A 144,179-nucleotide genomic window follows, 5' to 3' on the forward strand; every position below is an offset into this window, starting at 1 on the left:
CGTGGCAAGGTGTGTGTGGCTGCACCACTGATGCAATGCCACATGTAGGTTAAAGCAGGAAGTTAGACCTTATCCACGGTGCGGAAATTACTTGACTAATCTTCACGAAGGACACCTTGGGATCTTTAACGTCCACAAACTAATGCCAGCACACAGGACAACCGGTTTAACGTCGATCTGGGGAATGGCGTACATCCATGACTCACCCTGCCCGTGAAAAAACAGGATGACAGTTTATAACTGGGTGGAAATTCGAACCTAGACCTCACAGCTCAGAAGTGTGTGCGCATACCTCAATGGCTATCCTGCCAGCCCACCCCCAGTATGTCATGTTCCTGATCATGAACTTGGAAAAGGAAGATATCATGTGAGCCACAATTGTCTGCATTTCAGAGAACAAGACTGAGGGTGGAATACCAATAAGTATGTGTATGCATTTCTTTCTGCATGAAATGTTGTTATTATGACATTGTTAAATTTAGAATACATTCTAATCAAACTAATGCCCTCCCATTCAGCAAATCATTGTAAATTGGTGTGCACCAGCAAGGATATACATTTGAGATGAATTACATATTACTTTGTCCTTTGAAATAATCCCAGCATTTCATTTCAATGGATCTTAACTTACTTAGCTGGGACATTGACAAACATTTCTGTCTCCTGGTCCCAGAATAGCCTGGGACGTAATTAGGAGCTAACAAACATATTATATGGAGGGAAAAAAGCTTACTAAACAGAAGCAAAGCATTTATCCAATATTGCACAAATCCAACTTTATCCAAGAATAAGATCAGTGCTGCACTAGCTCCAGTCTGACAGCAATGGACTAGAGGTATGCATACTCGCCTCTAAGCTGTCTCGCCTGGGTCTGAATCTTGGCCCAGTTATACACTGTCATGCTGGTGTTTCACAGGCAGGGTGGTTTCATGTGAGTGCCATCCCTCGGATGGACGTTAAACTGTGCTTCCCGTCTGCTGGCATTAATTGGACGTTAACAATCCCAGAGTGTCCTTTGCGAAGAGTAGGCGAGTGATTGTGGGCATCATGGCCAAATTCCAATTTCCTGCCCTAACTACTACTGGGAAAGGGATAACAACCCACCCAGCATGACCCTGCCCAAGAAACTGCTTCGGCAGAGCCAATGCTCAAACACAGATTATGGTACATCAGAAACTAGCCACACCCAGCACACTTTTTCAACTGCCATACAAAGTTGAAGCCACCTAATCGCTTTACTGATAATAGCAACTGTGCTGGTAGGATAACCAAGAAGTATATACACTAGCCTCGGAGGGGTCAATCCTGGGTTTGAATTGCAACCGAGCTATAAACTGCCACTTTGGTGTTTCGTACGCAAGGCAATTCATCAGCGTGTGTGGTGTTCTTCAGAAGGACGTTAAACTGGGTGTCCCATCTGCCAGCATTTGTTGGTGGCCGTTTAAGATCCCACATTGTTCTTCATGAAGAGGAGGTGAGCCATCACCGGCACCGTGGCTAAATTCCAAATTCATGCGCACTCAGTCGTGGATCCTGCAGCTGAGTGGCAACCTGTATAGGATCGTAACCCTAGCCAAATAAACTGTTTTAGCAAAACCAATGCTCTGTATAAAGAGAGCATGGTGCAGCCATCCATATAGCCATCCATCCATCCGTAATAGCGTTATGTGGGAGGGGTGGGGGTGGGGGGGGATCCATCGTGAGAATGTGGTGAGAATAGTATGGACAATGTTATAGATTAGGGTAACATTACTCTTGTAATATATAACTGTAGAGGTAAGTCATATGGTTAAACGTTCACCGTTATGTTGAGCTGTGGAGCCCTGGAGAGGGGCCGAACACTTTTGTTCAGAGGCGTCACACAGGGCGGGATGGCCCAGAAGATGGCACCACCCACAGACGGTGGGCGTCCAATAGCGTGACCCGCCACCCATAAAGGCAGTCGTAGAGATGGTGAGGGTCATGGCTGTGCATGCATGTGGCAGTCAGAGTTGGACCTTTGGAGAGACAACATCTCTCTTCTCTCTTTCTCTGTTTCATCACTTCGGAGGACAAGGACCACACCAGCAGATCCAAGAACCATCTGCCTGCCTCTTACCTCATCACTGCAGCTCCTCTTCATCATTACATCACCTCAAACCACACTCCACCTTGTGCCACACCAGCCTGCATAGGCCGTGACAGACCCACAGCCTGTATAGGCCATGACGGGCTCATGCCTGCATAAGTCCTCACCTGTTCTGTTCCCTTTTGTTGTTGGAGTCCGGTATTTTGGAGCCATTCGCGGGTTAATTATATTCCTTTTGTACATAAGATCGTGTTTCTTTTCCTCCTTCTTATTTGTGTCTGTCGACCGCTTGATTTGTTTCATTTATTTATTTATTTTCCTGTCCTTTATCCCTCATATTTCATTGTCAATAAACCCCTTTTAATTTTAAGAAATGTCTTCCTGCTTTTTGCCTTTCCATGTAAGCACCAGTTGCAGTTATCCAAATATCGTTTATGTCATCCATGGAGGTCTTAAACCCTTTTAACATGACAATGGCAACTGTCACCCAATAACATTGATGTGGCAACCTGTTTTTATTAATACATATATTTTTCACTTTTTTAAAACCAATTTCCATTGCGATTAACAACCGAACAAAGCCCATTGCCTCGTGATTGCCAAATCAAATGAAATAATTGAAAACAAAGCTTCTTTTATTCCTTAAATCTTTTCTTACCCTCCAATGCAACTGTTTCTTGTGTTACTGTTGTTTTTAGAAGCAACAACCAGTTAATAGCAAATAAAAGCAACTGAGGTGTTCTTATTCAGTGGTGTTGACTGGATCGTACAAGCACAGTCTGTTAGGTTGTGCTCGAATGGCTTATGGCTTTTACCAGGGAGCCTGCTCGGGAAGGTTTATACATGGTTTAATTGGCCACAAATGCTGTATTTTCATATCAGGCCAACCATTCACAATGCCTGGGCAAAGGAGCAGCCGAGCGAGTTTTTAGAACCATTTATCATCATGTGTGTTTCGTTTGTCATCATGCTTACCCTTATACAAGGAGCAAAGGCAAGATGGTGAGCATGAGGGAAGATGTTAGCATGTGGTACCAATCTTGACGTGTCTAATGTGTTCAGTCTCTAGTAAAGCTATGGTCTTGTGAGTTTGGGAATCATCAATTATGTCCAAGAAGATGTAATGAAGCTGTTTATGTTGAGCTTTATCAATAAATGAAATTGCTAGGCATAAATAAGTTTGCAATTCAATTAAGGGAGAAGTTATAAAAAAGGAAACTGTAAGAAAACACAAACAAAGATCATTCAAACTCAGTTGACTATGCTGAACAGCTGAATATATAAATACAAGTAACAGCAATAATTCAGGGACGTATTATCTGTGATGTAGTGCCGCAAGCCACTTGGGAAGCATTGTCACCACACACGTGGCGAGTTCTTGTTCTGGACTGAGTCAAGACATTTCACTTGCTATGGACTGTGTGCATTTCGATATTCACTCCATAATAACGCTAAAAAGCTATCTCAGCTTGCCTGATCCTCTCACTTAGTCTGGTTCTGCTCAGTGATTTGGAACATAGAGCACGTTTTGTGACGTCACTGACCTAAACATGACATTAACTGTTACATCTCTTGAAAAGCATTGGAGAGTGTGTGTGCAATGGCAGAACAAATATCAGCTACACCCACATCATGGCAGTGTGCTCTGTTTATAGGGCAAATGAGCTTTGCATTATGCTGATGGACGTGGCTGCCTTGAAGCAAGTTCTGGATACAGGATGGAAAGGAGGACCATACAAGATATGAGGGAAGACTTTACCTTACACTCTCAGACAGAATATAATATGCCCACCTGAATAATTTATCTTTGCAGAATGTGGGAAGATAGTCGTTCCTGTTGGCAGATGCTGGGCTCCTCAAGGTGTTTGGTGAAGGCCTTTAACTCGAATGGGGAAAAATGTTAAGTCAAGTTGACAGTCATTTCATGCCTGGCAAACTGATCACTTGGTATGATTGCAGCAGCAGCTTTAAAATGCACTCCATATTAAAAGATCTTTTCTCCAAGGCAGTTTTTCTCAACATTGTGGCACCCACATGAAAGGCAAAAAGAGCTGATGATAGGTCACCACGTGGGTTGATGTAGGCAGAAATTTCTGCACTCGTCATTCTGCTGCAAAATGAAAGAGGCTAAAGAAAGTCACTGACACTTAAAATCCACAGACCCTGGGATATATGCATGAGCAAGTAGCACAAAGCTCCAACCAAATTGATTTACGGTCACCATTCACAACATCAGATATATATATATATATATATATATATATATATATATATATATATATATATATATATATATATATATGTAAGAGGGGCATTCAAAAAGTTCCATGAACGAGTTCCTATCTTCTTTCGTGTTCTACTTTCAAATGCTTTCCAATTGCAGCGATTGTGAAGAAAATTTACAACGCCCTGTCTTTGGAAACTTATCCCTTTATGATGTTGTCCAATCAGAAGGTGAACATGGTCAAAATGGTGGTCAAATGCTTATGAGCAGTGCTTCGGGTTTTAATTGGGTGAAACCAATGAGAGTGTGCTCCCTGCCAAAAATAACAAAATAAACGTGTCTCATAAGTACTTGTCTGGAGGCCAATCTCGAGAAAGGGCCTAGAAAATGTGGTGGGGTAACATATTTGTCCCAAATTGGCACCAATGTGGCATCCTTCCTGGTTCAGAAAAACATTGTTGCCATCCTGGGAAAAGACTTCAAGTGCCTTTTTAACAAGGACTTATAAGGGTACCCCATATTCACCATATTTCAATCCAGAGTATTTGTTGGTTTTTAATTTTCCAATGATAATGTGATGTTCCTGATGTGATGTTCCTGATACAGTATGCATATACATTCAACATGTCTTTTAATTGTTTACTTTATGCAAAGGGATTTCAGATACCAAATGTACACAAATGAGTTCAATGCAACATTCGAAAACACAACCGTTCTGACCTTTAATATTCCAATCACACTTGCTCACCATCAGAGACATTGTCGGAGGGGTTTTGGCACCATTCATGACATTTGCAAGCTTTTACAAGGATTTACAAGGAATTAAGGCACATGAGAAAGCCATTCGGCCCATCATGCCTCACCAATACCAGATTTCATCAATCCGTTGATACCCCTTCCCTTCATGTGCAGCCTTTTTGGCTGCTACACTGGTACTCATTTCACCGACCTCGGAAGGATGGCAGGCTGACTCACCCCCCTGGTGTTAATTCAGCGGAAAAGGGGCTTGAACTCAGGATCCTCGGATCCCAAGCCACCACCCTAACCACTAAGCCAATACCAGGTTCAAACACACCGGGTTGAACACTATAGTCTGATGCAGTTGCAATAACAAGTCCTGATTTCCACACATTCAGCAGAAAGGCTTTCTTTGTTCATCAGTAAAGGCAGTAGCTCGTCTTGATCAAGGCACCATGTAACCACATGTTGTTGGACTCAGAAACTGGATTTGACACCAAATAATTCGACCACACTTATGCCTGGTACTGTGCTTGCGGCCATCTGAGGCCAAGAAAAATGTCCTGTGCAATACTCAATAACCTTGTGCAGTGATAAACAGCCTCGCTTTCTTCATCCAAGTCATCCCCAAAGCAGAGAAGTTGAATAAATAGATACAAACTCTCAAGGACTCCAATTTCTACACTTTGAATGCTAATGTCCCCAATGCAGGTATGACTTGGTGCGGATTTCATGTCTGCTTTGATTTTGATGAAACATGATGTAGGCAGCTAGTAGTTCAAGATCTTTGTGTGCAGGATATTCAAAATTATCTTCCATTGGGAGGATGGCTTCATCCTCACTACGTGGCAATTCATCGGTCATCTCCTTAAGACTTTGGACAGCAACACCAGCTGATATTTCAGGGAAGACGAGCATCGATTCCAGTGGAACGAGGGACTGCACAAAGTCAGCTTGTCCTCCAAGGGATCTCTTCATTGTGTTTCTAAACTTTAGCCTTCCCAGGAGATCACCCATCTCAATGCAAATGTTGAAATTAATTTCAAGCAAATTAGTGTATCTCTCCCATATTGTGGTGACTGTGTAGATATCTCCTTTAGATAGACCCCTTTGAGCCTCCTCCATCACATTTTTGAAGCAGATATCATAAGGATGATCTTCATCACTTCCTTCATTTTCTGGTACTTCCTCATGGAAAGTGTATGTGTTATTGAACATGAGACTTCCCTTCTGATGGTATGAGATCACTAACCTATGCTAAACGATATCGAAGAGTGGCAACTTGTTCTGCTATATGTCGTATTTTGTTTGAATCATTCAATGTCGCTCCATTCCTCAACTTTTTATCAGTCTTTTCCTCTTAACAAAGATACAGTGTACATATACATTTAATTGGTATCGACCAATTTCCCAGAAAACGTCTGCTGTTCTTCCACTGCTCCACTTGGTTCATCTGACCACATGCTTATCAAAGTAAACATCTATGGCTGTTATTAGAGAACAACCTCAGCACCATCAAGACTGGCATTTCACTTAGGCCGACTGGCAAGGTCTTAAAACAGCCATCAAACTTCTAGACGAGTCTCCCATCTCCACTTCCTCTGACAATTCATCCTGGGAATTATTTCAAAGAATATATATATATATATATATATATATATATATATATATATATATATATATATATATATATATATATATATATCTCTCTCTCTCTCTCTCTCTCTCTCTCTCTCTCTCTCTCTCTCTCTCTCTCTCTCTCTCTCTCTCTCTCTCTCTCTCTCTCGCACAGATTTATCCCATCTCGTCTTCAGTTGCCTGACTCTTCCTCCCGCCCATGGTTCACTGAGGCTTGTGGCGAGGAAGTTGTCCTGAAACAACTTTCCTTCACCTCATGGAATGTTAATCCAACTGAAGGCAATCTCAGTTCCTTCCACAAAGCTCGTAACAAGTGTGTGTCTACCCTCAGGAGAGTCAGAAAGCAACATATTTCTAATCTCAAGTCTGAACTCTCAAACCTGTCTCCCTCCTCGAAATCCTGGTGGCGTCTAGATACCTCTGCCAAATAAGGTGAAGGAGGTTACGTTTTCACCCCTTTCTGTCTGTTCGTTTGTCTGTTTGTGTGCAGGATATCTCAAAAAGTTGTGGACAGATTCAGTATGTGACAAGGACAAAGTGATTCAATTTTGGTGAAGATCTGGATCCGACCACTAGAATTTTAAATTGATTCTTCACCATTGATAGATAGGGCTAAACCGATTAAAATTATATTACATGATATCTCAAAAAATTGTTTCGGATTTGGAAAAAAAGTTGGTGGACACGTTGGGTGTGTGGCAAGGACGAATTGATTCGATTTTGGTGAAGATCTGAATCTAAATCTGGATATGAGAATAATTTAATATTTAAAGTGATTCTTCACCATTGAGAGATGCGGCCAAAAACAAAATCTAGCAAGATATTTCAAAAATGTATTGGGTCCGATATGTTCTCGTGGATCAGGCATTACGTGGCAGAGGTGTGCGCTCCACTGACTGCCCTTCGAGTTCAGTCTGTTTCTGGTGAATGTTCCCCCTCCATCCCCTCCCTTTTCTCAAATAGCTGCACAGCTGACACTGCATGTGAAAAGGCTGAATGTCTAAACCCTGTGTTTGCTTCTAAATCTTGTGTTCCAAACCCATCGCTTTCTGTACACACCTAACCAAGTTACATCGAGCTATTCCTGGACTCTGTGTCCTTTTCTCCTGACAAGGTGGAGAGCTTCCTGTCCAGGCTGGAGCTCCTCAAGGCAGTGTTCTGGGCCCAGTGCTTTTTCTCGTTTTCATCAATGATCTCTCAGATTCTTGGGAAAATCCTCTTTATATCTTTGCTGATGACTCCACCCTCTGCTGTACCATATGCCATCCCTCAGATCAGCAAGCAGCAGCCTCTTCACTCTCTGCAGATCTGGATAAAATCACAAGCTGGTCAAACACATGAAACATGTCTTTCAACCCTGACAAATCTCACACTCTGAGGATGTCTATCTACTGTCTGGAACCCCCCCCCCCCACCACACCCAATAGAATTTCTCAACAATCCTCTTCAAGAAGTCCAATCATTCAAACTTTTGGGCCTCACTATCTGACATGATCTCTCATGAGAAAGCCAAATCTCCAAGCTGGCCTCCAAAGCCAGTCGCCAATTGGGCGTTCTCCTTGAGAAAAGTGCTTCATTGGCACACCTGAGCTCCTGACCACATACAACGCTTTCATCCACAAAGCACTGTTTTGTGCTTCCCTCTCCCATCCCTCTTGTCTCCTGCTCCCCTTGTGATATATTCTGTGTTTTAGCTGTTATACGAGCCTTGACATTGTGTGTGTGTGTGTATGTATATATATATATATATATATATATATATATATATATATATATATATATATATATATATATATATATATATATATATATATATATATATATATATATATATATATATATATACATACCGCCCGGACACATGCAGAGCCAAGCTGTCCAGAGACAAACTCCCATCCAGACACATCTGGAGACAAACACCACCCCAATGTGTAGCAGGCTCGGAGCTAATCGAAATCTTAGCTCGAAAGCTAATCATATATATATATATATATATATATATATATATATATATATATATATATATATATATATATATATATATATATATATATATATATATATATATCTTGTTGTGAATTCGCCCCCGCCGGCGTGCGAACGGCCAGGTAACTCGAATCGCGACACATCGCCCACCGGACGGACAATTCAGTCATGACCCTCCGGGAACTACCGCCCGGAGCCAGTCACGGGTGGGGGTTTAACCTCACCATGATCGTGCCAATTGCCCACCCACGCAGGACAGGGTTGCTCGCCAAATTCGACCTACCTAAGTACCTGCGCAAGTGGTCGACCGGGCGATCGTACCACGCCACAGGCCGACTCCGGACATGAACCGCTTAAGCGGTTCGTTCCGTATTACAGGGATAACCGAGCAGAGTTATCGTCGGCCTTGATGGTTCCGATTAATTACCGGGCATTTTAAACCCACTATCAATCCCTTACATGATGCAAGATGGAGATTCAATACAAGGAAAAGACGAAGCGAAAAGGGAAAACAGTTCACACAATGCACTTTATTTACACACACACAGACAAGCATGTATATACAGCCATACATTCATGCAACAAAAGCAAGAACGAAAGCAAGAACTACAACCGAATATGACTTACTCGGGCCCACTGACACAGTTCTATTTGTCGGACGGCACCACACACACACATTAACACAAAAAGCAAAGAAAAGAAAAGAAAAGTAGTAACTTCCCTGCGCGCGTCGAGTCCTCCTCCCGCGACCTCAGCTCCCAGCTCCTCCGGCGTGGTCGGTGAGCTCGTGCTTCGCGCCAGCACGTGTTGGCCGCTCGATGCCACGGATGGGGTTTCCGGCGCTATCTTAGCGCGGATAAAGGGGGGAACCGTTGATGCTCAGGGTCGGGAGAGGGGAATGGCAGACGCTCTGTCCCGCCAGCGGGGTTTCGGGACCCAACCGACAGAAGACCAGACCAGACCACCAGGCGAGATGAGCCAAGACGAATGACGAGACCAGCTCCAGGACGAAGAGAAGAGACGAACGGCGAGACCAGCTCCAGGACGAAGAGAAGAGACGAACGGCGAGACCAGCTCCAGGGCGAAGAGAAGAGACGAACGGCGAGACCAGCTCCAGGATGAAGAGAAGAGACGAACGGCAATACCAGCTCCAGTACGAAGAGAAGAGACGAACGGCGAGACCAGCTCCCAGATGAAGAGAAGAGACGAACGGCGAGACCAGCTCCAGGGCAAAGAGAAGAGACGAACGGCGAGACCAGCTCCAGGATGAAGAGAAGAGACGAATGGCGAGACCAGCTCCAGGACGAAGAGAAGAGGGCGCCCCGCCCGTGTCCGTCCTTTATGGAGCGGGGCTCCGCCCTTCACAGCGCGGGGCTCCGCCAGTCGCTCCGCCCCGTTTTTGGCTCCGCCTCTCCTCTAGCCCTTTTGAGAAGCTCCTCGAAAAGGCGCGTTTCCTCCTCACGGCCGCCTCACACCCCGTATCCATCAATCGCCAGCAAGCTCTCGCAGCCTCTTCCGTCAGCCCCCGGCGCCGCAAAAAAGGCGGGAAAACTAGCGCGCCGTTGTAGGCCTTTCACGGGGCCTTCATTTGAAGTCTTCGGATGGTCCAAAATAGCGATAGAACAGAAAAACGGCTAACTCAAAGAATCGCAGCCTGATAAATCACATATATTCCCTCTATACAACGGGTTTGGGCTAACTACACATGAACTTACCAATATATCTCACCTGAGGACTCTTTATGGTGTAATGCGAATTTCCACAAGCGTAACACTACCCCCTCACCTTTTTTCAGACTCGTCCCGAGTCGTCAAATTCTCCTGTGCCTTCATGTGTAGTTCTCCCCGAGTACGTTTTACCTTCGGATCCCTGAGTGCGACATTCAGTGTATTCGTGTCCCCAAAATAAATAACCTGAGGGCTGAGTAACTAACTAAACAAACCCACTCATACAGATGACTTAAATAAAATTGCCGGCGCTAACACATACATGCCGGGGGCACACTCATATTTACAGTACATCTTAACACCTTAACCTTACAAATTTTACACTAAACCATGGCCCAGGATCAATGGACTCTGCAGGCAGAAAAAGTCAAAAGAAACCCGGTGCACGGGCCGCCACTGCTGGCCCGTGTTGTAGCTGCCAACAGGACAGTTCTTGCAACTTCCACAACGATCCTGTCACACATGGCAATGAACAAGGGGGACGGGGGGGGGGGGCAAATGCAAAACAGAACAGGGGCAAAAGATGACGAGGGAAGTAGGCATGGATGGCAAAATCAGGCATGCAAAGCCGGCAGAACTAGGCCACTGCAGGCAAACACAGCCGGCGGACGATCCGACTGGCACAGGCCTTGAAGCAACAGCTGCAGACGATCCGGCCGGTACAGGCCTCGCAGCAAAGCAACAGCTGCCGATGAAGTTGGCCGGCCTCCCGCCGTGCAGTGCAGGTTGGTGGAGGGAGTGCGGTGGTGCTGGCCACTCAAAAGGCGGGCTCGGACCGACCTAACTATTTCCCTCCCACCTATCGCCTTTGCCTGTCTCCGTTCATACCCACTCCCTTAATTTGTACAAACCCAATTTAGCCCCAACTTATTTTTTTGTTTTTTACTTTTTTTTTACTTCCCCTCTATAAATCGTCCCCTAACCCCCTTTATCATCCTTGTTTGGCTAACCTATCGTCTCCAAGCCGACTCCCAACTGCTATGTTTCCTTCCTGGAGGGGAATGAGGGAGAGCTTGCGTCCTGTGTCGAGGCCCAACTCAAGCCTCAGGATGGCCTCCCCAGACTTCAGCGATCTAAAACCCAAAGTGGGTCCAGCGGCCCACAACGAGAGTGAAGGGATGGAAGGTGCGGAGGGGTACACTTCCTAGCTACCCTATCCATTAACCTTTAAACTACCCCGGGGCTTTCAACAAGTGCCTCTCGCTTAATCTATTGGTTCTATCAACCCAGATTCCTGTCACCTGTGTTGGTGTCCTCTCAAATTTCAGGCCTCACCCCCCAATTTTCCTTCCGTGCCCTCACACGGTTTCATGGCTGGGGTGCGTGGCTCCCTTGGCAGGCACTACCCTCTGCCGATTCTCCAGCTATGGCACCCCCGGGCACTACACTGCCTCCGAGCCTACCAGCTCCCTAAACACCGGGGAGTGCCCTCTATGGCGACTCCCCTGAAATGCTCACGTGGCAGGCTGGCTTCGCGGGCCCCTTTCCGAGGGTTACCCGTGCCCACGACACTGCCCACGCGGCTAATGGTGCCCCGGGCCCCCGCGTCATGCGGGCGCACCCGTGCCCACTACACTATCCCGGCCCCCCATGGGCCCTAGGCCTACCGCGGCCGACTAGCCCGGTGCCTGGGGTACCCACTCAGCAATACACACCGTTCGTAGCCACGCTCCCAGCCCGTCAACAGGGCTCTTGCACCCCTCCAAACGTGTTTCGAGCCTACTTTCCCACCAACAACAAAACGACCTCCATTTTTCAATTTTGCTAACCCACCTAACTCACATTACACTGACCCCGGGGTCCCTTGGGCGGGAGTCACTCCTCCCCCCAATCACTCATCGCACCATGCATTCCACATTCGCTCCATTCACACAGACCCGCTGGCCTCACTCACTCACCAAGCACATTTCCGCTCTTCAACTCACACTCCATTGCTGATCACTGCCATCCTGCTCACTACATCCCCTAACTAACTCATGCTCCCACGTCGTCACTTAAACTAGTAGCACATCCTTTTACCACTACGTAGCTAAGCTACGTCCCCTCAACACATCCAAAGTCTGTCTCTGTCCTCAAATCATTTCCCCTCCTAAATCTCACCTAAAATCCCTCTACCTAATCCATTCCACGGGCCCCATGAGGACTTACCCCTGCCCCATCAAGCCAGTCTGGCTAACCTAACCATTCCCCCTAACTAGTTCCATCCTGTGCCCGGGCAGGGGGTCTTCCACCCCATGCCCGGGAAGCCTGTTCACCCGAAGCGAGGCTTGCTTTTTTCCTCCATTTTTTCCCAATTACGCGCAGCACCAGCGCGGCAATTCACAGCCGCGCACCTTTGGCGTGACGTCATGGCAGCTGTTCGCGTCCCTCGTCCCTCTTGGATGGTACCATCCGGCAGGGATTCACCCTCCTGCCGGATTCCAACCCTACACACAGCCATGACGTCACCCAGCGCATCAAAAAAAAACAAGCCCCGCGTCTCGAGGGGTTCCCCACGCGAACACATGTGCTCTGCCTATTGGTGCTTAACATAAGCTCGCGTGGAGAACCTGTCCGGTCCAAATCCGTTGTCCTGCCTAACCTTTGTCCCTCCGCGGGATCGGCAACATCCACCGCTGGCGTTTCCGGACCGGGTTTCACTCCCGCAAGTGTGCACGTGGCGGCCTCATGCGTTGCACAGCACGAACCTCACGCTCGCTGCTGGGTAAACCTGGCACGGTGGTCCCCAAAACAGCTACGGCCGCGACTCGGCCTTTGTCCATCTGTCGCCGTCATCGTCGCCATTCGACCCACGCACACCTGCGTGTTACGATGCTCACACACCACGACATGACATTCACCCTGGGAGACGCGGCTGCATGTTCGCGCATGCCCACCATCATCTCCCTTACATACCGCTCTCTCACACACACGGTCTCCCTTGCACTCGGCCGTTCACTCGCACACGCGGTGATATTTACACGCGGTGCCTCATCCACACACGGCGTGCTGGGAAGCACACACCTCGGCTCACTCGCCACCATACCACTCATACACGGGGGCGCACTCACACCATGCACCACACACACCAGGAAAATCACGCTGGGGAATCGGGTCACCTCCAGGGCTCCCGGGGCCTCCATACCCCCCAAGCTCGGCATGCACCCGTCGGCAGCACTTGGCCCTTCAACCTCGCTTGGCATGACCAGACCCGCCTGGTCGTGATCCGCCTCAAGGGAGCATAGCGTCTCCCTCCGTTCCCGGAGGAGGCTATCCGGCTGCTCGCATCGGGTCACGACACAGTCCGCCAGCACGCCCCCATTAAGCCTCGCTAACTCTGTGTGTGTTTTCTGTTCCTTTAACCCCGTCTTTATCGTGTAGTCTCTCCTCTATTTTTCTGTCTCCCGAGTCTCTATACATTTTATTTCTGTTGTCTTTTTGTGTCTATTAGTTTCTTCCTGGATCCTCGTCTCTGTTTCCTCCTTCGTTTTATTTAATTCATTCTCGACTCGGTCTATCTCCCGTGTCTCTGGCAATACTTCTACTTCCTTTGTTGTCCCTGTTACTTCCCTCTTCTCCATTTTTATTTGTGTCTCCTTTATGAGGGTTTGCCCTAATTGTTTTCATCCGTTGATAACCCTCATTTATTTGTGTTAACATCTCCATTAGTTGCCTCATCTTCCTGATTCTCGCCCAGCACGTCTCCCGTATTGATTTGTCCTCGTCTCTCGTCATGACCTCGCCCGTTTCCATCGTGGGCCGAACAGCCGTTGCACTCTCTCCCTGCTCGTTCGCCCCAGTGCGTGTCGTCGTCATTTTGGGCTCCACTGCCCGCGTTTCGCTCCTTGCAATTGCCCTTATGCCCACCTGCAGGCCTCGCATGTTGCTCCTGAATGCCTTCGTGTGCGCATCCATACCATCCATCAAATCGCGCGCATTTTTTTTAATTTCTGCCAGCCAAATCGTTCCTTGCTGGCTCGTTGCGCTCTTAATAGCAGCCTGCTCCGTGCTGCGCTGAGGTGCGATTGTGCCGCCATTATGCGACTCAGTTTGCCGGCAGTGTCCGTACTCAGAATATCGGGTTGAGCTCCCTAGTGGATTGTAATTACAAGTACCATCCTGGGCCATGGATCCTACATTTCTACACATATACATTTCTAATACCCCCGGCACCCGCTCGCCTTGAAATGCCATCTTATTTCTCCTAAGAGATTAAATTTAAATTGCTCGTAATTTAATGGAACACGGAGGGTCGCTCCACTCACCCTTGATCCGGTTCCGTAAATTTAGTTGGAGACGGGAGAGTTTGTTTCCCGTTCGCTGACACCAATGTTGCGAGGAGGGGAATGGGTTCGTATCCGACGACCTAACGCCAATGTTGCGAATTCTGGCCCGCCTGGTGTGCGATCGACCGTGTGTAGCCAAAAGTGGCCGCCTCGCCCACCGGAACAGACAATTCAGTCGTGACCCTCCGGGAACTACCACCCGGAGCCAGTCACGGGTGGGGGTTTAACCTCACCACGATCGTGCCAATTGCCCACCCACGCAGGATAGGATTGCTCGCCAAATTCGACCTACCTAAGTACCTGCGCGAGTGGTCGACCGGGCGATCGTACCACGCCACAGGCCGACTCCGGACATGAACCGCTTAAGCGGTTCATTCCGTATTACAGGGATAACCGAGCAGAGTTATCGTCGGCCTTGACGGTTCCGATTAATTACCGGGCGTTTTAAACCCACTATCAATCCCTTACATGATGCAAGATGGAGATTCAATACAAGGAAAAGACGAAGCGAAACAGGGAAAAGAGTTCACACAATGCACTTTATTTACACACACACAGACAAGCACGTATATACAGCCATACAGTCATGCAACAAAAGCAAGAACGAAAGCAATAACTACAACCGAATATGACTTACTCGGGCACACTTACACAGTTCTACTTGTGGGACGGCGCCACACACACACATTTACACAAAAAGCAAAGAAAAGAAAAGTAGTAACTTCCCTGCGCGCGTCGAGTCCTCCTCCCGCGACCTCCGCTCCCAGCTCCTCCGGCGTGGTCGGTGAGCTCATGCTTCGCGCCAGCACGTGTTGGCCGCTCGACTCCACGGACGGGTTTTCCGGCGCTATCTCAGCGCGGATAAAGGGAGGGGGGAACCGTTGATGCTCGGGGTCGGGAGAGGGGAATGGCAGACGCTCTGTCCCACCAGCGGGGTCTCGGCACCGCACCGATAGAAGACCTTGGCACCGACAGAAGACCAGACCAGACCACCAGATGAGACGAGCCAAGACGAACGACGAGACCAGCTCCAGGACGAAGAGAAGAGACAAACGGCGAGACCAGCTCCAGGACGAAGAGAAGAGATGAACAGCGAGACCAGCTCCAGGATGAAGAGAAGAAACGAACGGCGAGACCAGCTCCAGGACGAAGAGAAGAGCCGAACGGCGAGACCAGCTCCAGGACGAAGAGAAGAGCCGAACGGCGAGACCAGCTCCAGGACGAAGAGAAGAGAAGAATGGCGAGACCAGCTCCAGGACGAAGAGAAGAGACGAACGGCGAGACCAGCTCCAGGACGAAGAGAAGAGGGCGCGCCCCGCCCGTGTCCGTCCCCTATGGAGCGGGGCTCCGCCCTTCGCAGCGTGGGGCTCCGCCCATCGCTCCACCCCGTTTTTGGCCCTTTCGCTTTCGCTCTCCTCTAGCCCTTTCGAGAAGCTCCTCGAAAAGGGGCGTTTCCTCCTCACGGCCGCCTCACACCCTGTATCCACCAATCGCCAGCGAGCTCTCGCAGCCTCTCCCGTCAGCCCCCGTCGCCGCAAAAAAGGCGGGAAAACTCGCGCGCCATTGTAGGCCTTTCACGGGGCCTTCGTTTGAAGTCTTCGGACGGTCCAAAATAACGATAGAACAGAAAAACGGCTAACTCAAAGAATCGCAGCCCGATAAATCACATATATTCCTTCTATACAACGGGTTTGGGCTAACTACACATGAACTTACCGATATATCTCACCTGAGGACTCTTTATGGTGTAATGTGAATTTCCACAACCGTAACAATATATATATCCATAGCATCTGCCAGATCTGTGTCTATATTTTTGGAGGTTTTGCAAGATGCTCCACATGGAGTAAAAGCAAATCTGGTTAAAAAAAAAACGGACATTTAAAAAAAAGTTTCGACGTTTGCATGGACCTTGAATCGATGTACCACGTGACACGTGCACAGATGAGCAGGGAAAATGACGGATTTTCTGCATTGTTTATTTCTCTTGCGATTCCTCCAGGGTTGTTCTTCATTAAGCTGCAACTCTGTTGTGGATAGTCATTTTGTTTCATTAACTGCTGCATGCGTGGTGAAGATGGTCTTTTAAGTTAAAGGTATCCTTTGTGGTATGCAGCGATAGCCTGGTCAACCGATCCATAACCATTTAATTTGAGTGCATGCATGCCTGCTTAAGGCACTTGCCGAGCAACCATTGTCGATAGTGGTACCGCGCTACATCATTGTGAGTGAACCGTTCACTCTCTGTGGATGCTATTGCCGTGCCTCGCCATTCAGAGTGAACCGTTCAATCTCTGTGGACCCTTTTGCCGTGCCTCACTATTCAGAGCGAACCGTTCACTCTCTGCGGACGCTTTAGCCACGCCTCATTATTCAAAGCGAACCGTTCATGCCCCGTCACTCTCGGCAAGTGGTTCGTTGCCCATCATCCTCTGAGAGTGGTTCCTGCCCCACCACCCTGGGCGAGTGGTTCGCGGTCCACCGTACTGAGCGAGTGGTTCACAGTCTGCCGCACTGGGCGAGTGGTTCGTGCCTTGCAACCCTGGGCGAGTGGTTCATGCCCCGCCACCCTGAGCGAGTGGTTCGTGCCCCGCCACCCTGGTCAAGTGGCTCGTGCTCCGTCATCCTGAGCGAGTCGTTGTGAAATAACACCTGATTTCAGAGCCATTTTCCATAGTAACGTGTTTTCTCAATGACTAAGCCAAATTTTTTTTTGACACCCATCAAACAATGTTTGTGAACATATCCCTGATGAAACATCTATATAAATGCAACGTTGTTTTTTGGTGAGAGCTAATCATGCTTTTTGGGTTGTATACAATACGTGCTGTAGTCGGTCAGTAATCTCACTGACTCCATCCTGCCAATTCCTGAAGTGTGCGTGTGTGTGTGTGTGTGTGTGTGTGTGTGTGTGTGTGTGTGTGTGTGTGTGTGTGTGTGTGTGTGTGTGTGTGTGTGTGTGTTGTTCATAAAGCATAGCATATATTCTCTTTTGTCTGATAACTTGTCTGTTAACTCCCCCACCCACACCTCCCTCCCCCTCTCCCTCTCTCTCCTTGTCCCATCCTTGCTCTACCCACACATAATACAGTGTAGCACCCTCCTCTCACACCTCTCTGTCTCTGTCTCTACGTCTATGTGTCTCTGTGTCTCTGTCCATGTCCGGACGGTGATTATGTCTGGATGGTGTTGGTATCCGGGCGGGGTTTGTCTCCAATTGGTGCTCATCTTCAGACATGTCTGGATGGGAGTCTGTCTCCGGATGTGTCACGGTGGTGTTTATGTCCAGATGGGAGTTTGTCTCCGGATAAGTTCAAGTGGTGTTTGTCTCTGTACAGCTTGGCTTCAAATATGTCCTTGCAGTGTTTATGCCCAGATGGGAGTTTGTCTCCGGATGCATTGTGACGGTTTTTTTTCGCTGGACTCATCGGGGCGGTGTTTGTCTCCGGACACATCGGGGCGGTGTTTGTCTTCGGACACATCGGGGCGGTGTTTGTCTTTGGACACATTTGGGTGGTGTTTGTCTTTGGACACATCGGGGCGGTGTTTGTCTCTGGACACTTTGGGGCGGTGTTTGTCTCCGAACACATCAGGGAGGTGTTTTTCTCCGGACATATTGGGGAGGTGTTTGTCTTCGGACACATTGGGGCGGTGTTTGTCTCCGGACACATTGGGGTGGTGTTTCTCTCTTTATGTGTCTGGATGGGAGTTTGTCTCTGGACAGCTTGGCTCCGCATGTGTCCGGGCGGTGTTTCTCTCCTATCGTGTCCAGTTGGTATTTTCTGGACGTGTCTGGGCGGTAGTTATTTCCGGACGGGAGTTTGATTCCCTGGACATGTCCGGACGGGAGTTATTCTCCAGACGTTATTTATGTCCAGACGTGGGTTTGTCTCTTGGCAGTATTTATCGTATGACCAGTAGAAAATGGATTTCAGACATTATTTTGTTTCCATCTTCTTGTTTGTTGTTCTATGCAGAAGCATTTTGATGAAACAGCATGAATCGTAATTAAATGCTCTACTGGCTGTCTGCCTTTTGTAATTAAATTAAATGTCTGCGTAATTAAATGCTCCTCTCACCTTTCGATGCCTTCCCTTCCCCCTCCCCCATCACTTTCGCTCCCTCCTCGCTCACCCACCACCCCAACCACCATTTCTCCCACCAATTTCCTCTGTGTACATAAGTAGCATGGAAGTTTTTATACCGTATCCTGATTTATCCTGCTTGGTTTGGTTAGAGATAGCGCTTCCAAGGAGAATTACCTCAAGGAACCAATCGGCCCATTAGATAAAACAGTGTGACATGGCATTGGTTTGCTTGGCCAACTAGTAGCCATTATGTGGTCCCAGGCACGGTTCCCCATCTGCTTCATTCATCTCAAAGGTATGGTACACCAACACTCAGTGTGAAGATCAGCCCAAGGGTGAGTGCTGTCGAGGGAGTCCATGGTCTTTTTGTGGACTCGTTTTACACTCTAGACATGATAGACTCCTTTAGACTGCTTGAAACAAAGATCATTTAAAGCTTTAGACCATTAGACCCTTGAGACCTTTTAGATCCCTTTCGACTCTTTTTGAGGTTAGACCCTTTGTATGATTTTGACCTCTTAGAACCTTTAGACCCTAACTACTATTGGAACGTACCCTTTTCGACTCCTTTGACCTTTTAAGACCCTTGAAGACCTTTTACCACCCTTTAGACATTTTAGACCCTTTAGACATTTTAGACCCTTTACATGCCTTTAGACCCTAACTACTATTGGAATGTACGCTGAAGACATTCAGACCCCTTAGACCCCTAATGACACCATTGACCAATTATACCCCTTTTGAGCTGAAATACCCTTTAAACCCTTATCAACCTCTATTTACCCTTTGTACCCCTTAGACCCTTTCAACCTCCTTAGATATTTAGACCCCTTTTGACTGCTTTGACCCTTTAAACCAAGCATTAGACCATGTCAAACCCTTAGGATTCCTTAGACCTTTTATACCCCTTTAGAATCTTCACACCCCTTTAGACCATGACACCCCTAACTACTACTGGAACATACCTTTTAGACCCCATTAGATCATTTAAAACCTTTTAGACCTTTTAAGACCCTTTAACTCATTAGACCCCTTGACCCTTTAGACTTTTAGCCCCCTTTATAACCAGAGATCACACAGACCCTGAGACCCCTTAGAAACGTGAGACCCCATCAAACTGCTTAGACCCCTTTATCCTTTTGACATTCAACCTTTTTGACACTTTCAACCCCTTCACTCCATGGACCTTTGTACCCTTTTAGACCCTATATACCTTTGTTTTTTCGTATACAGCCTGTGGCTGCTAGTAGCATAATTTTCTGGAAGGGCAGCTGTGCCTCTGATGCAGTGCCTCCTGTTTCCAGTAAGCTGGTACTCAATTTTTCAACCTCAGAAGGATGACGCAGGCTGAGTCAACCCACCTTGTGTTATTTAACACATGAGAGGGGCTCAAATTCAAGACCCTAAGATCTCGAGCTTTAAGCTACCTTAGACCCTTTAAGGTAGCTAACAGCTACCTTAAACATTAAGCCAACACCAGACTTATAGAGACTGTAAAATGTCATGTTCATTTATAAGGCGAGCAACATATCACTGGGGGATGGAGAGGAGGAGAGAGTGGGTCTTTTAAAACTTATAACACACACTCAATTTTAGTACTTCTTTCAGTTCATTTCTTTATTTTTTTAAAGTTTGAAATGATAATGAACAGTCTAGAGCACAGTACACCATATGGGCTACTATATGGTAAATTATGAGGTCTAAGTATAGACAACTGTAAACTAGCAAAGACTATGATGAGTATGACAATCTAACTGAATAAAAGAAGAGGCCAGTAGTGGGGCAACTTAGCATAACAATTGTTAATTTTGTGAGGAAAGCACCAAATTTGGCACACTAGTAGCCTATCATCTTATGAACAGATTTGGATATTGGGCCATCTCAAAATTTTTGATGGCAGTGGAAAATGGCTACCACAGCCATCAGCGGCTGAATTTGAGATGGCCCAATATCCAAATCTGTTCATCATATGATGGGCTACCAGTGTGCCAAATTTGGTGCTTTCCTCACAAAATGCACAATTGTTATGCTATATTTAGCTAAGTTTCCCCACTACAGGGTTGTTTTAATGATGGTCACTACTGTAAACCAGCGAATAATATGTCAAGTGTGAGAGAAGAAGAGAATAACAGATGTGCCATTCTATACTGTTCTCCACTTCAGCTTTAATCTTTGTGAAACCTGATCTGGTGCTCTGCATACCTTTCTCCAAATATCACCAGCCACCACTTCTTAAAATGTTTGTGTATTCATCATGAGATGGCAAGATGGAGGCAACCAATCATCAGTAAATTCACAATCAGTGTGAGGTGTGATCAGTAAATTGAAGCTCTAAATTTACCAACAAAAGGTTTTAATTTTCTCTGCATGTTTTTATAACTTTAACAAAAAAAATAATCAACATAAATTTCGCAAAAACTTAACCTTTCAACAACAACAACAAAAATTTAAGTTCATTTTGATTATCAACTTGGCCATGCACCTATTGATCAACCACTGCAGCAGTTTTGGGGTTAGTTGGAGGCTCTAGTTATAGAAGCACATGATGCATGAAAACAGAAAAGCATCAAACAGAACTATTCCCTCATCCATGTCAATGAAGGGTCACAGGCTGAATTATGCTTAAATAGTGTGTACACAGTCTGAAACAACTGATGGATGACAACATCTTAGATGCGAGGGATCTCTGGCTCACTCCCGGGAGATCGATTGGCTATCTCCGTGCCGCAGGCCTGTTCGAGCAGAACTGACCGGGGCTAATCAACAACAACAAATGATGGATGACATCAGTCACCAAAATATTAAAATATTATAATAGTGACGTAATCCATAAACCTGCTCAAGATCCAATTTTGATAGTTTTATGGATTTCATTTTCCAGTTATATTTAATTAATACTGTATTGATTCTTTGTAAGATGACCTTCCCCTTTGCTTACTAAAAGCCAGATGGGAATAAATGGAAGATGTTAAACCTACTATTGATGTCGTTAACCGGGTACTCTGATGTCCACATGTGTTTCAACACTATAACACATCATCAAAATCTTTATGTGACATTTTCTTCTCAAAATTAGGATTGAAAACCGCTTCTCCTGAGGAAGTTGCGCTCGGGCTTGACATAAAAAGAAATCAATATGTGACTGAAGTTGCCGGCTACAGAACATATCTGGGGATAAGGAGGTAAAACAGCCCAGCAGGAGCAGGCCAGTATGAGTGAAGCCATTATCTGATTTTGTATTAATTTAAACTTAATATTATAAATTATGAGTCTGCCTTCAATCACTGACTAAACTCCCAAGACTTAAAGTTTCAAATACCACAGTGCAACTCATAAATTACATGATCTATTTACTTGATCGGCATCGGGTAGGCATCAAACACATTACCCATTATGAAAGGCCACCACTCGTTAAAAAAAAAACTTTTTTGAAGTTCCTAAATAACCAACTGAAATGTAAGTTCACCATACACAAGTAATTATACAGTGCAAGAGGCAGGAATTTGGACTTTATCTGCATGGGGGACCTGCCAAAAGGCCAACTGTTCTTTCCAAGGTCATGAGGTATCTATCATCCACAAGCAAGTGCAAAAAGTTAGGACAACCGACTGAACTTCTTCCAAGCACAGCACGATTAATAATGCAACACTCACTGCCTGTGAAACAGAAGAACAGTTTAAAGTAGGATCCTTTTTCCCTGACAATTGAACCCAGACATAATACGTCAGCAGTTTGCATTGTCAATGCAGTTAGTTGCACAGCTGAGTTTACACATTGGTTCGATCATAAAAAAAAAAACATAGTTTTACCATTTAGAACGTGCCGTAACATGCCGTTTGGAGTTCTGCTGGATTTTTGTATTGTTAGAATGCTGTATTCTAGATGCATAAAAAGTGGGGATATTTGGTGAAGATAGAAAGGGGGAGGGGAAGAATGACATAATAAGAGGAGGGGCAGGTGGAGACAGGGAATGAACAGCAAGATATTAGCTCAAAGGCTGCACGAAGGGAGCTGAAAGAAAGAGAAGGGAAAATTAGGGGTGAAACAATAATGGACCAACAAACGGAAAGCTGTGTGGAGGGAGAGGCTGGAAACACAATAACTTGGAAAGGAAGGGGTGGGCTTGGGAAGGGTTAATGAGTGGAGAAAAGATCTACTTCATATGCTTATTCATAATAAAAAGACAGAGACAGAGACAGACAAACAGCGTTGTTGAAGCCTGAGAGAGAAGAATGACATTGAACAGATTGACGAAGTTGGTTCCACAGCGAAGGAAAATAGGAACGAATGAGTGCCAGCAGTGAGTCTGTCATGACCTCTCCTGGACTGACGATATAGCTTTGCTTTGCTATATGATCATCCCATGAGAGGTTGTGAGTGACAGTGAGGCTGAGAAGTTCAAAAGACTGTACCTCTTCCAGTGGCAGACCATGGGAAGATACATTGGTTCTTTTGACAATCCTATCAGAGTGAAAGGATGAGACCATTTTCCAGGAATGAAGGTAATATTCCATTTGTCAGACCAGCATCTAATCAATTCCTGATCAGTCGAGAGTGGCACAGCTGTTGTGTGCCTGTCATTAGGATGGGAGTCGTGCTGTGAAGGCACAATGTGGAGTCATCTGCAAAAAGTCAGAAATAATTTTACAGAACATCAGATAAGTTGCTTATGTAGATGTGGAACAATATGGGGTTGAATACACTGTCTTTTGGGATTCCAGCCTTAACTGGAAAAGGAACAGTGAAAGTGCCATTGACAGTATTGCATTGACTGCAGGATTGGAGGAAGTTAGAAAGAGTCTGAAGGTGGCCTTGTCTGCTGCAGGCAGTGACCTTGGCAGGCAGTGTTGAACACCAGGGTGCCATTACCGCCAAACATATATATATATATATATATATATATATATATATATATATATATATATATATATATATATATATATATATATATATCCGTGGAGAATGTTCTGAACTCTTGTTTGAGATTTACAGTCTCCTACCATTGGAGAGAGAGAGAGAGAGAGAGAGAGAGAGAGAGAGAGAGAGAGAGAGAGAGAGAGAGAGAGAGAGAGAGAGAGAGAGAGAGAGAGAGAGAGAGAGAGAGAGAGAGAGAGAGAGAGAGAGAGAGAGAGAGAGAGAGAGAGAGAGAGAGAGAGAGAGAGAGAGAGAGAGAGAGAGAGAGAGAGAGAGAGAGAGAGAGAGAGAGAGAGAGAGAGAGAGAGAGAGAGAGAGAGAGAGAGAGAGAGAGAGAGAGAGAGAGAGAGAGAGAGAGAGAGAGAGAGAGAGAGAGAGAGAGAGAGAGAGAGAGAGAGAGAGAGAGAGAGAGAGAGAGAGAGAGAGAGAGAGAGAGAGAGAGAGAGAGAGAGAGAGAGAGAGAGAGAGAGAGAGAGAGAGAGAGAGAGAGAGAGAGAGAGAGAGAGAGAGAGAGAGAGAGAGAGAGAGAGAGAGAGAGAGAGAGAGAGAGAGAGAGAGAGAGAGAGAGAGAGAGAGAGAGAGAGAGAGAGAGAGAGAGAGAGAGAGAGAGAGAGAGAGAGAGAGAGAGAGAGAGAGAGAGAGAGAGAGAGAGAGAGAGAGAGAGAGAGAGAGAGAGAGAGAGAGAGAGAGAGAGAGAGAGAGAGAGAGAGAGAGAGAGAGAGAGAGAGAGAGAGAGAGAGAGAGAGAGAGAGAGAGAGAGAGAGAGATAGATAGCATGTCCATTATTGAGTGACTGGGACAGAATCTAAATTGATGTTCAGATATGAGGCTGTTTTAAACGAAGAAAGACGAGATCAGAAGTGATGATAGATTCTATTAATTTCCTTATAATTGGAAGTAAGTTTTTCTGGTTTGTCGTTGAAAGATTTGTTTTTACACCAAGTGATATTAGCTGGCTTCCAGGTAGAGGGGAGGTGGCCAAAGGGGATGGACAGGCTGAAGAGCCGAGCGAGAAGAGAATCAAAAACAGAAAAGCAGGGTTTGAGAAGAGGGACACTGATATCATCTGGGACCATCACCAAAACAGGGTTGAGGTTGTACAAATCTCTCTCTCCCTCTGCCTTTTTTTTTGACAAAGCCAAAAGGACCATGGGACAGTGGGTACCTGGATGCAAGATGAGGACAGAGCGGGGTGGGTCGGCTCCAAGAATTTCGGAGGTTTAGACACACTGCGTTATCGCCAGCAGAGTCTGTGTCGATGGCCTTTGAGATGAGCGAGGGGATGAAGGAGGAGCATGCACCAGAGACAGACCTGATAAGGTGCACCATGACATTGAGGAAGGATACCAGTTGGAAAATTCAGCCTTGCGAGTAGCAAGACGATATAAACCAGTAAGCTGACATGACATCTTTTTGTATTCAAGTGTGAGCACTTGTAGAAACATTGATCGCCACTGTTTTAGCCAGGTAACGGATGGTCAGCATGATCACAAAAAAACAACAAAACGTTCTGCCTCATTAATTCGTTAAAACTTTGACAGAAAACCCCCAAATAGGTGATTGGTAACGATGCCATGGAGAGTATATGCAAGGATGTCGATTTTTCCAGGAGGGAATTGGCAAAGCTCCATCTCGAAGACTTGATTTAGGTTCATCTTGTTGTTCCCAAATTACATTAGAAGAGAAATGACACTGAAAGCCAAATATAGCAGTGCTTAACAACGGTGGCCAATATGACAGTGAGACGTTTTATTATTTTATTTTCCCATAGTGATAGGAAAGGGAGAATTTTCCATACCCCGAAATAAATTCAGATGAGATAGATGTACAATATCACGATTTTGATCCTAATGCGACACCTCTTTCTGGTAACTTGTATATCGCAGTTGTATCTGTCAACGGAGACGATGCTGTGTCAGCAATTTGACTTGGGAACACTCAGTGGTGATAAGTTCATTAATTATAAATTCATAAAGGTTTATCCCCCCCCCCCAAACACCCTTCCCCTCTTCCCACTGTTCGTTTTGTTCTGATATGTTCGGTACATTCGGTGTTCCAGCTCTTCCATGAGCCTCGACCCTGTATACAAAAATGCCACATCAGCACTCACTTGTGGATGCAAACTCACTCGTGGTATCATCCACAAAATTAGAGCTTTGAACAGGTCCCATGACGATACTTTTCAATTCTTTCAGCCGGGTTCCCGAGGACGTTGGATATTACCACATACTGCCATCCTGCTGCTTCACAGGCAGTATGTTCCTTCCTGGAGTCAGCTGTCCTCTTGTCAGGGGACATGAGGCCAGCTGTCTTATATCTGCTAGCACATGTTTGTGGACGTCAATGATCCCATCATGCTATTTGGAAGGAAATACCCCATTGCGTGCCCCTATTATGGCCAAATTTCACATTGCTTCCTGCTTGGTTTGCAGCATTAATCATCTCTGGTAGACATAGTTTCTCACTCTGTCTGGGCCCCTCGGGATGAAAGGAATAATGATTAGAGAGAGGGTCAAGCATTGAATAACACTCGCCTCATGTATGAGGAGCGGATAAAAGATTGAAAATAAACATATTTGGACATTATAAAAATATAAACTTTTCAGTTTGAGGATTAAAATACAAAACCTTAAGTTTATTGAAAAAGAAAAACAGTCAAACTTGTACAAAAAGATAGAGAAAAGGTTTCATTATTTAATCAAGTCTGGGATTGGCATAGCGGTTTATGTGCCTGGCTTAAGATCTTAGGGTCTCGAGTTTGAGTACCTGTCGTGCAGCTGAAATAACACCAGGTGGGCTGATTCAGCCCGTTTCATCCTTACCGGGTTACAGGTACTAAAATGAGTACCAGGTAACAGGGGCACTGCATTAGCGGCACAGCTGCGCTTCCAGTAAAATGATGCAACCAGCAAGCAAAAGAAAAATGATGCAAGCGAAACAACATTATTATTTGATTTTTGGCGAGCAACTTTTCACACGTCCCTCCGTTACCGAATGCGTCGTACCTGTATTCAGTTGAGAAAAAGCGGTTCAGGGCACACAATAAATAAATAATTAAAGCAGTGGAAATAATTAAGCTCGATGACACTGAATCAAATAATAATAAAAAAAGTTTACAAATAGATTCTCAAAATTTTCCAAAACTTCAACACGTTGTAAAGACTTTTGCAACGTCACAAAAGTGTACCATGATCCATCATGAATCCCCAGTGTATCCCTCGTGTCGTGAACCCCCAGAGGGGACAGTGATCGTAGCCAGAGCCACAGTACATACACGGTGTATTAAAAAGAGCAATTCTGATTTTCGATGTTTCCCCATTAATGGCCGTGCGGTCTCACAAACCATCTCCCACCCCGTCCTACTCGAGCGCATCTCGGCACACTTAACACATATTACGCAGCCCCCCCCCCCCCCGTTCGCGCCTTCACAGCACGACTCCAGTGCTCTACGGCATGAAGTCTCAGAGCACATCACCCTCACCCTCACCCTCACCCTTCCTTCCCTCTTTCACATCACACTCGTTTCCGATAAAGGAGCGCGAGTTTGTCGCACCGCACCTGAAAGCGAGTAAAATCGGCCGAGGTAAACGCGCTAACGGCTAAACACGCACACCACGTGACTGTGCGTTCAACTTCGATCAAAGTGGTCTTCCGATGCCATCGCTGGAAGCCGAACAATTGCGGCTCCTGGTTGACCCGAGCCACACAATTTGTCCTGCGTGAAGTTGTACAGCAATCAACACCAATCCTCACGAGCACGTGACGTGTGTTGGTAAATCAATCAATCAAAATCTCTCCCATTCACACAAACACACCTGTACATTACACCTGATGCTGTCCTTTTTACGCACCTCATCGGGCAGCTGTGTGTGGCTTAGGTAAACTTACCCACATTACTCATGATTAAACAATGTTTGATATATATATATATATATATATATATATATATATATATATATATATATATATATATATATATATATATATATATATATATATATATATATCTATATATATCTATATATATATATATATATATACACAAGCCGGTAGGTGACATGGGTGATCACTATATAATTGTGTACTAGTCATATTTTTTGACGGATCGGGCTGAAATTTTTTGACAAAGAGGTTGATTATAGTGCGCATAAAAGCGCGGAAGCCGATTTTTGATTTTCTAAAAAAAAAAAAAAAAATTTTTAGGATTTTTTCAAAACATTCAAAGTCCCGTTGCTTGGCGTCCATAGCAACGGTGCTCAAAAGCATACAACTAGATCCTGGTATGAACCTACCAGTCAAGTTTCATCAAAATCGGTTGACTCCTCTGGCCTCCAGAGCTGTCCATTACATACAAACAGACAGACGGAAAACCTGAGAATAACGGTCATCTAGTGACCACCCAATACATATATACATATATATATATATATATATATATATATATATATATATATATATATATATATATATATATATATATATATATATATATATATATATATACATTCTGATTGTGAGAGGTCTCGGTTGGGATGATGTTGCCGGTGTTCTGACTCTTTGTTGGGTGGACCGAAGGAGGTGCCAACGGACGAGATTAACTGCGTTGTGGGAATGAAAGAGACATGGAGGGACGTTGGAGGATACGCGTGTAATGGTCAACAATGGGCTGGGCGATGTGAGAGCAACGGGAACACTGGCCGTGGAGGTTAGAATCCCACTTCGAAAAATAGGGGTTATGACTGACGAGGTGATCGAGAGTGGTGAGCACGCGTTCGCGTTGAGGTGAAAGAGAAGATAAGGTTGTTATTTGTGGTTGTGGTAATGGAGGAGTCAGGGTGTTGGCTATGTGTAGCTCGGCCTATAGCGTGCCGGAGGAGGTGGTAAAATGAGGATGAATGAAGTGTCAGGAAGACGTGGCTGGTGTCTGTGTGTCGTGATGGATGAATAACGAGATGTACAAAGCCTGAAGGATGAAAGGGATGTGGTGGAGGTAGTGATGTCGAGGCTGTTGATGATTGTTATGGTGTCGATCATGGTAGTGAGCGTGTAATGATGCAGGTGGTGGGGATTGTGGTTGTTGTTCTCGGTGATGCAGATGTAATGTAAACTCTAGTGATGGTGACTGATACTTGCAGTGGTATTGTGTTGGCGGTGAAGAAAATAATGGTACAGATAGCAGCGATGAAGGAGGTGGCGGTGGTTAGAGTGGGATGATTGTGGTGTAAGTGGTGAAAGGTAGTGTTGATGGTGATTGGGGTAGTATAGTGATAGTAGGTCTACTGGTGAAGGGATTTGTGGAAGTGATGACGATGTAGATGATCTCAGGGGTTGTTGTGATGTCAGTGATGATGGAAAATAATTATCTTCTGTTGATGGGAATGATGCTGGTGCTGATTATGGAGCTTCTATTGATGGTGATGGTGATGGTGATGTTTTTATGTTGTGATGGTAAAGAAAAAATGGAGCATGTATATATACTATATATTGGTTACCATGAAGGTGGTGGTGATAGTGGTAGTGATTATGCTTGTGGTGAAGTGTGTGGTGCTGTATTTGTAAGTGTTGATGATGATTGAGGTACTGACGGTGATATGAATGGTAGTGATGTGGTGAAGGTGTTTGTGATGTTTCTGCTGGTTGTGTTGTGGAGGTTCCACAGTGATGGTGATGATTTCAGGTTGTGTTGCTGTTGGAGAGAGGTCAACGGGAGCTCACAGTGGTCGAGTCCCTATAGGGGTGTCTGGCAGATAGCGAGGCGGGGCTGTAGAAGCAGCGATCGCAGCCGGTCCGCCCGGCCCTTCGTCCCCGAGCAGCGCACGCATGTTCCCATTTCCAGTGCACACCTCTTCCTCCCTCCCTTCCTCACTTTGTCTCGCTCGGTGTCTCCATCTCACTATTTTTCTCTTCATCACTTATCACGCTCCCTGATCCGCTCTTCGCTCCCATTTCCCGGATCTCCTCCGCACGGACGAGCGGCTGTCACTCCCAGTATACCATCGATGTCCGTGGCGCTCTCCGAACCGCCCCAGCTCCAGGCCGATTCTACTGACTGCGGTCACCACTCCTTGAGCTTTAGAGCCCAGGTACGAGCCCTGAACCCGCCACGGTCACGATGGTCCCCTACCCTGCAAACACTATCTGTGGTCGCACACCGTTACGGTGTGTGTACTTTTTCTCCTCTTAACTCGGTTCCTTTTGCCCCCTTCTCACAACCCTCCACCCCTTCCATGCTACCCGGGTACAATCCTCCTCTACCCCTGATATCCCTAATCCTCAGGACGTCCCAAGTGCGTTTGAGAAGCTCAAGTGTCCCTGCGCCAACGTACTGGCGTCAAAACCAAAACCGAAGCTTTCCTTTTTTCCTTCAGACAAGCCGCACATAAAGGTGTCTAAATGATGACTCGAGGGAATCCTCGGAGGTATCGCTTAAATAGCCAAGGCAGCAAACGCTTGACCATGACATGAATGCAAATGCATGATTGTTTACAGGCAAAAATAAAAAACACCACAACCAAAAGACAAGCTTTATCCGTCTTTGCATCGGCTGCTGTCCATGGACAAAGTCAAAGCTTCGTTGGAAAGCACAGGTACCTCGGATGTGCTCATTGCGCTCGCCTTTTGCCAAATGATACGCATCATCTTTGCGGTGCTTAACTACAACTGAACGTGTCCGATCTCCACACGAACTCGTGCTCGTGAAAGACTAAATAGTATGTATTCCATGAGAAAACGATACGTTACCCGTGGCGTTCACAGTCGGAATAATTTACATCGTAAATGCCGTTGCGGGACTACATTATGAATTCTAAATAACAGGAGAACGCGACTTAATTTCATGACTTTTTCTGTTTTTTTTTTTTTCAAATGCCATTTTCAAAATACTGTTTTGGATTCTGTACAGTTTTAATCTTTGCTTTATTGTCCTGGTGCTGCCTGCTTCTTCTTTCAGCGATTGATGTCATGTTGTATATTCAGCTCGGCCGGTGTATGGCCATGCTGCATGGAGCTCAGTTATCACCAGCTCGGAAATGGGATTCTTTTCAGGAAGCATCTCGGGGATATCATCAGCAAAATCTGAGGCTGTTTCCATCCAAATCTCTGGTTGTCTCCAGCTAGAATATTGAACTATCTCTAACAAAATTCCAGCTCTCTGTATCCAAGTCTCTGGTTATCTACGACCAGCATATTGAACCATCACTTCTGAAATTCCAGCTATCTCCATCCAAATCTCTGGTCATCTCCAGCTAGAATATTGAACTATCTCTTTCAAAATTCCAGCTATTGCTCTTTAAATCTCTGGTCATCTCCAGCCAGAATATTGAACCATCATTTCTGAAATTCCAGCTATCTCCATCCAAATCTCTGGCTGTATATCTTCGACCTGACGATTGAACCATCATTTCTGAAATTCCAGCTATCTCCATTCAAATCTCTCATCATCTCCGGCCAGAATGTTGAACAATATCTTCCAAAATTCCAGCTTTCTCTATCCAAATCTCTGGTCATGTTCAAGAAAAATATGGAGTTGTCTCTGGTGAAATTACAGGCTACCTGTTTCCAAATCTCTGGTCATGTCAAGCCAGAATATTGAACTATCTCTTCAAAAATTCAAGCTATCTGGATGCAATCTCTGGTTATCTTCAACTACAATATTGAACTATCTCTTCAAAGTTTTCAGCAATCTGTATCTAAATCTCTGGTCATCTCTTCCAAAATTTCAGCCATCTCAATCAGAATTTCTGGTTGTCTTCGGCCATGATATTGAACTTTCTCCTCCGAAATTCCAGCTATCTGTATCCAAAACTCTGGTTATCTTCATCCAGAACATTGAACTCTCTCTTCAAAAATTTCAGCAATCTGTATCTAAATCTCTGGTCATCTCTTCCAAAATTTCAGCAATCTCAATCCGAATTTCTGGTTGTCTTCGGCCATGATATTGAACTGTCTCCTCTGAAATTCCAGCTGTCTGTATCCAAATCTCTGGTTACTTCAGCCAGAATATTGAACTCTCTCTTCAAAAATTCCAGCTTTCTGCATCCAAACCTCTGGTTATCTTTGGCCAGAATATTGAACTATCTCTTCAAAAATTCCAGCTTTCTGTATCCAAACCTCTGGTTATCTTTGGCCAAAATATTGAACTATCTCTTTCAAAATTCCAGATATTGCTCTTTAAATCTCTGGTCATCTCCAGCCAGAATATTGAACTATCTTTTCCAAAATTCCAGCTATCTCTTTTCAAATCTCTGGTCATCTCCAGTCAGAATATTGAACTATCTCTTCCGAAATTTCAGCTATCTCTATCCAAATCTCTAGTTCTTATTGACCAGAATATTGGACTATCTATAGCCAGAATATTGAACTATCTCTTCAAAATTCCAGCTATCTGTATACAAATCTCTGGTTATGTTTAACTAGAATATTGAACTATCTCTTCCAAAATTCTAGCAATCTTTCTCCAAATCTCGGTTCTTGTCCAACAAAAATATGGAGTTGTCTCTCTTGAAATTACAGGCTCGCTGTATCCAAATCTCTGGTCATGTCAAGCCAGAATATTGGACTATCCTCTTCAAAAATTATAACTATCTGGATGCAAATCTCTGGTTATCTTCGACTACAATATTGAACTATCTCTTCAAAAATTTCAGCAATCTGTATTGAAATCTCTGGTCATCTCTTCCAATGTTTTAGTGATCTCAATCAGAATTTCGGGTTATCTTCAGCCATGATATTGAACTTTCTCCTCTGAAATTCCAGCTATCTGTATCCAAATCTCTGGTTATCTTTGGCAAGAATATTGAACTATCTCTTCAAAAATTCCAGCTTTCTGTATCCAAACCTCTGGTTATCTTCGGCCAGAATATTGAACTCTCTCTTAAAAAATTTCAGTAATCTGTATCTAAATCTCTGGTCTGGTCATCTCTTCAAAAATTTCAGCGATCTCGATCAGAATTTCTGGTTGTCTTTGGCCATGATATTGAACTGTCTCCTCCGAAATTACAGCTATCTGTATCCAAATCTCTGGTTATCGTCGGCCAGAATATTAAACTATGTCTTCAAAAATTCAAGCTTTCTTTATTCAAACCTCTGGTTATCTTTGGCCAGAATATTGAACTATCACTTTAAAAATTCCAGCTATTGCTCTTTAAATCTCTAGTCATCTCCAGCTGGAATATTGAACTATCTTTTCCAAAATTAGCTTTCTCTCTTCAAATCTCTTGTCATCTCCAGCTAGAATATTGAACTATCTTTTCCAAAATTAGCATTCTCTCTTCAAATCTCTGGTCATCTCCAGCTAGAATATTGAACTATCTTTTCCAAAATTCCAGCTATCTCTTTTCAAATCTCTGGTCATCTCCAGCCAGAATATTGAACTATCTCTTCCAAAATTTCAGCTATCTCTATCCAAATCTCTGGTTATTATTGACCAGAATATTGGACTATCTATAGCCAGAATATTGACCTATCTCTTCAAAATTCCAGCTATCTGTATACAAATCTCTGGTTATGTTTGACCAGAATATTGAACTATCTCTTCCAAAATTCTAGCTATCTTTATCCAAATCTCAGTTCATGTCCAACAAAAATATGGAGTTGTCTCTCGTGAAATTACAGGCTATCTGTATCCAAATTTTATGTATCCCCAACCAAAACATTGACGTATCTCTTTCCGAATTTGTAATAGTTGTCTCCAGCAAGAATCATCTTCGGATATCTCCACCTGAATCTCGGGATATCTCCAATCAGAACCGTTAGCCTGTATATTAATGAGCAGGATTCTCAGTTGCTCGTAACCTAGGTGCAATCAATTTTATTCTATCTCACGATCCTACGCTTTTATTTTATCATTCATACCACGTGGGAGAGATGCGCCCATTTAACACGATCACAGATGCATGCACGGATGTTACCCTTACTTTTACCCCCATCGTCGGTGATGGGAAAAGCATTTGAAACATCCTGCAGAATGAACTTGACACATTATACCAAACACAGCAAACGGCTTTTGGCAACGTTCGTTATACACATCACGAAAGGATTTCAGATACACAAAGTGTGAATTCTGTGGGAAAGTGCGCTAACACGACAGCAGCGGTGTGATTGTATGATCGCTTTTCTCATGTTTAGTTATTCATCCACACTCTTCCAAGTGGAGATTCTTGTTCCTCCTGGAAATTGTCATATCACCATATTCAATTGTAACTTTGGACATTGAGAGATATTGATGGTAATTATACAATTTGCTTTCATCGCACTTGAATGCAAGAATCCATCAATGATGAACGGCTGCTGTTTAATGGGTTTTCAAGTGGTGAGATTGTGAGAATTCCAACCACTGCAAGGGATATACCTTGCGCGCACACACACACACACACACACACACACACACACACACACACACACACACACACACACACACACACACACACACACACACACACACACACACGCACAATTTCCTGCCACCAACTATCATGAGAGAGATGAAACGAAGGTTGAATCAAACGTTTTTAGTAATATACAAGTTAACTTGCCAAAGGCACAAACATCTGGTCAAAAATAAAAATATAATTTGTCTGCATTGTCTGCCAAGATGTTGAGCAAAATATACCTGGTGTGACGAAATTTTATCTTATTTGGTTGTGTAATCATCTGAAAAACGACAAAAGCTCACAAAAATAGCCTGTGACAATAGTTGCCCAATCAATTGAATTACTTTTTACCAAAGTTTTACCTGAAGGCACACTCCTAAGAAAGATCTCACCATATATTTTACCAGTGGTAATCACTAAGTTTGTGGCCTGATGTAAAAGTAAATGGCAGAGCTTTCTTTCTCAGACAATTTTCCTTGAATCTTGACACTTGGCATCGTTTCACAACATGTTTTTTTCTTCTGCACTGAACAATCAAAGTTTGGTTTTCATTTATTTTTTACTTTGAAAATCAAGCCATCAACCTCTTGGTCAGCTTTTGTTCACATTTGAATGTACACAGGAAAGCCTTCTTAAGATGGCTCGAGGATTGCTTTTATCACAAGCATTATTATCATTATTAATATCATTGTTATTCCGTTAATTATTGGATTACCAAAGTTGGAGTGCATGCCTTTGCACCCATTTCTAAAAGCCGTGAATTGAAGATATCCACCTCACCTCACCAGGACTCAACAGGTATCTCATCTGTTGATGCTCACCTGCCTGCCAAATTGGAAAATCGAAAGAATTGAGCTTAACAAAAGACTTAAATTTCCAGGTTTGATTCATTTTTTCAGTGTCCTGGAAATTGTCTGCTTGGTGTCTGCAGGTTCAATTCCCATGCTTTGGATTTTTTTTCTTTTTTGACCTGAGAAGTTGGGTTGTACTGTAGTTCTATTTCTCGTATATTTTGACATACTAATGATGATAATACTTTCCAGATGATGTGTCAATCAATGAGACAGTCCATCAATGTCATGTATGTGGAGCATTCACAAAGTGGGACTGGCAGGATGTCCTCGAGATACGCATGCTCGCCTCTAAACTGTCTAGCCTAAGTTTGAATCCTGACCCAGCTATAAACTGTCATTCCGGTGTTTTACAGGCAGGGTGATTCATCAATAATTATCTATGTTTTGTAGATATCCTTTGATTCACCAATGTGTGTGCTGTCCCTACTATTTGGTGGACAATAAGGTGAGCTATCACTGACACCATGGCCAAATTCCCAAATCTCTGCTCTAACCAACGGAGCGCATTCCATCAACAGCACAGCCGCACCCTCAGCCAATGATGCCACCCCACAGCCTTGTGCTGCATACAAATGAAGAAGTTCACAAAGTTAAACGAATGAGATATTCACAATAGTCTAGGACACAAAAAGTACACTATAACAGTGTATACATTTATTTAAATGATGAAATACATTTATATATTCTTACAAATCACATGTACCTATATATATTGAAATATATCCTGTCTTCTACCGTCTCCTCTCCGGTCTCACACCGCCCCCCCTGCTGTGTCTGTGATTTGTCCCCGCCATATTTTCTCAGGGTGCTCAAGGTCCGCCAACAACCTTCTTCTGGTAAAACTACCAAAATCACGAATCGCTGCTCACCTTCACTCTTTCATTCCTCTTTTTTCCCGCCTTTGGAATAAACTCCCTCACTTTGTTCACTCCCATTCTTCCCTCCAGGCCTTCAAAACAGCTGTTCACCACCACCTCTTATCATCCCCCATCCAAATCCTCGATCTTTTTTACCCCCGATAATCCACCCAAGTGCACATCCTTCAAATTCCCTGCTTTCCTTCCTGAAAGTCCCTGTAATGTCCATCTTGTATACCCCATGTTCCCCACCCCATCCCTCTCCCTTCCACAGATCTCCAAATGTCTCTGTTCCCTACTGTGTTGTCCTTCCCACTCCCGCCCCTCTTGTCTCATGCCTCCCTTGCTGTGCGTTGTGTGTTAGCTCTCATATGAGCCTTGACAAGGTATACAAAAAAAAAAGATCAACATGTCTTGGACTATTGTGTTTGCCTATTTTGTTTATGCCTGGTGTTGGTTGGCTTAATGGTTAGGGTGGTGGGCTTTGGATCCAAGGGTCCTGAGTACAAATCCCATTCTTCTGTTGAATTAATATCAGGTGGGGTTAACTTGGCCTGTCATCCTGCGGTGGTCGGCAAAATGAGTGCCAGCATGTTGGTATACTGTGTCGGAGTGGTGACTGGTGATCCATCCAGGATTGTGCCCAATAGCCAAGGAGACTGCTGAAGCGGCACCAACGCTCTGCACAGAGCCTGGTCCCAATTTCCTCCTCCTCCTATTTTGTTTGTACAACTTGTTCATTGCCCCCTTGAACAATTTTTTCTTTAAAATGCAGAATACGCATAAACTCAGAAATTTACTTTGGGATAGTTATTTTTCCATCCATGTCATTGTGCACAAATCTATAGTATTAGCCATGCTGAATATTGTAAACCAAATAATATCTGGAAATATAGTGAGAAGTGATTCAGAATATCACATTTGCATTGTGAATAAAAAAAAAAACACCTTCACAATGCAACATTGATTGGATCTAGAATGGAATTACATTTCATGCAAAATGTTTGCTCGCTGCTTAGACGCTCAGGCATGGTGGATGAGTTCACCTTGAACAGGGCGCAATGACAAAATGATTGTGAACCCTCGCTCACCATAATTAATGTAATGATTTATCATACGATTAATCACATGCTTTAAATTGTGTATGTGTTTTTGTAATGAAGCATTAATTGAATATGCTTCGACAAAGTTATTTTTAACAGCCCGTGCCTTGCTATAGATCTTGTTGAAATGTCGTTTCGAAAGAAACAGATCTTGCACAGCGTATTGGGGTATTAGTGAAAGTATTTAAACCTACTTTTGCGGTCATGACAATAGAAAGACACCTGCCTCATTCTGACAAATTATAACAAATCTTTGCGCATTTGCTAATGATGAACAAATTCTTGCATGTGGTCACCTGCGTTATCAGGTAGCCTTGTAATACAGATAGCGTGTCCTTATCCACAAAGCAATCGTCTTGCTCACCTCCTAAATTTCCAGTTGTAGCCTTTTATTTGTGGGTATTATCTCGTATAGTGCGGTGAGTTCACCCTCAAAAGGTGAAAGGGGTAACTGCAGTTTTTCGTTGTTCAGGAAGTTAACGTAACAACTGTCTGTAGGTTGCCCTTACCTTGTGACCCGGATTACATTGGCATACACACACGAAAAAAACAAGAGCTGTCACAACCATGCCGAGTGATTATTAATGCAGAAGTAATTCCAGGATTGATTTGAATCAACGTCAAGGTTTGAAATTTAAGGTTGTCGCCTGCCTGCTGATTGTGCATTTATTCTCCAGGCTTACTCTACATCGATTTTCAGTGCTTCTCAATTGCGCTGCATAAGCAAATGTGGTATTGTTGAAGCAGGGACATTAAAGGGGCTGTTCATTTTCGACATCCTTTTTTTTATAAATGTCAAATATCTCAGGACAAACATTTCTCCACACAGGAAATGGATGAAAATTATCATTTTTTTCTGCTTCTGATCTCCAGTGTTGTCGTATTTCCTTTCTGAAAGAGTAAGATCAAGAGAAATGTTCTGTCTGAGAATATATTAGGGCTTTATCACAAAATAATTTTGTTAATGCACAAGGGTGATTTGGTGACAATTGCACTTTTAGTTACTTTACAAAAAAGTAAATGTGAGCAGAGAAGCGATGATGACTATACGAGTATATACAGATAAACAAGTCACCGTGGGTCTACACGCTTTACAGTGAGTGATACGGTATCGTTATCAAACCTTACTGTAAGTCTTTGCTTAATTTTAAGGAATCGAAGCTTCTCGGTCAAAACCTGTGCAATTCTCCACTGAGTTTCTGGGGCACTTCCCATATTTCTCCATCCTGGTTTTAGTACATCATAGCACCGACCTTAAGCCATTGTAAAATATAAGGATATATGCCTTAAAAGCAGAGTAAATATCAGTTATGAGTATGTGAAACCTCAAGCAGCAACCTGATTGATGTTATCCATCATGAAACCATGAAGATGAAAAGTTCACCACTCACATCTTTATAAGACAATGAGCCAGTGTACAAGTGCTGGTATTTACAACCAAGTTGGGAGGCAACTTGTATACTGTACATACTCGCAACAACGAACAAAAGTGCACCTTTCATGAAAAACACCGTCATATATTCAAGAGATGATTAGTAAATCCGTGGAGTAATATAAAAGTAAAAATATGAAAAAAATAAATCGAGTGATTGTTTAGTTAAAAGCATTAAACTGTTGCAAAATACTTTGCATTATTTTATTTTTTTTAAAGTTACTTTCTCAGCTGTCACTCATCAGGGCAAACATTGCGGTTTTAAAGAAAGTTATCTCAAGTATTCTCATTTCAACTGGACCTGCTGTATCTTTCGGGCTCATCAATTTGGTGGACCAGGTCCCATCTTGTAGCGAGGCTGGTATTGTCCTTTGCCCTCATTAGATGTCAAGCGTTTTTTTTAAGATTAGTCGTCCTCGATACCTTTTGCCACTGCCTATCATTTGCATTATGTGTCCTACCAGCAAAGAGCATGGTGGCTCCTCTTGTCCAACTGAGGCTTTGTTTAATTAATACAGAGCATGAAATCACTGTATATTTCCCCTGTCCCTTGCTTCTTCATGGACAGCATTCATTATAAACTGGGTACATGATTTCAATTCTTTAAAACATAACACAGGAAACTCACAAAGATTAATGTTTGTCGAGATGGTCCAGAGGTAGCTTACTTACCATTGAGCTCTCTAATCTCGGTTCAATTTTCGACCGAGCTGTAAACGGTTAAACTAGTGCTCTGCATGCAGGACATTACATGAACATCAATGTTCGTTGGATGAACATTACGCTGGAGACATATCTGCTAGCAGTGGTGGATGTTCAAGATAATACGGTATGTTTTTTTTTAAATCGACATAATCTTAGCTCATGGAACCTCTTTCGCAAAGAGTCGGTGATTGTCCCCAGCAACCTGAACTACAGTTCAAAATTACTACCTCCGTGTGCAGGGACACTACATCAGCATCAAGCTACAATCCAGAAATGATGCAACCAGCGTGCCAAATCCACGTTTGAACCCCGATCCAATTTGCATTTGCTAACGATGACGACAAAAATCGAATGAATGCATTTGATGTTGCATCCATCTGAATAAATATTCACATTCGTCAAAATTGTACCATTTCAATTTTCTTAAACAGGAAGCATCTAAGGGATAACCTCATTGTAATGCTTAATCAACGAAGATTTGCGGGAAATATGGAGGAGGGAGATGCATGAGGGGGAGACACCGTCACTGGATGTTGAGAGCCACTACCCAAAAGGAGTAGTGTGCAGTCATCACAAAGATTGATAAAAGTTTATATCAACGTGAGTATTATAATATGAAACTTTTTGCAAAACGCTTTAAAGCTGAAAGACAGAATGAACACAAGGGGGTTTAAAACTACATTGAAAAAAACCCCCTTACTAGCATGCAACTTACTGCATATCATTAACTCGATGAGTGGAGTAACTACTCTCAGGGAATGTGAACTCATTTTATTTAGCCTTTCCCACATGAACAGGCTTCAACCGAGTGACACTTGAAAGGACACGAGAGCTGTTCATCTCCTTGAACGGTTCAACAAATAGGATAATGTGTTTGAATTGTCTTTTATTACTCGTGCTGATGACATCGACATGAGGGTTAGGGTTGACGTGGTTGCGATAATGCACCTCGGCATGAGGTTGGAGAACCACAACTTTTTGATACAATCTCTCTCCTCTCAATCGGGTGGGAAACCACAACTTTGGGGATATTTTAATAACCCGTTCTGTCATTGATTACAATGAAGAAGCTGTATAATCCCACTTCAGGTGGAAAAAAAAATTCAAACAATAAAATCTGCAATTGGTTTCATGAGTGAATAGCTGCATGTGTAAATCTTTATATTCGGGACACCAAGATAACAAAAGGAATCTATCCATTATTATAATCTGACCATGTGGTTTAATGATATGCCTGGTGTTGGCTCCATGGCTGGAGTGGTGGGCTTGCGGTCCTAGGATCCTGAGTTCAAATCCTGCTTGGATGTATAATTAATACCAGGTGAGGTTGTCTCTACTGTCATCCTTCCAAGGTCGGCAAAATGAGTACCAGCATGTTGGTATCTTGTGTCAAGGTGGCCACCTGTCCAGGATTGTGCGCAGTAGCCGAGGACACCGCTTAGGCAGCACCAACGCTCTGCACAGAGTATGGTCCCAATGGATGGATGGATAGCTCAATGATAGAGATAACTGGCTGAGAATAGGAGGTGACAAGCACTCTAGTCAATAAAGAACACTAAAATTTAATAATAAAAAAAAATCAGACTACTCAGCCAACAATGCCTTTGTCCATAGATCAAGGGAGTGTTTTTCTCTGCTTTCGCCATCAGGAACCCCAGCATCACATCTGTCTCTCCTGGAGTTTGAAGAATCTAGAGCTCTCAAAATTATTGGAATCTCATGTGATGAGTCTGTAGCTCAAGGTCTGTTGCTCACATATGGGAAGGTCAGTGGCCTGTTTGTCTCATATCTCCTCCCCTCCGATGTAGCTCTTTGTGTAACAGGATAGACATGTCCTTATAGTAACCTTCTCCTGGCTAAACTTCCAAAATGTAGGCTGACTGCACCCATCAACAATTTTGTTTCTCCTTTATATTGTTTACGGCACGACATTCCCCAAGCTGTTCCAGCTCACTCTTCCCTCTCGTGCTAAGCAGACACTGCACCACTATCTCATGTGATCACCCATCCTTACCCACAATTTTGTTAACCCCCATTGACCCTGCTTATCCCAACTTTCTCACTTTCTTGCAGTTTCCTGCTGTCCTCTCTCTTCTCTACTACTGTTTGCTCATCTCCTCAGTTATTGTGTCCACCTGATCCCCCATTGCACAGACCCTCACTCACCTCACTCTTCGATGTTCCTTGAACATATAAGGAGAGCAAGAGTGTGAATTTCTTTGCTATACATGTCCCCAACCGATGTGATATTATCTAAGTCTAAAAAGGGCACACAAGGCCTGGTGTTGGCTTAATGATTAGGGTGGTGGGCTTGGGATCTGAGGATCCTGAGTTAAAATACCATTCAGCTGTTGAATTAATACCAGGTGGGGTTGGCTCTGCTTGTCATCCTTCTGAGTTCGGCAAAAGGAGTACCAGCTTGCTGGTGTCCTGTGTTGGAGTGGCTACCTGTCCAGGATTGTGCCCAATAGCCAAGGAGACTGTTTAAGCAGCACTAACACTTTGCACAGAGTATGGTCCCAATGGGTGGATGGATGGATGGATGTTGGCTTAAAGGTTAAGGTGGTTGGCTTTTGATCTTGTTATTTGTGTGGCCTTGACATGACCTGAATCAAGCTTGACTCGAGGAACGGTCCCTGCAACTGCCTCTCTAACTCCAACAACAAAGTCAAACTACAGTAAAGTCGATGGCATGCCTTCGCAAATCCCCATGCTTCCCATCTAAAGTAGCACTGAAAGATGGCCTGTCAGGCTATTGAATTAACACCAGGTATGGTTGACTGAGCCTGTCATCCTTATGAGGTTGGCAAAATGAGTACCACTTCAAAATGGGTAACCTGCGTCGGAGTGGCGACCTGTCCAAGACTGTACTCCTTGCCAATGAAACTGTCTCAGCAGCCCGATGCGCCTTCAGGTGTGAAATAAATGATATTAATATTTTTATTATTATTAATCTTAAAAAGGGCATACCTGTGAAAAATTGATGAAACGTCCATAACCTTGAACTTGTTTTGTAACTTATCATAATATAGCCATCTACCAGGTTTCAGTTGAATATGTTAAAGGGTATGGGGGGGGGGAAAACGTCTGGAATACAACAGGTGGGACGGACAGATGGACGGATGGAGTACAAACCTATAGTCCCTCCAGTGAAACCGGTAGGGGATTAATACATTGTATGAACAAAAATTATTTTTTGAGTTGATGGTGGCTGGCCTTCCATTCAAAGCAAATGAGAAACTACAAATTATTAACGCATCAAAGCACAATGCAATGATTTTGCAAAGAGACAATGTAATATTTAATATCTGCAATCAAATGCAAGCAACCTTAGCAGTGGGCTTGTTCTGTTCATGCAGTTAGACACAAAGATGCCATTTTACAACATTTTTCACAATGGCCATTGCGACGGCTCTGACCTGAAGTTGCACCTTTTTCTATAAATAGTCAGGCTTTGACAGGAGGTTTTGCAGCAGATTTTGAAATCGAGCATTCTCTCTCAATAATTTTACACTTCAAAATCATCCACTTGCATCAACTCTTGCCGAAGTCGAGTTGAAGAGAATAAAACTGTATTAAAAAAAAAAAAAATCAAGAAGTGGGTTAACTGTGTATGTCAAAGCTGGTAATAATGATTCCTTTACAATCTCAGTAATTTCCAATTCATTATACAAATAAAGGAGTGAAAAGATAAGATTTTGTTCCGGCATTTAATTGCGGATTTGGCAGAATGGATTACTTTCAAACAGTCATTGTCCGATTAGGCTCTACGAGCCATCTCTGCAAAGGTTATTGGCAATCTTGAGCTTATAAGAATGAAGGCTCTGCAATTTATCATTCGAGAAAAGGGATGCACTTTGAGAAACTCTAATCCTGATCAAACAATCAACAGGTAGTCTCAATAAAATTAGCATCTTCACGCTTTTTGAGAAAATGAGGGGATATCGTAATCGGCTCCGTCTGTCTGTCTGTTTGTCTGTCCGTCACGGTATCTCCCCCTAAATGGTTGGGAAGAATTTCACCAAACTTCGTATTTATGATCACCACATCACAAGAAGCTGCAAGAGCAGTATCATCTTTGGCCCCACCCACTGGGGCAGGGTCAATTACCCAAAAATATAATTACAGGCACATTTCTAAACGTTGTTTGAATGAGACTTTGTACATGCAATCAACGTTGGGGTTGCATGGATGGTGAAGCGGTTTTTTACTTGCGAAATCTAAAGATTTCGTAAGTATATTGATGACTTCCGTCTCTGTTTGTGTGTTTGTTGTTTGTTTGTTTGTGTGTGTGTGTGTGTTTGTGTGTTTGTAGGCACGATAACTCGAGAACGGAAGAAGCTACCAATGTCAAATCACACCACGTGATTCAGGAGGGTGATGGCTAGCGCTGATTAGATTTTGGTCAAAATCGGTCAAAGGTCAAGGCACAGTGAGGTCAAACATAATTCCGTAAATTCATGTGGAGAAATGGAGTATTTTTGCTTCGATCGATTTTACGAGTTCGTTTTAACTTCGGTTTTAATTTTGTCTTCGGTTTTTGCGATCGCTTAGGACGCTTAAAACTCGGTTGTCGAAATTCTGGTAAAAATCGGATGTTTTGGAGACGTTTTAAGATTGTATAAAAAATATTTCACTCGCCATGCCACGGCTCGTCACGTGGTGCAGTGCGCTCGAGCAGAGGCGTCGTTGAGTCATGTAAAGGGTTTCCGTGTGCACGCTGACTGTGTTTTCAATAAAGATGGTGTTTAAAAGTCATTTTTTATCCCAATAAAGGTTATCGTCGCATGCCTGACTCGCTAAGCCATCGGATTATGTAAAGATTGTTGGTGGATGGCCGAATATTACGGTTTTGTGACTTTAATAAAATAATATTAAATAATTGCGTGGAGAAATGGAGATTTTTGCTTCGGTCGACGTTACGATTTTTGATGGTTTGGTACAGAATCATCGTAGAAACTTCTGATTTGCGTCGCTACCTTCTGTACAGACAGCTTTTATTAGACAAGGTCAGAGGTCAAGTTGACGATTTCGTAAGTACCAGTCTATGACTGCTTGTTTGTTTGTTTGTTTGTTTTTAACCTCAGGTTCCTGCCTTAGCAGGTGGGGACTCATGGTCACAGCTGTGAAAATGTGGAAAAATTATTTAACTCCAAACTTGATATTGGGCAACTCCTGGTGGAACCTTTTGCCATCTTTCAATGCTACTTGATGAAAGGCAAGGAGATGAAAGGATTCTGTTGAGAGCCACACGTTGTCTACAAGAGTGGCGGAAGTCAGTAAGCCTTAGGCAAAGAGTTTCGAGAGTAAGGCAAGATGCCAGACTGTATCAAAAGCATGAGATATGTCCAGAGAGATGACCCTGATCTCGTGTTTGGTGAGTAGAAGCAGCATGTCCAAGGTCTGAAACCTGGTCTGAAAACCTGGTTGGTCTGAAAAACGTGACCTGGTCTGAAACCAAATTGGTGATCTGAGATAATGTCATTGGAGAAATGGAATTTTTTTCATATGAACTTTGATAATGGATTGCATGACCTTGCTGATGATTGGAAGTAGGCTGATAGGTCTGTATTTTAAGGGGAACAGTTTTTGCACCTTTTTTGCATCCACTGACAAAGTCGCCAGAAGCATTATGTTTTCTGGTTGTCCGTCTGTACATACAGTACGTCCATCCATGCTAATTACTTCTGCCACCTAAGGTGGATAGAGGATATGTTTCCACCCCTGTCTCTCTGTCTGTCTGTTTGTTACTTTTGAAAATCGAAGATTTGTCAAGTGTATTGGTTGGTTGTGTGCATTTTTCTTTCTGTGTCTGTCTGTCTGTGTTTGTTTGTTTCTATGTTTATCGCCTACAGGTCGTAAATTTAAACCGATCTTCGCGAAACTTCACCACATGGTGGAGTTCGTCATAAGCAAGAAGCCTATTGTTTTTGAGGTCAAAAGGTCAACACAGGCCAAAGGTCAACAACTTTGGTAAGATTTCTAAAATCTTCAATTTTTATCCGATGGACTTGAAATTTGAAGAAAATTTACACTTCATGTCAATGAATTCAAGCAGCCGATTATTTTTGAGGTCAACATTAGCCAAAAGTTCAAAATAGCCCCAAGGTCAACACCAAAGGTGGCATTTCTAAAATCCTTAATTTTCAACCCATTGACTTGAAATTTGAACAGGATTTGCATATCAAGTCACTGAATTCAACCACCAAATATTTTTGAGGTCAAATTTGTTTAATGCATTTTGCAAGTATTGTGCTCTGCACGATATCTTCTTGTTTGTTTGTGAACAAAATATCTCAAAACGTTGTGGATGGATTTGGACAAAATTAAATCTTGTGCCCAAAACCCATCGCTTTCTGTACCCACCTTACCCAGTCGCACCCAACTGTCCCTGGACTCTGTGTCCTTTTCTTCTGACAAAGTGGAGAGTTTGCTGTCAAATCTCGACTCAGATTCTGCAACTGGTCCAGACAGCATCAGCCCACGTGTCCTAAAAACCTGCTCCTCTGCTCTTACTCACCCTCTCTCTGTTCTATTCACCCTCTCATTTGCTCAAGGTCATCTGCTATCTGCTTAGAAATCAGCAAATATTACCGCCCTGCATATAAAAGGTGCAAAAACAGATCCCTGCAACTACAGATCAATCAGCCTTCTCCCAATCATTAGCAAGGTTATGGAATCAATCATCGCTTCAGACATTAAATCCTTGCTCTTCCTCAATGGCTTGATTTCCGATCATCAATTTGGTTTCAGACCAGGTCACTCTACCAAGAATGTGCTGCTTCTGCTTTCCCAACAATGGATGGAGGTACTCAATGTCGGACATGAAATCAGAACCATATCCCTAGACATGTCACGTGCTTTTTGACACGTTCTGGCACCCTGCCCTGCTCACCAAACTTTCTTCCAATGGTATCCAAGGCCATCTCCACTCATGGATTGCAGACTCCTCTCCTGTCGCAGTCAACGTGTGGCCCTAAATGGAGTTCTCTCATCCCCTCTTCCTGTCCAGGCTGGAGTTCCTCAAGGCAGTATTCTGGGCCATGTTGTTTTTATGGTTTTCATCAATGATCTCTCCGACTCTCTGGAAAATCCTTTTTATCTCTTTGCTGATGACTCCACCCTCTGCCGTACCATCTGTCATCCCTCAGACTGGCAAGCCACAGCTTCTTCACTCTCTGCAGATCTGGATAAAATCACAAACTAGTCCCGCCTTTGGAATAAACTCCCCACTCTGTTCAATCCCATTCTTCCCTCAGGTCAGGTCAGGTATGGGAGCATGTGCCAGAACAGCACGTTGCTGCGTCCACTTTCCGCCGGTACTCCAGGGGCCTCCGTCTGGCCACCCTCCAGGCAGATGCCAGGCCCATCCCCATCTCCTTGAGATGATGGTCAACCTGTTGCAACCATGAGGCACGTGGTCGACCCACTGGCCTCCTCCACTCATGAGACTCCCTCGCTGAGAGAATCTGGTGAGCAGGATCAGAGTCAGGAAAACGAGCCACATGTCCATACAGCCGCAACTGATGCTCACGGACTATGCAGGTAACAAATCTCATCCAAGTCTCTCTCAGCAACCGCTCGTTGGACACATAATCCGACCAGCGATAGCCAAGGATTCTCCGAAGAGACCTGGTACCAAAGGAATTAAGTCTCCGTCTCAGATCCTTGGTCAGAGTCCAAGTCTCGCACCCATAGAGCAAGACTGGAAGTACCAAGGACCTGAAGACTCGGGCTTTCGTCCTCCCGCACAGGTACCGGCAGCGCCACACCCCATGATCCAGTGAATCCATGACTCCCCAGGCCCGACCCAGACGTCTATTGACCTCTGACTCGCAGCCAGCAGAGACATGAATATCACTGCCAAGGCAAGTGAATCTCTCCACGACCTCAACATCCTCACCACAAACAGACACAGACAGGACAGCAGCATCCAAGATGTCACCGAAAGCCTGGATCTTAGTTTTGACCCAAGAAACCCGTAATCCCAATGGCTCCGACTCCTCATTCAGCACCTCGAGGGCCCCCAAGAGGATGTCTAAAGTCTCCGCAAAGATGACTGCATCATCTGCAAAGTCAAGGTCCGAGATCTTGACATTCCCAAATGACGCACCGCAACTTGATCTCTCCGACATCCTCCCTAGAATCCAGTCCATACAAGTGCTGAAAAGTGTGGGGGCAAGTACACATCCCTGACGAACTCCAGTAACAACTGGAAATAAGACAGAGATGGTACCACCACACTTCACAGCACTCTCAGTACCAGAGTAGAGTTCAGACATCAGATCGATCAGTTTTGGTAGCACCCCACGAAGACCAAGAATCCTCCAGAGGACATCCCGATTCACTGAATCGAACGCTTTACAGAGATCAACATAGGCTGCAAGCAGCCCCTTCCGAAACTCTCGTCTGCGTTCGGTGAGGACACGAAGTGTAAGGATACGGTCAATCGTTGACCTCTTTGGTGTAAAGCCTGACTGCTCTGGACGCTGGTGCTCAAGCAGATGGTGGCGAACCCTATCGAGAATTATCCGAGCAAAGACCTTGCCCGGCACTGAGAGCAGCGTCACCCCTCGGTAGTTGTTGCAGTCTTGGCGATCACCCTTCCCTTTCCAGAGAGGGACAACAAGGCCCCTCTTCCAGTCAATTGGGATGATGCCTGTGTTCCAGGCAGAGCACAAAACTGCATGCAACGACACGAGTGCAGCATTTCCACCAGCCTTGAGAAGTTCGGCATGGATGACACAGATCCCTGGAGCTTTGCCCCGTTTCAACTGGTTCACCGCAGCCCGTGTTTCCACAAGCGTAGGTGGACCACAGTTGATTCGAGGGTCAGCAACAGGGATTGTAACACGCTTGACGTCCAACTCGACAGTTGGGGGATCAGCCTGGTACAACCGCTCAAAGTAACGGCCCAGCGGGCCTTCACTTCAGACTCCTCTGTCAAGAGCCGACCACTCTCTGCTCGAACTGTAGTGCTCCGAGGGATGGGCTTGGATGAACGTAATGCGCGAATTCCCCTGTAAGCGGGACGAGAATCACCTGTCCACAGGTGATGCTCTACCCCCTCACAGATTCCTCGCACATAGGCCTCCTTGTCCACCCTCAGTGCACGTACAGTTTTACGCCTCAGCTCCCTGAACAGCTCAGCTCTGCCATTCAGCCTGGCCCTGCGACTCTGGTCAATGGTATCCAGTGTCCCTTGAGAGACAAAATTCTTCTTTGCCCTGCGGTGAGCTCCAAGGCATCCACCGGCAACATCAAGGACGGTGGTCTTGAAGGCGCTCCACAACTCTTCAGGACCCCCAAAGCACCCAGACCCCCAAGTGTCCACTCAGCCTGTTTGCAAACTCCTCAGCTGCTCTCTCATCCCTGAGCTTGGCAACATCCAGTCTCAGCTGGGATGGTACCATTCTCCAGGATTTAAGGTGCAGCTTTAGAGTTGCTACAACAAGCCTGTGGTCAGTATTGAGGAACTGAGCACTCCGGTAGACCCTGCAGTTCTGGATCATCCTCCAACGACCGTCAATGAGGACATGGTCAATCTCCTTTGCCACACCGCCAGCGTTGGAATACCAAGTCCAGCGATGAGCTTGTGGGCGCTGAAACCATGAACCAGCCACCCTAAGTCCATGACTTCTTGCAAAGTCAAGGAACTTAGTGCTATTCTGGTTCATAGTTCCTGACCCATGGGGACCAACACACACCTCATAACCGTCCCTATCAGTTCCAGTCGATGCATTGAAATCCCCCAAGACTAGAAGTGTATCTCGTCTGGGGCACTGATCAACCACAGACTCGAGTGTGGCGTAGAATGCATCCTTCACGGTGAGATCACTCACCTCAGTCGGAGCATAAACAGAGACCAGGGAAATGACACCTAAGGAGTGACGAATCCTTAATCTCATAATACGCTCGTTGACCGGTGTTACCTCAATTATCATTGGGGTCAGCTTATTGGACACAGCTACAGCAACTCCTTGGGTATGGTAACCATCAGAGCGACCAGACCAATAGTAGGTGTAACCACCCACCATTATCTCGCCGCAATCCGGTCTCCGAACCTCAGAGAGAGCTGCAATCCCGATGTCCAAACGCTTGAGCTCAGATGATAACAGAGACAGGTGATCATCCTCTCTTAGGGATAGGACATTCCAGGCACCCACCTGAAGGGACCGCCTCAGGTTAACCCAAGGAGACCGCCGTCTGGTGGACGACACCTCAGCACCACTCCGACACACTCTCCCGCAATCCTACCCAGGGATGTTACCCCGTGGTTTCCCTCCTATCAAAGATTGGGGGTCCCGAAGGCTTTGCCCCAATCCCGTCATCCGGTGAGCTGCCCTGCGAAGGGAAGCTGCACAGGAGGTACTCCCACGGTGTGGGTTTTCAGATTTTTTTGCGTTTTTGCGTTTTGCGGAATGAAGGGTTTTACGGTGGCCGGAGTGCAAATCCTGCCACCAACCTCCTAATAAGAAGTGACCCAACTGCAGGAGGACGTCCGCAGACACAGTTGGGCAAAAGATATGGATGGCCGTTGGCTCACAAGGAGCTCCTCCGCCCTTTGACAGGTTTTGTTTTTAATCCTGCTGGGTGTCCATATCCAAACACCCTCCTCACCAGAAACCTGGTGGGGGAGACGGTTTAGTCACCGACAACCCGACCATGGAACAGGTTAGTACAGGTTTGCATGGTACCTGTAGCAGGTCACAGATCGAACCTGACCTGACAGATTCTTCCCTCCAGGCCTTCAAAACAGTTGTTCACCACCACCTCTTATCTTCCCCCATCAAAAACCTTGATCTTTTCTACCCCCGTTAATCCACCCCAAACCCGTTTCCTTCAAATTTCCTGCTTTCCTTCCTGAAAGTCCCTGTAATGTCCATCTTGTATACCCCATGTTCCCCATCCATACCTCTCCCATCCACAGATCTCCTCATGTCTCTGTTCCTCAACGTTTTGTCCTTCCCTCTCCCGCCCCTCTTGTCTCAATGCCACCCTTTCTGTGCATTGTATGTTTGCTCTCATACGAGCCTCGACAATGTACACACACACACAAAAAAATAAAAAATTGGTGGAGAGCTTGGCTATGTGACAAGGACTAAATGATTTGAATTTGGTGAAGATCAGAATCCATGTCCGGATCCGAGAATTTTTAAATCATACCTTATCATTGAGGGCTAAAATGATATATAGCACTATGTCTCCTAAAGTTGTGGACGGATTGGGCCGAAACTTGGTGGACAGTTTGGGTATGTAACAAAAAAGAAATGATTAGTTTTTGTGAAGATCCAAATGTGGATCCGCGTGCGAGATATTTTAAAGTGATTCTTCAGCATTGAGTGATGGCGCTAAAACGATTTGTAGCATGATATATCAAAGGGTTATGGACAGATTCGGACGAAACATTGTGGACGAGTTGGCTAGGTGACAAGAATAAGCCATTTAAATTTTAGTTCAGGTCCAAATCCAGATCCGGTCTATCAGTTGGATACAAAACATAAACTAATCAGCCTGGTGGAGGGATGCGCTCTAACGAGTGCCCTTCTAGTTTTCTCTGCAACCGCTCATCCGATTGAAGCAAAATTTTCACCATAGGTGCGACTACTCATGTAGAATGTTTTAATGATAGTTATGATGTCATAGGTCATGTGGTATGGCAGCCATGTTGGAAAAACGGGGAAAATTTGGACCTCTGTTTCTCCGAAACCGCACAATGGAGAAAAAAAAATCAAGCTTGGCAGATGTCAAGTACTCCTCATGGGAAATAAATGTGGCTTGTTAATGATGTCATAGGTATCCTTGCTGTGACGTCATAATTGCATGCGTTGAATGCTTTATCCGATCGGATTGAAAATTTTTGAGGGTCATCTCGGGCTAAATTATATGGGAGGGGAAAAAAGATGATGCCATCATTCACGTGATTCGGCAGCCATATATTTACAACATAAAAACCTTCAAAAATCTTCTGTAAGATGGATGTACAGATCGAGGCGAAACTTTACAGGTATGATCACCTAACCATGAGGAACAAAAGTTCTCCACCTATGACATCATAGATCACATGGTTTGGCAGCAATGATTTTTTTTGAAGAATACACCTTTAAAAATCTTCTACAGAATGGCTTGACAGATAGAGAGGAAACTTTACCCACATGTTCCCCAAACATTGGGGATACCAAGGCATTTACGAATAATTAATAGGTCACTTGGTCTGGCAGCCCTATTGGATTGTGTGAAAATATTTTTTTTTAAATATTTCTTTTGAACCACTTTATCAATCAACATGAAACTTCACAATTATGATCAAGTAGTCAAGGGGAATTTAAGGTTTAAATTTCAACCTGATCGGAAGCATGCTCTGGCAGCCAGAATTATTTAATATTTTGAATCTGGGTTCAGGGATATAAATCAAACATGGTACATGTATAATAATGTAATAATATGGGCGTAGGAATATCTGGTGACATTGCGTCTTCGAAGAGTGCCCTTCTAGTTTTGGAATGGACTAATGTTGGTGGATTTCCAAACACATGGAAGAAAACCGAGCGCAAATGATCGGGTGAAAAGGGCAGAGAGGGGATGTGCAGAGCAGCAGAGCAGGTTTTTAGGAAACATGGTCTGATGTCATCTGGTCCAGTAGCAGAGTCAGAGTCGAGGTTTGAACAAATCTTCTCCACCTTCTCAGGTTCAAAGGACACAGTATCCAGGAGCAGTTGGGTATCACAGGGGAAAACAAAAAGTAAGGGGGGGGGGTGACAGAGTGAGGGATTTCGGACTCAAGATTTGGAAGCAAAACAAAGAATCGTGGCATTCAGCCATCTCATGAGCAGAGTCCGCTGTGGTGCTATTTTAAGAGAGGGAATTGATGGAAAGGCATCCAGAGACATACTTAACAAGGTCTCACCAGGTTTTATAGGAGGGAGACAAGTTTGAAAGTTCATTCTTGAGGTTGCACAGAATTTGTTTTCTGCCTCAGCTGAGAGTGGACACAAACTTGCTGTGGACTTTTTTGGAATTCACTAAGATTGCCTTCGGTTTGATTCACCTTCCAGGAAGAGAAGGCAAGTTGGTTGAGTGCAACTGCCTCACCACAGGATTCAATGTACCATGGGCAAAAGAAGTGTTGGATAATTGAAGATGAGATGGGATGAATCTGTTCATGAGAGAGCAGGCTTCTGTGGAAGAATTTCCAGGCTTAGTTAAAATCAGGGGTAGTCGATGTGGGAGACCAGGCCTGAAGAGAGCTGGATGCTTACAGTCCTTACCAATCTGTTTGAGTGAAATGCCAGACTCACTGACGATGAGACAGCTCTCTGAGAATCCCCAGAGAGATGTTGACTTTCACAAACATATGATCAGGTGAACCAATTGCAGTAGAGGAAGAGCAGGATATATTTGTGGGAAAGTTAGTCAACACTAAGTCCAGAAAGGAGGATTTGCCATTGGGAGAAATCTGGGTTGGAAAGTTCACAGATTGAGTCAGTCCCATGGAGTCACACAAATCCTTTGCTGCATGACTAGTGAGAGAGGTACCAACATCCAGCTAAGTTGCATGGTGATAATTGAAGTCACCACATATGAGAAAGAGAGTTGGGATGAATGGTTAAACATTGATTCATGTTGGCTGAGAAATGTAAATGGAGTCATCATTGTTTGGAGGAAAGTACAGCATACAGACAAATATGAGTTGGGAGCGAAGGGGAAGTCGCAACCAGAGATACTCCTGGGGGTTGCTAGGTATAAGATCAGTACAAGAGCAGTGATAAATTGAGCCATTGATGTAAAGTGCAAGTCCGCTGTTGGGGCTTGTTTCAGGCCAATCAAATCGTAGGGGACGATACAATACTCAGGGACAGAAACGAAGGAGCCAGTGATGTCCTGTTGGAGGAAGGATTCTGTTAAACAGATGATGTCTGTTTTGTTGGCAGTGGCTTGGATTGAGAGATCTGTCAGGTTAGAGTGGAGACCTCAGATATTTGCCATCCACATAGTTAGAGATGTGGAGGGGAGGATTTGTGGGGGAAAGGTGAGGCTTTGGAGGGTGGAGTGAAGTGGGATTTTTAGAGTGAGGGGTGTGTGGAAATGTTTGTGTGTGCGGGGGAAGGCTTGAGTGTGAGGTATGGAGGGAGTTCAGTGTGTGTGTGGTGGAGGAGAGGGGGAGGGTTTGAGTGTGTGAGGTGTGAGGAAGTGTTTGGATGCAGGGGAAGGTTTGAGTGTGTGGGGTGCAATGGAAGGTTTGTGTATTTGAGGATGTGGGGGAAGGTTTGAGTGTGTGAGATGTGGGGGAAGGTTTGTGTTTGTGAGTGTGTGGGTTGTGGGGGAAGTTTTGAGTGTGTGGGGTGTGGGGGAAGGTTTGAGTGTGTGAGGTGTGGGGGAAGGTTTGAGTGTGTGAGGTGTGGGGTGTGGGGGAAGATTTGAGTGTGTGGGGTGTGGGGGAAGGTTTGAGTGTGTGTCGTATGGGGAAGGTTTGAGTGTGTGAGGTGTGGGGGAAGGTTTGTGTATGTGAGTGTGTTGGGTGTGGGGGAAGGTTTGAGTGTGTTTCGTGTCGGGGAAGGTTTGTGTATGTGAGGGTGTGGGGAAATATTTGAGTGTGTGGGGTGTGGCAGAAAGTTTATATGTCGGAGAAGGCTTGTTTGTGTATATGAGAGGTGTGGGGGAAGGTTTGAGTATGTGGGTGTAACTGATGGTACGATGGTATAACTTGGGTTTGGCAGCAACCTAACACAGCCAATACACCAAAGAACATTGTAGACTCCATCCCATTTAGTGGTGGTTCTGTTATGATATGGGGCTGCCTCTTATAACTATAACATTGACCTTGTCATTGTGCAGGGTAACCTGACAGGCAAAAAGTACCATAGGGATATTTTGGATCAGTGTTTTTCCTTATTGTGACAACCATGAACCATCCACTTCTCACTAGATCTCTATTCATGAATAACAATGCCAGATCCCACCCTTCTTTTGCAGGTATCGACTTGCAAAACAATGCCATTGAATAGAGCATGTATTGAACATTCTTCATCATCATCATCATCATCATCATCATCATCATCATCATCATCTTCATCATCATCATTATTTTGGATGTAGATTTTAAAAATGGATGCTTCTGTGTTAGACTGGCAGAATTTTTTTTTCATTCTTTATCCCTTCCTATTCTCAATACCTCCAAACTCAATTTGAATTTCTTCTTATTTTAAAAAGCTTTGAATAACATTTTAAAATGCTTCACTTTCCTTATTTCTCCACCGGGAACCCATCACGTCTTCTTCTTCACAAGACCTATTTCTCAAACCTGTCTCATTCCTAAATGCTTGGTTCATCAACTGTCCCCCCATACCGACAGCACTATACTTTCATCCTTGCATTCAACAACCATTCATTTCATACCTCTCATGATGTCTGTCTCCGTATATCCAGATTGGGAATCTTGAGAAATCCAGTGTGCAGAATTTGTTGTGCACATGACCATCAATTCCCCTTCATGTCCATTTAAGGTGTCAAACCCCTCCATGTCAGTGCACTCCCACATGTAATCTCTGATGTGAGAGCATCTTCCCAACCCCACCCCTTCTCTGCGGACCCATTCTCAGCATCCATTCATTCCATGTCCCTCTTTCTGCATCCCCTCACCCAGCCCACAAAGCATCCCCCCTCACCTGCCTTCTCCCATCTTCCCCTTCACCCACACCCTCTCAAATTCCTCTTCACCCTCCTCCCCCAACCCTGCTTTGCACCAGCAATGACAACAACTCTGGATTTTCTCCAGTCACTTCTTCAGGGTATGAGAATTAGGGTTGTCGCAGTTATTCATTTTAATGGTGCTCACACATGTTATTGACGTTTTGAGACATTCATTCCATTGTTACATCATTGGATGTCATTCACTGGCCTTGACAGTAGCCCCATTCTAAAGTCACCAGTGCGATTACAAAATAGTGCAATTAAAGCAGTTTTGGTGTAAAACAGTGCGATGACAAACATCCTAATTTTCAGATTTAAAAATTAACAAATCCTCTGCATTTGTCAAACATGTATACATCACAAATATATATGCTTTGAATTTTGAGAAATATTATGGTTTCTGAATAATTTTCTCAGTGCATTAATAAAATAGTACAGTGTTGCGGCATGAATTTAACAATTTTCATTGAATTTATCATTCCTGACTGCAACCCCACCTCCGAACTGATGATCAGCAGGGCAGAGACAATGTGTTTGTGTGGCAGATGACACTTCTTGCTAACAGGTCGTGTAGCATTTGCTGTTATGGGACTCGATCTGTGCCTTGCTGCCTCGTCAAGTAAGTGGGTTCAAATTTTATTTAACCAAGCTTAGAATGGTCACAAATAAACAATTTGTCAGTATGTCATCCTGATGAGACCATAATAAGAGCAAAATCTGGATTGGTGGTTCTACCTTCATTTACTAGTGACCATAAATCTTAAGTCTTCAAAGATGTGAATGCCACAATGACGCCGTCTGAGTTTCGAGCCGAGGTGATGTGTGAACATAATTTATGCGTATGACGTAAGTGTCATGAAGCATCTAGTGTCAGAGTTGCTCCTTTAGAATAATTTCTCATTTCTAGTCAGCATGCAACAAGGAAGAGATCATTTGTGTGGCAGACAAAAATTGTTCTTCACAGTTCGTGCAATTTTGGCTGTTATGGGACGTGATCTGTGCTTTGCTGCTCCATCATGTGAGACAGTGTAATTATATATATATATATATATATATATTTCTTCCTCTTCCTCTTCCGGCTGCTCCCTTTCGGGGTCGCCACAACGGATCATCCGTATGATCCGCATAGTGATTTGGCACATGTTTTACGCCGGATGCCCTTCCTGACGCAACCCTGGTCGCCTCTTATGACACAGGGATATGGTACACCTATTTTAACCAGGGTATACACCGGCCCAGTATACTGGTACTCATTTCGCCGACCTCGGAAGGATGACAGGCTGAGTCAACCCCCTGGTGTATTAATTCAGTGGCTTAACGGGGCTTGAACTCAGGACCTTTTGGATCCCAAGCCGCTGGCCTAACCACTGCGCCAACACCAGGTATAATGTAAATATATATATATATATATATATATATATATATATATATATATATATATATATATATATGTGTAAAAAAAAAAAAATATATATATATACATATATATATATATATATATATACATATATATATATATATACATATATATATATATACATATATATATATATACATATATATATATATATATATATATACATATATATATATATATATATATATATATATATATATATATATATATATATATATATATATATATATATATATATATATATATATATATATATATATATATATATATATATATATATATATATATATATATATATATATATATATATATATATATATATATATATATATATATATATATATATATATATATATATATATATATATATATATATATATATATATATATATATATATATATATATATACATATATATATATATATATACATATATATATATATATATATATATATATATATATATATATATATATATATATATATACATATATATATCCCCGCTGAGCCACTGAATTAATACACCAGGGGGTTGACTCAGCCTGTCATCCTTCCGAGGTCGGCGAAATGAGTACCAGTATACTGGGCCGGTGTATACCCCGGTTAAAATAGGTGTACCATATCCCTGTGTCGTAAGAGGCGACCAGGGTTGCGTCAGGAAGGGCATCCGGCGTAAAAAATGTGCCAAATCACGATGCGGATCATACGAATGATCCGCTGTGGCGACCTCTAACGGGAGCAGCCGAAAGAAGAATATATATATATATATATATATATATATATATATATATATATATATATATATATATATATATATATATATATTATAAATATAATACACCTCCCATGCTTTGCGAACCAAAGAAGTTGCATAAAGCAACCATGAAAGGCTACCCAATATAAGCCCTTTGCTGTTTCAAACCCTTCCCAGAGTTCCTCCACAGCTGTAAAGACGTTCACAAATAGTACACACATGAGAATGCCCATGCTACAAATTCCCTCAACTGCCAGACTGGTTTCATCGCTTGTTGGTGAATCATCAGCGGCAGCAAAGACAGCAATGCATACCAATGAGGCTCCCAAGCATGTGCTACGTGTAAACATCAAAAGCAGTCAACATATAAATTAAAACCACTAAAACTCACCCACATCTCTTATCTGAGAATGGAGGGAATATCCAATTATCTCTCACCTAATCAATTACACCCAGGTGGCTGGGATTATACAAATAAATCGACTCCTCCCATCCATGTTCTCCCAGCCAAAGAAGCTGCATAAAGCAAACAATGAGGCCTACACAAGGTAAGTGCTTTGCTGTTTCAAACCATTCCCAGAGTTTCTCTGCAGCTGTATAAAGACGTTCACTCATAGTATATACATGAGAATTCCAATGCTACACACCCCCTCAGCTACCGGACTGGTTTCATCACTTGTTGGTGTATCATCAGCGACAGCGCAGACAGAAATGCATACCAATGCAAGCAGTCAATATATAAATGAAAAACGAAGACCCACCCACATCTGACATCTCTCACCTGTGGATGGAGGGAGTAACCAATTAGCCCTCATCAGAGGTACGTGCACCTTGTGCGGAAGGAATTTGAGTTTCGATAAAGTGAGCCAGGTACTATGTATAAATCCAATTAATTAATCAGCTATAATTTATCAGGAAATTCTGTACTAATGTAACAATTAATACAATATTTAACACAAAATAAAAAGGAAAACAGGAAATAATACAATACAATAAGGCAATACTACACAATAATGTTGACTGCAGTGCCTCTGGATAGAGTGTGTTACATCAAAATGAAAAAGAACATGTAATCGAAAGTGGAAGATGAAAACAGAGGTGGATGAGATAGATAGAAGAGAGGCTGCAGCAGATGGAGGTGATGGGTGTATCATGGAAGACAAGGCATAGACTGGATTGAGCGTATGCCGTTGGGTGAGGCAGGTACAAAGGAGAGGAGGATGATAATCTGGAATGTAAGAGGGGAAAAAAGAGGAGGGAATGTTTGTGTTCATTGTGGACACATGCAACGGAGGTTCTGGATAAGGTGGGAGGGGATGGAGGTAATGGCACTTAAGCGGTGAGAGATCTGGGAGATGGAATTCATCATGCTGAGCTTCACGTTGCAAACAAATTATGATGTTCTTTATCCCCGATGAATTTGAGGAAAATGGGTTTGAGGTCAATTTTGGTCTGTAGTTTTTTTTGCTGAGGTCAAATGACATAACGGCATACATTGAGTGTATGCCCAGTAGCATTCTCAGTGGAGATGTATAGGTGGTGTCATGATCAGGTGCCTGAAATGGTGGTGGAGATAGTGCAGAAGATGGTAATGGAGCAGAAGGGAAGGAATGCAGGAAGAAAGAATGGTGCATTTAGTACCTGATGTTTGAGGTTGCATTTAGAGGCTAAGTTGGAAAATCCCATATTCCATGCCCTTTTGTTTTTTGAACAGTGTTTATGGGATGGTGAGGAGAAGCTGTGCAATGAACTGTTATAAGTTGTGATTTGAAGACCAACATGAATTTATATAAAGTATGCAGAAGCAGGCCCAGTAGTGTTTTATAGGCGATTGGTGAAAGGTGAAAGTCAGATAACGGGGTTAAATTTAAAATTTAACCCCCCCTCCCCCCTTACAGAAATTTACAATGTGGCTGAAATTAATACTTCTCATTTCTGCTTCAATATGTTATCCCTGTTGTAGTGTTGCCAGTGGTGCAAAAGGTTGTAAATTAGCAGTTTCCATGGTAACTGGGACAATTTATGGCATGCCAGGGACTACAACATTATATGATCTAAAAATTGAGATACTTAACCTCGGAATGTAAATGATGGCTCAAATGAAAGGTAATGGAATAGGACATACGGTATCTGCACTAAAATGCAAATCAGTTAATTTTCATGTCACAAATTTGCATAAACGTGACATTTTTGCAGTTTTATACACGAAACATTGCACTGCAATCGCTATTGAAACAAAATGTATTTCTAACTATTCCAAGTGATCCATGGAATCGTACGATATCGTACGATCTCCCTTGAGTTTTACACAATGGAGAATTTGGTATGTTATTGTAGAAATTATACCAAGTTATCCAACCAACAATATTTTACATTTTCTGTGAAAATGTGCAGATGAACAAAAACAAAACCAAAAAAAAAAAATCAAAATCAAAATCAACATTTCATTGCTTTTCATGCGTGTTTTAATGCCGGACAACAAACAAGTAATCTATTCAAACTTTCTCTTGAATCTTTAATGTTAATGATTGAAATTGTTGATCATCTGTAATGCGATGCAATTTCTTAATGTCCTTGTGCTGAAGACACTGTGCAAGTTACTGCTCCTCTTCCTTCGTATGCAGCACAAGGCTGTGAGTAGCATCATTGGCTGAGGGCGCAGCTTTGCTGCTGATGCAGTGCCCATATTATCAGTACACGGGTACTCATTTCGCCAACCTCTGAAGGATGATGAGCTGAGTCAACCCCACCTGGTGTTCATTCAATGGCCGACAGGTGGCTCAAACTCAGGACCCTAAATCCCAAGTCAGCCACTGCAACTGCTCAGCCAACAACAGGCTTCGACTTACTGCTGACAATATAGCTGATGTTTTTCATTTTAAAACTTTTTTTTTTCTGATAAACTGATTATTTCCAGAATTTAATTGATTGGATATCACATGCAACATGCAGTGAAGTACAAGAAAGACTAAATTTATCACATAGCATTTCCTTTCCTCAAGTCACGAGGGTCGGAAAGAAAGTAACGCCTCTTATTTTACAGTCCTTAACCAGAAGCATCTTAGGAAAGCTATGTGAGATCACAATGAAAGGTTTGGATCTCCTGCCCATTTTAATTTGAAGGGTACTGTAATCAGTCACATGACAACATCATACCACACTTTCAAAATTGCTGTCCCACTAGATGTATGTACTGACCAGAGAATAGTTATTGAATTTCTTACTGTGGAAGATGTTCCACCAGTGGATATTCATAGTCATTTAAAGATTATGTAGGGCTACTCTACCATTGATGTGAGCACCATTGGACATTGGACAAAGCATTTCAAGAGCAGGGAAACCAATATCGATGACAAGTCTCAAAGTGATCGGCTTGAAAACCACAGTGACACCTGAAAACAAGAGTTGGGTTGATGTGCTCAACAAAGTGCATTGTAGTTGATGGACACCAAGTGAAAAAATAGGACTACTCGATCTGTAGCTTATCTGGGCCCTGACCTCATGTTGTCACTCAAATTTAGTAGCATTCTGACTGGTGGGTCTGGAGAGTAAGGTTTTTGAAGGAATTTGCACAATTTTACCAAATATTTACTAAATCCACCATTTTGACACATGCCAGGTCATGGGATTGGTATGACTTCCGCAATTTAACATCCCGACCCTGGCCTAATGTTATATCACAAATTTTGTAGCATTCTGACTGGTGAGTCTGGAGAATAATAATTTTGAAGAAATTTATTAAGTCGGTAATTTTGATCTACTTGAAGTCATGTGACCAGAATGAGCTTTTCCATTCCTGTTACCCATCAGGAGAGGAACATTGCTGCCAAATTCCAGCCAGATCGGCCCCGTGGTTTGGCTGGAGTAGTCGAAATAGATTGACAGACAGATGGTGCGCGATGACAATACCTTATCTGGAATTATTCCAGATAACCTAAAAATTACTTCCTATTTGCCACATATGCATGCATATTCCCTGTAATTTCATTACCTCCACCACCAAAGGTGAAGGAAGTTATGTTTTCTCCCCTCTCTGTGTTTGTTTGTCTGTTTTGTCTGTGTGCAGGATATCTAAAAAAGTTGTCGTTGGATCAGGATGAAATTTGGTGGGCAGGTTCAGTGTGTGTGACAAGGAAGAATTGATTCAATTTTGGTGAAGATCCAAATCCAGATCCAGATTGGATCTTTTTTTTTAATGATTCTTCATCATTGAGAGATCGGGCAAAGCTAACATACAGCAAGATATCTCAAAAAGTTGTGGATGGATTCGGACGAAACTGGGTGAACAGGTTGTGTGTGTGGCAAGGACAAATTGATTCGATTCTGGATACGAGAATAATTTAATTCTTAAAGAGATTCTTCACCATTGAGAGATAGGGCCAAAAACGATATAGTACTGTATAGCATGATACAGTATTTCAAAAATGTATTGGGCCCAATATGTTCTCGTAGATCAGGCATTACATGGTGGAGGTATGCGCTCTACCAAGTGCCCTTCGAGTTGTAATTGTATTTCGTGAGAAATAAAAGAAGTGGCATTACTTTTGCACCAACCCTCAAAGATCTCAGAATACAGTGCTACTTTTGCAGCCATTCTGCCATCAGCAGAGAAATTGAGTTATCAACTCTTGTACCTTCAGAGTTAAGTTATCAAATAAATAAAAAAACTGAACCATAATCTCATTCTACACGGTATATCTTCATCTTCATCCAAGTCTTCGAGAACAACCTCAATAATAGGATTGTGGCAAGTATCACCACACTCACAACCACAGAGGTTTATGCATGGGATGTTATTTATGCACACCAGCATCCTCTTCTGTAAGGTGCTTTCTTATGGCGAGTGCACATCAGATCCTAAAGTGTTTCTGGAGCTGTTAGCCCCTGAAATAACGTCTGAAGAAGGAAACTATCTTCTTTGTGCCAACCATGACCAACTGGAGTACCCATTGCAACATGCTAGTTCATCCGCACCATTGTTTGCCATGCTGCCCTCCTTGCAGACTGCTTAAAACTGGCCTCATTCGCTGGGAGCATGGCCAGGCAACAATCGTTTCTCTGCCCATTTGGAACTGCAAGTTGTTTGATAATATTGTAGTACTGTACTTTCTGTACTTCCCCTTTCAATGATGTAGGATTGCTATGAATTCCTGAGCTTTTTCAATGGAGGTGCTACTCATTGGATATTCCCCCCATGCAGCAAGCACATTCACTATACTGTCAAGATCTTTGCTCATAGCCAGCTTGTATACAGATTTATTTCAAAAGTAGTCATAAGAAGAAACACTATCACAGCCTCTCAGTGCATTGACAGCTGGCAGACTGCAACAGTGAGATGGTAGCAGTGTCTTTACAACATCGTGAACTGGAATGAACCTTCTTCAGTCAGTTGTCTTTGTTTTTGTGCCAATATCCGTACTGTACATATCCAATTTATCTGTATGTTCAAATATTTCCATGTAATGTATTATTAGAACAAAGACATCAGCATCTGGAGATTTCATAATGATTGTGCCTGTAAAACTTTTGTCCATTAATTCATGGTCATCTGTTGATGCATGCAAAAGAATTCAAGTGTCAGCTTCGACATGTGTGGAATAAGTCCTGTTCTTCTTCTGATGTAACAAGCTTGGTTACTGTGCCATATTTCAAGACGCCCACAAGAATCAGTCTTTTCAGTTGAAGTGGGGCAACTTAGCATAACAATTGTGCGTTTTGTGAGGAAAGCACCAAATTTGGCACACTAGTAGCCTATCATATTATGAACAGATTTGGATATTGGGCCATCTCAAATTCAGCCGCTGATGGCTGTGGCAGCCATTTTCCACTGCCATCAAAAATTGAGATGGCCCAATATCCAAATCTGTTCATAATATGTTAGGCTACTAGTGTGCCAAATTTGGTGCTTTCCTCACAAAATGCACAATTGTTATGCTATATTTAGCTAAGTTGCCCCACTATTGATGAAAGTGCTGAAGTGCAGTTTTGGTGATGAATTGACTCCAAAAATTGGTCAGTTGTGGATTGTTTGTTGATACCTCCATGAACTTCTGATATGGTGGCACCCTTTGACGACCAATGACCTGGTGGTATCAATGACCCCAGTACGTTTGTTTTCTTTATCTTTCATCATACCTGATTGACTCCTCAGTATCATATTGGTCAAATACCTCTATCACAGTGTCTGCGAAGTAGTGGAGAAGCCACTATTCTAGTCAGACATGTCTCAGAAAGATTATTAGAGGAGCAATCATCTCTGTTTAACATTTGCAGTTCATCCAATGAGTCCTGGATGAACAATGAGTGCCGTAAGTCCATTGGAGACGATATTTTCAATGATGAAAGGTTTGTTTTTTAAATTTTTTCCAATAGGCGTGATTTCTTCGGATCACGTCTTGTTCCACCCTCGTTATCGAGAGAAGTTAGGCTGGCTGTGACTGGAAGACGAAGTATAGTTTCCATATCTATTAGAATTCTTAGATTGTCTGGTTCTAATAACAGTGGATGTGTTACCAGGTTGTCCAATTCAATTGCTTGATACTTTTCTGAAAGAGTAAGAGAGATTTGTTTTGCTGGTGTATAATTGATAACAGGACCTATGGTAGTAAACTGACATTTTCATTCGGAGATCAGGTAAGTCTGTGAGATCGTGCTGTAAAAATGACTTCGATACACGTGAGATCATCTGTCGACATCATCTTTCCGTATTTGCGCAGCTGCCAGAACCTTATCAATACTCTGACTTCTGAGTTCTTGGTAATTAGCTCATCGTTCCATGCAGTAGAAATTGAGGTTTTGCAATGGTGTGTGTGTGTGTGTGTGTGTGTGTGTGTGTGTGTGTGTGTGTGTGTGTGTGTGTGTGTGTGTGTGTGTGTGTGTGTATAACTCTTACCATTTGAGTTTTCGTCATCAAATTTTAAACAAACCCTTCTTATGAGAATATGGAGAATATGAATTAATATTTTTCACTTTTTTATTTTATTATTTTTGCTCTTTTTGTTCTGAGAATTTTTACATTTGGTAAATAACCAAACTTCCCAGGAGGATGAGGGTTTGGGCTCTTGCAGTTTAACAGTTTGAGAGGACTTGCACCATCATCACTATTAGCCATGTTCTCCCCCATCTACTGGATATTCAAGGTTGTCAGTCAATGAATTATGTGAAGCCCACTCTGTCAGGTAAATATAAATAGATGTTATCAGTCCCCTAATATCTGTAAAACTCACTAAATAATGCCAATAAAATATTTCATATGCACCCTATGGCTGCTGGTTGCATCATTGCTGGGAGCACAGCTGTGCTGCGGAGGTAGTACCCCCTGTTCCCAGTAAGCTGGTATTAATTTTGCCAATCTCGGAAAGATGACAGGCTGAGTCAACCCACCTGGTGTTATTTAACAGGATGAGAGGGGCTCGGACTCAAGACCAGTATGACCACTCCTCATTTTCATAAATGCCAAGGTGAGCCAATGAAAAATGCCTAGAATTCACAAGGTTTTGGAAAAGCGATGATAATAGAAAACCTATAGAAAACCAAGATGCCAAGGTGAACAACGAATAGCCAAGATCTTGTGAAAAAAGCCAAGGAGTGGTCACACTGCTTAAGAACCTAAGATCTTCAGTCAGCCACCTAAACCATTACAGCTTTACGCCAACACCAGGCTTAATAATGTCTATGAAAAATAATGTTTATTTAAATATATCTATTTTAAATTCCTTGTTACCATAGAAACGTATAATTAATGCTACTTATCATGCATGGATTCTTTGAATTGCATATTTTAAAGTGGAAACAAATCTATAGCTGCGTTGAATAATTCAAATGATTAATACACAGTGTTGTCAATTAAATTGCTGTTTAAACGAATTTATTCAAAAATCTATTGAAAAACTGTTTATGCAAAGTAGACATGTGCAAATTAACGTATTAGCAAAATAAATTCACAGAGAAGAAAGCACTGTCGAATGCTTTGTTTTGAGCCATCACTTGATTTTATTGACCTTCCAAATCAATTTCTATACAGAATGTTAATTGAAATTTTTTTTATCCAAAAATAGCGCGGTTCCCGTGGAAATGGGTCATTTCCCAATTTAGGAACCACTTGCAGAGTGTACAGGCCCCCCAACAAACGGACGCCAACGTTGTCAGACGGAATGAAAACCCATCATTCTTGTTACAAAACAGCTAAAATTGATGAAAAAGCGGCCGAAATTGAAACCAACACAGTAATTACGGTCGCAATAGCAAATATAACCGAAACCAACAGGTTTATTCTAGACGCAAGAACGGTCAATCCCGAAATAGATTGGTGGGGAACGGAAGCAAGATTGGTTATTTCCGTCGCAAAACGACCGAGAGCGAAACAAAAGCGGTTCATTCCGGTTACTGGAGTGCGAACAAGATGGCGGATGCAGTAGAACAACCTGTTACGGTATGTAAATTTTTAGTGCTTGTGCCTCGAACATAAAATGTAATATAGATAATATATAGTGGGGAGTACCTGATGTAGTTTTAACAATTTATTAAAACGAATTTTGTTGTGATGATAATGTTTGGTTTGCCTGTATTTCGAGCCCCCGAGTGAAGGATCGTGAGTTGTGCATGCCCAGTTCAACATAGGAGATCGTGTATGGGATCTTTTTACAGTTTTTACTTCATATTAACTTTGTTATTTTATTGGAATTTGCAATTTATTATTACTATCAAATTTTACCTCTTGAAAATATAAACGATCAATCATCACTGATCGCTGCAGCATGGGGGCACAGATTACACGAAATATCAGCCACACATTAAGTCAAGAGGGCGCATTTATTGCTGCTTGTATAATATCCCGTACCACAAACGGGTTTTCATTAACAGACATGATATATTAAAGGCAGACTATGTTAAAGTAAACTTACCATAACTTCAAGAACTTTTCAAGCCGCCATGTTTTCCACGTTATGGTAACTGGAATGAATCGCTTTCGCTTCGGTCTCCACCATTTCGCGACGGAAATAACCGATGTTGCTTCCATTCCCTACCATTCTATTTCGGGATTGACCGTTCTTGTGTCCATCACGACCGTTCTTGCGTCTAGAATAAACGGGTTGGTTTCGGTTATATCTGCTATTGCGACTGTAATTACTGTGTTGGTTTCAATTTCGGCCGCTTTTTCATCAATTTTAGCTGTTTTTGTAACAAGAATGACGGGTTTTCATTCCATCTGACAACGTTGGCGTCCGTTTGTTAGGGGGGGCCTGGTGTACAGCGGGGACTAAAAGTGACCACTACACATGACGTTAACAAAATCAGGTGGAAAAGAATTCCTGTATTGAGGGAGGAATGAAATCTCAAAAAATAAAATAAAAAAATTAAAAAAAACACCTTTCTTTTGCCACTCGCTCATCAGAGAAGACTGACGTGTGCATGGTGGTTTGGTTGGGAGAGGAGTGTTGGCATGTGCATGTGGTGCAGCATGTAATTAGGTGATGGTTTGTGAATGTGAGGAGGTGATTCTATGTTTGGGAGGAAAAATGGGTTTGCATGTGGTTAGACAACGTATGGTTCAAAGGTTGTTGGGGGATTTACTGTGAAGTGGGTGGAGTTGTTTTATTCCTCTTGAGCTCACCTCAGTGGAGTGATATTGAGGTGAGAGGGCTGAAACAACAATGACGCTGAGGTTATTCAGCTGATGACCTGGGAGAGTGAAGCTTGCTTAGAAAAGGTGTGTGTGTATGTGTGTGTGTGTGTGTGTGTGTGTGTGTGTGTGTGTGTGTGTGTGTGTACACGTATGCAGGTAGTGGACAAAAAAAATGGATGCACCTGGACAATGAGGGACACCAAATATATCGAAAGCAATGGCTTCCACACAGGGTTGGCCCATGTGTTAATTGAGCAAATAACATCCCAGCATGCTTCGGGTCATGTATAGAAATGCTGCATAAGCCTGGTTGCCTCTACTTATGGCTCAGATGGCTGCACGAGGAACCCCCACCCCCCATCCCCGCAAACTAATCGTAATCGTACTCAAACTAATCGTACTCTAACTTTCCAATCGTACTCTTTTTTATTATTCCACAACAGCGGGGACCACTTGCTCCGTTAAAGCTCTACGTCATGCTTCTTCTTTACGTGACAGACGGATGGATGCATCTCCTTTTAGTAATAGTAAAACCCATTCCCTGCGGGAGTGAAAAAGGTGTTACTACCAGGAGGTCAATGGTAAAACCACTTGCAGTATTCTCCATGCACAGGCGAAAATCACATGTCGTCTCCTCATTCTCACCGGGGGAGGGAGGTGAAGGGGTATTACTTTGTACCTGTAACCCGACCTTTGGTACCTCAGGCAGATAAGCAGGATTTGGTGGATACTGGCCCAGCCATTTTCAATTTTTTAATGGGACATCCAGATAATTGCTTGTTTTATACAGTAAGACAAAGCACAGGATAAGTAATTAATGAACAGCCTTTACAGTAAATGAAGTGCGTTTGACCCGATTATATGTAGCACCATTAATTGAAATCCTACAGCCAAACAACTGCATGACATTTATCACCGAATAACCAACTGGGGCAATACTTTTCAACTTAACTGTGGAATTACATTAATTAGTAAACTATCCATGAAACATCTGTTTTGTCTTCTCAGTCTCATGAACTTTGAACTTGTCCAGAAAAGCGATTTGGACAAACCTTCATGTCATTTTAAAGAGAATGGTATCCAATGCTGTGTGTTCCTTCCATACCCCAGTGACAGATAATCCACAGCTCAATTCCTCAATACTGACTGAGAGAGGGTCAGGAACTAGTGCACCACCTGCAATGTCATTTACTCCCACATCCTTACTTTGTCCCACTGGAAACAGCTCCTCACAACCTCAAAAAAGTTTTCGTCACAGTGCAATGGAATATTGCTTCCTGCTGTAGGTTGTGGCTTTAGCATCCCAAATTGCACTCTTGAGTGCAGTGGAGTCCAAATCTTTGAACATTGTCAGCATTTTCCAGCAAGAGGATGTCTCCTCTTTCAGCACAGTTATATCAGTGGTGTTATGATCTTTTACTGACTCATCTTATCTTGCTCTACCCACTTTCTCATCCATCCACACCTCACTGGCTTCATTAGCCCAGAAGTTTTCATCAACTGTTCCTATTCTTGTAAGCCAATCAAAATCAAAATTGACCAATCACTTACATTGCTTTTTTTCACCCGACTGTGGAACCATGTCTATCTTCCATATTGTCTGGCCAAGACACTCCAGTACTTCAAAGGGACAGCTGACATCCATTGCATGTCATCTGCAATGACTGTCCATGATCTGTTCTACACAACATAACACGTTCGCTCTTCAGGCCATGGCTCTGCCTCATCATCAAAGTGATCCTTCATTACTTATAATTCAGATATCGTATGAGCCTTTACAGCTGTATTTTTAAAAGAAGTTAAAAAAACCCACATTTTTCTTTCAGAGGTAACTTTTGAATTCCATTGAACATACAGCAATGAGTGAATGTTTGCTTTAACATCCATAATTTTGCAACGAGGAAGGAAACTGGGTATTATGAGTGTGATTCGATTGATTAGTTTTTATGTGAACCATGTAGATACCTATATATAGATTTCACTTCAAAAAAACTCCAGAAGTTTTCTGGATTAAATTGAAGCGTCCTCCTTTTATCTCATCCTTGTTGTTTTTTGGCTGGATCTTACCATGCATTCAATGCTTGGTAAGGTGTCGACTCAGGTGAATCAAATGCCACGTTTTTGAAAAATGTTCTCACATTGATCGAGTCCTACTTTTTTTTTGTTACACAAGCACGATATAGCACGTCTGTAAAATATGTCAGATTTTCTATTTTGCTTAGACCCTCAGTAGAATCAGGTAAAAATGAGGTACTCCTCATTGGGTTGCTTTTGCCAAATGAGATTTTTCAAATTTTTTTTTTTTTTTAAAAGAACACTTTCTTTTCGTAGTTCAGGGTCACTAATTGCAAAAATGACATCGAAAAGCTGGTGGGATTAAAATTGATAAAAATTGTCCAATTTTTTTGAAAATTGGGTAATCGGGTAACCAAGGAACCAACCTTTCAACAACCAAAAAGGAATAATTTTTCAAAAGTTTTTTGATGGACTATTTAGTTAGTACTTTGCCTATATACATATATATATATATATATATATATATATATATATATATATATATATATATATATATATATATATATATATATATATATATATATATATATATATATATATATATAGTTGTGGTTGACCAAATTCGCAAACCACCATTCAGGTCCCTTAGGTGAGATATCTCTGTAAGTATATGTGTAGTTAGGCCCAAACCCGTTGTCTAGAGGGAATAAATGTCATTCATGCGGGCTGCGACTCTTCAGGATAGCCGTTTTTCTTTTACTATCTTTATTTTGGACCAGCCGCCATTATTACCACCACCAACCACGTCTCAACAGCCATCACACAACAACCACCAACCACAACGCCGCTTCACCACAACCGCCACGACCTTTACCATCACAACTTGCCACCATCGCATCACCGTCATCTCGCGCCACTCGTGGGCACCGATGCTGGACTCGTGTAGGGCCGGCACCAAGCAGCGTGTTCAAAAGCATCGCGGACTTTCTGAAGAAAAACGGATCAAAAACGACTCACGCCCACTTTTGTTCCGTCCAATCGGTGAGCGAGGGGCGATTTGGCCCCGCCTCCAGGGCGTTGGAGGGCGGTCGCTATATGCAAATTCATGGATCAAAAAGCATTCACGCCCACTTTTCCTTGGGCCAATGGGGAGCCAGCAAGAGAGGTGAAGGGTCGGAGGCAGAGGGTCAAGGGTAAAAGAGCGAAGCCACGGGGCTTATAAAAACGACTGCGTTCGTCAGAAGAGGGCAGTTCGCAGTTGGAAGTTCGCAGTTGGCAGTTCGCAGTTGGCAGTTCGCAGTTGGAAGTGGAGGAGCAGTTCGCAGTCGGGAGTTCGCGGAGCCAGTGAAGAGTTGGGACGAGTCCAGAGAGGGGACGGAGAGGGCGATCGGACGAAGCTGTGGAGAGGCGGCGGCGGCGAAGGCGGTTGAAGGGGTGCTCGCGTCGGATTCGGGGAACTGCGGAGGGAGAGGCCGGCGGCGCGACCGAGGTCGTGGTGGAGACGCTCGTCGCGGGACCCGAGATTTTGTGAAATCCTCCTTTCCCCGAGCATCAGCAACCCCCTCCTGTTTCCCCCCGCGCTGAGATAGTGCGACAAAAGGGGGCCCCCTTCCCACCCCCTACCAGACACTGTCCGCGAGGCCCGCGGAGTTGAGGCACCACCGCCGCTCCGCGTCTCATCATCAGACGGGTAGGCCTGACACGGTCTCGGCCCCAGGCCCGCCTACCCCCCTCATCCTGGAGGGTGGTTCTCTTTTCTTTTGCTTTGGGAATATGTGTTGTCGGCGCCGTCTGTGAAGTAAAATTGTATAAGTGTTGCCGAGTGCCCGGTAGTCGGATAGATCTGCATTGTTGCATTTGCTTTTTGTCTTCTTCTTTTACATTTGCTTTTGGTGTAATTGTATATGTGTGCTTTCCGTTCATCGCGAAATAAATGTGCTTATTGTTGAACTGTTTTCCCGCTTCGCTTCGTCATTTCTTTCATTGAATCCCCATCTTGCTTCACGTAAAGGGTTGGTCGTGGGCTAAGACGCCCGATAATTAATCGAACCGTCGAGGCCGACGAATAACACCGCTCGGTTATCCCGATAGTACGGAACGGGTCGCTTAAGTGGCCCGTGTCCGAAGTCGACCTGCGGCGAGGTGCGATCGCCCGGTCTACCCTCCGTGTGGGTACTTAGGTAGGTCGAATTTGGCGAGCAACCCTATCCCACGCGGGGGCCGATTGGCTCGATCGCGGTGAGACCGAAAGGTCCACCCGTGACTGGTTCCCAGCGTTAGTCCGAGAGGGTCACGACTGGATTGTCCGTCCGGTGGGCGACGTGCCGCGATTCGAGTTACGTGGCCGTTCGCACGCCGGCGGGCGCGAATCCGCAACAATATATATATACATATACATATATATACATATATATATATATATATATATATATATATATATATATATATATATATACATATACATATACATATATATATATATATATATATACATATACATATATATATATATATATATATATATATTTCTATATTTACATATACCGTGGTGCCCCAGAATCCGAACGCCCCATTGTTTGAACATATTGGAATCCAAACAATTTTTGCGAGAAAATTTTGCCCCAAAAACCAAACACATTTTCGAAAACCGAACACAACGTGGCGTTCGTGTTTGTTCACGTGCGTCTCCCCTGCCTGTTCGACCCGCATCTTCACGCTTTGTTCATTCAGTTCGTCGGTGGAAGTACTCGTGAAAGCTTCTCTCGTGTGTCGATCGCAACTTTACCTCGTGTTTTAACCTTGATTTGTGCATTCTTTTTTTTCAATTATCACCCTTGTGCATTCTCCATGGCACCCAAGAAGAGCAGTGAAGCAAATAGGAATAAGAGGAAGTCCGTGAGAACGACAATGAAGTTGAAGAAAGAACTTATCGCTAAGCATGAGAGCGGTACGCGTGTGTCTGATCTCACTGCCATGTTCGAGCTGCCGAAATCGACCATGTGTAGGATTCTGAAAAATAAAGAAGTGATAAAAGGGCGAAAACCCGTCGTGAAGCGAACTCATTCAATGAACCCTCTGACGAATTGGCTTTAACGAACTCAACGTTTTTTTCGCGAGCATGGTAGTGACGTCATGCTGCGTCACCCAATCGCTTCACCTCTTGATTTTCTCCCTTGGAACCATGCGGTGAAAATGGCACGTTTGTGTCTCCACAGAGTGGACTGGGATATAAAACACCATTTGGTGCTTCATAGTTAATTACATACCTCCACCAGGCTGAACAGTTTACGTTTTGGATCCTAATGGCCACTGATAGGCCGGAGCTGCATCCAGACCTGATGGAAGAAGCGACAACGCTCCTGCTCATCCCCCAGGCTTGGAAAAAGATTCATGACCCAGAAAAGGACATTTACTCATCTTATTTTACCTGAAACATGGGTAATTTCAGTTGAAAGTGTCTTGAAAGTGGGTTTTCTTGGGGTCCAGGAATGGATTAATTCACTTTCCATTATTTCTTATTGGGAAAATAGTTTTGGAATCCGAACTTTATGGAATCCGAACAGCCTCTTGGAACGAATTAAATTCGGATTCTGGGGGCACCACTGTATATCTATTTCTATATTTACATATATATATCTGTATTTACATGTATATCTATTTCTATATTTACATGTATATCTATTTCTATATATCTATTTCTATATATATAAATATATATATATATATATATATATGAACATAAATAAATAAATAAATATATCTTCTTCTTCTTCTTTTGGCTGCTACTGTTAGGGGTCGGCACAGCGGATCAACCGTCTCCATTTCGCTTTATCCTCCACATCTTCCATTGACCCTCCAACCACCCGCATGTCCGCCCTCACCGCATCCATGACCCTCTTCTTTGGCCTTCCTCTTCCCCTCCTACCTGGCGGCTCCATCTTCAGCACCCTTCTCCCGATATACTCCGCTTCCCTCCTGTGCACATGTCCAAACCATCTCAATCTCGCCTCTCTCACTTTGTCTCCAAACCGTCCTTCCTGCGCAGTCCCTCCAATATACTCATTCCTTATCCTGTCCTTCCTTGTCACTCCCAACGAGAATCGCAGCATCTTTAACTCTGCCACCTCCAGCTCCGCTTCCTGTCTTTTTGTTAGCGCCACCGCCTCCAAACCATACAACATAGCTGGTCTCACTACCGTCTTATATACTTTCCCCTTCACTCCTGCAGCTACCCTTCTGTCACAAATCACTCCTGCAACTCTTCTCCACCCACTCCATCCTGCCTGCACTCTCTTTTTCACTTCTCTGCCACACTCTCCATTACTTTGGACAGTTGATCCCAAGTATTTAAACCCATCCACCTTCCCCACCTCAACTCCTTGCAACCGCACCATACCACCACCCTCCCTCTCATTTATGCACATGTACTCCATCTTACTCCTAATGACTATCATTCCCCTTCTCTCCAGTGCGTACCTCCACCTCTCAAGGCTCACCTCAGCCTGCTCCCTCCAGAACATGATGTCATCCGTGAACATCATAGTCCATGGAGACGCCAGTCTGATCTCGTCCGTCAACCTGTCCATCACCATTGCAAACAGGAAAGGGATCAGAGTCGATCCTTGGTGCAATCCCACTTTTACCTTAAACCGTTCCGTCATTCCTACCGCACACCTCACCGCTGTCACACTGTCCTCATACATATCCTGCACGATCCTCACATACTTCTCCACCACTCCCGACTTCCTCATACAATGCCACAACTCCTCTCTTGGCACCCTATCATAAGCTTTTTCTCAATCCACAAACACGCAATGTAACTCTTTCTGGCCTTCCCTATACTTCTCCATCAATATTCTCAAAGCAAACATTGCATCAGTGGTGCTCTTTCCTGGCATAAACCCATATTGCTGCTCACAGATCGTCACCTCTCCTCTCAACCGAGCTTCCACTACTCTTTCCCACAACTTCATGGTGTGGCTTAACAACTTTATCCCTCTGTAATTTCCACAGCTCTGCACATCACCCTTATTCTTGAAAATCGGAACCAGTACACTTAATCTCCACTCCTCCGGCATCCTCTCACTTTCCAAGATTTTATTAAACAATCTGGTTAACAATCCCACTGCCATCTCTCCTAAACACTTCCATGCCTCCACTGGTATACCATCTGGGCCAACCGCCTTTCCACTTTTCATCTTCTTCATAGCAGTCCTCACTTCATCCTTACTGATCCACCCCACTTCCAGATTCACAATCTCCACCTCTTCCAACCTTCTCTCTCTCTCTCTCATTTTTTTCATTCATCAGCTCCTCAAAGTACTCCATCCACCTTCTCAACACACTCTCCTCACTCGTCAGCACATTCCCATTTGCGTCCTTTATCACCCTAACCTGCAGCACATCCTTCCCAGCTCGGTCCCTCTGTATTGCCAATCGGTATAAATGCTTTTCCCCTTCTTTTGTATCCAACTTCTCATACAGCTCGTCATATGCCAATTTCTTAGCCTTTGCCACCTCTCTCTTTGCCTTTCGCCGCCACTCCTTGTACTCCTGCCTACTTTCTTCATCTCTCTGACTATCCCACTTCTTTTTTGCAAACCCCTTCTTCTTTATACCTTCCTGTACTTCCTTGTTACACCACAAAGTCTGCTTATCTTCCTTACTCTGTCCAGATGTCACACCAAGTACCTTCCTAGTTATCTCCCTCACCATTTCTGCTGTAGTTGCCCAATCATCCCATCCATCTTTACCACCATTCAACACCTGTCTCGCCTCCTCTCAAAATTCCACCCAACAGTCTTCCTCCTCAGCTTCCACCATCTGGTCCTTGGTTCAGCCCTCACTCTCTTCCTCAACCTCACCTTCAAAATCATCTTACAGACCACCAATCGATGATGTCGAGCTACATTCTCCCCTGCCACCACCTTGCAGTCACTAATGTCTTTCAGGTTGCATTTCCTGCTTAAGATGTAATCCACCTGTGTGCACTTTCCTCCACTCTTGTACGTCACCCTGTGTTCCTCCTTCTTCTTGAAATACGTATTTACCACTGCCATTTCCATTCTTTTTGCAAACTCTACCACCATTTGCCCTTCCACATTTCTCTTGTTGAGACCGTACCTGCCCATCACCTCCTCATCCTCTTTATTCCCTTCCCCAACATGCCCATTGAAATCTGCTCCAATCACCACTCTTTCATCCTTGGATACACTCTCCACCACTTCATCTAACTCACTCCAGAAATATTCTTTATATTCCATCTCACACCCCATATGTGGGGCATATGCACTGATGACATTCATCATCACCCCTTCAATTTCCAACTTTACACTCATCACTCGGTCAGACACTCTCGTCACCTCCAATACCCTCTTGACATAATCTTCCTTCAGGATTACCCCGACACCATTTCTCCTCCCATCCACACCATGGTAGAACAGTTTGAAACCACCTCCAATACTCCCAGCCTTGCTCCCCATCCACTTGGTCTCTTGTACACACAGTATGTCCACCTTTCTTCTCTCCATCATATCAGCCAACTCTCCCCCTTTGCCAGTCATCGTCCCAACCTTCAGAGTTCCAACTCTCACCTCCACACTTCTACTCTTCCCCCTCTCCCACTGCCTCTGGACCCGCCTTCCCCGTCTCCTTCTCCTCCTTCACCCAGCAGTAGCACAATTTCCACCGGTACCCTGCTGATCACCAGTACCGGTGGCTGTCGTTGGTAACCTGGGCCTCGACCGATCCGGTATGGAAATCCGTTTTATTGTCCGCGTAATGATTTGCATAGGTTTTAACGCCGGATGCCCTTCCTGACGCAACCCTGGTCGCCTCTTACGACACACAGGGATATGGTACACCTATTCTAACCGGGGCATACACCGGGCCCAGTACACTGGTACTCATTTCTCTGACCTCGGAAGGATGACAGGCTGAGTCAACCCCCTGGTGTATATTAATTAAGTGGCCCAACGGGGCTTAAACTCAGGACCTTTTGGGTCCCAAGCCGCTGCCCTAACCACTGCGCCAACACCAGGTATAATGTAAATATATATATATATATATATATATATATATATATATATATATATATATATATATATATAAATATATATATATATGTAAAAAAAAATATATATACATATATATATATATATATATATATATATATATATATATATATATATATATATATATATATATATATGTTCCATGGAATGGAATTCGAACTTATGTAAATCAAATCAATGATCTCAATTGCAAGGGCTGTATCGCTTTGCTTCCCTTTGTGATTGGATCACAGCAGGGAGGTCTTTTGGCCCATCGAGGCCACAGCGCATCATTCCATGGAAGACTCAAGTCGATCTCCAGGATTGTGCCAAAACCACATTTTACAATCACATAAACAGATATATTACCATAAATGTATGACTGTGGGAAAGAGAGGAAAAAAAATCATTGTGAAGTTACTTCCATATGCAATGATGTCCTTTTTTGTATTCAACATTAAGGCTCATGGAAGAGCTGGAATGCAGAACGGATCAGGATGCAACAGAACAAATGGAACAGGAAAAAGAGTCACACATTCATATTAATAAGCACCAACAGCAAGCTTGAGGATCAAAATAGGGAGACTTGGACAAATAATGGATGAGTGGGGGAGGGAGTGAGGTCAGATCAGGTCAAATGAGATCTGTGACTTCCGACAGGTACCATTTAAACTTGCACTAACCTGTTCCATGGTCGGGTTGTCGGCGACGAAACTGTCTCCCCCACCAAGTTTCTTGGTCAGAAGGTTGTAGGATATGGACAACCAGCAGGATGAAGAACAAAACCTGTCAAAGGGCAGAGAAGCCCCTTTTGAGCCAATGGCCATCCATATCTAGTGGCCAACTGTGTCTGTGGATGTCCTCCTGCAGTTGGGTTACTTTTTATTAGGAGGTTGGTGGTAGGATTTGCATTCTGGCCACCGTAAAACCCTTCATTCCGCAAAACATTCTAAAAGCACGAAAAATCTGAAATCCCATTTCGTGGGAGTGCATCCTGTGCAGCTGTCCTTCGGAGGGCAGCTCACCAGATGACAGGATTGGGGAAAAGCCTTCGCGACCCCCAATCTTTGATGATAGGAGGGAAACCATGGGGTAACCTTCACGGGTCAGATTGCGATAGTGTGTGCCGGGTGGTGCTGAGGTGTCGTCCACCAGACGGCGGTCTCCTTAGGTTAACCTGAGGCGGTCCTTCGAGTGTGTGCCTGGAATGTCCTATCCCTAAGAGGGGATGATCTTTCTCTGTTACCATCTGACTTCAAGCGTTTGGACATCGGTATTGCAGCACTCTCTGAGGTTCAGAGACCGGATTGCGGTGAGATCATGGGTGGTGGTGACACCTACTATTGGTCTGGTCGCTCTGATGGTTACCATGCCCAAGTAGTTGCTGCAGCTGTGTCCAATAAGCTGACTCCAATGATAATTGAGGTAACGCAGGTCAACGAGTGTATTATGAGACGAAGGATTCGTCACTCCTTGGATGCCATTTCCCTGGTCTCTGTTTATTCTCCGACTGAGGCGAGTGATCTCACCGTGAAGGATGCATTCTATGCCACACTTGAGTCTGTGGTTGATCAATGCCCCAGGCGAGATACTCTCCTCGTCTTGGGGGATTTCAATGCATCGACTGGAACTGGTAGGGATGGTTATGAGACGATGTGTGTTGGTCCCCATGGGTCTGGAACTGTGAACCTGAATAGCACTAAGTTCCTTGACTTAGCAAGAAGTCATGGACTTAGGGTGGTTGGATAATGATTTCAGCACCCACAGGCTCATTGCTGGACTTGGTATTCCAACATTGGCAGTGTGGCAAAGGAGATTGACCATGTGCTCATTGATGGTCGCTGGAGGATGATCCAGAACTTGCAGCTTAAATCCAGGAGAATGGTACCATCCCAGCCTAGGCTGGATGTTGGTAAGCTCAAGGATGAGAGGGTATCTGAGGAGTTTGCGAACAGTCTGAGTGGAGAATTGGGGGGTCTGAGTGGTTTGAGAGAGCCTGAAGAGTTGTGGAGTGCCTTCAAGACCACCATCCTTAATGTTGCCGGTGGATGTCTTGGAACTCACCGTGGGGTGAAGAAGAATTTTGTCTCTCAAGAAACACTGGATACCATTGACCAGAGTCGCAGGGCCTGGCTGAATGGCAGAGCTGAGCTGTTCAGGGAGCTGAGGCGTAAAACTGTAAGTGCACTAAGAGTGAGCATGGAGGCCTATGTGTGAGAAATCTGTGAGGCGGTGGAGCATCACCTGTGGACAAGTGAGTGTCATCCAGCTTACAGGGGAATTCGTGCATTGCGTTCATCCAAGCCCATCCCTCAGTGTACTGCAATTAGAGCAGAGGGTGGTGGGTTCTTGACAGAGGAGTACAAAGTAAAGGCCCGCTGGGCTGGTTACTTTGAGCAGTTGTACCTGGCTGATCCACCAGCTGTCAAGTTGGATGTCAGGGTTGTTACAATCCCTATTGCTGATCCTCCAATCAACTGTGGTCCACCTTCGCTTGTGGAAACACGGGCTGCATTGAACCAGTTGAAATAGGGTTAAGCTCCTGGGATCTGTGGCATCCATGCTGAACTTCTCAAGGCTGGTGGAAATGCTGCACTCATGTCGTTGCCTGCAGTTCTGTACTGTGCCTGGAACACAGGCTTCATCCCAACTGACTGGAAGAGGGGCCTTGTTGTCCCTCTCTGGAAAGGGAAGAGTGATCGCGAAGACGGCAACAACTTCCGAAGCGTGACACTGCTCACAGTGCCGGGCAAGGTCTTTGCTTGAATAATTCTTGATAGGGTTCGCCACCATCTGCTTGAGCACCAGCATCTAGAGCAGTCAGGCTTTACACCAAAAAAGTCAATGATTGACCGTATCCTTGCTCTTCGGGTCCTCACAGAACGCATACAAGAGTTTCAGCAGGGGCTGCTTGCAGCCTATGTTGATCTCTTTAAAGCATTTGATTCAGTGAATCGGGATGCCCTCTGGAGGATTCTTGGTCTTTGTGGGTTGCCTCCAAAACTGATCAATCTGATTTCTGAACTATACTCTGATACTGAGAGTGCTGTGAAGTGTGGTGGTACCATCTCTGACTTATTTCCAGTTGCTACTGGAGTCCATCAGGGGTGTGTACTGGCCTTCACACTTTTCAGCACTTGTGTGGACTGGATTCTGGGGTGGATGTAGGAGAGATCAAGCTGTGGTGCATCGTGTGGGAATGTCAAGATCTCTGACCTTGATTTTGCAGATGATGCCATCATCTTTGCAGAGTCTCTGGATATAATTTTAGGGACCATTGACGTGCTGAATGAGGAGTCATAGCCGCTGGGATTCTGGGTTTCCTGGGTCAAAACGAAGATCCAGGCTTTCAATGACATCTTGGATACTCCTATCCTGTCTGTACCTGTTTGTGGTGAGGAAGTTGTAGTCACGGAGAGATTCACCCTCCATGGCAGTGATATTCATATCTCTGCTGGCTGTGAGCCAGAGGTCAACAGATGTCTGGGTCAGGCCTGGGGAGTCATGGATTCACTGGATCATGGGGTGTTGCACTGCCAGTTCCTGTGTGGGAGGATTTAAGTCCGAGTCTTCAGGTCCTTGGTGCTTCCAGTTTTGCTCCCCGGATGTGAGACTTGGACTCTGACCAGTGATCTAAGATGGAGACTTAATTCCTTTGGTACCAGGTCTTTTGGAGAATCCTTGGCCATCGTTGGTCAGACATTGTGTCCAATGAGCGGTTGCTGAGACTCAAATGAAATTTGTTACTTGCATAGTCTGTGAGCATCAGCTGTGGCTGTATGGACATGTGGCTCGTTATCCTGACGCTGATCCTGCTCACCAGATTCTCTCAGCTAGGGAGCCCCGTGAGTGGAGGAGGCCAATGGGCCGACCACGTGCCTCGTGGTTGCAACAGCTTGATCAGCATCTCAAGGAGATGGGGATGGGCCAGACATCTGCCTGGGGAATGGCCAGATGGAGGCCCCTGGTGTACTGGTGGAAAGTGGACGCAGCGTCGCACTGCTCCGGTGCATACTCCCATACCTGATCTGGTTTGGGTGAGCGGTAGGTTAGGACGCATAGGGTGGAAAAGATGGATACAGAAGCAAAATCTCAGAAAGGAAAAACTGGAAATTTTGAAAGATGTGGGCTTGAGAGGTTGGGGGTTAACAGTGGGAGAATGGTTTTGGATAGGGGTTTATCTGATATGGTGGTAACAAGGTGTCCTGAAGACGCAGAGGGAAGAATGACATTCAAGAGACTGAGGAAGTTAGTTCCACAGGTGGGGAAAACGAGGAACGAGTGAGCGGTGTGGAGCATCGATTCTGGATTTAGAGAGTCCTTATTTGCAGACAAGGCATTTAAGGATGATTCTATATCTGTCATGGACCTTTTTGATGTCAACGTCATTTGTGCTTCCTGTGTCAAGACTTAAGTGTTTGCTGTTCTTGACAAATCGTATATTTTTTTTGTTATCGTTATAAATCTCCATTTCTTCCTTAATGTACCCCCATCCTATCTTTCTCCTGCTGAGGTTTAAGAGATGAGCACATATACTGTGTTTTCCCAGGTATAATACAAAAGTAAATGTATTGTGTTCATGTATTGTGTTTTGCTGAGTCTTTCATAGGACGGACCAAATATCTCATGTGATATCACCACTTTATCGCAGATGCTATACCAATATAGCTGCTGTCACTTTCAATATGTTCTCCCCACCTGTAAAACTACAAACCTTTTAAACTCTTGCATTGTTTGCAATTTGTTTCTACAACCTCATAATTTCATGAATCTCCCAAGAAGGTTATCAGTTTCATGATGATGCCACTGCGCCTAGCTTGCCAGCCTGTTCAAAATTGGCATAGCACTCTAACGTTCGTGAACGGACAGGGTTAGTGATACGGTAGTCTTTTAAGTGTAAAGGAGGATAGCTTTATAGTATGAAAAGTTAATCTGTCACGGCACAACTATCAATGTTAAGTTGCTCATTGATGGGGTCTGAATGTACCAACAAGCCAGAAAATTTTATCTTTCAGGAGGGTCAGGTCAACACAACCTCTTCTTTATAAATATAGTAGTGTCATACCGATAAAGTACATACTGCACAAGGTACCATTAGAATATAGTACAGCGTCGCTTAAATTATACTCTTTTCGTTTCACAAATGGTCTGCACATGAAATATGAATTAATTGTTCAAATATCTTTCCATATTTATACGACACAAACTTTTTGTGGTCATGACAGGACGTGAATTACCAAGGTCGCTGTGGGTTATGAAAGGTGCATAGCCGACAATTTTAGAGAACGGGATTTTGCAATTGACATCATACACGAAAAGCAGCCATTTCCATGACTGATCGTTGAAGGAACCATGGCACTGATAACTTTTTATTCAGCAGGAAATGATTTTCGAATTGCAGCACTCAACCGAACAATACCGATGTTTTTTTTTTTTCTGAAAGAGCTATGATTTTCAAAATGTCAGTATAATTGATCTCAGTTGGAAATTCCAGTAGAATCTCCTGAATATTCGTCCCAGGCCATCATCAAACAGTTCCAAAAAGTAATTAGAAGGGGACTCGGTAGAGCGCATACCGCTGTAATGTAATGCCTGATTCACGAGAACATATCTGGCCCAATAATTTTTTTGAAATATCGTGTTATATATCGTTTTGGGCCCTATATCTCAATGGTGAAGAATCACTTTTAAAATTCTAGTAGTTGGATCCGGATCCAGATTTTCACCAAAATCGAATCGGTTCGTCCTTGTCTCACACAGAACCAGTCCACAAAATTTCATCCGGATCCGTCTACAACTTTTTGAGATATCCTGCAGACAGACAGACAGACACAGAAAGGGGTGAAAACAACCACCTTCACCTTCGGTGGTGGAGGTAAGAATTATTACCCTGAATATGATGAAAAGGTACCTGTGGATTCAGTGCTTGGCAAATTTTTGATAATGACAAATTTGCAAATCAGCACACTATTAATAACAAATTTTATCACCAAACAAATATGCTCTCAAATCTGAAGCTTTGTTAACAGCGCCGGGATCCTTTGTGGTAGAAAATGGCCAAACTGTTTCTATCTTCTACTGCATTGTATTCAATTATTACTCTTTATGGCACACACACACACACACACACACACACACACACACACACACACACACACACACACACACACACACACACACACACACACACACACACACACACACACACACACACACGAGGTGTCGAGCACGTTTTCTTACCTTTTGAAGGTTTATTTATCCATAAGAATAAATCTCAGTTTGTGCCAGTCAGTCAATCAGTGCAGGATGGCAACTCGAGTAGGAGACTTGGACTCGAGTCGCACTTGAGTCACCAATTTTTTGACGAGCTTGTAGACTTGTTGACAATGACGATGAATGAATGAACACGACAGTATACCAAAATAAATATATCTCAGTGATGCATTTGTGACCAATTTTCATTTTCTATTTTCATTCGTGACCAATTCAAAATTTCATTTTCATTTGTGACCAATTTTCATTTTCTATTTTCATTTGTGACCAAATTTCATTGACCAATTTCGATGTCTGGTAGGATGTGATTCTATCTATAAAGAAAGACTTCTGGAGTTGCATGCCAAAGGGATCACAAACTCGGTAAATAGATTGCGCCAAACTGAGAAAAGGTATTAGTTGTACTCCGCTGAAAGTGCCGCGAAGCTTTGAGCCTGCAATCACACATACATGTGCCTAGTGGAGTAAAAGGAGGTAAATAACGGAGAAAAGCAAGTGGAGCTGTAGTTATACAACGAAACACAGCACAGAACATACTTGTTGTTTAAACGAGCTGGTCAGACTTATGATAACACATAGAGATAGAGTTAGCAAATAAAAACAAATGTTCTTGAAGGTCACAGCGCAACACTGAATGGTAGTTTTAAAATACAATAACAACAGGTAAAAAAAAACAACATTAGTGATGAACCATTTAAAGAAATACTCCCAGGTCAAAAAACCAGTAAAGACCAGTAGCTTACTGGTCAACTGGTACCAGTTGAAAACCAGTAGCCAACTGGTACCAGTAAAGCCAGTTGGTTTCTTACTGGTTTTAATATGGAAATTGGAATAGAGTGATATATTACCAGTTGAAATACAATTGTATTTAACTAACTGGTATCAACTGGGACCAGTACATTGTAACTGGTATCAACTGGGAGACCAGTACATTGCAACTGGTATCAACTGGGACCAGTACATTGCAACTGGTATCAACTGGAACCAGTAAGACTTTAACTGGTACAAATATGAGCTACTGGTTTTTTCAACTGGGAAATTGGAATTCTGACTGAATTTAACTGGTACCAGTTGAAACCAATAGAGACCAGTTAAAAACCAATTAGAACCAATAGAGACCAGTTGAAAATGTATACTGGTTTTAACTGGTTTTTCGACCTGGGCTGTTGCGAATTCGCGCCCGCCGACGTGCGATCGGCCACGTGACTCGAATCGCGGCACGTCGCCCACCGGACGGACAATTCTGTCGTGACCCTCTCGGACTAACGCTGGGAGCCAGTCACGGTGGGCCTTTCGGCCTCACCACGATCGTGCTAATCGGCCACCCGCGTGGGATAGGGTTGTTCGCCAAACTCGACCTAGCGAAGTACCCACGCGGAGGGTAGACCGGGCGATCGCACCTCGCCGCAGGTCGACTCCGGACACGGGCTGCTTAAGCGATCCGTTCCGTGCTATCGGGATAACCGAGCCATGTTATCGTCGGCCTCGACGGTTCCGATTAATTATCGGGCGTATTCAGCCCATGACGAACCCGTTACGTGAAGCAAGATGGAGATTCAAACGAAGGAAAGGACGCAGCGAAACGGGGAACAATTCAACATGATGCACATTTATTCCGCGGCACACGGAAAGCACACATATACAATTAAAACAATTATGCACAAAAAGCAAATGTAACAAAAGAAACAATGAAGCAGAGATACTTCCGAATAAGACCAACACACGGCAACACTTAACAGTTTTACTTCACAAGACTGGCGCCACACACACACACACACACACACACACGTTTACACAGAAACAAAAGAAAAGGCCCCCCTCAAAGACAAGGGGGCAGACGGGGCCTGTGGGCCAATATTTGCGCGGGACCTGAAGGAGCGGTCAGGTCCACGAGACCGGGTGGGTCCTACCCGCGTCTTCGTGATGAGCCGCAAATGTGGCAGCGCGGCAGTGCCCCGATTTCGTGTTCCTTCGCGGGTTTCGTTGGCACCGCTTGGAGTGGGGTGGGAACGGGGCTCCCTTTTCGCACTATCTCAGCGTGGGGGAAAGGGGGAATTGTTGATGCTCTGGGGAAAGAGTATAGCTGGCTTGCTTGGGTCCCGTGACGAGCGATTCCACCGCGACCTCGTCGCCGACCGCCGTCTTCTTTGCCTCCGACCCGAGCTCCTCGGACTCTTCCCCCAATTCTCCTCAGCCGACTGCCGAAAACTACTGGGACGCCCTCACCTCTCGACTCCCGACTCCACTCCGCTCCGCTCTTCCAAACTGACTCTGCCCAGATTCGCATTGTGCTCGGCGCTTTATCGGCCGGCAGGAGAACCCATATGCAAATTTCCGGATCCGGATGGGCTCGGGGGCGGAGTCACGCTCGCCCATTGGACGGAGAAAAAGGGGTGTGAATCTCCCCTGATCCTAGAATTTGCATATCTCGATTCCATACAGACGCGCCTGGAGGCGGGGCCAAACCGCCCCTGGACAGATCAGAAGTGGGCGTGTTGCATTCCTGATCCGAATTCTCCTCGGAAAGGCCGCATTTTGCACTCGCGGCTCGGCGTGTATCTTGTACGAGCCCAGGACAGCCCGACGCTCGGTGCTCACAGGTGGTGCGGGAATGGCCGCAGAAGGAGAGAGGTGAAGGTGGTGGAGGGTTTATGGTGGTGGTTTATGGCCATGGTGCCGTTTGGAATGGCGGCGATGCGATGTTTGCGGGAGCGAGTTGTGAAGGTAAAGATCGTGGCTGTTGGCGTTGTTGTTGTTGTTGTGTGATGGTTGGAGCGTGGTTGGTTCAAAATAAAGATAGAACAGAAAAACGGCTATCTCAAAGCGTCGCAGCCCAAATGAATCACATTTATTCCCTCTAAACAACGGGTTTGGGGATAACTACACATGTACTTACAGAGATATCTCACCTACAGGACCTGAATGGTCAGGTCAGGTCAGGTATGGGAGCATGTGCCAGAACAGCGCGTCACTGCGTCCACTTTCCGCCGGTACTCCAGGGGCCTCCGTCTGGCCATCCCCCAGGCAGATGCCAGGCCCATCCCCATCTCCTTGAGATGATGGTCAACCTGCTGCAACCATGAGGCACGTGGTCGGCCCACTGGCCTCCTCCACTCATGAGACTCCCTCGCTGAGAGAATCTGGTGAGCAGGATCAGCGTCAGGAAAACGAGCCACATGTCCATACAGCCGCAGCTGACGCTCACGGACTATGCAGGTAACAAATCTCATCCGAGTCTCTCTCAGCAACCGCTCGTTGGACACAAAATCCGACCAGCGATAGCCAAGGATTCTCCGAAGAGACCTGGTACCAAAGGAATTAAGTCTCCGTCTCAGATCCTTGGTCAAAGTCCAAGTCTCGCACCCATAGAGCAAGACTGGAAGTACCAAGGACCTGAAGACTCGGACTTTCGTCCTCCCGCACAGGTACCGGCAGCGCCACACCCCATGATCCAGTGAATCCATGACTCCCCAGGCCCGACCCAGACGTCTATTGACCTCCGGCTCACAACCTGCGGAGACATGAATATCACTGCCAAGGTAAGTGAATCTATCCACGACCTCAACATCCTCACCACAAATAGACACAGACAGGACAGCAGCATCCAAGATGTCACCGAAAGCCTGGATCTTTGTTTTGACCCAAGAAATCCGTAATCCCAATGGCTCCGACTCCTCATTCAGCACCTCGAGGGCCCCAAGAGGATGTCTAAAGTCTCCGCAAAGATGACTGCATCATCTGCAAAATCAAGGTCCGAGATCTTGACATTGCCAAACGACGCACCGCAACTTGATCTCTCCGACATCCTCCCAAAAATCCAGTCCATACAAGTGCTGAAAAGTGTGGGGGCAAGTACACATCCCTGACGAACTCCAGTAACAACTGGAAATAAGTCAGAGGCGGTACCACCACACTTCACAGCACTCTCAGTACCAGAGTAGAGTTCAGACATCAGATCGATCAGTTTCGGTGGCACCCCACGAAGACCAAGAATCCTCCAGAGGACATCCCTATTCACTGAATCGAACGCTTTACAGAGATCAACATAGGCTGCAAGCAGCCCCTGCCGAAACTCTCGTCTGCGTTCAGTGAGGACACGAAGAGCAAGGATACGGTCAATCGTTGACCTCTTTGGTGTAAAGCCTGACTGCTCTGGACGCTGGTGCTCAAGCAGATGGTGGCGAACCCTATCAAGAATTATCCGAGCAAAGACCTTGCCCGGCACTGAGAGCAGCGTCACCCCTCGGTAGTTGTTGCAGTCTTGGCGATCACCCTTCCCTTTCCAGAGAGGGACAACAAGGCCCCTCTTCCAGTCAGTTGGGATGATGCCTGTGTTCCAGGTAGAGCACAAAACTGCATGCAACGACGCGAGTGCAGCATTTCCACCAGCCTTGAGAAGTTCAGCATGGATGCCACAGATCCCTGGAGCTTTGCCCCGTTTCAACTGGTTCACCGCAGCCCGTGTTTCCACAAGCGATGGTGGACCACAGTTGATTCGAGGGTCAGCAACAGGGATTGTAACACCCTTGACGTCCAACTCGACAGCTGGGGGATCAGCCTGGTACAACCGCTCAAAGTAACCGGCCCAGCGAGCCTTCACTTCAGACTCCTCTGTCAAGAGCCTACCACTCTCTGCTCGAACTGCAGTGCTCCGAGGGGATGGGCTTGGATGAACGTAATGTGCGAATTACCCTGTAAGCGGGACGAGAATCACCTGTCCACAGGTGATGCTCTACCTCCTCACAGATTCCTCGCACATAGGCCTCCTTGTCCACCCTCAGTGCACGTACAGTTTTACGCCTCAGCTCCCTGAACAGCTCAGCTCTGCCATTCAGCCTGGCCCTGCGACTCTGGTCAATGGTATCCAGTGTCCCTTGAGAGACAAAATTCTTCTTTGCCCTGCGGTGAACTCCAAGGCATCCACCGGCAACATCAAGGACGGTGGTCTTGAAGGTGCTCCACAACTCTTCAGGACCCCCAAAGCACCCAGACCACCCAAGTGTCCACTCAGCCTGTTCGCAAACTCCTCAGCTACTCTCTCATCCCTGAGCTTGGCAACATCCAGCCTAGGCTGGGATGGTACCATTCTCCAGGATTTAAGGTGCAGCTTTAGAGTTGCTACAACAAGCCTGTGGTCAGTATTGAGGAACTGAGCACTCCGGTAGACCCTGCAGTTCTGGATCATCCTCCAACGACCGTCAATGAGGACATGGTCAATCTCCTTTGCCACACCGCCAGCGTTGGAATACCAAGTCCAGCGATGAGCTTGCGGGCGCTGAAACCATGAACCAGCCACCCTAAGTCCATGACTTCTTGCAAAGTCAAGGAACTTAGTGCTATTCTGGTTCATAGTTCCTGACCCATGGGGACCAACACACACCTCATAACCATCCCTATCAGTTCCAGTCGATGCATTGAAATCCCCCAAGACTAGAAGTGTATCTCGTCTGGGGCACTGATCAACCACAGACTCGAGTGTGGCGTAGAATGCATCCTTCACGGTAAGATCACTCGCCTCAGTCGGAGCATAAATAGAGACCAGGGAAATGACACCTAAGGAGTGACGAATCCTTAATCTCATAATACGCTCGTTGACCGGTGTTACCTCAATTATCATTGGGGTCAGCTTATTGGACACAGCTACAGCAACTCCTTGGGTATGGTAACCATACCCTGAATGGTGGTTTGCGAATTTCCACAACCGCAACAATACATATTAAAATATTATAAGGGGTTCGCCTACCCATTCACCCCATCACTTCACTGATGGAAATATAAAGGGGAGGGGGGATAAAGAGGGAGAGAGAGGATGGGGGGACTAGGAGGGGGAAAGGGGAAAATGAGTGAAGTGGTTTGGGAGGAGGTAAGTTTGAGGGGAGGGGTTTCTGCCATTTGTTAGGGGGAAAGGGGGGAGGGGTTCTTGACTTGTGGAAAAGGTCGGGGTAGGGCAGTACAGGATTGAACAAAATTGTGTTCATCAAAACAGCATGTTAATACACCAGGTAGAGACTGCCCAGAGATATTCATGGTTGGGGGGTTGGAAATGGGAGGGTGTTTGGGAGGTGGTAAGTGTGAGGGGAAGGAGAGTGAAGCAGCATGATGGGAAGGGAAGGCAGCATGAGGGGAAGGGAAGGAAGCATGAGAGGAAGGGAAGGCGGTGTGAGTAGTGGGGAAGGGAAAGTGGCGTAAGTGGAGGGACAGGTAAGGGTGATGAAACATGCCCAAACGGCAACATTTTCTTTTTAACCGCTGGGTTCAATATAAAACCAGGCGGGAGTATCTAAAACCCACACAATCGACCTGGCAAAGACCTGCCTACATGCATTCAGTGACCTTTACACCCCCCCAGTCAGCTCACTCCAAATCTGATTCATATATGCTACACTGGGGAAGCAGTTTTATATTCAAAACTAAACCGGTCAGTCTTTAACAGTCCCCTTAACATTGTGGGGGATGAGGGGGAGATGGGAGAGCAGGGAAAGCTGGGAGAGAGAGAGGGAGATAAAAAAGGGGGGGAGAGGGAGAGGGTTGGGAGAGAGAGCGAAGGAGAGCAGTGTGAGAGAGAGATAGAGAGAGAGAGAGGAGAGAAGATTGGGGTGGGTGAAAGGGGGGAGAGATTCAGTGAGGGTAGAGGGAGGGGGGATTCCGTCAGATGTGATGTCCAGTTTGATGTACATCTGAGAGAAGGCACATACATTGATGAATTACCCTGCCTGTGAAACACCAGGATGAGAGTTTTTAGCTGGGTCGGCATTCAAACTCAGGCGAGGCAGCTTTGAGCGAGTGTGCGTACCTCTCAGCTCTCCTGCCGTGATGTGATGATTCATTGCTTTGTGACAACTGAAAACGTTTTTTACTCATTGTAATTATCTAATTTATTTTGCTTTCCTAACTCCAGAGATGTTCCCATGGAAAACCACACTGTGGTAGGTATCACCATGGAAGCTTGTAGAAATCGAAGCTTGAAGAGCACTCTCAGCAAGCACACCAATGAAACGGTTGAAGAAACTTGTAAAAACGAAACATTTAATTTTTTTTAATGTATATTATATCTATGTTAACATGACGGGTCACATAACGAAAGAAGATCATATAAAAAAAGAGGAAACTTCAAAGTAAAATTGCACATTTTCAGCGAGCGAGCCACTGTCCAAGGGACTACACGGCAATGCGGGGCCAAACACAGGCGAGTAGCATCTGAACTTTGTTCAAGTCGATCGATATGTTCAGAGATAGTGCAAACACTTTTGCCATGTAAGGCCATGGGTTGGAAACGAACAACCGAGCAGCTTGCATAGCACTTGCCAAGTGGCTTAATCACTCATGCAAGCACTCCAATAAAGTGGTTGATAAGGAAGTGCTGGCTTGGCAAGCGATTAGCGATCACCGATCAGTCAATATAAACACCATGCACCCAGAGAGTCAAGCAATGTCCGAATTGGACAAATGAGGACTTTTTTTAGAAGTCAGAACGATTGCTGAAGTCAATTTAGAAGTTTACATTTTAAAATTTGGCTCAGATTAAGAGATTCTAGAGGTTATGCGTGTGTGGAAATGAAATAAAGCCACGAACACTGGCGTCTCCAGACGTTTATAAGCATTGTGATGTATCCAGTGATTCATTGGTATAATGATCAGGCATTCGATGATATGAGTGAGGAAAGTGTAAAAAAAAAAAAAAAAAACTTTGTCATTAAATAAACCGTTGCAGCCTGTTCCAAGTCAAGGCATTGTTGAGCAGGTCAAAATTAAATGGTGAATTAAGACCCCGGAAAGCGACAGTGAGGTGACCAAGGACGAGCCTTGATAAAGGATATAATTAAATAAGGCCGTTAATTATCTTCAAAATGGGTGTTCAAATTAACCCAAACACCCAATTTTAACTCTTGCACTTCCTTGGAGTTTTCTTCGTATGCATGCAAAGTTTCAGGCTGCTATGTTTCAAGGTTTTAGAGTTATGGAGGAGACACACACTGACTGACTGACTCACACACACACACACACACACACACACACACACACACACACACACACACACACACACACACACACACACACACACACACACACACACACTGGATAGTTATAACATGAGTTTCCTTGCAAAGAACTTCCAAACAGGAGGAGGCTGCTGGGCCCATCAAAGCCTGCACTCTGATTGCTAACACATGGTTGTTTGTCGGTGCTCTATCCATTTTCAAATGCTGAGTGTCGAGCAAGGAAGCAGCACGTTGTTTTGTTTTGTATGTCTATTGTAAAGACTCAGCCAGGGTTCGAAGGCACCGACCTCCCAGACTCAGAGTGGACGCTCTAACCATTTTGTCACCGAGTCTGGTTGAATGTACGATGTATGAATGTACTCGAAGGATTATTAATATATTATAATCCCTGAAAGCTCAGAGCAAGGAAGGTAAACATTTATAAGTAAAGCTATGCACTTTGGGTAGAGAGTTAAACAGTGAGATTGCATTGCAAAATCCTCGTCAGTGTGATGCTATTCTGTGCACTCGCTCTTCCACGAGCTTTCACTGTATTAAAAAAAAAAGTGACTAACTGAATGGACACTGCTGGGTTTGTGGATCTACCAATGTGGACACTGTTTGGAGAGGTTCTAGGCAGAAAGGGTTGAAACGTTGAAGAAAAACGGAGCCGAGCCAATGATCCAGTTCGTCAGAAAACGAGTCAATTGCTTGCAAATTTCTGAAATTTTTTTTTTAAAGTATACCACTTTTTCAAGGTTTGTGATAATGATGAAGTTAAGTTCGTGGTATTGTAGAATTAGTATAATTTATAAAGCCCTTTATATGTTAATGTGATGCATTGTGAACATTAGTGACCTTCAATAAACGATTGTAATTGTTGTGAGGCACATCTCAACGGGGGGGAGGGGGAGGGGAACCCGGTTTGTGTGCATGTATGTCTGTGCACATGTGCGCGCTGTAAGCAGAATATTCAAGGATGCCAAAGCTGTGCCCTCACGGTGTGACATTTCACCGTGCCCTGCAAAAGGCTACGTCAGGAGAATTCCGCATCCCGACTGACAGCAGACATTTTCTGGGATTATTCAAGTGACAACTAGACACATCTGTAATGAGATCACCGCTTAACTTATCACCCGTATGTCAAAAACCCCAAAAGCTGATGGAAATGTCTTCAGGTGTAGGAATCTGTTATCCTCTTGTCACCAATAATGCAAAACCAGCTGGCTTGTCACATTTCTTTCTGATGCCACCCAACAGGAAAATTGCTTTGGCTGTCCATTCACACTTCCTTAAGCCATTGCTGATGATTTTAAAGAGAGAGTGAGAAAATCAGCTTCACATGTCCTGCTACATATTGTGATGAGATTTTTACATGAATAAGAAACAATTAATCAAAAATTTTAATTTGATGTGTAGGTACAGTGCAATGCTTAAACTGCTGCATGAGTTGTATATACATGAAGCTCCCCCAAAACAATGCCTTGCAATTAAATTCGGTAACTTAAATTGTGTCCAAAATCACTTCCAGATAGGATGCATCGACATTTTAGAAGATGGAGTTATCTTTTCATGTAGAAAAGTTAATAAACTCTGCAATGTTTGCGTATGCGACAGTTTTGTGCCACTATTTTATTAACAAGGAGGCATTGATTTTTATAGGAACACACCTGGAAGGAATTTTCTTTTTTGGCCTCCTATTTTTTCAGGCCGCTAGGTCTGAAACTTGATGAAGTAGTTAGGAGAGGAGTTTGGAACTTGGCCACAGTGCCGACGATAGATCGCCTGCTCTTTGCTGAGGACACATTGAGAAACGTCCACAAATAAATTTCGGCAGATGGGCTGCCCAGTTTAACATCCATCCGAGGGACGGCACATACATTGATGGATCACCCTGCGTGTGAGACACCAGGATGAGTTTATAGCTGGTCGGGATTCGAAATAATGCTAAATATTGCACATAATTCGAAGAAATACAGGGTTATTTGATTGTTCGAAGAAATAATCGTCCTCAACAAACCTGTGCATCACCTCTTCAGAAACTCAACACCAACTTGAACAACACTTGGTGGAGCACATATACCTCTGCCAGGCTGAACAGTTTACGTTTTGTATCCCACTGATCGGCCGTACCTGGGTATGGACCTGAACCAAAATCAAATAATCAGCTTGTTCTTGTCATCTACCCAACTCATCTACCAAGTTTTGTCATTCTCTATTCAGAACCGTATTCACCATCTTGCTACATATCGTTTTTGGCACTATCTCTAAATGGTGAAGAATCACTTTAAAAATTATAAAATTCTCGAGTCCAGATATGCATCCGGATGTTAACCAAAATCGAATCAGTTGGTCTCGATCACACACCCAAACTGTCCACCAAATTTTGTTTGAATCTGTCCGTAACTTTTTGAGATATTGTGCTATATATCGTTTTTGGCCCGATCACTCAATGGTGAAGAATCACTGAAAAAAAATCTCGTATCCGGAACAGGATCTTCACCAAAATCGAAGAAATTCGTCTTTGTGATACACTCAACCTGTCCACGAAACTTCGTCTGAATCCGCCGCTAACTTTTTGAGATATTCTGCTCACAGACAGGTAGACAGACAAACAGACAGAAAGGGGAGAAAACAACCTCCGTCCACCTTCGGTAGTGGACGAAATAATTCATCCTAATGGTAGGCCATTTCTATTCCAATTATACACTTTGTTTCTTATTAATTATATAGACTCACTCACATGTTGAAAAATAATAAACGGCATTTCATAGACTGTGCGTATCTCGTTCTCATCTGAAAAATCGTGTTCCAAATCTTGTTTGTGTTCCCTCATATGTGTCTCAACATGTTCCTATTTAAATTGTAATCCTGATATTTGCAATATTAACTTTCTAGAGGAGTCCATTTGCAATATTCTGCAAATGTGGTGCAAATCTGCACCACCCTTTAAACAGTTACTTTCTCCAATCTGCCTCTTCCTAGCTCATTCCATGAAGCATCTAAACTTTTCTGAATTTGTTAATTTTCATCCAAGCTATTTACTTCGCCCTCAGCTTCAGATCTTTATCATTAATGTGTTTATTAATAAAAAAAAATCAGGCATCATGTTGACCCTTGTAGTACTCCACAAGTTATCACTTTTCATAATCGCATTAGTCGTTTATACTCACCAAGCAATCAATTACTCCGAAAGTTATATTTTGCTTCATTTTGCAACAGCAAAGAACACATTTCGAACGTATTTGTTAAATAATACTCATTTCATGTGAAGAAACCCCTTTAATAAATTTCTAACGTGAAAAAAGCAGTTTATATTCATTATAATTATGAAATATTTTGTAAATTCGTTGTAAATGATGAATATATATTTCTGCCACTAGCATAAAATTATATAAAACCATACATCTTATTCCACAATCTCTCAATTTCGTGAATTTGTTTTGGTGTGTAAACGGTTTCATAAAATCCATTTCAATTCCATGACATGTTTTAGATCAGTCTTTTTTATTTAACCATATTGTATATTATTTTTGTGACTTACCTTTGTGACTGATGTGTGTCTTGTAATGTTTTTATTTTATGATTTTTTAAAAGGATAATGTTATGCAGGATCAATGAGGGTGGAAATAATTGTGCATATAGATGGGAGGAATGATATGAGATAGGAGTGTACTGCATAAAAACATTCCAACGTCGAATCCAACCTCGTGTTCATAACTTGGCCGAGGAGAAAACCCAGGCACATTTGGGGGAGATTGTGTACAGGGCACTTGTGAACCCTCAGAAGAGCATACATGACCCCATAGGAGAGCACATCCATGCAGCAGCAGCCGGCGGTGTGTCCCGATTGGGAGGTGCAGCCGGCAGTTGCTGCAAACACAAAGAGGTATGTAGATAGCACACACTGAATGTGTTACAGATGGGGGAGATTGTAATTTGTAAAGGAACTCTCCGCAGGGTGTGTGCATGCCTGCATGCTTGGTTACATGTGCAATGCACTTGTTTCACAGGCATGCGGTCCAAATTCACACCTGGACCTGTAGTCGTGGTGGAGGTTACGTGGCCCTCTCACAAACCATGTGCTTCGGCACATGGGGAGTGGACGTGCTGTGACACCAAAACCATGCAGGACATGCTGTGCAATGAGAGTGTGGGGAAAGTTGAATGTACCAGTGAAAATCCATACACACATGCAGTGAAAGGATAAGTATTTTGCTGGTGCATGTGAATGGTGAGTTTGGACCGCAAGGAGGTTGTATGAATGCATATGGGGTGCTGTTGAGGATTGATAGTTTAGCTATGAATTTAAAACGGCTTCCTCAGAGTATAGCATGTATGAATACTAATCGGAGTGAGCCAACTGGAGCGGTGCAAAGGTTGCTGCAAGTGCGAGCATGCATGCATACAGGCAGGCCTTTGCCAGATAGATAGCATGGGTTTTAAAAGCTCTCGCCCCGCTTTATACAGGACCCGGCGGTTAAAACAGATAACGTTGCTGTTTGGGTACATTTTATTACCTCGGCACATTGTCTTCCCTTCTCTCACACTGCCTTCCATTCCCCTCCCCTTGTGCTGCCTTTCCTTCCCCTCCCCTCACACTGCCTTCCCTTCCCCTCATGCTGCCTTGCCTTCCCTTCCTTCTCCTCATGCTGCTTTTTCTTTCCCACATGCTGCCTTCCCATCCCCTCATGCTGCTTTGCCTTTCCTTCCCTCCCCTCATGCTGCCTTCCCTTCCCCTCCCTCTCCTAACCCCCAACCCCCCTCCACCACCATTCAACTACCTGGAGGTCTAGGAGAGGAAGTGGTATTAAAGAATCTGTGAATTGAACAAATGAACACTTTTTTTTTAGCAGTTGGAACTGCTGCTCGGATCAATTCTACAGTTTTAATTTTGAAATTCAGCTCAGGTTATGAGATTTTATTTGTAAAATTTGTGCAGAACTTAAATAAAGGCACTGACACTGGTGTAGCTTTTTCGATGATTGAAGGAAAATGCCCTTCCTTCCCTTCCTCTCCCCTCATGCCTACCTCCTTCCAAAGCCCCTCCTCCCTTCTCCCCCAATGGATGTCTCTGGGCGATGTTTAGTTTGATCCGTTTGGACATGCTGTTTCAACGTACCCCATTTCCTTCAATCCTGTACTAATGCCGGCAGACAGCACCAGCCCCACTGCTTCCCCTGAAGTCCTCCTACCAAATGCAAGTCAACCTCCCCTACCCCTCAAATCCCACTACTAAACAAGTCCAGAACACCCCTTCCCCTCTCAACTCCCCCCTCCCTCCTCTCTCTCACCCCCTTCCTCACTCACACCCCCTCCGAGTGCATAGCGACATTTAGTATGGCAGAACTCCCCCCCATTCCTCACTCTCCACCCCTTCCTAGCTTCGCCCCCTTCCTCGCCCCTCCCCTCTCTCTCCCTCCACTCCTCCCCTCTCCCCCCCCACCCCTCTCTCTCCCCTCTCCTCTCTCTCCCCTCTCCTCTCTCTCCCCTCTCCTGACCTCCTCTCTCTCTCTCTCTCTGCTCTTTCTCCCTCCCCCTTCTTAATATTGCCGTCAGCGAAACAATGGGTTGTATTTGTTCGTATTATACAAGATGTCCTGTTTGGGGCTGGCTTTTTTTTTTGTATACCTTGTCGAGGCTCGTATGAGAGCTAACACAACTCACAGCAAGGGGGCATGAGACAAGAGGGGCGGGAGTGGAAGGGACAAAACAGTGGGGAACAGACACATTCGGTGAACTGTGGAAGGGAGAGGGATGGGGATGGGACGGGGAACATGGCGAAGAGAAGATGGACATTACAGGGACTTTCAGGAAGGAAAGCAGGGGAATTGAAGGAAGTGGGCTTGGGTGGATTATCGGGGGTAGAAAAGATCGAGGATTTGGATGGGGGAAGATAAGAGGTGGTGGTGAACAGCTGTTTTGAAAGCCTGGAGGGAAGAATGGGAAAGAATAGAGTGAGGAAGTTTATTCCAAAGGCGGGAAAAAAGAGGAATGAAAGATTGAAGATGAGCAGTGATTCGTGATTTTGGTACTTTTACCAGAAGGGGGTTGTTGGCGGACCTTGAGCGCCCTGTGGGAATATGGTGGGGACAAATTGCAGAGAGAGCAGGGGGGGGCAAGGCTGGAGAGGAGTCAGTAGAAGACAGAAAGACCACCGACCAACCTGCGGTGATTGAGTGAGAGGCCCAAAGACTCAGCTTCATTGTGGGAGATGCCGATGATCCTAAATGCCCTGGTTTCGACAGCGTGAAGCCGAGAAAGGTGGGAGGAAGGAGCACCAGCCCAGAGGGGAGAGCAGTACTCCATCAGGCTACGGACAAAAGCTTTGTAAGTGGTCAGGAGCTCAAGAGGGCCGAGGAAGGACTTTGCACGACGGAGGATTCCCAGTCGGCGACTGGCTTTTGAGGCGAGGTTGGAAATGTGACTTTCCCAGGAAAGGTCATGGCAGATAGTGAGACTCAGAAGCTTGAAAGAAAAGACTTCTTCCAGAGGATTGTTGAGAAAGTGGATGGGGGGGTTTTGTAAACGGTCCTTTCGAAGAGACATAGTGAGAGTGTGAGATTTGTCTGGATTGAAAGACATGTTCCACGTGTTGGACCAGTTTGTGATTTTATCCAGATCCGCAGTGAGCGAAGAAGCTGCTCCTTGCCGGTCTGAGGGATGACAGATGGTACGGCAGAGGATGGAGTCGTCGGCAAAGAGAAATAGAGGATTTTCCAGAGAGTCGGAGAGATCATTGATGAAAACCAGAAAAAGAACAGGGCCCAGAACGCTGCCTTGAGCAACTCCAGCCTGCACTGGAAGAGGGGGTGAAAGAACTCCATTTAGGGCCACACGTTGACTGCGACAGGAGAGGAAGTCTGCGAGCCATGAGTGGAGATGGCCTTGAATACCATGGGAAGAGAGTTTGGTGAGTAGTGCAGGGTGCCAGACTGTGTCAAAAGCACGTGATATGTCCAGGGATACCGATATCCAAGGTTAGCTTTGTAATTTGGTCTGCTGAGGAGAAATCATAGCTGATTGTGAGGCCAAGAGGTTTCAGGCACTGCAACTCTTTCATGGGCTGGCCATATTAATCGACGGGCTGGCCATATTAATCGATAGGTTGCATTCATTTGATGATCCCCCTGGAGTGACTGGGTGAGGTGAGATTTGCTGGGATTGAAACACATGTTTCATTTATCAGACCAGCAGCGAATCAATTCCATATCAGCAAAGAGTCCGACAGCTGCCGTCGACCTGTCATCTGGATGGAGGACCATCCAACATAATCTGGAGTAATCTGCACAAAGGAAGAGAGGATTTTGCCAGAGCATCAGACAGCTCGTTTGTGTTGATGGGTTCCATTGATAGCAACGAGTTGACTGTGTGAGTGGAATAAGTCAGAAAGCCATGTGTGAAGGTGTCCTCATATGCCACAGGCTGCGAGCTTGGAAAGCAGAGTCGGATATTCATGGAGATGGTATTGACCTCTTGCTTGACATTTAAAGCCTCCACCCATTGAGGCCAGAGATCAGGCCGTTTAAAAATAGAGGCGAGACAATGTCAGCTGGAACGATGGATTCTACTATACCAATTTGCTTATAATTTGAAGTAAGTTCACAGGTCCGTAGTTAAATGGATCTGTTTGTGCACCCTTCTTGTGGATGTGAGTGATATTTGCTGACTTCAGACAGAGGCATGGCAGCCAAAGGAGGACAGCATGAAGAGCAGACAGACAGAGGAGAAGCAAGAAAAGCACAGCAAGATTTGAGAACATGGACACTGATGCCATCTGAGCGGAAAGTTGAGGCTGGACAGAACTCAAACATGTTTGTGTTTATCAATTTTATTTTCACCTCTATTTGCTGAAGCTTTTGCTCGTTTTGTAATGTTTCCTTCCTTCCTTCCCTCCTTCCCACGATCTTGGCATGATTTCTATTTCTTATTTGCAATGCAATTTAAAAAAAAATCTCTAATTAGCTTTGCAGGCTGAGTTTTGCAACAAAATAGTTTTACTTCCATGTTGAAATGGATACCCTGTCCACATTATTCATGAATACCGGTACCCTTAATTGTTTACTCTCTTCTCCACTATCGAGCCAAGTTTTTTTTTTGTTTGTTTCACGATCACTCGTTTGCACATTCGAAGGCAATTCAAGGTTGACGTGGACCTTTTATTCTCGAATATCAAAAGGCACCTCCTGCTGTTGCTCTGTTCCATATACACACACACATTCGTGGTGACTGCTTGATTCTGACTGTGTGAACGCGGTGGCTACGCAGCCATACATCTCTGAGATGGCTATGTGACCATTACAGAACACCGTGCTTTGACGTCTTCATCAGTCATAAACGTAATGTCACCCACGTGTTCTTTGAGAGGTCTAACGAGATCTATGTAAATCAGGAGGCGACAAGTCTGGACTCGATAGGGAATGATTTAAAACTTTCCAACCCATCTCCACTGGAGCAGTACTAAATACAGTGAAGGGCAAGCATCATAATGCAATGAAGTCCCGTCATTCAAGACAGCACACCTTGTCCTCATCGATGGCTTTCCTATCTATATTCAAGAAATTACACATAAATTCATTAATTCCCAAAACAATAATGCTGTAAGTTTTCCAGCTAAATGACTTTTTTGATGGTGTTCAACGAGAATGTCTCTGCTCCAAGTGGGGCAACTTAGCATAACAATTGTGCATTTTATGAGGAAAGCACCAAATTTGGCACACTAGTAGCCTAACGTATTATGAACAGACTTGGATATTGGGCCATCTCAAAATTTTTGATGTCAGTGGAAAATGGCTGCCACAGCCATCAGCGGCTGAATTTGAGATGGCCCAATATCCAAATCTGTTCATAATATGATAGGCTACTAGTGTGCCAAATTTGGTGCTTTCCTCATAAAATGCACAATTGTTGTGCTATATTTAGCTAAGTTGCCCCACAATCCATGCTGTTGCCTTTTGACTCTGGCATGAAATTAAGGATGCACATTTTATCACGTGTCACAGTCTTCTTCAATAAATCACCTCTGTCCTTCTAGCAGGGTTCCAGGAGCACTGGTGCAACAGGCACACACATTGCCTTTTGATCAAACATGGGATTCCTTTGCTTCTAACCTTGCACTAACCTTGTTGAATTTAAAGAGAAAATGAATAATTGTTTCTACATTTATAACACTGACAACCAATTCTTCTGCAGTATGACATTGAGTAATCTCACAATTCTTCCAAATTAGCTGTTCAAAGAAGTTAATGGAATCTCTGCTCTCAAAACATTCAGTGAGAGAAGTTGGTTGCACGTGAGAATGCTCAAGGTTGCTTATCCATTCACTGGCATTTTTAACTCGCTGTGCCATTTATTCGGTGGACGGAGGTTCGGTATTCACCCCTGTTATGGACAGATTTATATGAAACTTGGTGGACAGGTTTGGAGTGTGACGATATATAGCACAATATTTCAAAAAGTTCTGGATGGGTTTGGTAGGTGTCAAGAACAAGGCGATTAAATTTTGGTTCAGGTCCGGATGCAGATCCGGCCTATCAGTGGGATACAAAACTTAACCTGTTCAGCCTGGCGGAGGTATGTTCACTGCCGAGTGCCTGTTCTAGTAACCCTCGCCAAAGGATTCGGAGAGGATATTGTATTTGGGTCTGTCTGTTTGTTTGTTTCTGTCTGTCTGTCTGTCTGTCTGTCTGTCTGTTTGCCCGAACAGAACTTTTGTGTTTTTCTCCGCAACCGCTTGTCGGATTGAGAGAAAATTTTGACCATTGGTGTGACTTCTCATGTCGAATGTTTCAATGATAATTATGACGTCATAGGTCACGTGGTGTGGCAACCATATTGGAGAACGGAAAAACTTTGGCCTCTGTATCTCTGAAACCGCACCAAGGACAAATTTTAAACTTGGCACATAGCAAGTACTTCTCATGAGGAATGAGTGTGATTTTTGTTTTTGACATCATAGGTGCCCTCGTTATGACATCATAATTGCATCTGAAGAATTCCACATCCGATCAGTATGAAAATTTGAGGGTCATCTTGGGATAAAATGTTCCACAATTTTTTTTGATGACATCATCCGTCACATGATTGAGCAGCCACATTTTCTTTATTTTTTTTGAACCTTCAAAAATCTTCTCTGAAATGGCTGAAAAGATCGAGCGAAACTTTATACATCTGACCGCCTATCCATGAGGAACAAAAGAGTCACATACATGATGTCATAGGTCACAAGGTTTGGCAGCCACATTGGATTTAGCTGAAAACCTATTAAAAAAAATACACCACTCAAAAGAAGTCCTGGCGAGGGTTTGCAATCTCTGATTGCTCTTTTTCTTGTTAAAAGATGCAAGTGTTTAATGATACATGTATTCAATACATTAATGATATCGGCATCATGTACGCACAGTACTGTTGCCCCCCGGTGGATGTGTAACTTTTTTCATGGTCAAGGTTCTTGATAGAGCTAGGACACAACATGGCAAAGGGGACAGCAAGATAAATGGGAAACACCAACAGCAGGGCAGAGGGAGAAAGTCGACAGAGATGGACAAACAAGGGATGCCAGTAATGATGAGAGGTAAGGAAGAATAGCAATGAGTGGACAAGATGAATACATAAGCAAAATTTTGGGAGGGGTGGGGGAGGTTTAACGGGTGTAGAAAAGATCATGGTCTTGGATAGGGGATGACTTGAGATGGTGAGGAACAGCTGTCTTAAAGACTGGGAGGGAAGACTGAGATTGAAGAGTGTGGAAGGCAGTTCCACAGGCAGGAAAAAAAGAGGAACAAATGAGTGGAGGTGAGCAGTGATTCTTGATTAACAGAGTTTCACTAGGAGCGGGTTGCTGGTGCTTCTTGCACATACCTGTGAGGACAGAGCACAGAGATGGCAGAGGATGTAAGACCAGAAATTTGGCGGAAGAAGACAGACAGACCACTGACCTGTCTGTGTTGGCGAAGTGACAGTTATGTTCAACCAGTGTTAATTAACAGTGATTAACACACTGCTTGAACACTGATTAACACTGATTAAAACAGTAATTAACACTGATTAAAACTGATCGAATAGTTATTGACACTTATTGATTAACACTGATTGAACACTGATAAACGCAGATTGAACAGTTATGTTCTCTGTATCAGTTATATTATGAACAGTTATGTTCAATCAGTGATGAGTAACTTGTTGTACATCACTCACTCATTACATGTACATTGTGAGGATAGTCCCATCGAATATGGTTGTTGTTTCATATACAGCCTATGGCTACTGGTTGCATCATTTCTGGATGCATGGCTGTGCCACTGATGCAGTGCCCCTGCTACCAGTGAGCTCTTACTCATTTTGCCAAAGTCGGAGGAATGCCAGACTGAGTCCACCCACCTGGTGTTATTTCAATGCCATAACAAGTAATCAAACTCAAGACCCTTTAAGATCTTAAAACTAGCCACCTTAACTGTTAAGGCAACACCAGGTTTATCCAGTGTGGTAATTACTATATATATATATATATATATATATATATATATATATATATATATATATATATATATATATATATATATATATATATATATATATATATATAGTATTCCACTGTACATCCGGACACGAGAATTTTAAAAGTGATTCTTCACCTTTGTGCGATAGGACAAAAACAAAACGATATATATAGCATGATATCTTAAAATGTTGAGGACGAGTTATGACAAAACTGGGTGGATGAATTGGGTAGGTGACAATAACAAGCTGATTCAATTCTGATTAAGATCAGAATCCAGATCCAGGCTATTAGTGGGATAAAAATGTAAACTATTCAGCCTGGGGGAGGTATGTGCTCTACCGAGTGGTATTCTGTTTACTACAATAATTACAGAGAAGTGTAAATCAAAATACCACTAAACTCCATATTACTAAGTTCTAGCTCTATGATTTACCACTTACCAGTTGTTATTGCTGAGTCTTTCTTCTACTTCATCTGATTGTTGTGAACACCAGGAATTTCATGGCCTTGGGTTCATACATATACTGTATGACAACACCTTCTACTTCATGATTTTAACTATCGTCATCATCTGAGGATTCTTGATCAGAAAAATCTTCTTCAAATTCACTTTCTGACTTGGTCATTGTGCTTTGCGTCCTGAGACAATCGTTTGTTTGATTACGTCACACAGACGACATAATTATTGTGGTGGTTTTCTGTAATTTTTAGGGCCAGTACCCAACAGTTTAAAAAAAAAAATAACTATAAACACCTCAAAAAATTATTACATTTAAAAACCATGTTCAGTTCTTTGTTAGAAATCAATATAAAACTTTAGAAGCAATATAATCACATCAATATAAACACAGAATTCAATGTAATCACATCTAAAAAAAACCAAAAAAATTCTAATTCTGTGGACATTTAATGTCATCTGCAAATTTAGAAAGCCAACTCTGAACCAGTGTCCAAATAATTGATGTAATTTATAAATAATAACGGTCCGAGAACTGATCCCTGGGGTACCCTACAACTTACCGTCTATCCTCAAAGTCAGATATTCTCCCATTCACAGCCATTCTTTGCTTCCGATCACAAAGCCAGTTTCCATTCCAGTTGGCTACTCTACCAACCGATCAAAAAGCCCTCACCTTTGCCAAAAGCCTTCTATATGGTAGATTATATCGAAAGCTTTTTGAAAGTCCAGTTAAACTACATCCACCGTCCTTCCCTCAACTGCTTCATAGAACTCCAATAGATTTGTGAAACATGATCTCACTTTTGTAAATCTGTGATGACTACCTTTAATTAGTTCGAAATTATTCAAATTATCTGTTTCTTCATTAAAAATTCCAACACCTTCCATACAACTGAAGTCAAACGAACAGGTCGAAAATTCTGCAATTCCTCGATGTATCATTTCTTATTTAACTGTCATATTTGTGACTCTTCAATCCTCCAGTAGGCCTTACTGTCCTCACTCCAGTGAGCTGTTAAACATATCGGCAACCATCATGCTTATCTGCTCTGTCCACCTTCCTCGATACTCTTGGATGCATATTATCTGGTTTACTGCTTCTCTTCCCCTTCTTTACCCTTTCAGATGTTTTTTTTTTTTGCAAACTTTGCGAAATCTGAGCTTTCTCCTCACCTGCACTCATTATCACCCTTTTCTCCTACACATGTAAAATCGCTTTGTTGTGCCTGAGCAACCCTGCTGTTCGCTCAGATGCTTCAAGGTGACTATCCGTCACCACCGATCATGTCATTCCCTATTCTTACACATTATCTTTTTTTTGTCATTAACCGGTTTCTCCACACAGGCCAAAAGTCTCCCCCTCTTTGATGGATCCTGTTCATTTATCTTATCCTTGCACATTCCCCAGAGCCTCACTTTCAGTACAATCCCCCCACCTCACTATCCATTTTGCTCCTCCACATACTCATGATAAAAGTAAAAAGATATTTTTTCCTCTTGAAATTATCCATTGCTAAGCAAATGCACAGAAAATGCATTCCATTAAAAGGTGTACGATTTATGCATTACAGTACATTTTTTTTTAAGTTGATAGAATATGAAACTGTATACGAGTTAGCTATCGGGCCAAGTATATTTTCCACTATGGATCTGGCTCACAGATCTTGTTATGCATGTTTGAGAAATTAGGACAAACTAGCTGTTCTAGATCATGGAACTAAGTCTCCAATGCTCTTTTAATTTCCCCAAAGTCTTTATCCAAATTGTCTTGTGATATGGGCCATTTGAACCATGTGGCCGTGCTATCATGTGGCCTCGACATTGGCCAGCTGGAAGACGTATAATTGACTTGCATATCTTAAACACTGCATCCCAGGTTACAGAAAAAATTTGTTTCTTAATATATGGGGCCATCCATAAATTATGTAATGCACACAGGGGTGGGTTGTTCATTTGAGCATGGGCTTATGGTGTTTCAACCTACATTATGTAACTGTAGCCATGGTAACGAAAACTCGCCTTGAAAAAGTGGTATTTTGCAGGCTTTGTGATCCAAAATTTGGCAATTACCATTTTTCCTGGTCCCTTCAAACATTGTTTAAAACACCAGGATGTTATCCAAATATATCAAAATTAACTGGAAGTTCTGGTCACCAACACTTATCCATGAGAAGTACATGTGTCTCTGGGTCATTACATAGACCGAAAGGTAAATGTAAGTACTTGTACAGTCTGCTTGTCCAACATGGATGAAGTTTTCTTAACGTCTGTCTTAGCTACTGGGACCTCATTAAAACAATGGGCAAGGTCAATAATACAAAAATAACTGTTACCATGCAATATATAAAAGGCCTTCTCTATTTCTGGAAGAGGTGAAGCATGCATGTGTGTAAGCCTGGTGTTGGCTCAGTGGTTAGGGTTGAGGCTTGGGATCCTAGGGTCCTGAGTTCAAGCCCTGTCGGCCACTGAATTAATACACCAGGGGGTTGACTCACCCCGTCGGCTGCTGAATTAATACACCAGGGGGTTGACTCAGCCTGTCATCCTTCCGAGGTCGGCGAAATGAGTACCAGTTCCAGTGTGTGTACTGATAGAGGGGCACTGCATCAGCAACACAGTCACGCTTCAAGAAATGATAGCTACCCCAGCAGCTAAGCTGCCATATGACCACCACCATGCATGTGTGTTTTGGGGATAAGAACTCTGTAGTCAACGTACAGTTGAAGGCTTCCATCATATTACTGGATGAGGACAACTGACAATGCATAGGGGCTCAGTAACTCTCTGATGATTGCTCTGTCTACTGCTGCCTTAAGGTATTCCCTAACCTCACCACAATGATGAGGGGGCACACTTCTGTGAGATGCTTGAATTGGAATGTCATCTGTGGTTACTATGCTGTGTTCAACGTGGTCACAAAGCCCAAAATCGTCATCTGTTTTTCTCAATGCATCTTAGTGCTTAAACAGGGCTTTGTGAAGTGCTCTCTCCCCAAAGCCCTGTTTAAGCCGTTCCAAATAGAGGGATCATCAGGGATCTGTCAGTTAGTCCACCACCAGTTTATCAGCTTCCTTGGCACCAGTTGCACAATATTGCCCTGCTTCAACTTCACAGTTGCTTAAATGACAAAGTTTCACACTATGGTGCAAAATAATGCAACAAAGAAAGTTAATTACTATCCTTGGCTGTACATGCCATCAAAATCCCCCATTTTAGCAACCTGCATTAGAACACGACGATGGCAGTCAACTATGACATATGATGGGCCGAAAGCAAGCCACTTCAGAAGTGGACTGGCAAATGCCTCCAGATTTTCAATACAACATTATATGGACAGTTCTTTAATGCAGCCTTCTCACTCCCTTAAATAATACTGAACGAGCAGGAATGAAGATCAGGCTTCTTCCCCAGACTCAATTTCAGAAAAGGGTGAGGAAAAGGTGTGCCTTTAGACTTCTTCCATTTATGTTGCACCAATAGCAATACTGTATGAAAACAGAAGTTAACCCAAAGGTGTTTCGAAATAAATACAAAAGTCTGAAACATTTCAAAACTGCAGCATAAACATTTGCACATTTCCCTGATTTGTTGAGCAATATGCCTGTTTGAAGATGGTCACGGCCAGTGTATATAAGCCATTCAATACGGCTTAATTCCGGTTAACTGCCTTGCGCAGGGTAGTTGTACAGATAAATTCTTAGCATGAGCCGTAGCAGTTGGTTGCATTACTATAAAGCAGTTTTTCTCTAATAGCAAACACAAATATGTTACACGACTTTCCAAAGCAAATTGATTTTCATTCCGGCACAAGGACAATACTGGTTCTTTGAAAGTCTTTTATCCAGATTGCAGTTTGAAGAGGGGTTGGCATAAAAATTTGTGGTCACAATTTGTTTTGGTTCTTCAGTTGATAAGATGCCGTTATGAATCTGGAAAATATCAACGGCAGCCTAATTTGGAGCCAAAGCTGTTGACGTATTCTGTAACCTTGTCTTACGGGTGATGTCTCAGTATCCCTTGCAAAGAAATTTCATTATATATTTATTCAGCTGAAAATAGTAACAATCTCAGGAGTACAGTAAACACAACCCAAATGTCTTCCAGCTTGCAAAACTTAATTTTTCATCATGATTTAATCATTCACGAACATCCTTCAGTGCTTGTCAAATTTGGAATGTATGTTTTAACATCCTATTTTCTATGATCCAATGGGTTTTTTAAAATCATAATTATGGCATATTTGTAACTTGGCCTAATGAATTAGCTCATCAATGTTGATTGGTCGAGTGAGTCCATCTCTGAAAAAAACCCCCGACATATCCACTGGTTCCATGCATTTAAACTGTGAGTAGTCGCTGGCTTTATAAGTTGACAATGACTGCAGGTTTTTTTGTTTTCTTAGCTGAGTGCACAATAGGAATGTCTTAAAACATGGGACGATGGTATTAAAGCTGTATTCCAAAGCTGCTGAGATCCCACCTACCTATATACCGCTCACCTGGAATATTATCCCCCTCGGTCCTGGTTACATGTTCAATATCTTGAACGTCCATACGAGGAGCCTCCCTGTCTGGCTGATGGCATTGTGAGCAACTTCGAATGGAAAATGGTCAGTCGACTGAATATTGCTATACGTCTTGGAAATATATTTTCTTACTTTTCAGAGAGGGATATATATTTTTGAATTCATAACAGAATTTTACTCACTGTGCTTCTCACAATTACATTTGCTGAAAGACATTCGCGGATTCTTGATTTTTATTAATTTATCCAAGAAATCTGGTGTTAACATCATACATATACGTACGCACAAAGTTAATGTTTCACATTATTTAAATCAGTGAAGTTTACAAAATTATAACAAGTCGAAAAAAATTAAAATATGTGAATTTAACAATATAATAATAATTTTTTTTGCAATCCTTTTATGGTAATTATCTTACCGAGCTTCCTAAACTGGTATGGAGAAGAATTCTAACTTTTTTTTGTGTCAAAATGTCAGATTTGGTTTGCTCACTTCTCTTGGTGCAAGCAAGCTTTGTTGACTGAGAATTGATTTATTGCTTTGAGTAAATATGCAATTCCTTGAAGATGATGTGAAAAATACAAATTGTATTGCAAGATTAATTCTATTTTAAGTCAAGGAAACCTTTGTACATCATTCCTGTTGACCTCAAAATGGTGATTCAGTTGTTGTTATCCATTCATCACATTTAAGTTATTTATTTTTATAACGACAACAATTCAAAGTAAACATTTTCAAATGGGATTGTGAATATTATTCCCATTGATTGCTGGAGCTTTAACTTGGGGGGGAGGGTGAGTGGAGGAGTGGGAGAAGCTGTCAACTCTTCCCCACAAACCAGGTCTCCTCTCTCCACCTTCCTTCTGCAATGCTGAACCCTTGCTTCTACCCCCGAAGAGCCCCTTGCCGTTATGAGCCTCTCCATGCTTTGCTCAGTCTGGGGTATCATTCTGTGCTCTGTAGAGCCATGGGGGGTGGGGGAGGGGAAGTGAGCTGGAGCTGTAATGTGGCAGCTATTAACTCAGCGACCTTCCTCCAGCTGTGCCCAGCGACTTTCTGTGTAACGCCTATCAAGTCCTTACGAGTGTTGGCTCATGCTGCCAAACGCCCTGATTGATATATCGCTGGAGGAAATTAGCGGTCACTTTGAAATGCTTAGATACATTTAATCATTTTTTCATTTATGCAAGATGCCTTCTAACGAACTTTTTTTTGTCTTTCATCAGACTGATCCTGGCTCCGTCATCAGCTTAGAGGATCTCAGCCCTTCGATTAGCCATGGGAATGCTCCACTCAAGCTATACAAGAAGCTGCGTCATGTGCTATAATGACGTCAGACATAATGAGAAATATCTGCAGTAAATACCAAACACCACTGAAGCATGGTACCTTATTAATATCGACATGCCAGGTCATTTAAAAAAAGTGAATAATTGAAGTTGAAATACCCTTTTCACATCCAGAAACTATTCAAATGTTACAAACAAAAACAACCTTTTGCCCATTTTGATGCAGCACAAAGTGAAGAAACAAATGTGACGTCAAACATCAGAACTGAAATTGTTTTCTGAACAGATGAATAGCACATTGAAAGGTTGATAGCTGCAGCTGCAGCAAATAACCAAAGAACAACCTGTTTGCTCAATCGGGAATCTTTAAATGTTTCCAATTGAAGATTTTCAGTAGGATTAGATGAAGACCTCTACCTTGCAAAAGAACACTCCAAGAAAGTGTTTTTGGAATCTTGGAAAGTCTTTAGAGATGCCTGGTAATGGACTATACCTCTTCCTATTCATTGCCCTGGGATTTGCCTTTCTCCAGTGGTTCCTATCGGTACTTGAAGCTCGAGCTGGTGGAAAACCAGAGTCAGTGAGCAGTGGACAGCAGGCAGTACTGGGACCTCCAAGCAATGTGCATGTACACTCACTCTACCCCCATTCTTACCGGCTACTCATCAATGAACCTCATAAGTGTATTGGGCAACCACCCTTCTTGCTGGTGCTGGTGAGCAGTGCACCAAGTGAACATGAAGCTCGGGCTGCCATTCGCAGCACCTGGGGCCGCCCATTCTTGAGCCAAGAGGTACCAATCTTGACACTCTTCCTGCTTGGGATTAGTCCGTTACCCAAAGTGGCTGCAGCAGTACTGGTGGAAAGCCGTGAACACCATGACATTCTACAAGAAGACTTTGTGGATACATACCGTAACCTGACCATAAAGACCATCATGGGGCTCAAGTGGGCATCTAGTTTCTGTCCTGGAGTACGTTATATCATGAAGACTGATGGAGATGTTTTTGTGCATATCGAAAACCTGGTTTCTGGAGCCCTACAAGCCGAAGGATCAGCAAGCACCCTCTTCTATACTGGTCAGGTCATCAATGGACAGCCGATCCGTGATCCTCGTAGCAAATGGTACATGCCTCGCTCAGTTTACCCTCGGTCCCGATACCCCCCATTTTGTTCAGGCACGGGTTATGTCCTTTCCGGAGAGCTCGCAAATGCTGTGTATCGCTCTTCACTGCGGACAGCCTTGTTGCCTCTTGAGGACGTGTTTGTTGGAGTGTGCGCACATAAGCTGGGTGTACTTCCCACACATAATGGGGGTTTCAATCGCCGACGCCTGGCTGGACGGACCTGTGACTTCCACCGTGTGGTCACACTGCACCAGGTGCCACCCACCACCATGCGTCGTCTCTGGAAAGACATTCACAGCAATGGCACTATCAATTGCTGAGGTAGTGAAACAATGAAAAGTGGCTGAATATTGTGTTTTATTTCAATGTACCTGAACTGTATTGTTTTATAAGGTCACTTGTTTTTGTTGTTTCAACATTTTGAGGAGAGCACTGGGGCAAAATTACAATATCTCCCACATTAAAACCAAAGGGATTCCAGCTTATGTTCTATTTAGTTCTAACCTTAGTGTGAAATATTATGCCTATTCATTGAATTGTTGCCACTGAAGCATTGTTCTGGAAGTGACATTACAAACTGGTAGTTGTGGCCTTAGTGTTAATATATTTAAATATTCTCCAAATCTTAGGCTTTATAGGAATGATGAATGCTGCCCTTTTCACTGTAAAGATATCGAAGTCTGCACTGAGGTGTTTGCTATATCACATTGAGTTCCATATTTGTAACACCAAACATTTTTTTTTTTTTGAGGAAATGTGATGCCGTTACTCACTGTGAATGTAGACATGCCATCTTGGTTTCGTTTTACTTCATCTTATTATGTTCAGCTTTTTCCACTTTGCAAAATCATTAATGATAACTATATATATATATATATATATATATATATATATATATATATATATATATATATATATATATATATATATATATATATATATATATACACACATACAGTATTTATATATACATACATGCATACATGTATCGGTATGAAATGCTCCCATCTGATCTCAAATGGATGAGTCACTTATATGTGCATTCCTGTACATATATATATATATATATATATATATATATATATATATATATATATATATATATATATATATATATATATATATATATATATATATATATATATATATATATATATATATATTTCAAGATGCTTGGGTCATTCACTAAATTAGATATCCACAAATAAATTTTCATTGCACAAAAGGAAACGTTCCAAACACTTAATTTTAGATCATTCTAGTTTTGGGGAACATATCCCTCATAAGAATGATTATATTCTGACTACTGCAAAAAATTGACACCAGATCGTCGAGATGTGATGGGTCAAAAAGGTTGTTCAAATGCACTGAACGTCCCATGAAAGCGGAAACACAGAAATTTCATTTAAACCTGACTTCCTTGAAAGTATATCATTTATGATATCAAAACATTGCAAGATTATCAGTAAACACGATCACTGATCAGTTGCACAAGTGCCTGCTTTGCACATTATCAGAATCCAATAATGTTTTATCCTGACATTAAACCTCCTCAATCCCATATAACCAACAGAGAAGTCCCCCCAAAAACATTTAAAAATCAACCTTAGATGAGATTTCGATAATTTTCCAAATTGTTCCACAAAAACCCACATCATACGTTTTCTTGGTTTTCTTGATATAATGTATTTTTGCAAACATATATGTTCAAACAATTAATTCACACACACATTAGGACAAACAAAGGATATCAATATGCATGTTTGAACATTAATTTGTAATCATTATTGTGATTACAGGTTCATTGTTTTTTGTGTTTTTTTATTGAAAAGCAATCTGTTGATGCATGGTCGATCAGACTGGAATTGGATCTCAAATCGCTGAACTATTTTTTGTAAGGCCTTTTTGTAAATATTGGTATGAAGGTTCATGGAAGAATATATGGACAGGGAGCAATGGATGAACAGACAAAATGGGGCAAGGAGAAAGGTGGGACACCAACAAACGGATATACCACAGCACAAGGAGACCAAATTGTAATAGAATGGTGAGAAGATCTAGTGGGTGCAGTGAAGCTCAGTCGTGAAAATGGGAGAGACCTTGAGGTGGTGGAAATGGAAAGGCAGTTCTACATGTGAGATAATAGGGGTAGGAAGGAGTGGAAAGGAGCATTGAGTGTAAACTTAGGGAAGGTAAAAAGCAAACGGATTATAGCAGAACATGTGACCTTGAAAGGTGAGATGATAGGAGTGGCAAGACCATAGTAAAGCTTCTGCTGAGCTGCAAGGCCACCAAGCTGCCAATGGTGAGCAAGAAGCAAACCCTGACACTCAACTTCCTGATGTAAAATTTCAATGGTTATAAGGCTTAAACGCAAGAAACATGGGAAACTGAAACAACAGTCCACAATGTGTATCCATATTCCATCACACTCTAGATAAAGGCTTTGTTCACTGTTGTAAGCTGAAGAGGGAAGATGACAAACTTGGCAATGCAGAGAAATCTGAGGTGGTAGTTGGCTTTGGAAGCCAAATTAGACATGTGATCTTCCCAAGATTGATTATAGCTGATATTGAGGCCCAGGAGCTCCAAAGGCTAATATCTCTTGGAGGCTAACTGCATTAATCAATAGGGCAATTTTATGTGCTGGTACATATTGAAGGAAAAATTGAGAATATACATCTTTCTTTCACTGAAAGATGTGTTCCAGTTAGATGACCAGTAGATTTTTTTTAATCCAGATTGGTGGACCAGGATTCTGCACAGCCTTCCTGGTAGAGGGGTGCAGAACTACCCTGCACAGACTCCAAAGTGATATGAGGGATCTTTCGATGACAAATAGACGGTGTTTATCAAGAATCACATTGGTCCCAAAACGCCACCTTGCGGCACACGAGCCGCTCGAGGTAGAGCATCACATAGTATTTCACCCAAAGCACCCTCTACTTGCGGGCGCACAGGAAATGTGTTTGCCAGTCAATCGGGTAATCTTGCAGACACTGTTAACTTATAGTGTGGCTATCAGAGTGAGGTGCCAGGCAGAATTAAATTAATGGGAGATCCCCAGTGATATATCCTTTATCTCTTGTTTGAGATTGAAGGCATCAATCCCATTGCTCACACAGAAGAAGCAGCACGTGCATGGTGGAATGACCTGAGTGGAAGCCAAGCTGATGCTCAGAAATCAAAGAGTTAAATAAAAAACAAGTCAAGGTTTGCTGCACTTAACAATTCCAATTATATTAGCTGATGAAAGGGAGAAGGCTGACTGATCTACAGTTTAGAGGGTCAGTTTTGGTACCATGAGCATTGAAGTAATATTGGTAATTGGTGGATGAAATGATGGAGGAGAGAGTATTTTGTTCAGAAATGAGTCACACACTGTTTAGCCGAGAATGGATGGTGGACTGCAGGCCAAACCAATCTGCTTGACTATACCGCCAGACATCAGAGCTCCTTGGTGGGTCACCAAAAAGCCATTTTGTCTTTACAGTATAATTAAAGAAATGGCAGAGGAGTGTCTGAAAGAGCAGTCATAATATGACTCTGCGTATTATTTGGTCCAACATTATATTGTTGCATTGTTTCCACTTGATTCTTAATCTGATTATTCGTTTGTTGATAGTTGATCAACTTTTGTCATGAATGGATGGATCGAGTCAGTAATGGCTTACTTTTCTTGCCAAGGTATCTGTGCGTTAAATTCTTACAACTGTTCGGTGTTTGACTGTCATGCTGTTTCTTTCTGCTCATTAAAGTACCTTTTCCATTGGGATTTTCTGAGTGATACAAATAGTGTTTCATTATTTGCAATATTTTTTAATTTATTCATGAAAATTTAGAGAGTTCCATCTTCCATGGTTAGTGCTCTGATAACCTTAACTCACCAAATGGAGATTTCCTTTGTTTTATACATATTTTAAGTCACCTGGACTGTAGTTCCGTGGAGCTTATGGGATGGTGCATCGTCCATCCGTCGGTCCGTCCGTCCGTCTATCCATAAACACTTGCAACTTCTTCTCTGAAATTACACATACGATTTCGATGAAACTTCACCACAACCTTCATAACTCAGTATGTACCAAAGTATGTTCAAGGCATTTAAAAAATCTGGCCCTCAGGGGATCTATGGGGAGGGGGGTGCCCCCCCCCAAAGTAGGTATTTGCTTTCTTCTCCGAAACTTCACACATAATTCTGATGAAAATTCACCAGAACCTTCATCACTGGTGATGTACCAAAGTTTTTTCACGGTATTCGAAAAATCGGGGCCATAACATTGGCTCATTGGCACATTTTGCTGATTCTGTCCCACGTTGACTTCCTCCTCAGTATCATTATTTTACCAGTTGAGCGCCCAGGGGTATCGCCCCTATTTTTTCCACATATTGAATCATAAGACAGGGATTCAGATGGAAATATAAACCAGCCAACCCAAATAATGTAGCACTTTGGATATTTAAGCAGATTGGACAGCCAACATAACATTTTCACCTAAATGAGTACAGCATAGTCAATGATACAACTTCCTGCCTTTGAAGCACCAGGCTGACTCTGCTTGGAATAAAGCTCATACTTGGACAGCCCAAAGGTGAATACACTAATGAATGCAAAGCTATCCTGTCAGCTTCACTGTATTCCCATAAAGACAAAGAGTGAAGGAGTAACGTACTTCCTTTCCCCTCAACTTCATGCATAAACTTTTTCCTGTTTTGGCAAAACGATTAAACCAATCTGGTGGCAATTTCATGGATGCTTTGTTCCCCAAGATATACATGAAAAATTACATGAATGTAATGAGGGTTTGCTCGCAAAGGTAGGAACACAGGTTTAAGTACACAATATTTTGCTCATGTGCAGCGGCATTGAAATGGCCATTTAAGTCACCAAATAAATCAGATTATGTATGTCTTCAAACCAGATAATTGTATCATGAAATTATAATTTGATGATGAAATAATTTGATTATGAAATATATAATGAAAGAATGAATGCTGGTGACACATTCGAGCAAGGTTTGAGTGTATGGTATTTCAAGAAATTTCCAATGGTTTATCTCTTTTTTTTATATGAAATTTTCATCAATTTATTCACCACATTCACACTGCTGGTATTGATAACATATGAAAAGAAGAACAAGGAAAAGAGCAATTGGAGATTGCAAACCCTCACCAGGACTTGTTTTATGTGGTGTTTGTGTAGTTTTGTGTTACGTAGTTAATAGTAGACATAATTAGAACTGCCATTTTATAACTGCTAGCAGTGATGACTGGGTAACAAGACATCCCACTTTGATGCAACCCCACTTTGATCGGACACCTGACCCTGACCCATGACGTTTTTTCTTATTCAATTGAATTTAGAATGGGATTAAAATAAATTCAATTCAAATCAAATGGAAGACCAAATAGGTACAGTCCTGCATTGGAATCATCATAAGGACCCGAAACAAGCAAAAAGCAAAGAGGACGTCATCAGGAGGAACGTGGATAGAATTCTGGTTTCAGATACTACTCCCGTACCCTCAAACCCATCCAAGCACAGCCAAGTGAGCTTTATTTTTTTTTAAAAATCAAATAGAACCGACATCAAAAAAATTAAATAATTCTGACTAAGACCATGTGTCCGATCAGGTTGAAATTTAAAACATGTATTTCCCATCATGACAAGATAATAATTGTCAAGTTTCATGTCGACTGATGAAATAGTTCAGCAGAAAGGATAAAAAAAATTTTTTTGCTCAATCCAATATGGCTGCCAGACCATGTGACCTATCAATTATTCGTGAATACATTGGAATCTCCTAAGCTTGGCGAACATATGTACGAAGTTCCCCCTCGATCTGTTCAGCCATTTCAGAGAAGATTTTTGAAGGTTTAAAAAAACAAAAAAACAACAATATGGTTGCCAAACCATGTGACTGATGACATCATCAATTTATTTCTATGGACCAATTTATCCCTAGATGAACCTCAAAAAATTTCAAACTGATCTGATTTAGCGTTCTATGAATGCAATTTGACGTAATAACAAAGGCATCAATGACATCACAAAAAAATTCACACTTTTTCCCCAGGAGGAGTTCTTGCCATGTGCCAAGTTTCAATTTTTTCCATGGAGTGGTTTCAGAGATACAGAGGTGCAAAGTTTTTCTTTTTTTTCCAACATGGCTGTCACGACATGACCTATAATGTCATAAATATCAATAAAACATTCCACATGAGGAATTGCTCCTCTGGTGAAATTTTTTTTTTAATCCAACAAGTGGTTGAAGAGAAAAGCACCCATGTTTTGTGTGGATAAAGAAACAGAAAAATGAAAAATAACCTATAGAGCATCACTTTGAAAAACAGAAGAAAGTAGAATGGCACTCAGTAAAGCGCATACCTCTGCCAGGCTGAGCAGTCTACATTTTGTATCCCACTGATGGGCTGTATCTGAAACAAAATCTAATCCGCTTGTTCTTGTCACCTAACCAACTCGTCCACCTCGCTTTGTCATAACTCATCCAAAACTTTTTGAGATATGATATCTATGTTTATATCATGCCAATATATATATATATATATGTATATATATATATATATATATATATATATATATATATATATATATATATATATGTGTTAATATATATATATATATATATGTGTGTTAATACATATATATATATATATATATATATATATATATATATATATATATATATATATATATATGTATTAACACATACATATATAAATATATTGGCCCAGTCTCTTCAATTAAAAAATTAGGCCTATGTTGACCTTTTGACATTTGTTGACATTTTGGCCTTTGTTGACCTCAAAAATAAAAAGATGGTTGAATTCACTGACCTCATATGCAAATGCTCTTCAAATTTAAAGTTAATCAGATTAAAATTGAGGATTTTTGAAATCTGGCTTATGTTGACCTCTTGGCTGATGTTGACCTCAAAAATAAAAGGTGGTTGAATTCAGTGGCCTGATATGCAAATGCTCTTCAAGTGTGAAGTCATTCGGATGAAAATTGAGGATTTTAGATAATTGAAAAAGTTGTTGACCTTTGACCTATTTTGACCTCAAAATTAATAGGATTCTGTTGGACCACCAACTCCAACATTTGGTGAAGTTTCGTGAAGATCGATTTAAAATTTTGACTTGTAGGCGATTAGATTGCAAGGACAAACAAATGAAAACTATACTATCAATATACTTGTCAAAAATGTTTTTTTTTTCTGCCAAGTACCAAAAAGACAGATAGACAGACAGACAGAGAGACAAACCGACCCAAATGCAACACCCTCTCCTCTGGTGAGGGTAATGAGGAAGTTTGCAGAGCCCATGAAACAGTTAATCTTTGAAGAGTTTTATTTTTTTATTTTTGTCGAAACCCTTTTTTGTCTTTGTAATGAAGCCTTAAATTAAAACTGTTGTTCAGGATGGGTACAAATACAGCACAGACTTGTGAATATCTGTGTGACCATTCACACTAGCCCTCCCTTTTGGGTAGTCATTTGTGCCCATGGTCTGCACATCTCTTCATCTCCGTCCCTCTCCCTCTCCCTCTCCCTCTCCCTCTCCTGTATATATATATATATATATATATATATATATATATATATATATATATATATATATATATATATATATATATATATTTAGAAAGATCCACCGACATCTCTCACCTGTGAATGGAGGGAATCAACAAAACCCAGATGGCTAAGATTATATAAATAAATGACACTTCCCACACTCCTCTGGCCAAAGAAGCTGCTTAAAGCAACCCAAGAAGGCTTACTTTGCTGTTTTGCTGTAAGTTTGCTGTAAGTGCTTTGCTTACAGCCTACTTTGCTGAAAGTGCTTTGCTTTTTCAAACCCTTCCCAGAGTTCCTCCACAGCTATTTGTGCATTTTGTTGGAAAGGAAGAGAAGAAGAGGAGCGCATCTCTCAGCTATAACTCGGCAGTATCCCTTGTGGTATGATCGAGGAAGAAGGCGGCGCCATTTTGTGTCTGTGGACATTGTACTGAGAGGGAGTAGTGTTGGCAATTTTAATCATGAGAAGGAACTGTAACGGTGGTTTGTGTGCTCTTGGAATTGAGGACCGCCCGCTTGAATTATCTCACGTACGTGGCCATGGAGAGCGACTTCGCTCCATCTGGTGCATTTCCCATGTGGAGAGTGGCTTTGTGTCATTTTGTGCATTTCCCACCCAATGACTTCACAGTTCGAGGATTACTCGGCTCTGAAAGGTCTTTTCTGGACACAAATCTGAGTGCCGGCATAAAGGGAGGATTTTCTTTTGTTTTATCTTTCCCCTTGCCTGTTTTTGTGACTGAGGGGAGACGTCTCAAATTAGGATTTAGTTTTACCTCACTCTTTGATTTATTTTCATTATCACCCTTTGAGTTATTTTAATTATATATATATATATATATATATATATATATAATTTATTTATATTTTCATGAGTTGTAGAAGTTTTCCCTGTTCCGAGCTTCAGTCCCCCCCCCCCCTCCTCCACAATAGTGGAAAATGAGATGCAGGGAGCAAATGTGAGGGCTCTCCTGGTCATGTTAGAATAGTTGAGGAGACAAAATGAACAAACTAATGAAAATATGGAACTCATGAAGAGTGAATTGAAGGGACAAATTAATGGAATGAAGGGACAAATTGATGAAGAAAGGAAGGAAATAAGAGAAAGGAATTAACGATTGGAAAACAAAATTGAAGGGAAAATGATGAGACAAAATTAAAACAGGCACAAAATGATGGAAATAATGGATCGGGAATTGAAGGAACATATTAATAAAATGACAAACCAAATTTATGAAAAAAGGAATAACATGAGGGAAATGGAAAACAAAATTGTTGAGCAAAGGAATAACATGAGGGGAATGGAAAACAAAATTGATGAACAATGGAAGGAAATGAGGGAAGTGAATGAACGATTGGAAAACAAAATTGAAAGGAAAATAAAAGATATCCATGCTGTATTCTCTTAAATGCTGAGTGCCAAGCAAGGAAGCAGCCCATACCATTTTAAAAGTTTTTGGAATGACTCAGCCAGGGTTTGAATCACCAACCTCTCAAACTCAGAGTGGACACCCAAGCCATTACACCACCGAAGCTGGTAAAAGTGTTGGGTTATGCAAATTAAGCATTTGCAAAAACTATCCTTCATGCTTTTTATAGTATTACACAATATATTCAAGGCTGTTGCCAAGCCCTGGATTGTAAGCTGAATTTGTCTTGCTGATGTTACCGAAAGGCAGAAACATTAGCTCCTTGTATGACTACATGCATTTTGGCCTTAGGGCCAAGGTGGGTGCATTTTCTTTTGACAGGATTAGTATGACCATGCACTTAGGCCTCTGTGCTGAAGTATATTGGTTTAGTTTCATCATAATTCTTCAAATCTTTCTGCACTTTTTGGGGGTATAATAAGACTTTTTTCAAAAGGGAAACAGCAAGTAAGCTTGTAAGATCATACATTTTGGTCTTTTGGACAAGCTTTAAAAAGGCCTTTTCAGATTAAAAAAAAAAATTATCGGCAGAGAAACAAATGTCCAAAACTGTCTGAATACAGCCGTGTACATTCCTCTTTGAGATTACTGTGCTTTATAAATTTATGGTGATATTTTTTCCTCTCTCTTTTTTATCTCCCTCCCTCTTCTTCCTCCCCTTTTATATCATTTCATTTTCTTCTTCTTTCTTCACAAATACAATGCTGTGTTTTACACAAAAATATATTTGGCTCTTAATGACCTCCCACTTCGTCACACTTTTGTGGTTGGTAAATAATTTGGGTTTAAGCAGTAATTGAATTTAATCTCGGTGGATTCAGTATTGCCATAAAGATTCCTTGTTGATTAAAAAAAATACCCAACAAGTGGAGAAGTTGTGAAAAAAACCAAAACATTTCCATTGCTTTTAATCATTTGGAAAAAATGAAAACTGATTTTGATAGATTTGGGAAATATGAGAGGATTATGAGTCAAAGGTCCCCCAAGGCTCTCGTGCTCTGGGCCCAGTTCTACTCCTGATCTTGATCAATTAATTATCTCTCTGACTCTCTGGAAAATCCTCTTTAATCTATTTGCTGATGACTCCACCTCTGCCATGACATCACTCATCCTTCAGAAAGGCAGGCTGCAGCCTCTTCCCTCTCCTCAGACCTTGACACAATCACAAACTGGTCAAACACTTGGAATATATGTCTTTCAATCCTGACAAATCTCACACTCATTATCTCTCCGAAAGGACCAGCTGGCAAACCCTCCTACCTACTTTCTTTACAATCCTCTTGAGGAAATTCAATCACTCAAACTCCTGGGTTTCACTTTGAGACATAACCTTTCTTTGGCAAACAATATTTCAAAGTTGACCTCCAAAGCGATCTGTCGACTGAGCATCCTCCATCGTACAAAGTTCTTCCTTGGCACACCTGAACTCCTATACACCAACAAAGCCTTCATCTGCAACTTCATGGAGTACTGCTCTCCTCTGGGTTTGCTCCCCTGCCTCACATCTTGCTCAGCTTGACACCATGGAAACCAAGGCCTTTAAGGTCAATGGAATCTCCTGTGATGAAGTTTTCCCTCCTTGTAGTTTCCTTCTGTGCTCATCATGTCCACCTCATGCTTCCTCTCCTACCCCCAATTCCTCCCCACACCCATTATTTGTCTTAGTCCCCCTCAATTGTGGCTTTCAACTCTGCTATTGGCGTTTTCCCCCCTCTCTCTCTCTCTCCCGACTGATCCTTTTGCATCTTGCTTTGTGTCCTGTTTTTGTCTGTTATGCTCTTACGTTATGTTGTTGTGTTATGTTGTCTATTATATTATGTACTAGCTCTTCCTTGAGCCTCGACTATGCACACAAGAAAAAAATAAAACCCTGAAGGAATGGTTCTGTGCCAGGGAAGCTCTGTACACATTCCTTCTGTGTAAGTTACAGCCAATGTTGCATTTTTCCAGTGGCAGAGAGTTTCCTGATACAATTGGAAAAGGAAGTCATGCTTTTGTCTTTGAAACGTTTTTGAAAAGGCTAATTTTTTTTTTTCCTTTGTACAGAAAAGGTAATTTCATGATTTTCAATTTTGATTAATAGATAGTGCACTTTCATTAAAACTAATTGTTTTGAGAACAAGTTTTAATTTATTCACTTCCTGTTTATTTGTTTATTAATTTTTTGGGGGAAGTTATTACCTCCATCACCAAAGGTAGGAGTTTATTTTGGTTTGTTTTATTTTCACATGTCCAGATATTTAGCCTGGCTTAGAAAAACTAAACACTTTTGGTGTTTCCAAATAACATCTGAATAGGAACATCTTGAAATTTGATCTATTTTATGTCAAGGGATCATTCATTTATTAACATATTGTTACGGCTGTGGAAATTCGCAATACACCATAAAGGTTCCTTAGATTAGCGATGGGGGTGAGTGTTCAGATAGGTCCCCACCGTTGTTTAAAGGGCTTTCTTCGTGTTCACCAGGCTGCCACTCTTTGAGATAGCCATTTTTCTTTTTCTATTGTTATTTTGAACAAACCTCCACGCAAACAACAAGCCGCTTTGAAAACCGTCGAATGCAAAAGGAAACCAGAGGAGTTTGAATGGGTGCACGGATGTTTCTCGCCTGTTTCTCTGAGGAGTGTGACGGAGGTGGGGTGGGGCGACTTGCCCCCGATTGGTGGACGTGCAGCATGAGGCGGTCGGGGTGAGGGAACGCCCCTTTTCGGGAACCTTCTTGAAGGAGGGTGGAGCCGAAAACGGAGAGGAGCGAAGGGCGGAGCCCCGCGCTATATAAGGCAGACCGCGCGCCAGGCTCTCTTTCTGTCTGGGTCGTCGACGTCATCCTCTCTCTGTCGGGGTCATGTTGGATTCTACTCACTCTCTTGGTGGACGTCATCCTCTCGCTTCATCTTCGAGCTCTCTCTTGGTGGTCGAGGTCGGGCTCTCTCGTCTTGGCGTTGGGTGACCTGTCGGTGAAGGCGCGGGCCGGTGGCGAGTCTGGACGACGTATCGGAGACGCAGACGGGAGGCGCAGCCCTGCCGGCTGTGTGGTGCGAATATGCGCGTCTGGCAAGGGACGCCAGAGAGAACTCACCGACCACATCAGACAAAGGCCCGAGAGCAGGCACGGCTACGCTAGCTGCCGTGGGAACAAGGCATTGTGACCTGCCCACCATCACACCTCGAGGGGGCAGGTAACCAGCACGGTCTCGCGGGCCTTTTCGGTCATCCAAGGCCCACGACCATAAAGGTTTACGAACCCCGTCTCCCTCCCTGCCTATGGGAAAGGTTTTCCTGTTGTTTTTGTATGCATGCTGTGGCGCCGTGTCCTGTTAAGTAACGACTGTGTAAGTGACTGTAGATAATAATCGTAGTCGGTGGTATTGCTTTGCTTTGTATTTGCCTTGCTTGTATATTGCATGACTGCCCTTGCTTGTGTTGTGTGTGCAATATGTGCTTTATAATAAATGTCCTTGTGTGAAATGTATCTCGTTCGTGCGTCTTCTTTCCCCATTGAAAATGCCATCTTGCATCGTGGAATGAGTAGTGGGTTTTACACACCCGATAAATAATTATCTGAACCGTCGAGGTCGGCAATAACACCGCTCGGTTATCCCTGTAGCACGGAACGAACTGCTTCAGCGGTTCGTGTCCTAAGCCGACCTGCGGCGTGGTGCAACCCCTCGGTAGGTTACCTGCGCGGGTATTTAGGTATATCGACATTCGGCGATTCACCCTATTTCGCGCGGGTATAATGCGGACTGGGCTGTGGTGAGGTTAAACTCCCATCCTTGACTGGCTCCTGGCGGTAGTACCAGGAGGGTCACGACTGAATTGTCTGTCCGGTGGGCGACGCGTCTGCCATTTGAGGTACGCGGCCGATCGCACGCCAGGCGGGCCAGAATTCGTAACAGTATGTTCTGTCACGTGGATGGACACACACACACACACACACACACACATGAAGATGGATACTGTGAGACCTGGAGGGCCCCGTTCCACCTTCTGAAACCCACATACGGGGATAACAATCAATGACGCACTGCTTGCATGACATTGTAGAGTGTGTCAAAAGATACCTGCATTGATAAGGCTTGCTATGAATGCAAACAATCACTTTTGAATATTTCATCAGTTTAGAGGACAATTGGTCGTTGCAAATCTACTCAAAAGTAACATAGAAAATGTGATCAAAACTGTAACATCTTAACCCACAGTCTCATGTCATTGTGTACATTGGTGTGCATTACTGTGCCAGGAATCCATCAAAGGACAGCTCCATTCCTCTGCAAAGAATATTCAATATGGTAACACACAAAATGGTACTTCATTACACAGCACCATTTAGCCCCAAATTGTTTTATGTTCTACTGCACAACACCATAAAAGACCTCACAATCTCACACTGCATCCAAATGCATCATGTCCTGCCACACATTACAAAGCCCCAGTGTAACACAATGCTTGGGTAACACTGGAACACCACAATCAGCAAACAACACACCAATGTAGCAACAAAGTATATAGCTAAACACTGCAGAACACAAATCGCCTTATTGTCACTTCCAAAAACCTCCAGTTTAGCAGTACTTGGATATGTTAAATAAGGTGGTGTACAAGACGGCATCAGTCGTGCTGAAGTTCCCCAAAATTTTTTTTAAACGATCTCTAAAAGCATTATTTTATTTGAATGAAAACACAATATTCCCTCATTTTATATGGGAGAAGTGCTCCTAGAAAGCGAAATTTGTTCAAAGCGAACCGCCTTAAACATGCTACAAAGGGGGATTGGTTCCAGACCCTGTTGTAATACCCAATACGGAACCGTTTTCTCACAAACTGACAGAGCACACACAAATAATACATAAATATACATCAATATAAATACTGTACAAATGAGTACTCACCGAATACAGGCTGGTTTTTAATGTTTTATTGTTTATCAGGCTCACTAATCCTAAAATATTGTGCTAATGTGGTCTGTTTTCCAGCACGCTGTTTCTCCCTGTCGATCTCCTTGTGGGTACCCAGGGCAGATGTTATAATACCCTTCCAAACTTGAAGCTTCACTCCAGGTTTGGATCCATTTCGACCGCTGCTTGGGCCAGCTGGTCAGTGAGTGTGAATAAGGTAGTCAGGTGACATGGTTCCACAGCACTTTTCTTCATCCTCGACCTCCTGTTCCTTCTCCTTTGTCATTTCCAGCAAGTCGTCAACAGTTTGGGGGTGGGAGGGGTGATGTGGTGCAAAAAAGTATCAGGAACAACGAGCAAGGATCAGACAACTTGCTCTGGTAAACAGCACGTGAACAGTACACTGAAGCATTTCTTGGTGATTTGTTGGAATTCCCCACAATGCACTGCAACAAGGCAGATAGGAGAATCATGCAATTTGAAATGGGACTCTCATTTTGTTCTCGCCAAATACTGTACCGCACTGTATTTTACAAATCGTTTAACTCTGAACCACACTGTTTATATCATTTTTCTAGTGATAATAGAAAAATTGCTTAACTATGAAACTGTTCAAAGTGAACTCATTTAAAGCCGCTGTCACACCTTGACGTTTTAGCCAGCGTATGGCAACGTTTTAAAATGTATGTAAAACGCTGGTGTACGCTGAACTATTGATGTTTTTTTTTCAGTTTTTTGGTGTATTCATAACGAGTTGGACGTATGCATAACGTATTAGTAACGTACACAGAACGTTTCGATAACATAGAGATAACTTATATCAACGAATGCTTAGTGTGTTGTTTGCGTTCACAACCAATGCCCAACGATAGTCTAACGTATGCATAGCATGCGGCAGTGTATCGCCGACGATCACGTGGCATAGCCTATTAAAAGGCTGCCGCTCCACGATTCAAATCATAACCGCACGAGACATCGAAATGTCAAGGCCCTGACACACCTTGACGTTTTAGCCAGCGTATGCTGACGTACGAAAAATTTGCCGAATACGCTGGCACACGTCGAATACGTTATGGGTAAGTTTTGTATACATTAAGAGCACGCTGAAACACGCTGGCATACGTCGTAGTACGCCGAGCACGTCGACAAATTTTAAGCATGCTCAAAATTTTTAGACGTATGCCAGCGTATGAAGCACACGTTCCGCATACGCTGCCCATAAGTTGTAGGCACATTATGCGATCATTGACACACGTCAACACACATTACTTGTAAGTTACTCATAAGTCGAAACACGTCGAGGTAATGCTTAGCGTACCCAAAACTTATTTTTAACCTATGAGAAACGTGCTTTGAACCTATGAGTAATGTATCTCCAACACATATTGATGTATGTAGACGTATTTGACGTCTTCTGGACGACCACAGAACTTACTGAACGTGTTACTAACTTACAGCTACTGTATAATGCCGTATTGGCAGCGTTTAGGGGAATTGGTATATAAAAACGGGCTTCACAGGAGGAACCCGTCAGTGTTCCAGACTCCATGTTTTTGTTATTTTTCTTCAGCATGACGGTGATGTTGATACTTCGATTTCTGGTGCAGTTATGATTTAAATCGTTGAGCGGCAGCCTATTAATCATATTATATTATAACCGCACTAGAAATCGAAGTGTCAACATCACCGTCATACGGAAGAAGAAAAAAAACCATGGAGTCTGGAACACTGCTGCTAAACATTACCTCGACGTGTTTCGACTTATGAGTAACGTACAAGTAACGTGTGTCGACGTGTGTCAACGATCGCGAAACGAGCCTACAACACGTTATTCATAGGTTAGAAATAAGTTTCAGGTACGCTAAACATTACCTCGACGTGTTTCAACTTATGAGTAACTTACAAGTAACGTATGTCAACGATCGCATAACGAGCCTACAACACGTTACTCATAGGTTATAAATAAGTTTTGGGTACGCTAAACATTACCTCGACGTGTTTCAACTTATGAGTAACTTACAAGTAACGTGTGTCAACGTGTGTCAATGATCGCATAACTTGCCTACAACTTATGGCCAGTGTATGCAGAACGTGTGAGTCATACGCTGGCATACGTCGAAAAATATTGAGCATGTTAAAATTTGTCGACGAGCTCGGCGTACTACGACGTATGCCAGCATGCTTTTAACGTATACAAAACTTATCCATAACGTATTCAACGTGTGCCAGCGTTTTAGACAAATTTTTCATACGTCGGCATATGCTGGCTAAATCGTCAAGATGTGACAGCGGCTTTAAGCAAGGGAATATTACATACTTAAACACTGTGTGGGGTAACGTGTTCTATGAACTCTCTCGTTTTCAAATGTGGAAAGATCAATGAATGGGATATGACCCATGATATATGTATGTGTTTGACTTCACCATTCCAAATGTACAAAATTATGCAATTTCGGTTCAGCGAAGATGAAACGTCTGCAATTGTCCATGACACACCAAAGTTCGATAACTTGTAGAGAGCCAGCTGAGCAAACAACATGAAGCTGAACAGAATCAGTGCAAAGCATACATGTAGTGCGATCATATAGACCAGACAAGGTAGGGTACAGACTCAAACAGTGCTGGATGAAACACAAACAGCATGCACATTGCCACTCCCATGTACCATAATCACCCTCTTACTTTCAGTTCTCATATCGAATTGTAGGTTTACTTTTATGTATGTGGTAATATGAATCATCGACTAATATTTGTTATAATTACTCAGGATAAGTTATTCTCTCCATGTACATGCAGTTTGGTGTATTATTAAAGTAAATGATTAATTTGATGTATAACTGTAGTCTGCCATGTGTAAGGGATGGAAGAGCAAGGTAAAAGTGATGATGTGTACCGTAAGCCCACCAAATGTCTCGTACAAATCGATTATTGAGAAGATGGTGGGTAAGGGAAGTGACATGGGATCGTGTATCTGGGCCTGTTCAGTTAAGATAGTCAGCTTTTTGCCGAGCAGTGTCCAACATTACTCCATCCTTAAGGAATGAACATACGGGACAGGGGGAAGGAATGTGTACTGGAGAGACAGACTTCATCAGATGTCATCAAGTTTTGGAGGACAGTGACTGAGAGACTTGAGAGGTTCGACCACATGTGAGTTTGATGTTGGGCTCTGGCTCATCAAAGTATTGTTGCGAATTCGCGCCCGCCGGCGTGCGAACGGCCACGTGACTCGAATCGCGGCACGTCGCCCACCGGACGGACAATTCTGTCGTGACCCTCTTGGACTAACGCCGGGAGCTAGTCACGGTGAGTCTTTCGGCCTCACCACAATCGTGCCAATCGGCCACCCGCGTGGGATAGGGTTGTTCGCCAAACTCGACCTACCTAAGTACCCACGCGGAGGGTAGACGGGCGATCGCACCTCGCTGCAGGTCGACCCCGGACACGGGCCGCTTAAGTGACCCGTTCCGTACTATCGGGATAACCGAGCAGTGTTATCGTCAGCCTCGACGGTTCCGATTAATTATCGGGCATATTAAGCCCACTACCAACCCTTACGTGAAGCAAGATGGAGATTCAATTAAAGCAAAGACGAAGCGAAACGGGAAAACAGTTCAACATGATGCACATTTATTCCGCAGCACACGGAGAGCACACTTATACAATTAAAACAATTATGCACAAAAAGCAAATGTAACAAAAGAAACAATGACGCAGAGATTCTACCGACTAAGACCGACACATGGCAACACTTAACAGTTTTACTTCACCAGACTGGCGCCACACACACACACACGTTTACACAGAAACAAAAGAAAAGGCCACCCTCAAAGACAAGGGGGCAGACGGGGCCTGTGGGCCAATATTTGCGCGGGACCTGAAAGAGCGGTCAGGTCCGCGAGACCGGGTGGGTCCTACCCATGTCTTTGTGATGATCCGAAAATGTGGCAGCGCGGCGGTGCCCCGACTTCGTGCTCCTTCGCGGGTTTCGTTGGCACTGCTTGGAGTGGGGTGGGAACGGGGCCCCCTTTTCGCACTATCTCAGCGCGGGGGAAAAAGGTGGGGGGAATTGTTGATGCTCTGGGGAAAGAGTATAGCTGGCTTGCTTGGGTCCCATGACGAGCGATTCCACCGCGACCTCGTCGCCGACCGCCGTCTTCCTTGCCTCGGACCCGAGCTGCTCGGTCTCTTCCCCCAATTCTCCTCAGCCGACTGCCGAAAACCACCGGGACGCCCTCGCCTCCCGACTCCACTCCGCACTCCAAACTGACTCTGCCCAAAACTCTCTCCGCTCTTCTGTCACTCTCCGCTCTTCCAAGACCGACTCTCCCCAAACCGACTCTGCCTTTTCTGCCACTCTCCGCTCTGCCAAGGCCGACTCTGCCCAAACCGACTCTGCCTTTTCTGCCACTCTCCGCTCTTCCAAATTGACTCGCCCAAACAGACTCTGCCCAGATTCGCCCCGCGCTCGGTGTTTTATAGGCCAGCAGGAGAACCCATATGCAAATTTCTGGATCAGAACGAGCTCGGGGGTGGAGCCACGCTCGCCCATTGGACGGAGGAAAATGGGCGTGAATCTCCCCTGATCCTAGAATTTGCATATCTCGATTCCACACAGACGCGCCTGGAGGCGGGGCTAAACCGCCCCGCGCTTGCTGATTGGACGGATCAGAAGTGGGCGTGTAGCATTCCTGATCCGAATTCTCCTCGGAAAGGCCGCATTTTGCACTCGCGGCTCGGCGCGCGTCCCGTACGAGCCCAGGACAGCCTGACGCTCGGTGCTCCCAGGTGGTGCGGGAATGGCCGCAGAAGGAGAGAGGTGAAGGTGGTGGAGGGTTTATGGTGGTAGTTTATGGCCCTGGTGCCGTTTGGAATGGCGGTGATGCGATGTTTGTGGGAGCGAGTTGGGAAGGTAAAGATCATGGCTGTTGGCGTAGTTGTTGTGAAGCGGCGTTGTGGTCGGTGGTTGTTGTGTGATGGCGGTTGAGACGTGGTTGGTTCAAAATAAAGGTAGAACAGAAAAACGGCTATCTCAACCCGAATGGTCGCAGCCCGAATGAATCACATTTATTCCCTCTAAACAACGGGTTTGGGCTAACTACACATGTACTTACAGAGATATCTCCCCGACTGGATCTGAATGGTGGTTTGCAAATTTCCTCAACCGCAACAGTATTCATACACACCAATCACAGACTATGTAGAAGTGCGTGAAGTTTCCATCAGTTGGGCTTTCCTTCCACATGGAGAAAGCAAACTGCTTTACACGTTTTCCTCACCACATTCCTCAGTGTACCATTGTCGGGATGGTAAATTGGTGTATGACTTTATATGTGTGACGGGATGAACTGGTGAAGGAGAGAAAGCAGTCAATTGAGGATGGAATTATATTTCAACATAATGATCCTGCACACCTTTTTCAGAACGAAATGTTTCATATCATGAACATTTAAAAATAATTATTGCTGCTAAACTCACCAGCCAACTGTACAGGTCACTATTGCATGTGGGCTCTTCATATGGAGAGAAGCAATCCAGAATATCAGATCATTTTGCTTCTTCTTTCTCCATTTGATTTCGAATATTGTACACAATTAAAATATAATTCCTTGCTTCTGAATCACTTTCAGTTGTTATTAACTGACTAAGTAGTGTGGCTACATTTATGGTGCATCAGTTCATACATAATGCTTAAACTCCTCAAACATTATCTTTCGGGTATTTTGTCATTCTTTTTAATTCAACTAACAAATCATTTTTACTAACTCTTTAGAATAGGGTGCAGAGAAAGGTAAGGTTTCACATTTGTTCCTTTTGGACCTTCAGAAATCTAAAAACTTACTACATTCGACTCGTTAATTCCTTTCTCTAGCGTTCAAGTTTGAACTTTTTCTTATTCTTTTTTGCTCTTGAGGATCCTGTGTAATTACGAAAGCAAACATAACGTGATGTTTCAAAAGTAGTCAAATAAATGCTCATCATATCTGCTAATATGTCCTTTTCTGCAACATCAGATTTAACCCTCACCTCTGATCAATAGACAAGATGAGGCTGCACAAGCATCTTGATTGAATTCAATGATATTCTTTGCATTGCTTGATTCGTCCTTCTCTAAAGGGCTCTATCTGACCCAAGCCATTAAATCATCTGAAAGAACTGCAATGTCAGCTGGAAAAATCAGCCTACAATCACACCAGCAACTGAGCTATAGCTAAAAGGTTTAAAGTGGATTTTAAAAAGGCCTCTGAGTCATCCATTTAAGACACTAAAATTGGTTAGTAAGTCAGGTTGTAATGAAATCATAGCTCCAGCATAATGTTCTAGGATTTAACTACAGCAGTTCCATAACAATATAATCTTATTTTGCAATTGAAAACATTCTACAAGCTGATAATTTGCATGTGCTGAGAGTAGTTGCATATAAAACAAATGCATTAGCAAATAATCATACCTTTGCTCTCTATGCCTTTGTTTGGTTGGAAAAGAGGTGCAATTGGAAGGTGTTAATCATTTGAGAAATTTATACCTGCATGGACGTTTACATGCATAGTCACATGGGAAACAGAATGTTTATGAACTGCACTGGGCCATATTCAAAATAACATTGCTATCGAAGGATTGGCTTGAATTCTCAATACAGTTATCAGTTGTTGGTGTACGTCATACAATCAGTTTTTGCCCTGCCTCAACTGGTTTGAATGCTGGTAGTTGCATTGGCTGAACTTGTTTATATTTTAACTAAAAACACAGAGAAGGTCATTTTATTATCCTCATATTATTGTCAATTATTATTACTATTATTATCGTTAATGTTAATTTGCTATTGTCACTATTGATATTGTTGTTATTACTTTTGTTATTAGAAGTGCCTTGGAAAAATGCTACAATAACATGGAACGACACTCAAGCTGCTATCTACATACCTTAACATGGTGTTTTAAAAACATAGGAATTCCTTGGGAGTTTTTCAAGTCAGGTTGAAAGAAACAGAGGCTAAACGAGCGTTAAAGTAAGGCGGAGGCCTCTTGCTCATAATACAATTAAGACCTCTGAAGCCGCACTCGTAATACCCTTTTATCGTCGAAGAAAAGACATCCGAGACGTTCAAATTCTGAGTCAATTCTTTCTCCAACCACAATGGTCAAAGCTCTCAAAACACCTGCTGGGAAACCCCGTTAGACCAAAGTTAGTGTATTCACATGTTACGAAACCAAAGGCGAAACGATGCCACTACACTACTCCGCCTCCTATTGCGTTCATAGAGCAGAAGGTACAAACAAAATACAATATGGTGTTTGGGAATAGATATATACTGTCCCTTTATTAAAAAAAAAAAAAAACGTCACAGCAAAGAGAAGTGGTGAACAAGCAAAATGTACCCTCATAAATATGATGCTGGGAAGTGTACATGACGATCAGAGCAAGTCGTATATGGTGGTAAGCAAATTGTTGTATTAGGTGTCTAATTTGGTTTCAATTTGCGTAAACCAGAGCTGTGGGTCATTCGGCCAAAACGGTGGCAACTTTTTTGAAACCGCTGCAACCGATGAAGCTGGTTAAATATCTGGGAAGGGCATGACTGGCTGTTCATTCCCAGTGACAGGTTGCACATTTGCAACTCCTTGTCGGTCCCTTTGGATCATGTCAGGGTCACCAATTTAGCGTGGAAGAAAAAACGTCCGAGACGTTCGGATTCCGAATCAATTCGATATTAAAATGCAATAGTCAAACCATTCAAAATCCCTGCCAGGAAACCCTATCAAACCAAAGCTAAAGCATTGTCACCTATTATGATGCTGTTACACTCTCTCCCAAATATGGCCGATAAAAGCAATAAAACATGGTAATTCCTCGAGAGATTTGCAGTCGAGTTGACAACAAAATAGGCCAAGGGAGTGTGAAAATAAGCTGAAGGCCTCTTACTGGTGATATAATTTAGGCCTCTGAAGTGCCACTCATTATACCCTCTCCAACCACCACTGGGGGTGATGCCACATGCTACACATTTATATAAAGAATTTGCATCTGCCCCACATTGCGAACTCTGGAGGAGGTGGGGGGAGTGAGCAAAACAAGTAGCAACAACCTTTGTCTTGTGACCCTTAGTTTCCCTGGCAAGTTTGGATGAGATCAGATAAGTAAGGACTGAATGAATAGGCCACAGACAGATAGACACCATATTCTGTATTTTTGTATGATTTATTTTCATTTAATAAATGGGGATTAGTTCCTTGGTGGGGCTAGTGCGAAGAAATTGTGACCCAATCTGGGACTCACACCCAGGGACCTCATCACATCCCACGAAGATATTGAGTCATCAGGACAGTCTCAGGACTTTCTCACACCAACACCCTGTTCTTTATTGCATTGCCCATGAACCACTGGCAGCGCCTGGTGGCCTAAAGTGCGGCCCCTGACGTGTGGCCGATAATACACAAATGTGAAAACATCCCATCATCATCTGCCATAAATGCTATCAAATTGACCCAATGGTTTCAAATGAGTGTTCCAATGCGAAGAGTAAAAGTAACATAACTCCATCAGTCGATGGCAGTGCACAAACAATTATGCTTGCAGCCGAGGAACCACAACAACAAAAAATGAGTACGTGGAAGTGGGGCCTAAAACAGGCATTTTGGAGTCCTGCAGGCAGTGCAACGGCTCTCACACTGATGTCTTATTGGCAAAAGTGGGCCCCTTTGAAAAATTAGTGAAGATCACTGCACTAACACATCATACAATCAGTTTTACATCCTTTTTGAACCAGTTTGAATCGTTGCATTGGCTGCAAATATATATATATATATATATATATATATATATATATATATATATATATATATATATATATATATATATATATATATATAGATATATAGTTATCAAAAAAATTTGAGTCTCGTCTGTATTTCCCATCTTCTGTTATTTCCCATCATCGTTGTGGCCTACTTTACATGTTTTTTTTTTTACTTCTAAAAATGGAAATTGTATTTCTTGATCCTGAGTGCACAAAGTGATAATGAGTTTCACATCAATACAAATATAAATTTTCAACTAAACGAGACAATAACGAACACTTTTAAAGGAGTGCAACAACATATTTCTAATTTCGCTCCACATTGAGGTTCCAGAAAATGAGGATGTGTAGAAGCTGCTAAATAAAGCACCTTTGCAGCGGCGTTGAGTTTCTGCATCATTTGTTACATCGAGCCTTTGAAAATAATGGAATGAGAGAGAAAAAATAGAAAAAACAACTTTTCATTGTGACATTGAAACTAAATTTGAGGGTCTGTGCGCCTGCGGCATGAGAACTATGAAGCTGTGAACAGTTCATTATATGGCCAGGTTAGTGGTACATTCATCTCACTCATGCTGCCTCCGAGCAGATTGCCCCCATCCCCCCTCCCCACAACCCCAATCTTAAACTTGCTTGTTAAACTTTCACTGTTGATTACTTCTCGCCTTCTCGAACACTTGCTAATCTTGGCATTTGCCACAAAGTGCTCATGTGTCAATGGCTTTCAGCCTTCATGAGGCAGCCACTGAACTTTTTTTGCACCACTTGAAAGGTGCTGGAGGCCAGGGGTGTTTATATGCTACAATCAGCTGGGATGAACTAGATCAAGTGAGATGATGTCAGCAATGACCATCCAGTGGGACTCGTGTCACATGTGCAGTGACAATAACGAGCATGTACAGTACTAGAAATTCACACAGGCCCAATCTTCATAAAACTACAGCCAAAAGTCTCAAATATCACCAGATGGTTCAGCATTGTTGGCTGAGTAACAATGCTCAACACCAGTTGTTGCTGTTCTTCTCCCAAGATAGCGACAAAGGATTCATCAAACAAATTATTCTAGGTATCCAACCTGATGCAATGATTATGATCTTTGAGGTTTTTTTTTTTTCTAATCCTGCTCTGATTTTTTTATCAGCTTCTTCCAGAATTGAACTGTGGATTTCATTCTACCCCACAGTTTCAGTTCTCTATAGTAACCTTTGCATAAACAGCTTCATTATATCTGTTTGAAAATAAGTGATGCTGCACAGCCTTGTCAGACTGCAACTTTATGAGGGCCTGCAAATGAAATGAGTCCCAAGACTAGTACTACATATTCCCTACCTCACTCCTGCTTGACATCCTACCTCTTGTCCACAGGTAAGTGTGATGAAGAATTCCCCAAACATGATGACGAATGCCCCTTAAATTCTGTCTAGGTGCTCATTGGCCCATGCATTGCATTGACAAACCAAGTGTGAAAATGTGTTACCAATGACTGATTAAACCTCACATTAGGCCGACTGGGCAAGAAACACAGGCCATTCGAGCACAATATAAAACATGCTTCGAGTGATGTGATGGTCCCAGGTTGCCCGATACATTTAATGAGCTTCCTGGCCAGAAGACCAAGACATCAGTGATGGACTCTTATGGAAATTTTCTGCTCCTTAAAGATTGCAAATGGTTTTTAGTTTTTTTTTTTCAGATTTTTAGGCCTGAAATATCAACAATAGAATAGATGGTAGGGGTTGTTTTAACCCCTCGGTTGTCATTTTGGGAACGATATAATTTATTTTATCTCCTTTTCCAGGTTTTTGTTCATTACAGGGCGATAAACCTTCGTGAGACAGGTTAGTTTTACCCTACTGATGCATCATTGTCAGGGCAGCAACTTATATAAGTAGGAGACGAACTTATAAGGCAAGAAAAATTCGCAAAGTGACTGCCTGATAAGCCAAGGTGCAAAGCTAACTCTGAGGGTTCATGGCTGACCACATCTAAGCTCTAAACCCTCCTGAAAAAGGATGATAACATGTGCAGGAGCACCATTGAGGCAGTAAGGCTTCTTTTTTGTAAAGCCGCATAACCAAATGCTGTTGAAATGTCGGACACATTCATAATGCAGTTGCCCATCCCATAACCCCTAAACCCTCCTGAAAAAGGACGATAACATGTACGGAAGGAACACCATTGAGACAGTAATGCTTTTTTGCAAATCCGCATAACCAAATGCTGTTGAAATGTCGGACACATTCATAATGCAGTTGCCCATCCCATAACCCCTAAACCCTCCTGAAAAAGGACGATAACATGTGCGGAAGGAACACCATTGAGACAGTAATGCTTTTTTGTAAAGCCGCATAACCAAATGCTGTTGGAATGTCGGATTTCCCATCCAATAAAAGTGCAAACATTTCTGGTACCTTGCGCTATGACCTCGCTATATGACCTGGTTGGTCTGAGGTTCAGAGTGGAGCTGCATACAGAAATCATGTGAAGATAAATACATGACTTCAGATATAAAGACAGCCACTGAGCTTGGGAGAAGTTATATCACTTCCTTGAGCACTCTCAGGACCAGCAACACCATATGCAATGACAACGTCACTTTTTCACACTCAGTGGCACCCCATCAGCCTGCTTCCTGTAATAAGTAAGGTATTCGAATGCTTCATCAATGAACAACTTCTCAAGCAGTTGGAGGACAATGAACTTCTTTCTCTGACTGCCAGTATGGCTTTTGCCATTCCCACTCTACTGGTGATCTGCTATCATTCATTATGGATCATTTCAACAGGGCATTGGAGCTCAAGGGTGAGGTTTGATGAGTTGCTTTGGATGTCTCAAAAGCCTTTGATAAAGTGTGGCACAAGGGTCTGCTCCAAAAGCTTCAATCGTATGGTGTATCTGGAGTGATGCATTGGATCATTTCAGCTTTCCTTACAGATCTTAAGATGAAGATGGTACTTTAGGGTCAATCTTCTCCTACTTGCTCCATAAATTCTGGTGTTCCACAGGGCTCTGTCCTTGGTCCCACTCTGTTCCTTGTTTCTATCAATGATCTGATAATGTTGTCTCAGCTAGCCATGTATGCTGATGACTCCTCACTTTACTGTACATCGACTGATTCACTCAACACTACTCATAATGAGGTTGGAGTTTCGCTGGACAATGATTTTGAGAATGAGTTGAATTGGGAGCATGACCGGCTGGTAACCTTCATTGCAAAAAAAACTAAATTGTTGTCCATGTCTCACTCGAGAAACAGGTCTTTCCCTTCTGTGCACATGGGGTCTTCAACCTTAAAAGAATCCTTTAAACTCCGTTGCGATAAGTACATTTCTCGCATTGTGAAGAGTGCTTCCAAGCAAGTTGATTGTGTCAACCGAGCGCAGAGGGATTTACCTCCTGATGCTGTTTTGTACCTGCATAAGACAACTATATGTCCCCTCATTGAGTACTGTTGCCACATTTGGCCTGGAGCACCAGCCTGCCACTTATATTCACTTGATTGTCTCCAGAAACACAGAGTTAACCTGGTTGGTGCAGAGATGGGTTCAACTCTTCAAGTGCTCTCTCACCGTAGGTCAGTTGACACTCTTCGTTTGTTCTACAGATATTTTCATGGCAAATGTTCTGCTGGACTTTCTAACTTGGTTCCTCCTGTACGAGCGATTGTATGCGAGAGTCGTCTTGCCATTTCTGTATACCCATGCACTGTAGCTGATCCAAAGTGCAGAACGAAATGCTAGGCAGATAGTTTTATCCCTCGTGCTGTCTCACTTTGGAATTCACTACCTGTAACGTGCTTCCCGTTATCCTACGATCTACCCCAGCTTTAAGGGGAATGTGAATTCCTACTTACATATTTGAGGTTCCATCTCATTTCATTTGACTTCTGCTACTTCCTGTGTCTTGGATGTTTATGACATTGATGTTTATGATCTCAGCTTCCCTTAGCCCCTTACCGAGGGTGGCTTTATGCCTTGTTTGGGGCGATTTCCATTGAAAAAATAACAAAGAGGAATTTCCTCCTCCCCATGAAAGCTAACCAATTGGGTTTCTCTGTGCACTATCCTTTTAAGTGCATCAAGAAAGGAAGCAGCACACACCATTTTTAAAGTCTTTGGTATGGCTTGGCCAGGATTCAAATTACCGACCTCTCAGTGGACACTTTTACCCTTATGCCACCAAATCTGGTTGTAAAATGGATGTTTATAAGGAAATATTTAAAGTTGTACATTTGTGTCTCCAAACCCCCCTTCACATCAAAGGAAATTCTCATATCAGAAGTGAAAGGGACTCTTTTGATGGAAAGTGACTTATTACGGAGCAGTTTACAACAGAGTCATCGCAGCCGCAATATGCTCCGCTTCAACAACGCAGCAGCACCAGAGTAACGTTGACGTGAATGGCTTCTCGATTTAATGCAGGCATTTGATGTGGAGTGATGAAGGTCAGAGTTCATTCTGCACATAGCTGTGATCACACCACTAACGTGGTGATATCCAGTGAGCTAAGCATCACTGCTAAAGCTTGTGACAAATAGAGACGTTCCGGTCAATGTGAATGGGTCCCAGCTAATTCGATGTGGAAATTTTATGAGTTTGATATGCTGTTTTCAAGGTGATGTGAATGGATTTACGAGGAAGTGCCACTCCGCTGCAGCATCAGAGTATGATCCGGAGTGTTGAGGTGAAGAGAGCTCTACAGAAGAAGTTTAAATTTTAACAACGAGGAACCCCACTGCACACATGGCACAGGTCATTCTAATTCCTCAATTTATTTGTTTACTTCAATCATAGCAGTTATTTTAACCTTTTCAGGTTAATCTCAAATAGGCATTCGTCATGAAATATCATTTTTGCCCTTTCCTTTTTGTGTGTTTAATACAAATAACACCTGGAAAGGCACTCGGTGGAGCGCATACCTCCGCCACGTAATGCCTGATCCATGAGAACATGTCGGGCTACATACATTTTTGAAATATCATGCTGTATATCATTTTTGGCCCCATCTCTCAATGGTGAAGAATTACTTTAAAAAAATTAAATAAGTCTCGTATTCAGATCCAGATTCGGATCTTCACCAAAATCATGGTCACACATCCAACGTGTCCACCAAGTTCCATCCGAATTCGCCCGCAACTTTTTTGAGATACCATGCTACGTTTTAGTTTAGCCCGATCTCTCAATGGTGAAGAATCACTTAAAAAATTATCGGATAGAGACCCTGTTTTGGATTTTCATCAAAATTGAATCTATTCTTCTTCCTGAAAGACCCAACGTGTCCACCAAGTTTTGTCCAAATCCGTACAAAAGTTTTTCAGATATCGTGCTAAATATCTCTCAATTGTGAAGAATCACTTTAAAACTTCCAGTAGTCGGATTCGGATCCGGATCTTCACCAAAATCCAATCGGTTCGTCCTTGTCACACAGCCAACCTGTCCAACAAATTTCATCTGGATCCGTACAAAACTTTTTGAGATATCTTGCACACAAACAGACATGCCTGGTGTTGGCTTATTTGTTAGGGTGGTGGGCTTGGGATTCGAGGATCCTGAGTTCAAATACCACTTGGCTGTTGAAGTAATATCAGGTGGGGTTGACTCTGCCTGTCATCCTTCTGAGGTTGGCAAAATGAGTGCCAGCTTACTGGTATACTGTGTCGGAGTGGCGACGCATCCAGGATTGTGTCCAACAGCCAAGGAGACTGCTTAGATAGCATCAACGCTATGCATAGAGTATGGTCCCAATGATGGATGGATGGAAACAGATAGACAAACAAACAAAAAAAAAGACATCGTGTAGAGCACGATACTTGCAAAATCCACCCCCCTCTTCAAAGGTTCACATGGATACATGAAATTGTCCATTTCATAAAGATTAAAATTCACAATCTTAATCAGAGTTCAGGTCAATTGGATGAAAATTGATAATTTTATAAAATTGAAATTGATGATTTCAAAAGTTTGACCTTGAGTCGACCTTTGACCTTTTGATCTCAAAAATAGTTGGTTTCCAAATTCAGCGATGAACTACGGAATTGTCAGTTCAAGCCAGATTAGATCTGTGACTTGCTACAGGTACCATGTAAACCTGTACTAACCTGTTTCGTAGTCAGGTTGTCGGTGACTAAACCGTCCCCCCACCAGGTTTTCTGGTGAGGAAGATGTATAGATATGGACACCCAGCAGGATTAAAAATAAAAGCTGTCAAAGGGCGGAGGAGCTCCTTGTGAGATGACGGCCATCCATTTCTAGTGCCCAACTGTGTTTGTGGACGTCGTCCTGCAGTTGGGTTACTATGTTGTTTTTTTTAGGAGGTTGGTGGCAGGATTTGCACTCCGGCCACCGTAAAATACTTCATTCCGCAAAACTAACAAATGCAAGGAAATCTGATAACCCACTCCTTGGGAGTACCTCCTGTGCTGCTGCCCTCCTCAGGGCAGCTCACCGGATGACGGAGTTGGGGCATTCGGGACCCCCATTCCTTGATGGGAGAAAAAGCACGGGGTAAACCCCCATGGTCAGTTTGCGGTGGTGTGTGGCGGAGTGGTGCTGAGGTGTTGTCTACCAGACCGCATTCTTCTTGGGTTAACCTGAGGCGGTTCCTTCGGGTGGATGCTTGGAATGTCCAATCTCAAAGAGAGGATGATCACCTGTCTCTGTTATCATCTGAGATCGTGTTTGAACAGAGGTATTGCAACACTCTCTGAGGTTCGGAGACCGGATCGCGGTGAGATCATGGTGGGTGGTTACACCTACTATTGGTATGGTCGCTCTGATGGTTACCGTGCCCAAGGAGTTGCTGTAGCTGTGTCCAAGAAGCTGATTCCAATGGTAATTGAGGTAACACCGGTCAACAGGCATATGAGACAAAGGATTCGTCACTCATTGGGTGTCGTTTTCCTGGTCTCTATATGCTCCGACTGAGGTTAGTGATCTCAGGAAGGACACATTATATGCCGCGCTGGAGAATGTGGTTGATCAGTGCCCCAGGCGAGATGCTCTTCTGGTCTTGGGGGATTTCAATGCATTGACTGGAACTGGTGGGGATGGATATGAGATGTGTGTTGGTCCCGAAGGGTCTGGAACTGAACCAGAAGAGCAATAAGTTCCTTGACTTTGCAAGAGGTCATGGACTGAGGGTGGCTGGTTCATGGTGTCAGCGCCCATAGTCTCATTGCTGGACTTGGTATTCCAGCAATGGTGGTTTGGCAAAGGAGATTGACCATGTGCTCATTGATGGTTGCTGGAGGATGATCCACAACTGCAGGGTTGACCAGATTGCCCAGTTCCTCACTAGCGACCACAGGCTTGTTGTAGCAACTATGAAGTTGCAGCTTAAATCTGGGAGAATGGTACCATCCCAGCCAAGGCTGGATGTTGGCAAGCTCAAGGATGAGAGGGTAGCTCAGGAGTTTGTGAACAAGCTGAGTGGGGATTTTGGGGGGGGGGGGTGGGTCTTGGTGCTTTGGGGAATCTTGAAGAGTTGTGGAGTGCCTTCCAGACCACCGTCCTTGATGTTTCCGATAGATGTCTTGAAACTCACCATAGGCCGAAGAATAATTTTGTGTCTCAAGGGACACTGGATACCATTGACCAGTATTGCAGGGCCAGGCTTAATGGCAGAGCTCAGTTGTTCATGGAGTTAAGGCATACAACTGTACATGTGCTGAGGGTGAACAAGGAGGCCTGTAAGCAATCTGTGTGTAAGGAGTGGAGCATCACCTGTGAGCAAGTGATTCCCATACTGCTTACAGAGGAATTTGTGCATTGCATTCCTCCAAGCCCATTCTGTGGTGTACTGCAGAGAAAGTGGAGGGTGGTGGGCTATTGACAGAGGAGTCCGAAGTGAAGGCCCACTGGTCTGGTTACTTTGAGTGGCTGTACCAGGATGATCCACCAGCTGTTGAATTGGATGTCAGTGGTGTAACTATCCTTATTGCTGACCCTCCAATCAACTGTGGTCCACCTTCGTTTGTGGAAACACAGGCTGCGGTGATCCGGTTGAAATGGGGTAAAGCTCCAGGGATCTGTGGCATCCATGCTGAATTTCTCAAGGCTGGTGGAAATGCTGTACTCATGTCGTTGCATGCAGTTCTGTGCTCTGCTTGGAACACAGACATCATCCCAACTAACTGTAAGAGGGGCCCTCTGGTCCCTCTCTGGAAAGGGAAAGGTGATCCCCAGGACTGCAACAACTACCGAGGGGTGACACTGCTCTCAGTGCCGGGCAAGGTCTTTGCTCGGATAATTATTGATAGTTCGCCACCATCTGCTTGAGCACCAGTGTCCAGAGAAGTGAGGCTTTACACCAAAGAGGTCAACGATTGACCGTATCCTTGCTCTTTGGGTCCTCACTGAACTCAGACGAGAGTTTCAGCAGGTGCTGCTTGCAGCCTTTATTGATCTCTGCAAAGTATTGAATTCGGTGAATCGCGAAGCCCTCTCGAGGATTCTTGGTCTTCGTGGGGTGCCCCAAAAACTGGTCAATCTGATATCTGAACTATACTCTGGGACTGAGAGTGCTTTGAGATTTGGTGATTCCATATCCGACTTGTTTCCAGTTGTTACTGGAGTTCATCAGGGGTATGTACTGGCCCCAACACTTTTCAGTGCTTGTATAGACTGGATTCTGGGGAGGATGTTGGAGAGATTAAGCTGCGGTGCATCGAGGATCCGGGGTGAGGTTCTGCTGTATTTCTGTCTAAAAATTGTTTGAAGGTACAACTAAAATCACCCCCCATGCAAATACAATCATTGAGATCAATTGAGCAAAAGTGTCTGATGAAAGACAAAAGGAAGGCTCTTCGTTCTGCACTCTCACTGGGCGCATACCACATTGAATAGTGTAAAATGGAAATTATTTATGACCAGTTCGAGAGAGATGAACTGGCCTTTGATAACCTCTTGGAAGTGGCATGATTCAGGTACTAGCCCAGGTCTGAATAAAATGGCTACACTAGTAGAAGAAGAAGACAAATTACTTAAAAGCACTGTCCCTTAAAGAGGCAACACCAATCAGACTCCACATCTTCAGTTATGTGTGTTTCCTGGAGTAAAAGTACATTTATTTGTTTACGATCAAACAAACTTTTCACTTGAACCTGGCGGCTGTGACTTGCTCCACCGGCATTCATACTTAAGGTTCCAAAAATGATCTTTTTCATGGTTTATCCAAAGGCTTGAGCGGTTGCTGAGAAATTTCAGTCCCCACTTTTGTAACAACCTTTCGAAGACGATGAAACTGTGACTTTGTTAAGTTGAATTCAGCAGGCTTCCAAATGATGTCTTTTGTGGCTTGAACAAATGAAAATAAATCAGGAAAGTGATCTTTAATGATCACATTTCGATGTCGATAAGTTTAATTCAGAAAGGCAAGAATAAGTTGCGGGGCCATGTATGACTGATACGATGAAGATTGAGACAACTCGGTCACCTCAGCTTCATCATTTGATTCTGAAAAATCAGACCCAGCCCCACCTGGGTCATATAAATCAGTCTGAGCAGTCATTATTTCAGGTCCTGGCAACTCTGAAGATTTGCCAGAATGTTCCTCAACTTTACTCTGGTACTCAGTATGTTCAACCGGAGCAGTAACCTCGGTTTCTTGCTCTTGAGGGCTGGTGTTCACTGGCTCAGTTGAATAACCAGGATAATGAGTGAGATTTTGTATCAATGAAGGGGAAGTAAGCACTGAAGCATCTCCATTCTGCTCGTTCTCAGCAGGAAGTGCTGGTGACGACTTGCTAATGAGCTTTCCATCAACATCAGCCTCACCACCTGCTTTACTCGTCAAATTCCCAGTGTTGCACAGTAATCCTTGAAAATCCTTTTCTTCATTACTCAATCCAAAAACATTCTCCTGAGTATCAATGCAGCTTGGAGAACCCTGAGTAACACATTGAGGCGCATCCTCAACTTCACAATCTTCATCCAAAACTACCTTTTTTAAGGAAGTGTTGGAACTACCAATATCGGATGCTCTTTGTTTTTTTGTCATGGCAACGGGTCCTCCTCCATCTCCACACTACATGCAGCAACAGCCAAACCATTTGTGTTGTCAGGGGGGATTTCATTATCTCCTAAAGTTGAGATGTTGACTTCTTCGGGATTAGGAACTGGAGTAAAACCCTGAGTCTTCTTGTGCGAGGAAACAACAGGAAGCGTCTGGGTATTAGGAGTTGCTCTATTCTCTACTCCTGAAACCGGGGTAATGTCCTTTTCACAGTCAGTGTCGTTATGACGTGCTTCACCGCACTTTACACAAGAGAGTTTTGGACAAAACCTTTTCACATGTCCAAACACTCCACAGTTAAAACATGTTAACGAGGCTGAAGACGCATACATTTGGTACTCATAATTGTTCAAAGTAACTTTAAACGAAATGTTTAGACCGGTGTCGTCACCTCGATCGGGAAGAACCATATAAACCTGGCGTCGAAAACTCATCACATGTTTAATCCATTCATCTCGTGCTCTTAGAGGAATCATCGAGATTTTTGACACAACTGTTTCATATCGTGACAGAATACACATCAGTTTGTTATTGGTTATAAACGGGGGTACATTTGATATAACAATTCTCATTGATGGGGTATCCATTGGTGAAGCCAACATAAAGAGACCAGTCTCTGTCGTTAATCCTGAACTTACAACTTCGTGAACAAATTTTTCATCAGATACAAAGACAACAATTTTCATATTCATTTTCGATGCTGCTCTTACATTTTGATTCCCTATTATTTTCCCAACTGATAAAACAATGTCTTCGGTGGCAATTCCTTCAGGTGGAACGCACACCGATGCATGCTTCCTCGTTAAATTATCAAATGCCTCAAAACGAGTGCGTGTATCCACCATATCAGCGGTTTATCTCCCCCTTTTTGCTCGAGACAAAGCAAAGGGGGGGGGGTCAAACAAAAAAAAACGATCACACTAAAAACGAAGGAAAGTGCATTATGAGCAAAGAAAAAAAAAAAAAAGACCAAGTTTACAAGGCCTCATCAAAGCAGGTTGGCCACACCCAAATAAGGCCCATATATCTCTCTCTCTCTCTCTCTCTCTCTCTCTCTCTCTCTCTCTCTCTCTCTCTCTCTCTCTCTCTCTCTCTCTCTCTCTCTCTCTCTCTCTCTCTCTCTCTCTCTCTCTCTCTCTCTCTCTCTCTCTCTCTCTCTCTCTCTCTCTCTCTCTCTCTCTCTCTCTCTCTCTCTCTCTCTCTCTCTCTCTCTCTCTCTCTCTCTCTCTCTCTCTCTCTCTCTCTCTCTCTCTCTCTCTCTCTCTCTCTCTCTCATAAAAGGGATAGAGAAGATATAAACCTTGAGGAGCTTTCACTCCAAAACAACGTTGCATTGATATAGACATTTCAGGGAGATGTTTACAAACATTATTCTTTATAAACTGCTGCATGCGATGGGTGGAAAAAAACATTGCTCGGTAATTTAGAAAACACGTTAATGTGGCAAACGGCTGTGAAATTGGGTGTTATTTCACAACTTGCTCAGGATGACGGAGCACGAACCACTCGCTCAGGATGACGGAGCACGAACCACTCGCTTGGGATAACGGAGAATCACAAAAGCGTCCGCAGCAGTGAGTGAACGATTTGCTCAGAATGATGTAGAGTGGTATTGCTCTCGATTGAAGTGTGCTCGGCAAGTGTCTTTCAAACTCAAGCTAGCACTCCAATTAAGTGGTTGATAAGAAATGGTTGGCCAGGCTCTCGCTGCATCCCATATAGTTTCGCTTTAACTTTAAAGCCGGTCTTTACCACGCACGCAGCAGTTAAAGAAATATAATTAATTCATTCAAATTATGACGTTTTCCAAAAAAGAGTTGTTGCTTAATACAGAACAATCATTGCGAACCCTCCAAAAATAAACACAGATCTGCTGGACGTGGATAAGCAGTCCCTCCAGGGGACGTGGTCAAGCACTGAATGCATTGTCATATTGCTCAATGAAGCTGATTAATTTTGGTACATTCTTAAATCATTTGTTCACTCAATATAATTCTCCAAACAGTGGAAAAAAAGAAAATTTTAATGATTTGGAAATTTCACATTTCCTTGTGTATATATGGAGAAGGAGGGTAAACCGTAAACCTTGCTTTAAGCCTTGCTTGCTTCAAGTAAACCGGTACATCGGCTTACTTATAAGACTCGTTATTTCTTTAAATTATCAGATTTCACTCCAGATTTATTTCGTCCAAATGATATCCGATCCGAAAACCAACATAATATTTCGATGATGTTCATTAATTATATCCATGAGAGTAGATCGTATGCACGTTTGTACCACTGTGTACATTTCTACTCAATTATTTTGATAAATTTACATTTTGTTGTCACATGTTTTCAGGGATTGAAACCTTGATGAATAGTGTGTATGTGTTAATGTGTGTGTGTGTGTATTTGTGTGTGTGTTTATTTATTTTTGTATCCCTACCAGCATTGTCGGGTATTGTGGCAACTCCGCTCAAAAGCGGTAGGATGATGCATTCCGCCTTCAAATTAGCCTCAACCTGGCTACGGTCAACAAAGAGATGTGCAATGTGAATAATAATTCCAGACTAGGTATGCTCTTCAAACGCTTTTACTTGATCGTGTGGGCCAAATGTACCACATCACGCAAGCAGGCATTCGAGGCGCTTGACCGAACTCTCCAATATATTCGACAAAACAGTTTACCCATGGGCGGAGTGACAGTTGTTCTTGCCGGTGATTTCAGACAAATTTTACCCATAATTTGGCTGGGTACTCGAGCCGATCAAGTCAATGAGAGTGCCA

The 144,179-nt window shown here is 43.2% G+C and overlaps 1 protein-coding gene across 5 annotated transcripts; it reads left to right on the top strand.

The window, feature by feature from the left end:
- Window positions 1-29,148: 29,148 nt before the first annotated feature.
- Window positions 29,149-109,595, top strand: LOC147008467 (beta-1,3-galactosyltransferase 1-like). Of its 5 annotated transcripts, XM_085863579.1 has the most exons (4): window positions 29,149-29,731; window positions 39,008-39,093; window positions 40,619-40,734; window positions 107,487-109,595. In XM_085863579.1, exon 4 carries the CDS (start codon window positions 107,953-107,955, stop codon window positions 108,994-108,996), a length of 1,044 nt encoding a protein of 347 aa, XP_085719705.1. In that variant the 5' UTR covers window positions 29,149-29,731; window positions 39,008-39,093; window positions 40,619-40,734; window positions 107,487-107,952; the 3' UTR covers window positions 108,997-109,595. The 5 variants fall into 5 exon arrangements, with proteins under 5 accessions (XP_085719705.1, XP_085719706.1, XP_085719707.1 ...); XM_085863580.1 differs by lacking the exons at window positions 39,008-39,093; window positions 40,619-40,734 and adding an exon at window positions 35,677-35,708; XM_085863581.1 differs by lacking the exon at window positions 40,619-40,734.
- Window positions 109,596-144,179: the final 34,584 nt, after the last annotated feature.

This window comes from Eptatretus burgeri, chromosome 18 (genome assembly GCF_056783735.1).
Source record: "Eptatretus burgeri isolate ZD-2024b chromosome 18, Ebu_testis_v1, whole genome shotgun sequence".
Classification (NCBI taxonomy): domain Eukaryota; kingdom Metazoa; phylum Chordata; class Myxini; order Myxiniformes; family Myxinidae; genus Eptatretus; species Eptatretus burgeri.

What these genes read in the sequence shown, in the direction of transcription:
- LOC147008467 (XM_085863580.1), top strand. Translation starts at nt 107,953, where the DNA reads ATGAAGACCTCTACCTTGCAAAAGAACACTCCAAGAAAGTGTTTTTGG.